Below are 140,585 nucleotides of genomic sequence, written 5' to 3' on the forward strand. Positions count from 1 at the left end.
AGTTTCCACATTTTATGCAAGTGTCTCTCGCACTCAGCGTTGTTTTCCTTCTGTCGTCATTGAGTAGTTTGGGAAATTTACACGCTTAAGTGGATGGATGCACAATGCTCAATGCACAAATGCACAATGCCGTTGAAGGAAAATCACGTACACGTGCCGCTCTCTGCGCTGATCAAGGACTTTTGAATTTGAAATGTTGAAATGTTTTCGTAGGACATTGACTTTTGCCTGCGCCCGAAAACCCATGCCAAACATGTCCGCATATCCAAGATTCTCTAAGTAGGGCTCGGCTCTACGCTAAGCCCCTGTTTGGTTATTTAGTCCCTGTTTTTTCCCACTCGGATTGGCCTTTCAAGCGGTAAGTGGCCGTGTCGTGTGGTCCGGGAAAACTGCGGATATATTAACTAAGGTCTTGGTTTCATGTAACAGGAAGCAATTAGGGGTATTGAGAAAAACCAAGGCAGCTGGTCGCAGAACTTGGACCAAACCTCTTTACATTGCTAGTAACTTTGAATTATGTATTTAAATATACAATAATAAGAATTCACTTCTTTAAACTTCACTTCCTTGCTCTGTAATAAAATGATAATTAATACCTTGCTTATATTGTCCTCGCCTTATTGTTGCAAAAAGAGAGAACATTCTGCAAATACATAATACTAAGTGATCTCCAATTGATGGCGGATTCTGTGCACCTAATGCTAATCCCTCTCGAGCGTAGAGTTTCCCATGAGAAGAGTCTATACAGCAGTGCAGCAGTACCCAAAAAACATTCCCAGGCCCCGGAAAAACAGTGTGTGAATGAGTTGGGAAATTCCCCAGGATAACGTGGCATTTCCTTTCTGCCTCCTTGGTCTTTGCTGCCCTCAATGAAAGTTGCGCTGGTTTTATAATCTATAATGTATATATGTAGTTTTCCTGGCTGTCGGCACTTTGGCCCTGTGAGAGCAGCAATCGAAGCAACTTACTGTTCATATATAAAGATTACATTTTGGGTGGCATTTTTCGTTGGAAAGATAAGGCCGAAAGGGAATCGGAATCGGAATTGAAATCGGGTTCGCTCGACCTCACCCATTGACCAAAACTCGCTCCCCGAAAAAAAAAGTGGTAGTAGTAGAGAAATACAGATGAAGACATAGACATAAAGCGTGGCTAATCGAACATTTCGAGCAGAGTCGGTTAGAGTCAAGTCAAAGTCAGATTCACACCGGCGATAAGCGGCCTAACCAATATCTACAGGTGATAATTATATAATTTGTGACGGATGGACAAGCACATAAAAATGTTTCACTACAGAATATTTTTTTTTATAGTCACTCCCTTCGCCTTCTCTGTTTGCGCCGTCGAGTGTCTTTTGTCTTTCGCCTCCATTTCTTTGTTTGCTGACGATGGCATGAGTTAGGAGGTGTGGCCCATACACCCGGACAAAAGTGGCCCAAATAGTGAAATCTGATTAAAACTATGGCTGGGAATTATTGTGTAAAATGCACTTAAAGGACAATTGAGAATTATAATTGTAAGATGGTTTATAGAAACTTTATTATACCGGGTAGATAGTTAGTTGAATTACATTTAGGTAAACTACAACAGGAAATATACTTTTGAAGAACTGAATATGAGTGATGTTCTTTATATACATTTACATGGTAAATTGAGGCATTTTTTCGAGTGCACCAAGCTCGAGTAATGCCGATGGGAAAGTGCCGGCGAAGGAGTCAAAACTGTAGCACTGGGTGGGCCGTGGGAGTTTCAGCAAAGAGCTGGCACATAGAGAAGTACACACATAGGTGGGTTGGCAGAATTCCCAGATCCTCCAGATACTCCAAACACGATCTCTTCGCCGTGGCTCGCCTTTTGTTCGTGCTTAATTGTCGTTGCGGGGAATTGTTTGGAATTGCTGGGTTTGGGTCTTGGCGGATTCCGTAAATTTCGCATTCGTTCCAAACCGCAGAGCTATGGGCTATTCGTCATTCGCTTGTCCGACTGCCTGACCATCTCGACCAACATGAGCATCATGAGCATCATGACCATGGCCATCATTATCGTCATCCGTCCGATCATGATCTTGTTTGATTTTTTGCGATTTAGCAAAAATGACTTTTTGCTGGCCCAAAGCCTTTCGGACCTCAACTGCTGGGCCGCGCGTTCTTCTCACAGCATTTCACAGTTTTTGTGGCCAATATTAATTTCGCAAACGTTTTAAATGGCTAAGACGGAGGCCCATTACTTTAAATATGCCATGTGAAGCAGCGTACGAGGCAGGGAAAAAACCAATCTCGTACCAAAAATCCTTTTTCCAGTGACAGTTTCGCATCAACAAAAAGTTTGGCAAAAAAGTTCTGTCTGTTGCCGTGGCTTCTGCTGCTTTTTGGCATTTTGGCATTTTTCTGTACGCATTTCATTTGGTTTTTGGATATTTTTTTGCTGGCTTTTTCATCGACATTTCATCTCCGAGAGCGTGCAATTCTCCGGAGACATTTTTGTGCTGGCCAGCACAAAAAACTAGAACGATCCTCGGAGATTTATTTCTTTCGTTAAGGATTTCTGAGACGGTTTTGCATTGCAGATCCTTGTTACGCGACGGATTCGTCATTATCTCATTTCTTCATGGCCAGATCCCGAGCTGTCAGTCAATCCAGTCGGTGTTCAATTCACCCAACTTCGATCCTTTTGGACAGTCAACTCTCGTCATGGCATCGTGGCAAATGTTTAACATTTGTACGCCTGTTTTTTTTTTATTTATTTATTAATTTTGCTTAGCTTTTTGTGATTTTTTCGCGTACACGGCCATGGCAATAAAAAAATGCGTTTCTTTTGTTTCTCGCTCGACCATTTTTTTGTTCAATAATAAAGAAATATTTTTAATAAGCTTTCATTCATTTTTAACGAGGGTTAAACATTCTGTAGCGACATTCATTTTTTCCGCGTTTTGTTTGCCTTCCTGCGATTCGATTTGATTCATCTAATGGATTTTTGGAAGCCGATCGAAATGGACCCATGGGAGCCACTCGAATGATGTGTACAAAATCTGTAAATTCAATCAAATTGCAATTAAATGGATGAGTAAGAAATCTCGATCTCTGCTGATTTTGTTATAAATAATGTTCAAACTGTGAGAAATATTGGCCATACCCTTTCCCCTCTATTATTACTTATTACTTAAGTTATTGATTCGATAAAGTCGTAAACACTTCCTATTTATTTGGATTACTTAATCTTAAAACAAAGCAAGCGATTGTTATTTCTGCATCTGTGCCTGCGGCCAAGTCAATAACCGCCCCCATTTAATTTGCAAAGTGTATCTCACAGGTGAAAGATACAAAGTACGGCAAGTACGAAGGGGGCCACTAGGCAATCTCAATGGAAAATTGCAGACATCGAGGCAGACACACGCCCCATTAGGGCCGACATTATCGTTTCCATTTCCAGACATTTTGCAAAGCATTTCGGATTGCAGAATGGGGAAAACGAAAATGAAAATTGACATTGAAATGGAAATGGAAATTGAAATGAAAATGGAAACGGAGTTGCCTCGAGGGCCATGTGGCCGCCGCCCATCTGTTTTTATGCCCATAATGGAGCGCTCAATATGCAAAACCATTAATGAGGAAGTTGGGCGAGGTTATGGATGATAAGACAACTGAATGGCCGAATGGCTGAATGGCCAGCAGATCAGAGAAAATGTTTCTGGATGATGAGCGGGCCACTTGTGGCGCAAATCGTTTAAAAAACATTTGCAATTGTGCGATCGGTAGTTTTTTTGTTTTTTTTTTGTTTTTTGGTTACTTCTGGGCCACCCTGAAGGTCCTGAAGGATGTGCCGACAAAAGGAACTAACTGTTCATCGCACACGTTGAAGATGAAGATGAAAATGTAGAGGAAGGGACCGTTGGACCGTCGGACAGAGGCGTTTGTATGCCAGCAACTGACAGCTAAAGAATGGGCCAAAATCCTAGTCGATAAGGAGGCAGGGTCCTCGAATCCTCACCCTCACCCTCACCCTCTGTGAAAGTAAATGCTTGTCAGCTGCGGCAGGAAACACACAACACACACCCAAAGAGAAAAAAAAAAAAAGGAGAGAAATACAAGTTAATAATGTCTTCATTATTGTTGAAGCGTAACTAACGTGGTTTACACATATTAGCCGGGCCAGCTCGCTGGGAAAGGTGAAAGACAGCGTTGAAAATTGCCATCTAGGTGGGCCAGGGACCGGGTCCGATCAATGAGACCTCAACCGATCCACAATTGTATCTCCTCCTCTGGTCCACAGCCCCAGCACCATCCATCCACCATACACATCTACGAGTATATGGGTATATCTGCTGTGATAAGGCGTAAGGCCCCTGCCGGTTGACATGACACAATTTTTATTCAAATGGCCAGCAACATGAGGCTGCATTATCGCCGGTGGGAATGTCGCCCAAGACGATGAGACTGTGCACAGTAGGGCAAGGTCTTTAGTTTGTAACATATAACATGGAATAATTGTCTTCGCTTGTATAAATTACCAAGATTTTTTATCAGCTGAAGTATGTAGTTTTTTAATCAGAAAATTGCTCATTTTCCAAAGTGAACACCAGTTTTATTCACAACCTGTTATTTATTCTATTTAGCATTTAAACTTGTACAACCAATTTGTTTAGACATCATTTTGAGTGACCTCGGCCCAGTGTGCGAATAATGGGATCCCCTGGCGAGCATAACTTTATCACTTCATTTGCTGCCGGAGCTGCAGTTTGACCATCACTTCAGTTCGCTGCTTCCACTTCTTTGATTTCGCCTCCCTTCGGTGCTCGGATTCAGTTTTCCGACTTGGTCGACCGCATGCCGCGTGTGGCGGTAGCCAAGATTGAGCCAAGATCGGACCAAAGACTAAAGACTCAAGACTAAAGACCGGACTGGACTGGACCGCTCGTCATCATCAACATATGCAGCTCTATGTCGGACCAACCGCACAGCAGCCCAACAAAACAGGCGACCACCCAGCTCAGCCCAACCTGAGATCTCGTAGAGAATATGATGGGAATGGGTATGGGTATGGGAATGGGAACGGGAACGGGAATGGGCATAAGAATCGGAATGGTACTGAGTAACTAAGGGACTGCCCGTTGCGTTTGGCATTCTTTGGGCTGTCATCGCCCCTGACTAGAAACGGAGATAAATGGTAACAGACTCTGGATAGAGCGGTATCCCATACGGAGTCGCAAATTGGCAGCTGGTCGTCAAGTGCTTCCGTTTGCTTTCCCTTTTTCCCTTCCCAGTTTTCCCATTGGCCTGAATGCCACCATTGGTCAGTTCCGGCGCCGCATATGCCGCAAAGATAAAAATAAATAAGCGAATGAATTGGGCACTATTTAAAGTGACCTCCCCTCCCACACCCACAAACCCCCTATGATGCCAACTAAATGCTCTTAACTGATGGGTTTCCCTGATGAGGAAAACATACAGTCGCACGTCGATAAAGGCAACTAACCTGTATAGTACCTATACTTAAATTAACTAACATTAAAAGTACTACTTTTTTTTATTAATACATATACAGTATGAATGTAAGCGGAAGCTACCGATTCAGTTACTTGAATTCGACTTGGCGAGGCACTACTGTATGCGCCTATCTCCTCGACCAATGCGGAACAGCTGGGCAGCTGCCTCAAGTCCAGATATCTCGCCTGGATGTGGGACAAAGTAATGCGGCATATTTAGTGGGTTTTATATGTTAGTATGAGCAGGAGGCAGGCAGATGCCGCATGAGGAGGGCATAAAACGAGAGCAAACGACTAAAAGGCTCTGGCTGTCGTCGTGGCCAGATAAGATTAAAAACAATTTTATTGCAGCTCTTTAGTTGGACTCGCATGGCTGGGATCCCAAAAACCCAAACTCAAGCCCAAAGCCGAACCTAAACCGTAACCCAAGAGCCTGTAATTTAATTAATTTAATTTTTATTCAAAAAAATGCCTTTTGATAAGCGCAGACAAAGTTGAGGCCCCACAGCTGAACGAACAGGCTCCCACATTCCTTACCGAAAAACGAGAAACCTCGACAAAAAAAAAAAAAAGAGGCCGAATGATTGTGGCTTAAATCGATTAATGCTCCTAATCTGAGCCAAGAATCTCCGGTGCTGTGGGATCTTCGGGTTCTGGCCTCTCCCTCCCACTCGCCCCCTCTCGCCCGCTCATTGATTCATTAAAGATTTTTATTAAAAGGTTTTAATACTCGCATTAACTCCACACGATCACCGGACGACTGCCGGAGTCTCACTGCCATTGGTCAAGTTTTAATGCTGGATCTCGGATCTCCGGTGCTGGCGCTTCTTTTTGCGCTGTCATCCATCGTGTCAGGTTTTGTGCGTTTTCATGCCGCCTCTTTTTCATTTTCCCCCGCTCAACCGAACGCCTCTTGCCCTCCGCCTTGTTTTTTGTGGAAAGTGTGAGAAAGGAAATATCTTCATTGTGCGATCAGCCGAGCGATCAGCGATCAGCGATCGACAATCCACAACAAAGTGCAGCCCTATGCAGCATTAATTGTGCCACAAAAGATCAACAAGTCAGGGCGTTGATGATTGGCTTCATCTTCATTAAGATGGGATCGTATCGTATCGTATCGGATTGGATTGGATCGGATGGGTTTGGATGGGATTGGATTGGATTGGATCGGCTTGGATGGTGTGCCCGTGGAGTCAACTCACCGCAGGAATGTTAAAAAAAACGCAAACGCACATGGAATTTCCCTTTTTCGGGCCGCTTCAAAATATGGTTTTGTTTCTTAATGTTTCACAATTTGTTATTGGCTCGGGCCTAATAGGTTCTAATTGAGATGGAGCTAGCTCGACCTGGGTCTGGGCATTAATTGAATTGACAACCACGGGTATCTAAAAGTAAACGGAAAACGGCAGCTGGCGCTATGTCCACAAGCAAACACTGAGAAAAATTGCATGTATGCGAAGGATATTTGCTTAAAAGCACGCATACATAAAAATCTTATTTGTGAAGGTATTGAGGTCAATATAGAGCAGAATATGGAGGAGGATATAGAGGAGGATTTGATGATATAGAAATCAAAAGTTATATGAATTTTAAACTTAGTATTAATGGGTATTCCCAGCCTTATTGGAACATTTTATTTCAGGAACATCACTATAGTATAAAACCATTATTTCAGTGTAGCAACTGCGATCCGATCAAGGAGTGCTCACCTCTGGCTGCGACTTGGACTCCAGCTCCATCTCCATCTCCAACACCATGTTGCACCATTAAGCGACCAAAGCGGGCCAAACCTGAACACGGAAAAAGGTTAAAAGGTTCAACATTTCATTGTTGCTGTTGCCTTTGAATTAATTTTTATTGTTATTGTTATTGTCTTTTTTTTTTGTTTTTTTTTTGTTGGTGGCTTGCTTCGGGCTGTGAACTCAATTAAATGAAACGCCAGGCGATCCGATCGAAGATGTCATCAGTTTTACAGCATGGAAAGCAGCCGCCGCAGCTGGTGGCGCCTCCAAAAACACAGTTTTTTCTTCGCTTTGGTGTGACATGTGGCGACAAATTAAGGTTACGTATACGACACAGGGATGTGGAGTATATGAGGGCTATCCCCCGATCTCAAGCTAGGGTGTTGATGTGTGGCCAACTAAGGAACTGGCGCAGCGAGGAATTAATCAAGGTTAGAGTGTCGAAAGTTTGGGGCAGGTCGGGGATATAGAGAGCATGAGATTTATGGGAGCTTGGGATAAATAAATTGAAACAAATGTGTAAAAACATTGCTAGTAATTGAAAATTTAATATGCTGAATGTGTTATATTAAATGAGAATGAATCTTATTTATATTTATATTCTAAGCCACTTTGGTTGCCCCTCTTACACCCTGAAACTGAGCGTCATTATTTTCATAGTAATTATCATGATCACGGATGAGGAGCTCAAGCTCAAGCTAAGTGCTGTGTGCGGTGCGCTCCACTAGCACAACTCAATCTCAATCTGCAGGGATGCCTGGCCAGAGATCGCCCCTGGGTCAACATCTGAGGAGCTGGCCAAGATGCGGCAGCCACCAAGCGGCAAACCAAACCAAAGAAAACCCGGGCAAACTAAACCAACTAAACCAACTAAACCGAACCAATCAAGCGATAAAACATCCAAAACTAAGCAAACAGAGAGGGACAAACAGCAAAGAAGCAGCAGGGCCTGCAGATCGTGTGGATGTCTATATGTCTATATGGATTCCGATGCGGACGAATGGCCCGGGGGCGATCAGGGAACGGGTAGAGATCTTGCCGATCGGTGAATTTGAAAGAAAATTAAATCCGTAAATGAGGAAATCAAATATCGTAAAGTGCGCAGTCTTGGTGGCAAGTGGATTTCATGGATGAGCTGGAGGCGGAGGAGGATGGGATGGCATGGGATGGCATAGGATGGGATGGTATAGGATAGTCGCTGGGTTGGCGGGGAGTAAGCCACTTGCTTTGCCCATCTTCCCATGAATGTGAGCAAACAGAGAGTGAGCGGCCGTGGAAGCAAAAGAGATTTTAGCGTTTTGCCGCCTAGACCTAAACTGCTGCACTGAGAAAAACGAACCTGAAAGCAGTCGAACAATTTTATTTGAAATGAGTGAAGGTAGGTAGCCTGTATATCAAAAGTATAGGTAAGAAAATGATGAAATATGTATGTATATATTTTATTTTATATATTTTTAAAATATTAACATTAGTTAAACATAAATTAAACTTAAATAAAATAAATTTTATTTAAGCTAGTGATTTATGTTAGTAATTTAAAATGTATAAAATACATATTTGGCGTCCTTTTTTCTTCCAGTAATGCATTGCCCGCTCCTCGTCCCCCTCCTCCATCACCACCTCCACCCCCTCCCCGCCACTTCCCTCTCCGATTTGTTTGCCCAAAACATTTCCCAATTCTCTGATGCATTTTATGAACGCGTGCAAGGCGCTGTTCAAACAAAAGGCTAAATGCATTCTTAACCTTTTTCCTCCGCTGCCCCTTTGCCGTACCTGTATTGGCCATATAGCAGGGATATATACTCGTATATAGTTTGGTATATAGGGTTAAGGTCGTGGCGCGTGAGTTCTTTAAATTTACACATCAAACAGCATCGGGAATTTGAGAATTTGTTGAAAAAACAGAAATCAGAATGCACTTTTCGGGCCAAGAAGGGAAATTGAAAATGGCTTAATTAGTCGATGTCGGTTGGAAACCCTTGAAGACTTGAAGATTTGAAGATTTGAAGACGCAGACTTTCCGTTCACGGACTGACAAAATATTTGCCAAACTCTTTTGACAGCTGTCAAGTGGTGAGCCGGAAAATGGAAACGTAGCATTTAATTTTCCCTTCGGTTGGGTATTATTTCTCTTTGGGGATCCGTTTTCCTATGCAAATTTGCCGATGCACTTTGTGTGTGGTTGGGATTTTCCTCCTGTCAAACTCCATTTTCCAGCCATGTATAGTACATGTGCATTGTACATGCCTGAAAGCACTCAAAAACTCAAAAAAACTGAAAAAAAGAAACATTTTTTGTTTCGCCCAAATGAAATTTTCGCTTAATCTTGCACATGTGAGGAGCGGTGCAGCTGAGCAGGAAGTGATTTTCCAATGATTAACTTTGCTGAAAGGAGATTTCTTTGGCTGCGCACGTTAGATACACATATCTACAGATACGGATACAGATACAGATACAGATATGGATGCTTAGATAGTGGGATACACAGGCGGAAAAGAGGCTCTCAGGGGCCGGTGATCGCGTTGTACCTTTTTGCTTATCATCAAGCAGACATCGCCGATCGGCGCTCATTCATAAATGTGCACAAAGTTGACAATCTTACTCAACTCCTGCCGATGCATAAAGATAACTGAGATATATGCGATTTAATGAGTCCGCTCCCCGCCCATCGGCTTTTCCTTCTCACTGGGCAAAAGTATCGATTGCACTTGGCCAAACAGGGCCAAATGAAAAACTGGTACCACGCTGATGATCTGGAGCAGCGTTCCTTTTTTTTTTTCTCACACACACGCCGCTTAGATTAGGGATGGCATCGTGAACATTTTTTTTATTTAAATGGGATATATTTGCTTGAAATATATTTTACTTGATAATTAGCAAGCATTTTTTAATTTAAGCCTTCTTATGTTGATTCCGTTTCCAAGCTGAACTTGCATTCAAGTTATTTTCATTTATGAAACTCGAAATTGCGTGACTAAATCGCAATCACGGACTCACCTCCGGCACAGGTACAAAGAGGTGCAAGTCGGCATCCGACGTGGAAGCGGTGGAAGAGGAGATGTGGCACGCAGCAGCGGCAGCAACTTTGGCGGTCCTTTTCCAGGAAGTTGCGCCTGGCGTGCGCGCTCATCGCAGCTGCCATCCAGCAGTCCCAGTCCCAGTCCCATTCGCAGTTCCAGTCCCAGTCTCAGGCCAACTCGAGCCATCCAGCTGAATCCCATTCACGCGAGTGGCCCATCGGCTCATCTCACCCGACTCCCTCGTGCGCATCTGAAGTTTTATGCAAATTAAGCAACGGCAGCAACATCGGCAGCTACGTGAGTTTTTAGCCTACTTTATGGGCCCCGCTCATTGTCAGCTTCTTTTCGATGCAGTAATGCCCGTGGAGACTGTGGCAAAAATAGCTAGAAATTTTGAATATGCACCAAATGTCTTTTGAATACATTTAAACTCAAATGCTAGTGTATGTTACTCTCTAGATTAAACAGTTGGTTCGCAAATAAATAAATATTCATAGAATTACTAAATAGATAGTTTTTCTTCTCTGCAGTATAATTTGTATTTTGGTATGTTATTTTCCATATATAGCATATTCCAAACATTGCATCCTTTGAGCCACCTGATCATAGCCAACTGGGCAGCACTGTTGCGATTGTGGTGCTGGGTTGTGTTGGTGTTGTTGCCGCTGTGGCACTTGTTGTCGAGCTGTCCAACTGTCGAGGAGGTAGGTACTCGGCACTTAAGCACTGCCAGTTTCTGAGTTCCCCTTCGTATCTGTATCTGCAAGATTGTCGTGTACCTTTTTGTTGTCTATTAGCGAACAGCGTTTTCGCTCGGATACGGAACTCTCATTCGCATTCGCATTCGCATTATCATTCGCATATGCGCATGCGCTTGAGCGGATTTAGCTTAATTTAAATCCAAATCTCTGTGTATTGCTATGCGGCAGTTTATTGTTTTGCATGTGATCGCTCCATTGTGTCCATCGAGTAGCACGGGCTGCACATCCCAAGCCTAATCAGGGGTTCGGGTCGAGAGTTCAAAGAGGCAGGGGCAAGGGCGTTAGGGTAATATGCCTGGAAATTGGACTACATTTCGTAAGTATTAAGCCTCCTCGGGCGATTTCCTCAAGGGCCCCGCACAAACAGCCTTTGACATTCGCAAATCTGCAGATAAATTTCAAGAGGAAATGCACAATGCAATCGCCTAGGCAAACAATTTATGAATCGAAGTTGCGACAATGGGCGCAGTGGAAAATCGATGGGATAGGTAAACATATCTCAGCTAAGTATTTGGTAGTTGTTCTCTATTGAGAAATAGGGTTTCAAACTACGCCCTGCGAAATGGATCATTTGAAGCTATAAAGCAAAACAAATCAATGCTAGGAGTGTGTTAACTCAGATACAGGATTGTTTTATGGGTGTTTAACACCTTGTTTTAATTAAATAGATATTTATAATACGCAATGAGTAAATCTCTGTAGCACCAATATGCGCAAGTGTCATATCTCTAAACTACTTCCTCGCAATTCAGCAAGAGCAAGAAGGGCAGCCAACAACCGAGAAACAAGAATCAATAAGGGTTTTTAATGAAGACATGTGTACTCAGTCATAAAAGCAGCGAACTTTTAAATACAAGCCAAACTCTGAACGGTGCTGATAGCGCATGAGATATTGTATCTTGCAGATAGCTTTGACTTGACTTGAGCACAAAGGTAAATTGTGGCAGATATGGCCAGTTGTGAGGAATGCGCCATTGCCGTGTGAGCCACACCCACTTTCAAAACAAAGCCCAGGCCTCTTTGGCCCCCCTCCCCCTCCTCCGCCCCCCTTTGGACCCAATGGAGAACATGTGCTCCACCAGGGAACCCACCAAATGAGGAATGAGGAATGAGAACCTCGTCGCTGGCCCAACCTAAACGCAGTCAGCCAGCCAGACAGTCTGTCAGTATCAGTGCGAGTGTATCACAATTCAATTAAGATTTATTTTTTGTTGTTAAACAATTTGTTGTTATTGTTTGCCCCGGGCCGAGAGTGCTTTATATTATGTATTTTCTATATTTATTTCCCATTCCCATTGATGGGAACGTGGAAATTTGTTTGACTTGTGCTTGTGACGAGAGAGGAAATTCCTGGAAATCGCATTTGCGGCACAGATCGTTTTCTTTCAACTTTCCCCCGCAACCTGTTTCATGACAATATGACAATATGTTTAATGACAATATCTCCTCTTTGGCGTGGGAGAATGCAGACGAGTGTCGCCTTATCTGCAGCGTGGGAGTATCATTACTTGTTTAACCCGAGTGTTTCTTACCCCATCCCCAATCGTGGATAAACACTCCACTGGACTGGAGGCCTTAATGGCAGGGCGATTAATTAATTAGCGCAATGCTAATTATAAATTTAACGAATGCCATTCGATTGAATGTGCGAAAAGGCGGAGAGGAATACATATTTAAAAATTATTAATCGGCGACTAATTGAACAAAGTTTTTACATTAAACAAAAGATAAGAGCAGCGCCAAAAAGGGGGAGTCTGTTGTGCAATAAAAATTCATTTCAATTCGTTTACGCGTAATGAAATGGAAGTCATATAAACGTGGCCGGGACAGTTATTGAATGTGAATCCAAGTCCGTGTCCGAGTCTGTGTCGGTGTGTCAGTATCTTCGCATTCGGTCTGTATTCGGATACAGATATATGTGGCACCCAAAGCCAGACAAAGTTGTTGCCCAGCTGCTGGCGCTCGTACTTATCGGGGGGGCCCAGGAGTGGGTATCCACCATCAAATCACATTATTACGAGTGTTTTGCCATTCAGCTCGGTCGCAACTGCTGCTTCTGCTACAGCTTCTGCTTTTTTGCTGCCGTTGGTCTTCATCTTTTTGTTTTTTGTTTTAGCCCACTGAATTTGTTGTTAGCCCCCAAACTCTTGTCCTTTTCACTCTCACGTTTTTTTTTTTTTTTTATCTCACTCCGGGCAAATATTGGGTCGCCCCTGTGTGCGTGAGTATTGCGAAGAAGCTTTAATGGAATCTCGTCATAAATTCAAATTTTATTACTGCTCATATTACCGCTGTGCTCACAGAGGGTCGGGGCAGTAGAAGCCAGACAGGGGGTACGGGGGCAAAACAAACTTAAATGGCAATATGATGCGGGGTATATATAGCAACAAACACATGCCAATTTGGTCAAGCCAGAAGGAGATGTGGTTCCATTCCACAGTGGTTATTATTTGGCAAGTAAATTGTATTATTTACCAAGCTATCCATCAATTCATATCCCTTTACATCTTTACTAAACAGCATAATAAAGGTATAATAGTAGGAAGCAATGTTGCGCTACTTCTTAATTAAAAATCGCCGCTCTCCGCGCTTCTCATTTACCCTTCTTAATCAATTAGCTTCCTTTCCGATTGCCTTTCAACCAATGTGCCTTGCCAAATGACAGCACACAAAACAGCGAGCTTCAATCACGCGCAATTAATCTGCTCGAAAATCCTTTTATAGATAATCGCGCACACAAGCTCAGACTCAAACACACACACACACACACAGTCTATAGTATCCTGTGCAGTTTTACGACAATTGTTATTGTTATTGAGGCATTTTCGAAATGAACAATTTCAGCGCTGACGACCAAGTTGAATGACAACAGCCACAAGGAGGAGATGGCGATGGGGAGGGGGATGGAGATGGAGATGGGGTAGTGGAGTCGGAGGAGCATGTCAATGATGACGACGACGACCACGAAGGCTCCTGCCAAGCGTCTCCTCCTGCATGCATCATAATAATAAAACACACAGACGCACACAGTCGGATTGTGGATGAAAGATACTTCTTGACGGACAAGGACAACCTCGTGGAATGTGCCGGAGCGGGTTAAGAGGGGGCGTGGCGGGGCGGGAGAAGTCGGGGGATAGCGCCCCAGGCGGTTCTAAAAGCGTCAACGCAAATTAGCAGCAAAGTGTAAATTGGAAATGCTTTTTTTGGTGCACCCCACACACACTGGCGATGACGATGGCGATGGCGCAACGGAGTTGCAGGTGAGGATTGGGTATGGTCTTTGGGCTTTTGGAGCCATGGGGAGCTGCGTTTTAGGGCCTTTAATTAAGTTGTTATTTGGCCTGCTGATTAGAGACAACATTTTTTTGTCTCCTGCACTCGAAGAAAATGCTTTTTTCACCTAAAATCATCCATGTACATTTGTGGAAACCACATAAACAGTTAATCTAGTAATTTATCCATTTCATTATGCATTAAAACTAAAATTATTGTTATTACATATGCAATAGTTGATATTTTTCCCATGTGCACCTTTAGTTCCCACTGTTTCCTAGACTTTAATGGATTGCAAATCCGTTTGCGGTTTGATCAATGGCAGCTACTGATAGACATATACCCCTGAAGTTGTAAAAATGTCAAATTTGCGTAAGTTACGATCGTGGAAGAAGGAACAATTTTATGATCTACAAATTGATCGAGCGTTTTTTCCTCTACACCACGGCGGTCACCTCGATAAATTTTCAAGTTGCCAATAATAAATTAATTGCCCTTAGCCAACAAAAACTTGCCGATCTGCTTAGGCATCGGATTGTATCCGTAGATTTCAGACGATCAGGCGATTTCAGAGTTCGTTCCAAAGATCCAAGTGTGTGGTCTCCATCTCCATCTCGATTTCGTGTTGGGATTTCGCTCTTTGGCCTCTGGTTTTCAGCATTTGCGTCGCATTCGAAACTATGACAAATTTATTTCGAGTTGCTGGAGATTCCACTTATTTCTACTTCTTCATTAAGTTTTCATCAGTGAAATTAATTATTCATGTCTGAATATCTTCATATCGCATACGTTTTCGATGTGTCCATTCGTTCGCTTTGTTTTCATTTTATTGTTGGTTTCTCTATGTCATTTAGTATTTATTATTTAATCTTTTTGGGGGGCTTGCTCGTATGTGTTGATATTTCACGACTTAATAACTTGATTAAACATACGTTTGGTGTGGATTTTTATTCACTTAAAATCTCCCCGTTCTATTCCCTCTTTTTGGCCCGATCACTGTGTGTGGGAAATGCCAAGTCTAAGTTGTCTGAGGCGTAATCTCCATAAATTTAATTTATTCGAAAAATGGTTATTCTCTGCCGAGTGGCCTTTGATTTCGGACTACAGACGGCTTTAAATGCATTGAGAAGGGTCATGACCCATATTCCTGCGATTATTAAATTAGTTTTCCATAGGTATTTTCTAAAATCATTTAATGATTTCCTGTAATTATGTTATTAACCCCATATTATTTAATATATTTGCTTTCTGTCAAATAATTATTTTATAGTCTGCTATCCCCTAATGTTAATTTAAAATTTATATGTAATATCCTATAAATATCTTACACTGTACATATTTCCAGCTTATTGTGTCAATTTTTTTCCTTGACCAAATGATCTAATAAATAACCCCATCAGTTCTTATTAAAAACCCATAAGCAACAGTCATAAAGTTGAGAGTGCGATCTCAAATAAAGTAATTAAGTCATAAAACGCACAAAACTGATTCATTTCCATCACTAAAAATACTTCAGCCCAGAGAAATCAAAAATGCCTCCAGCCTTAAAGCTAAAAACAAAAAAAAAACGAAGCGCAATAATGAAATGCATACAACTTAATAACGAAAATCGAAATCAAATAAAATGCCAAATGTTTTTATTTCAACAGCTACGCTCATTTGGTGGCCACTAACGCATGCAGGCCGCTCCAGCAGAAAGCCAACTTGAATTTAAGCTAAATGTTTCTATTAATTTCTGAGTTTCTGAATATCAGAGCCTCTGATTGCATATTCATCAGATGTAAATCGCAAAACCTTCCAGTCGCATTAATCGTTATTCGTTGGTGGGCCAAAGCATTTATTTCATATTAATAAGCAATTTTTTAAACTCTGCTCGACATCTTATGGTTGCTGACGTGTTGCCCTGTGGTAAACCATATCATCGTCATTCGGTAGTATCTTTAAGATAGGCTAAATGAGATATTTGGTTTTCTTAAATTTATTGATGGCCTGTAATAAAAAATATTTGGGTATGCTAAGGTGCGTTTCTGGATATCAGATTAATCGAATCACCTTTTCCAAATTATAAATAAGTTAACTTTGAATAGAATAATAGCGTACATATATATTTTTGTGCGTCATTGTTATATATAGTAATATATTAAGTTTAATGGTGTCAACTCATTTTTGCCCGTACCCTCTTCTTTTCTTTTCCCTTTTTTTCTTTTTTCTTTAATTTATTTATTTTAGTTGAATATATTAATATGTTTTCATTTCGTTTCGATTATTTTTCATATAGTAATGGCGCCCTGCGAATTCCCAAACGTTAGTCAGCCTATCGACAAGCTGAATTTGTTGCGAGGGGCTTTGCTAATTAAAAAATGTTTGTTGACAGTTATTGTTATTTGGCCATATATCAGGGCATTTCATTGGGAATTCCGCTACCAAATTGGTGCCGAAGAGTGCCCACCAGTTGCGTTTTATGCTTAATTGAGTTATTTAAATATTTTATTTGGCCAGAAAAATACATGAGATAAACCAGAGGTGGGTAGGCCAAAGGCAATCGAATCGAATAGGTTCGGCGCTCTGAATCTGAATCGCGTTGTCACACAAAAGTCAAATGTCGTTTAACAAATGTTGATATGTTAATTCCCGTGTCACCGGCGAGAATGCAAATCCACTACATATACATAGATACATTTTTCGAGATACAATTTGCTGTCGCCGCTAACTGCATTTTCGGATTCAGTTGGCTGAGTTTCAATTTTAAAGCGATTATGTTAATGCTGGAATCGAAAACGAAAACTAGTTTCCAATCAGCCATTATCAATTAACAGTTTTGCCTTCTTGCGGAATATATGACCACCTGCAAGTTGCCCCTCACATTTTTTTGTTTGTTTCATTCTGCCCCCGAAAGTCAAACTGAGTTTTCAATTACCACCTTTCGAACTCAAATTCAAATTAATTTTCCGTTTTTCCAAGCTTAATTGGCAATATGTGCACCCAATTAATGAAAACGCTAGAGAAAGAGGTGCGAGTCTGGCGGAAAAGTGGAGAAATAGAAATTTTTTGGCTCAAGGCTGTTGGTGAACTGAACGAGCAAACAACACTGCTTAAATTCCGACGCAAAAGTTTTCCCAGTTTTCAGCTAGGTTACCATTAACCCTATATCAAGTTGCATTTTAATAAAGAATTTTGAATTGGCCAATGGAAAAATTAATGAAATTAATAAATTATTATTTTCGAGGTTTTTTAAGATTACCCAAGTTTTAAGATTAAAACCAAGTGCGGTCGCCAAACTTCCGAATTCCATAAGGCTTTATGCAAATATCAACAAAGTATATTTGTTGTGAAATTAAAAACGACAGTTTCTTCGATGTGGATGCATAGATGAGAGTGGTACGAAGGGTTAAGCCCTTTCCCATCGGTGGTACCACCTGCCGTATACGCAATGGCCAGGAATTGTTCTTCACCTCGCTTTTCTCATTTTGTCAAAACATCACGTAAACAATTGAGCAACTTCTGGGGAAAGTGGCAGAGCCGAGTGAGTTTTTGGTTGTGATGATTCTGCAAGGGAGCAGGCATGTGGATGTGGGCAAATGGATGGGGTCGGGGAGTGGCCCAGCCAATTCATCAGCAATGGCCTTGGGGGCAAACAGCCAGCCAGCCAGCGCTGCATTCAGAGCAAAGTTCATGTTGCAAAATGCACTCAGCGGGCGGGCGAGGAGCATTCGCCTCCACCTGCAGTTCCCATAGGTCCGTTTTAAACCTTTTTAGTATTGTTGGCATTTTAATACCCTTCTAGTTGCATAAAAGTAAAGATAACTGAATATTTTAATATCTGAAGCATAATTTGAAGCCTTAATACAAGCGATTTTAATACAAGAGATTATTAATCCATTTTAAGCTCTCTTTTCTTCTAAATCAATTCTTCGATATAAATCCGATAAGATATTAACTAACTTATTACTTATCTAAATAAAGAGAGTTCCAAAACTGGAATGTAATTCCAACTTTTATTTAGAATACCCAGGCGAAATAGCTTTAGACTCAATTTGCACTTCAACATTTTTTAAAACCAGTCACCCTTCGCTCTTGTTTTGCCTTGATTACCCTTAGTGCGGAGCATTGAAAGCTAATTGTTTTGATATGTAAGCCGAAAGCAGAACCGAAAATCAACACGCAACATGGGGCAAGCTCAAGAGCAGCTGGCTGTAAAGGGTGAAAGGGTGAAAGGGGAGAAAGCGACTGAAAGCGACTGAAAGCAAAGGAGAATCCCAGCCTCGGCTCGTTGAGCATACGACGCGTGTTGCACGCCCTCGCCGTTGCAATCGTTATTGTTATTGCTGCTGCTGCTGCAGATGCTGCCGCTGCTGCGGCGATGCCTGCCTCACTGTACTTGTGCGTTCTCCATTCGGCCTGGTGTTCCCTGTGCCTCATTGAGCATGGTTATTGCCAAGCTTTTTGTGCTAATTAGCCACGCTGCTTCATGGTTATTAAGATTGCGTCAAGTGTACTGCACCCTGCACCACTGGAACCACTCCCTCTCCAGATTCCAGCTCTCCACCCCCAAACCACTCCCAAATTGCACACTGAAAAAGAGACTAGCTTACTCCTGATGATATTTAATCTATATTTTTAGTATGCTGCACAGATCTCTTGGTTTAAGTACTACTAAGCACTTCTAATGATGTAAAACACCCTTTTGTCACATGCATAAACAATTACAATTGGATATTTAAATTACTTAAAATTGTTTCCGGTGCAAAACGTGTGTTTTCCTCAGATTGGCAGCTGCGGGCGTTTTCGCATTTGGTAGCTGCCACAAGGACGCTGCACCTGAAGCCTACACACATAGATACATAGATGTATGTATGTTGGTAGATAGGCCTTATTATATGGCGCACGCATCCTTCAACTTCAACGGTCGTCGGTGCAGCGAAGAGCGCTTGAAAGAAATGAGACCCGAACCAGGTGCATAATCTCTGCTGCTGCATAACCACAAGAAAATATTTGCATTAAAACTGTAATTCATGCCAATGGAAAGACTAAATTTGTGCAGGAACAACTTACAGACTTAAAGCCAGTTCCTAGTTCTTTGTTTACCTAACACAAAGATCAATATATACAAGATTCTACTATATATATCCTTTTATCAATATATATTTTCAATCGGCGTTTTTGCCATAAATTGTCCAAAAATGTCCGCACAACGGAAATAAAGACAGTTTTGAGCTGCTAATAAACATAGCTAACTATGTCTATCCAAACATTTTTGATTTTCGAAAAAAAAAAATTAGACAAATTTTTGAATTTTTGATAAGGGGTACCATCGTAAAAATTTGCGAAAAATGGCCAAAAAATACATTTTCCTTTTTTGAGCACATGTGGGTAGGGAATTTTATTACGAATTCAACGAGGTATGGCATTCCACTTTTGGACATTTATTTTTACTGCTATCTTAAAAAAACGTATTATTTTTTATCAAAAAATCGGAAAAAATATGTTATTTAAAAATCAGATATTTTCATCGGCGTTTTTGCCATAACTTTGCTAAAAATGGCCGCACAGCTAAAATAAAGACTGTTTTGTGCTGCTAATAAACATAACTAACTATGTCTATCCATACTTTTTCGATTTAAAAAAAAATAAATTTTACAAATTTTTGCATTTTTGATAAGGGGTACCATCGTAAAAATTTGCGAAAAATGGCAACAAATTACATTTTCCTTTTTTGAGCACATGTGGATAGGGAATTTTGTTACGAATTCAACGAGGTATGGCATTCCACCATTGGAAAACTATTTTTACTCCAATTGAGAAAAAACGTATTATTTTTAATCAAAAATTCTAAAAAAATATGTTTGTAAAAAATTGGATTTTTCGCGTTTTTGCCATAACTTGGAGAAAAGTATACGAAATTCTTATATTATACAACACGTTTTCAAGTCCATTCCGTGAAACCAATGTTACTTACACATATTCTACCCGCTCTCTACACGCATTTCTACAAATGTCCAGAATTGGTGCACTTCTTGGCTAATGACAATTCTTGCCAACGCGGGGCGCCGTACTTTTTTATAGTAACCTTTTAAGGCAAAAGGGGTCGCCACTGCAGGGAACACCTACAAAACTCTTATAAAAAATTGTATATGTTGTGGCAAAATTTAAATTGTAACTTTTTGTAAGCAATTATTTTCAGGAATAATGATTCATTAGCTGCTAATAGAATTTGAGATCAGCATATTCTAAAAATATGAACTACTTGAGTTTATTGCAGCTACTTTCTCGTGTTTAAAACCATAACTTCTAACTTTCTAATGTCCTGGAGGCCTTTAAAGTTTTCAATGCATCTGCATCTGCAAGCCACTCCATTGGCTTGTACTTGATAATTGATGGCGGGCTGTCTATAGAAATAACCCCTCGTCTCGTATTCGCAACCCAAATCGGAAACCAGCACGCGCCACTTCTTCAGCGCCCCCGTTTTGGTTTGGGGCAACATGTGGCAGGGTGTTCCGTTCTGCAGCTTGGCTAGGATTGGAATGGAACGCATTATGCTTCTGGTTTTTGTTACCATTAGCCCACGGCCCACCGTTGCCATCGACCCCTTTTTTTTTGTATTTCAGGGCCCGCAGGCTCTTGACTTGTGCTAATTAACTGTAAGCAAAATCAGGCGAAAGGCGCTTTAATTGAATCAAAAACGAAAACTGAATCTAAAACTGAAACTGAAACCGAAACAGCATTTAAACAATATTTCGAATTCCGCTGCTGCAGGAGGAAGCGGCCAAGTGAGCAAAGTATATATGTATGTATTTCCGCTGCTCCCTTTCGGATTTTCTTGCGCCACATTAAACACACACACACACACAGTGGGGGCGAGGGAATGGAGTTTTTGGGATAAAAGTAACCATTTGACAACATCATCGCCATGCTCCCCTTTTCGAGCTGATTAAATTGCTACTTACTTCAGACGATGAGAATGAGGATGATGACGGCGTCTTCGTTTTGCTCGCCGCCTTTGTTCCCGTCCACCTTTTCCATAGCTGGCGATATAATATCCCCCTGCTTCCCGTTTTTTTTTTTGGCCCAAATGTGTCTAGCACTCGGCCCTTTGCCGGCTATCCAGTTGGTTACCTTAAGTGGCAGCAGGAGCTGCCTATCGCATATCCTTGGGCCGAGCCCTTTCGCCTTTCGAGTACTCGAAACCGTAAGAGCGTAAAACTATTTATGGATATTTGTCGCATAAACAAGTTGACCCGAAGGACTGAGGATGGAGCTGCTGCGCTGAAAGCTTTAAGATACAGTTTTCTTGTGCCATTCTTACACAGGAACTTAAGAAATTCAAGATGAATTTAACTATATATATTACTTATTTGATAGAAATGATACAATGAGCAACTTCTTCAGACCCGAAATACAGCATAATTCAGTTTGTAAGTTAAGCTTCTTTACAATGACAATCAAGTAATGAACTTTTTTCTAAGTGTACACCTTGCATATTTCGATTTCTTCGCCTTCTAAGTCCTGGACTTATCCTTTAAGCGGCTTTAAGAGGTTACACCAACTTATCGCATGTTTAGCAGCCAACGAAGCTCGAGGCTCGAGGCAATGAAAAAGTTTTAGTTTCGATTTCCGTCTGGCCCCTGCGAGATCGCTTTCAATTTTAATGATGATGGGTTTATTGTATGATTTCTTTTCGCTTTTGTTTATGCTGCTGCCGCTCATAACTTGTCATAAATTTGACAGGCGAACTGGCATGCGGGTCCATTATAATCGCATATATCCGTATGCGGGGAGCGAGCTCTTCTCGTCTTCATCTTTTGATGATTCCCACATAGTTTTGAATTGCAAATAATAATGACGCACTAATTGCAGCGAGTTATAGAATTCTCGGGCGGTACTTGGCCTCCCTCAATTGGGTAACCATAAAACCGAACTGAAGTAAGAGGCCATCCAAGTAAAAGTATATTTTACGACGGCGCAATTGGCTATGAAATTAATTTTAGTGGAGGACAGAAGCTGTTAGTTGCAGTCTCCGAGGCAGGAACTGAAATTAATGTCGCGTGCAGCCGCAAAATGAAGGAAGCGTTCCCCTTTCCCTCTCCCTCTCCCTTCCCCTTTCCTACTTTTCTTCCTGCCAACTTGTGTGGCATGTGGCATGTAGCATATAGCATTTAGCATTTAGAGTGTCGTTTACCTGCCGCGTTCTTTGAAGTCGATGGCTCTTTGAAGTGCTGCTAGTCATAATCATAATAACTGCATCGGGTGGCGCCCTTTGGCCAATTAGTTGGATTTTAGGGAGCACCTCGATCGAGATCGCTGACCACTTGAGATGATTGAGCGATTTGGGCCAACAGCGAAAAACAAGACGTCATTTTGTGGCAGGTGTCTGTAAAAATGTTTAGACTTCTGCCTAAAAAGCTTGGCAAGTGTTTGATTTACCAGTGTGTGTTTTCTCCACCAGACGAAATTTGTTTTTCATAAACAACTTCGAGAGAAATGGGTAATGGAAATGGAATTTTCTCTCGCAGTTGGAAAAACACAGGAAATGCTTTACAACAGTTTAAAGTGAAGTTGCCACTTCAAAGCCCTTTTTTCGGCGACAATTAGCCGAACCTTAAAACGCACCTCAGTCATGCCATTGTCACATTAGATGCATTAGGGCTGAAAGTGGGCGTTTGATTTGCACAAAATGTTTTGGCATTTGCAATTTTACGCTACATTAAGCATTCCCAATGGACGGCAGTCAGTGAACCTTTTCTTGCCATCAAGGGGTTATATTTTGTAGGCTTAATTACTTTGGGAATCAAGTGCTAAGTTAAAGAAAACAAAATTCTCTAAGGAATATTCGATATTTTAGATGTATTGATACGATATATCATGCGTACTATGAACGTTTATATCTTTTCTTAAGGAGATCCTAATATTTTCTCTAGATACTTCTCTTGTAGATAAACCCTTAGGGATGGCTAATATCTTTCAAGCCCCCTCGCTATCGTTGCGTGTATTGACAGCACTTCAGCGATGAGATTAACCGATCATGCCACCGCCGAATCATCGTCAATCACTTCCATATCAGCAGCTTAAGTAGTTCATTAGAAACCATTAGAATGGAGGCCCGGGGCAGAGATTAGACGGCGTCTCGTTCCCTCCTTCTCTTCTCTTCTCTTCTCTTCTCTGGGATGGGATATGGATGTGATGTGATGGGATGGAATGGAATGGGATCTCAAAGTGCCGCAATGAAAAGGCACTTGAACAGCAATTCCCTCACCTTTTCTCTCTCCCAAAGACACGGGCCCATTGTCAAGCCAATAAAACTGGTCAGCTCCGATTCTCGATTCTCGAGTCTCGGGTCTCGACTTTTTGTCCCATGCCCAATTCCATTCCCGATCCCGATCCCGATTCCGATTCCCATCGGACAGACACTTATCTTTTTTGGGGACTGGGGGGCGCTTGTAGTTGGGAGTGTAAGTGTAAGTAAAAGTAAATTAGATAAACGCCGAGAACGAACAATCATGCCATACGGCCGTACAGTATATTTACTGGCCTTTCTTGGAGCGTTAAAATGAATCTTAATTGAACCAAAAAAAAAACAAAAAAAACAAAAATTCGACGGCGATGAACGATCAAAGTCAGTTTGCCGCCCTTTCGATCGATGGTGCAGGAAATATGCGTGGTCAGAGCTCAATGAAATCGACAAATGTTTGGACAAATAGAAAAACCAAGCGATGATTTTTCCCCCGCCGTTTGTTGTTTTTGTAATTAACTTGTGCAAATATTGAGTGCTAGACAGGTAAGAGTATATGTGGTGTCGTTGGGTTTTGGGTCAAAAAATGTAGCTAAAATATTTTTGCCGAGTGCCTTGCCCTTTCGGGAATGTGCGTAGAGTCTGGGAGAGCGAGAGAAAAAAGGTAAATAACAAACAGCTAGAGTTTAAGACAAGTGGAAAGGTGAGTTGTATGCACAGAGAGAAAAGCCACCTATTAATTAGAATTTTTTGGGAAAGCAAAAAATAAACATACTCTTTTCGAAATTACATTCTTTATAAGTGCTCAGTGGCATTCAGAAATGATTATATTCTTAAGACTTCCAAAAATTGTGATATACTTTGAAGTTATATTAAAATACATTACAGATACTCCACTATTTTTTCACAGTGTTCCCGGATGGATAAGCCTGAGGAGAAGAGTGTCGTACAGATTGAAAGACTGCCTGATGGATGGACTGGGCAAGCAAACATGGAAAAACCTCGGCAAACCAAACCCCGGTTTATCTGGCGAAGAAAAAAAGGTAAAAGATAAACGGAGTGGCCGGAAAATGCGCGGTAGCTGCTACAAGTGACTAACCCAGAGACACTTGCCTGCCAATTAGCCACGGAGCAATTACGGCTGACAAGTTGTCGCTATAATTAATGAAGTGATGTCCACATATTGTGACGGCGATCAATTGGCGGCACGTCGAACATACGAACATGCAACATGTTGCAAGTCTGCCACTGGCTGCGCACGCAATTCGGCCGCTCAACATGCGCCAACCACGACCGCGTTTGCCTATCAGAGCCCAGTCTGTGGGTAAATCCTTCGAAGGACTCACGGTGCCAAAGACGTCGAGGCACAGCGGCAACACCACCAGCAGCAACAGCAACAACAGCAGCAGCAGCAACAGCAAAAGCAGCAACAGCAACAGCAACAGCAGCAGCAGCAACACCATCGGCAACACACGACGGTCGACTGTCGATGATTCAGATTCAGTCGAGTGCCGAACGAGCTGATGGACGCACGTGTGGCGCGGTTGTTCAAGAAATCCCAAACAGAAATCCCGAAATCAGATTCAAGCAAACAGACAGTGCCGTCGAGAGCGAGACTCGCACGCATCAAAAGTGTTGGGAAAGCGTGAAAACTGCTGGCATCCGGAAAAACCAAAAAGAAAATACAAAACAAAAAAAATAGTTCTAAATTTCTAGTGGATCCCCGGTGTGTGATAACTTCTGTGATCTTCTAGCTGCGCTGCATATGGCAAGTGGCCGGCCGGCCGGCCTCAAGAAAATTCTTAAAATGCGTGGCGGCGACTTTTCATGTGCTGCGGAAAACCCTCGAGTCCAGGCTGCCCAGATGGATGGATCGGCGGTATAGAGAAGCACTGGCGACGGCTCCGCTGGCGGTCAGCCACACTCATTGCAAGTGCAACAACAGCAGTAGCAGCAGCAGCAGCAGCAACAGCAGCAGCAACACTGCAGCAACACTGCAGCATCAACACCTACGAAACGGGTTTCCCCGCGTTTTAAAACGCCCGATCGTCTTGGGTGGGGGGAGAAGTGCGCCTTTTGATCTAGCGCTCTGCGATCGGAGAGATTTCGATTTCGATTTCCCAGGAAGCGCAAAGGAAAATAGCGCTCGGGAAAAACGCACATAGCTAAAGCAAATAAATCATCTTCGGCCGTTTGAAATAACAAGAGAGAAACGTTTGAAGTGCCAATGTGAAAAGTTAAAAAGTTTATGCGGTCCACTAACAAGCAGGAAAAAAACACAAAAAAATGTAGCTGTCTGAAACAAGCAAGTGGAAATCAAACGAAAAGTATTAAGCAGTCCAAAATAAGTTACACAAGAAAAAGAAATAAAACAAAATTCTCGCAACTATCAAAGCACATAATCTCAAAAACAAAATCGCATCGAATAGAATATTAAACAATTTTTATACGGCCACTTAACAATTTTATATTAATCGAAATCGAAAACGAAATCATTTTGACAAAATATACAAAACGTAAATTTAATTATAACGCTAAAGAAATAAAATAAATATTTAAAAACGTAGAACCCTAGCATCTAGTAATTTATTAACTAAAGTACTTACCACAAAAGCATCCACAATATATCACGCCAAAAAGTAGACTATAGAAAACGCATTTAGCAAAATCCACAATACACCAACACAACCGCTTCGATCATCAATTATAAATTATAAACAATAAATCCATAAAAAGTCCAATAAATCAGTAAAATGACATCGTCAACGGGAGTCCTGGTGCTAATGATCCTCACCCAGCTGAGTTTGGGCCAGGTGCGAAACGAGGACCAGCTGCTGATGGTGGGCCAGAACGGCGATCTCGACACCAGCAATCCTGCAATTCACCACCAGCAACACCAACAGCACCAACAACAGCACCAGCAACACCAACAACACCAGCAACACCAACAGCACCAGAGCAATCACAATCTGAACACCGGGAACACCATGAACAGCACGATACTGAATACCCTGATGGGAAGCAACGCTGGTCAGGTGGTGAACAGTGCCCCGGGTGGCGGCGGATCCATGATCAACCAACTGGGCAGCAGCACCTCGAGTGTGCCCTCGATGATTGGAGGCGGCGTGGGGTCCGTGGGCAATCCCTGGCACTCGGCAGTTGGACTTGGAGTTCCGGGCAACGGCATGGGACTACCATCGAGCCATGGTCTCGGCGGCAACTTGGGCGGCAACTTGGGCGGCTCCCATCCCCATGGACACGCTCTGGCAGGACTGGCCAAGTTGGGCATCATAGTGCCCGGCAGCCAAGGATTACCTGGGAATCTGGGATACGGCGGCACCATGCACACTGGCGGCGGAGTGGGAGGCGGTGCCGGAATGGGCCTAGGAATCGGCTCCAGCGCTAATAACATGGATATGCAGCAGGGCATTTACAAGTGAGTCAATCTAGAGCTACTCCCCAACTCAATTGAACTGAAAATCTTATCAATTGATGGAGATCTTTCATCTTTCATCTTTCACTCGGCCATCAAATTGTTTTGTCCTACGAGCATTTCTGCAGTCGCCGCATTTTATGGGCGCCTTTTTTATGCGACTTTTTGTGGCCCCAACTCCAGTTGTTGGGCAATCAACGTTTACAATTATTTTCTGTGTCCGCAATTATTAAAACATGCCCACATGTTCAAGTTTAACCCATCTAGTGAACTCTGGTTTGCTTGGCATTCTGATTTCTTAACTGAACAGCCCTCTCGGTGAACTTTGATTACATAAAATCGACAATTTATGGTTAGAGCAAGTCAGATCGCGGTAATTAGGTGAATTGAAGGGCTCTACATGGAACTGCACAAGTTGCGGGGTTCTTAAATTAAAATCTAATTAGATTAATACAAGGTCAGGAGCTTTTGCTTTTTGGGGAAATTATTTTCAGAACTGATAGTTTTATTCAGTTAAACAAATATGTTTTGAACCAATTTCCCCATAAGCAATAAAGTACAAATAAAAAACATTTAAGATGAACTGGGATAGAATTCTGGAAATCGCAGATATTGACTTCCTGTTTGCCCCACACTATCTGATCGTCCTCAAATGCTTTTATAATTCCGAAAAGTTTATAATAATCGCTTCCTGATCTCCCGGACAGTTCTGAGTATCTCCAGCGCTCTTTTGATCTGGCAATTAACTTGCCAAGTCAAATAAATACAAATACCGCGAAAAGTGCAGCAGTCGGCATACGAATTCAACTTCAAGCCCTCTTCTGTTTTCAGTTTGGACCTCAACTCGGCGATAATTTCGAGTTGCTAATCAGTTGCAATGCAACATAAGTAGAGACCGCACTCAGACACTCGGAATGGTGGGGGGATTGAAGGGAGGGAGGTGGCGAGCTGGGTTTAAACAATAAAGTAAAATTATTTATATTTGTTTTGTTTGCGGCTGCTGCTCTTCGGCAGCCTTTTAGCTTTCAGTTGTCTGCTTTCAGCTTTATTCAGCGCCTGTCAGCCGAAACCTTCTGCAAAAAGGGGGTGCTGCAATTGTGGGGGGTTGTCGGTTGTCAAAATGCTGCTAGCCGCCTTTTTTATGATTATTAGCAGATGCGAACAGCAGGGACGTGGGGCAAGGGGGGCATGGGGCACGGGGCAGCTGCGGTGGCAGAGCGTAAATTTTACTTACACTTCACCATTAATTTGCCCACTGACAGGGCAGCCATGGAAGGGGGTGGTGGGGGTGGAGGCCAACGGGCAGGACCACCAGTTATTATTTGTCATTACAAAACCACCCAACAAAAGGGGAAAATGCCATAATGTTCCTGTAACTGGAGGGATGAGATTCTGCACTGCGCGGCTGTTTCTGAGTCATAGGTGTGCTCATGAATATTTTAAAAACTTGTCAGCATTTCCCTCTGGAATATTTAATTTATTTTATTATGTTTTTGCCTAAGCCACAATAGAAGTTATTTGTTTTCTAATGCAAAGACATTGTAAAGATTAGGATAGAAGCTAATAAAAATTTGGAGTGCAGACTTAATTGTATATAAAATCTTATATAAATTTGGAGTGCATACTAAATTGAATATAAAATCTTTTACAAATTTGGAGTGCATACTAAATTAAAGTTAAAATCTTTTATCAATTTGGAGTGCAAACTAAATTATATATAAATATATAAAATCTTATATAAATTCTTAATTTACATATTTAAGTTTAAACTTATGAGTACACTTATGGTAATACAGAGGCAATGTAAGCAAATATTTTTCTGTGCGTATGGGCTTGAAGCCTTTTTTCGCAATTGGCCATTCTTTTTATTGCACAACACTCCCGGTGGGTGAATGGTGCCTCCTGGAACACTTGATGGGGCAGAAAGTGTTTCACTTATTTTGCTTGGCAATTTCGCTGTTCTTCTATGCAGTAGTGACCCAAGCATTGGCCAGACGACAGAAATCGATAGACAGGGGATCCCATCCAGAAAGTCCGTCCAGTTCCGCTCGATTCCGGGTACGGGCCCAGCTGAATGAATGGCAAGTCGGTGTCCATTTAGACGCGCTGCTTGATTACAATTAATCGGCTTATTTGAGCAAGACATCGTTTGCTGTTGGCCATTAAACTGGATGGTAATACCTATTATATATGTGTGTGCATGTGTACTTCCCCCATTTGCCGACCCTCCAAATTCCACGTAATTGCGATCAGGTGGCAGTGGCAGTGCAAAGTGCGACTTTATTGATTCGAAATGTCAGCACGAATGGCAAAAGTCAAATCAGCACTCAAAGTTGCCCAAGACGCACGATGTGATTGCCAAGGGTTTGGTTTTGCAGCATATAACTTGGTAGATTGCATTCGTGGTTGAATGAAGTTGGTTTAGGCAATGATTGGTGGGTTTAAGACAGACAGAACATTTTATAGAATCCCTATTTATACAACCCATATTCCATTTGATAATTATTCCATTTGAGCCCTCAATCAATTGAGCCCATTAAAAAGCCATTCCCCTTGAGCTGGCCACTTCAACACCTGCCTAAACCATTTTGCCAGCCCAGCAAATCAAAGCACTAACCCTTCACCAAACAAGTCGACTCTTAAATCAATTTCCCCGTGTCGAGTTCGAAATCAAAATCAAAATGTGAACGAGATTCTGGAGCGACTACGCGACGCCTGTTTACACAATCAATATGCACAAAATGCTGATTAGGGGATGTAATGAAAATTTAGTAATTGCTGTCAGGGGGCACTCTCAATGATGATGATGATGATGAAGTTCCCTCTGGTTGCCAGAGCACAAAACTTAGAGTTGTAAAAGACTGGCGCAATTAATCTCCCATGTCAGGGTTGATCTGGCAATGAGGAGAGTGGCTTGTCTAAGAACCAGAAATCCCAGAGAAGCCACGGGGTTGGTTTCAGTTTCAGTTTCAGATTCTGTTTCTGATTCAGATTCAGATTCAGATTGAGAACCCAAAGGCAAAAGGCAAATAATAAAGTAATGTAATAATGTTTGACAGTCTGCGTCACAGTTCGCCGTCGTCTGTTGTTTTGTTAACAGGCATTTATGACATTATACGGCGCAGAATTATGTTGTTACAACCCCACAGGATCTGAGTTCCGAATCCGAATCCGAAATCCGTCCCCGTATCCGTATCAGGAACCCAGACTGGCTTTGTATCCTTCCGTGATTTCATTTGCCTTACAAGCGGCAAAAATCTGTTTAATTGTGCGTAAGACAAGGTCCCTGTCCCTTCTTCTCTTGACAACTCCCGAACTTAAATATTTGTCAAAGAGTAATTAAAACTTACTTACCGTTTCCTTGGTTGCCTCACCCGGCCTTTATGTCCTTGCTTTCATGTCCTTACTTCATCGGGCGCATTGTATGCCAACTATGGCTGCAAGTTTCCATTGTTGTGGATAAAAACTTTCCGACTATATCATCTTAGTTCATTTCAGTCGAGTTGAGTTGAGTTGAGTTGAGTGGGGTTTGTGTGTAACCCTGGCGGAAGCATAAAAATGCTAATTTCCAAGACACAAGAAAAGCCTTTGTTTTGGCCGCAAATTATGGTCAAGTTGAGGGGTTTTCCTTCGGCGTTTTCCGGGGGCTTTTCCTCTCAACCATCGACGATAACGATTATGTGCAAAGTTTTGTTTTGTTTTTTTTCTTGTACTCTCGCCGCAAAATTAAAAATATCCAGGCGAATTGTGCGACAACTGCAGTTGGCATCGCCATGTGGCACCACCCGAAATTTATTTGTCTCAATAAGACGACAATGAAAATGTCGGCGGGTCTTGAGGTTCAGATTTGGTAATGGGCTGGAACAGCAGGATGAGGATGAGGGGCAGCAGCTGGACGACTTATGAGCCTTGTACTTCTTTCTGAAAATTAAATTTCAGACACTTCTTGTTATTTCTTTTATTACTTCATTTTCTACTGACAGTTGGTTCACTTTTTGCAATTCATTAATTGATAAACTGATGTTGAACACACCTTAGCCTAATTTCCTCACAATATAAATTCAACTGATATTTTGATTGAGAAAATGTTCAGCTCTTATAAAAGCCATATATTAGCTATCCAATTGATGATCAGCATGCGCGGAATTTTCCAATCATTATGCTAATAAATTACCGATTATTGGACTCAGGAATATTCCGACCTTTCAAGTCGGTTAAAGTATGAGCACTTCGTTGTTTATGCAAAATATTTTCCATAGCATTTTCTAGTGATTTTACGGCTAACAATTTGCCTGCCATTTGCCATTTGCCATTTGAACTTTTTAATTTTGTCGTTTTTGATGGCTGCGTTTTATGAGGCCGTTGTCTCTCAACTTGGACTGCTTCTCGACATCTTTTTATTCCTCCAACTCCTCCAACTCCTCGAACTCCTGATGGCATTTCCGTTGCTGAGGTTTTTGTCTCTTAATGATAAACTGGGGGTTCAACTCCGTCTTCGTTTTGGACTGTTTTGTGAATAAGTTTTCCCCGTTTTGGGTAAATTCCTTTATGCCGAATGTCCTTTTGTTGAAATGAAAGGCGGGCAAAAGGAAAAGCCAAAGCTGCGCCATAAAAGTTTAAACAAAAAGCAGCTGCCAGACGAGGGAGCACACAAAAGCGAGATCGGAGTCATAAATTGGCCATGATGAAACCCAATAAAAATGCCAGCACAGAAATGCCGATGATTCTGTGTCGATGCTGCTGCTCCTGCTCCTGCTGCTGCTGATGATGATGAACAACTCTGGAGAACCAAAAAAGAAACTGCATTTCCGAGGGTTGCAACTGCCACAACAATAGAATGCATTCGGCAGTCTCAGACTCAGAGTCAGCCTCAGCGCAGCGTTCCCATGACATAAAATGCATTTTCATGTAATCATCGGAAAGTGCGTGAAGAAAATCGTCCAAATGAGTTAAACAAATCAGGCAGCTCGAAGCCGGATTCCATAGCGATTCAAGCGTGAAGCCTAAAATCAGACACAAAACGCACTGAAAGGTGTTAAAAGTAAGACAAACTTCGGGGAGCAGATGCAGAAACAGATTAAAGATCCAAATGCAGTTGCACACTGGAAGAAATATTTGTATTCAACATATATTCTATGTTGTATCTATTTTTATGATCAACTGATTTTTGTCAGCTGAAATCCCTGGGCGAAGTTTGCTTTTCATTCTAGTTGCATTTGGCTTTGTGCTTCACTTGTGCTTAGTTATTTTTCTGAGTGCACCTACAAACGCTGTTTTAGGTGGCAGCCAAGTGCAAGATGCGGTTGATTCTGTTTTATTTCATTTCTTGGAGTTTGCCGTGTTGTGGTCGTGTGTCTAAAAGCGTGATGGCTTTTCGAGTTGCCTTTGATCTCATCTGCCGCGGACTCGGCATTTCCTCGCCCCCGTTTCATCATCCATCTTTTTAACTGTCTCTGTCTCTGGACCAAAGTTTTCCCAGTTTTCCCAGTTTGCCAGTTTGGCAGCGCATTGAGGAAGTTGCATCAAAGACAAACAACGAGTTGCCCCACACACGTGTGTGGATACAGATACAAGGCATAGATACAGATACAAGGCACAGATACAGATATAGATACAGATACACCCGCAGTTGGGACCTTGAAGTTTTGTGGACCTTGAGGCACGCACCGCACATCAAAGCGGCAGAGGCGAGGGCGAGATCAAAGAGGGGGCCTAAGCGTTTTGCCACACGCAGTTTGCGACTCCCAATTGCAGTCACAAAGCCCCCAAAAACCCCCCACCCCACCCCTTTCCATTTCCCATTTTCCACTCACACACTCGTACATCCTGCTGTCTAAACGGTTTAACCTACAAAGCGTTGACGTTCCTGTTTACCTAACCCTTTGCTCGGGCTATGATAACTTTCGCAAGCGATTGGGTTGGTTGTGGGCATATTTTTGTTTGCTTAGGAAAATATTTATCGCAGAATGCCTGGAGAAAACATGGGAGATAGTTATGAAAACAAACTCTTGCGTCAACGAGCGAGTCTATTAATTGACTTTATTTAGAACTCTAAATAAATAGCCAGAGGGATGCAGAAAGCGACTATCTTGTTAGGGAACTTAGCGCAATTTGTAGAAGTGAATATTATTCTTTTTTTAAGAGTATATCTTTTGCGCCCTTTTGCGCCAGAAGCCAATAGATCTTGACTGCCTCGGATTGTCGCCGAAAAAATGCTGCTGCAACCTGTCCTGCAGCAACATGTTGTCCGCGTGGCGGCATCCCATGCACTTTTCCCCGGCTTTTCCACTGCTTTTCCCCTGCTTTTCCCCGCTTTCCCAGCTTTCTGGTGTCTCGAAGAGGTGAGGAGCCGCAAGACAAGCCGCCTGGCTGCGCTTTGATGTTGTGCCTGCCGCGGTTGCTGTTGACATAATTGGAGTTTTGGATGGTTGGTTCCTGGCCGGGATTGGTCTGTGGGCTGTTGGTTTGCTGAGTTTGCTGGGTTGGCTGGGCTGTTGGCACTCACTTTGCGGTACTTTAAGAGGACCGGCACATAATTTGCGCAAATTAGCGACAAGAGTCATGGCATGCCGTCAAACATCGTTGGCGGGGTCTTTAAGCCTAATTGATGCTCAGGCTTGAAGCCTAATGGTCTGAGCCGCCTCTCCGGATTCATTTGCTTTCATCTCGCCTGCTTCAGAGGTGTGACCAAGTTGGCACCGCTTGATGCACTTGTCCTCGAGTGTCGTAGGTGTTAATGTGCATTTGCTTGGTGGCTTCAAGTCGCTTCCCAGATCGATATTGAATTGAAAATTTGACCCTGAACAAAAGACGCGACAACGGCGGCGACATAAAAACCAAATAAAAGCCAAGCATCTACGCTTTTCCCAAGCCAATCAGACTACCGAAAACAGTTATGGAAATGAGCAGTAAACTCGAAAACGAAAAACAAAAAAAAAAACAGGATCTAAGTTAAGAAGCCGACGACAGCACGACATCATCATTGAATGCTACCCCGAAAACACAAACATGCGTGGTCTTTTAATTCAATTTGTGGGCTTGTCGAGGGGTAAAGTGAAATGGATATGCTCCACTTGAGGTTGGGTAGTAAACTGGCTGAATCTAGAAAAAAAGACGTTTAGTCAGCAAGCTGAGTGAAATGGAAAATTAGTGGAAAAAAACTGTGGAAAAAGGACTCCAATCAATTTCATTCTAATGGTTTAACAGTCTTAAAAAGTGTAATCCAAAAACTAAATGAATACAGTTTAGTAAGGCCAAAGTACATGAGTCTAACTTAAGAATAAGTAAGTGAGTAAGGCACTACGTTAAAAAAAAGGAAATGAAAAAGAAATACCAAAATTTCACAATGAAATAAATGCCTTAATTATTTAATAATATAATAATTAGCTTAATCAAGTTGTATAATATTTTAAATAACCTGATAGCAACCTAATTCAGACCAACCTCTTTCCCCATATCACAATCCACTCAAAACCCCAAGAACTTGCCTATTAGCTGGTATCACTTTTGGCCCCATCCACACACCATTGCACCGCACCACCCACTTGACATCTCAAGTTTTCTAGATCATAGCCCCAAACATAAATATCCACTTGACAAAGTGTTGTGCGATCGCCCAGACATAAACTATATAGAATATTCCCACTGGATCCCCACGAAAAATTTCACTTTGCACAGGCGAAATTCAAGAGCAAAATAGCAGAGCGAGGAACAGAGATGATGGACCTTGAATGGCAGTCGAAGAAAAAAGGGAAAATGAGAGGAAAATGCCACAGACTGAGAGGAAAAACGCTGATTGACAAATGCAGTTGGGGGAATTTTCACGGCGAGTTGAGCGATCGGGGCGTTGATGGATGAACAGAAATACGGACGGGTCGTTTACCGTAAATGTCTGAACCGCCCAGAACCTCCCCCCACCTCTTTCCACGTAGCACATTTTCCCCTTTGGACGAATCACGGCCCAAATTAAATGAAATTAACACGCGTTTAATGTCAAACTGGGAAAACTCACCTGCCACCCGCGTTCCACACACAGAAACAGAAACTCACTCACATATGATTTCCCAGCCAATTGTTTACTTAATGACGTTCATGTGTCTTCTGTGTCATTTGTCGGCTTTTCTGAATTTTCTGCCTTTTCCGACTCTCCTGCCTTTTTGCCGCCACGAGTGAGCGCGCTGTCATAAAACGATTTGATTAAAGTGATTTTACCGCCGCCTTCGAGGTCCCAAAAACCCAAACGAAATAAAGATACGAAAGCCAACAGCTGGAGCTGGAGCTGGAGCTGGTGCTGGGAACTCCACTTTGCTCTCCGTGTTTTCCAATTAAAACGCAGTCCTGTGCCGCAGGCGATGCGCTAACATTTATTTTCGGAAATCGAAAAAATTCAAAGGGGGCAGGCAGCCCGACTCTCGGAGCCACACGACTGATTCGAGCCAGCAAAAATGAAAAAAAAACGAGCGATGACCCACTGGCAAGTGAGAGTGAGTTGTGGGAAAAATGCAGTTTATCAGGGAATATTTTATACGCTATTATATACGCTAGAATGAACCTTTTAAATGTCCTCAAATTAACTGACAACTTGGCCAGTAATCAAAATGGGTTACTATGCATGAAGCCTAATAGTGCATTAAAATGGTTAACAAATATACTAATATTGCGGTTAATCAATACATTCTTTTGTAAATGTGAATGAAAATATTTAAATATTTAAATATTAAATGTGAAAATATTTAAGTGCAAGAGTATTTAAATTCTGAAGTATCAATAATATGGCAATGTGTTTTGAGGGTAAGAGTATTTAAATTCTGAAGTATCAAAAATATTGCAATGTGTTTTAAGCTTCTTGCAGTAAAGAGTATCTGTGCAAAAAGAGGGCAATAAGTAAAAGTGGCGTCGGCACAAATTCTTTGTAATTAGTATTAAAATGCTTTCCGCTACGTTTTCACTTGCTTCCCGACTGCCAGTCGCAGTGCGATTCCCCGGTAAAATTCAACAGGCAGCATTCAGCATTTAGCATTCACCAGGCACTCGGCAGTCAGGCAGTCAGGCAGTCAGATGTATTCAAATGCAGTCAAGCAGCCAGCCAGTTAGTGAGTCAGTCAGTCAGTCAATTTGTCTATGTGCCCTCAGGGCGCTTTACCATATCCCATATATCCCATATCCCTATCCCCATACCCATACCCATACCCTTTCCCCTTACCATTCCCAGCCCTTGCTGCTCTTTCTCGCATGATTGAAGGCAACATGTGTTTCGGAAATTATGCAAAATTGCCTTTCTGGCCAACAGAGCTGCAGCTATACAGCCATACAGCTATAGTATATATCTATATAGCTATAGAGCAGATGCCAATGGATGTGACTGGCCGATTTGGTGCTGCAACTTTCCCCGCCACATCCATCGGCTTGTCAAACTCTTTTTCGCGGCAAGTGCATTTGCATTGCATATTTCGCCGCTCATTATCATGGCGCACAGTTCATTTCGAAAGCGATTAATAATGCTTAAGCGCTTCTTGGCGTTGACAGCAGGCTGGCGAAAAAATACGCCGAGCAGGCCAGCGAATTTTGTGTGGTCGCAGCAGAAAATTGTTTCCAATTCCGAAATCGGCAGCCCCTCGTTTCTTCTAAATCAAATGCACTCAGGAAAACGTTCCTATAGAAGAAGTTAACGAGAAATTCGATCTCCACAGTGTGGATACTTTTAATACTTTTTATTGATCTGCTTTTATAAGAATTGAAAATGAGCTAATTTTTAAGAAATTTCTTTAAGCAAACCTATTTTACTCTAGATTACATTTTTTCTGTCTGTGCATCTGTTCCTCTGAATTCTTCGTCTGTGTTTGGTCATTTGTTTGGCTTAAATTTGTTAGCGTGTTGAGTGGAAACAACGAACGGAAGCGGCCAACAAATTGGGAATATGGAGTGGCAGAATTGAGTTTAGGGAAAATATTTTCATAACAGTATTTTTAGAGAATCTTAACAGAGTACGACATTCCCTGAAAGCTTCAACCATTTTCCTAAAAACCACTTCCTTCATTTCGCTGATGTTTAAAAATGCATTTGATTTGTGGTTTCAAGTTGGTTTTCGAATGTTTATGCTTTTTGTTATGCTGGCATTAATATTCATTAACTGGAATGATACATTTACAATCGATCTTGGCAAGTTCTGGAGAAAACTACTCTCGATTAATAGGCCAATAATCGAGATTTGTAAAGTTTACAAATCGAAAGCAGACCAGAAGATGCCAGAAGGCAAGAGATCCGTGCAACATGAACTTGTTTTATCACCTCATAAGAACAACATTGCCAGCAGCAAGTGAACTCAACTGATTGAATGCCTTCGTGGCAGCATTTGATTTGTTTAGAGAATAAAGCACAGACCTTTCTGTATCTCAATCTAGTACAAGTACGTGTAAATGTATCTGTATCTGTATCTGTATCAGTATCCGTAAGTGTATCTGTATCTGTACCTCAATCTGTATCTGTATCTAAATCTATGCGTGGATGTTGCCCGTTGGTTGTGGCATCTTTTTTGTGTACATGGCGCCAACTTGGCCTCGTTTGTGGGGCGGGATTTTTGCTTAATTAGCACTCAATGAACAACTTGGAGAGCTGGGAAAGAGTCGAGGAATGTGTTGTGCGATGGTACTTCAATCCCGCCCCCATACATAACCCATACCCATAGTGCATATAGGAAAACACCACCTCCAAGGCCATTTTGTGAGCCAAGCCAGCGCGAAGCGAGGGTTGCTTGTAAAAATCTTACGAGCTTTACGTGACCGTCCATTAATACATCATTGCGGCCATGTTAGCCACGCTTTCACCCCCGCCAAAGGTTTCCCATTTTCCGAGGGAAATGAGCTGATGATGGCGTGGAAAGCGAAGCCTGGTTTTTCCTTCTTTAGTTTCGCAATGGGCCTGCACGGGGTGTGATATCAGGATCGCTTTTTCGTCATGGTCATAAAAACGCATTTTATGCGAAACGCATTTGAGTGGATCCGGGGATCCCACAGAGCAACTGAGTCTGGAGTCTGAAGTCTGGAGTCTGGAGACCATGGCTCTCGGTTTGAGTCAGAATTCTGGGTGTGGATGTGGGTTCTTATCGGTTTATACCCGTGCGTTTCTCTTTTATGGGAAAGTAAATAAAATGTAAGCCAAGAGCTCCCTCGCAAACTTTTAATGTTGATTGCGTTTCGCGTTGATGTTTAATTTTTATGCGAGTGTTTTATTCAAAGCTCTTACTCCACCACCAATTCTTCTACATACACTCAACAAAAATGTTTTATTTTATAAAAATCTATTATTTAAAACTCACAAGAAATAATTACTTTCATTGCAGCCAGTTTTTCTTTGATTTTAATGGCTGCTTTTGTAACTATCAAGGTTTTTTTTAAATTGTTTTTTGTAGTGTATAAAAAACAGACAAGCCAAGTCGCAAAATTAATCATTAATAGCTAAGCTTAAGCTTTGTTTTCCCCGCTGGTGGTCGTTGCCTTGGAACCAAAAGGAAAATTGCCAGGAAAATTAATTTAAATCTATTCGCTGGCAATTTTTATGGGAAAACTTCAGAGAAGAGCGGGAAAAGCGACGACCAAAATGCCAGCAATTAATTTTAATTGCCCGGCGGAGAAGAGATAATGTTATGACAATTCCATAAATAAGTCTCAATTTAGAGGGAAATTGGAAGTTCATTTCTGATATGCAAAGGCTATCTTATAAATCAGTAAGAGAATGTCTATATTTGGCGAAGTATTTTCGGTCTTAACACAAAATTACCTGATAAATTCTCGAGGGCAGAGAAGCACTGGCTCCGAAACAACAAATGTGTGTAAAATGCTGGAGAAATTATAGCGGCCAACAAAAATGAAAAGAAATGCAGACAAATTGCTGGAATGCCGTTCAAGCATAAACGAGAAAATACCAGCCATAAACGCGGCAGTGGCAGTGGCAGCAGCAACAGCAGCAGCACCGCCAACAAAACCATCTAATATTAGCTGAAAAATAGTTTGGCAATGTATTCAATGAAAGGGGCAGCAGCAGTGTGCACTGGATACTGGAAGTTGCTGTTGCAACTGCAACGCCACAACAAGCGGAAGCTGCAATGCCAAGCAGCTGAAGATTGAGTGCCAGAAGGAGGAGTTTTTTGATGGTTAACGAAGCAGATTTGGCATTCTTGAAAGATGATAAATGTCAAACGCAATGGTTGGGCTAAAATGTTGCACGATTCGTCTGCGATTCGGTGGCAGAAACAAAGGCTTGGCTTGGCTACAACTCGAGTGTAACTGCTCCCTCTGAGAATTTCTCTAGATTCTTAAACAGCTTACCTAGATGGAATCTTCAAGGCTTCAAGGCTTCACAATGAAGGTTTATATTGAATGAATCAAGGTTCAACCGTTAAGAGTCTATTAATGTTTCCTGTAAAAAATTCCATGACAAATTTTTGCAATCAGTAATTGTTACCAATTCAAACGAAACTTATTTACCTTATAAGTTTTTTTCGAGTGATGTGTTTATTAGGGGCGTGGCCAAGGTAATGGCGTTTGCTGCTTAGGCGCAAAGTGGCTTGCAGCCGTTGCAACATCGGTGCAGCGCGGCAGCAACATGGGGCAAGAACGAAAGATGCTAGGTGTGAAGTGTGCCCATCGTACGGCTAAACCTGTCTATACATACATACATACATACATGGAGTAAATATATGTAGGGCTGTGTTTGTGCCCCAATGTGAGGGTTGCAAGCGAAATGTGTCGTAAAGATTTTTATTGCATTTTTATGGCGCACACGCAGCAGCAGCATCAGCAACATCAGCTTCCGCTGCACTCAGATCAAATTCACTTATATTTAATTTAGGCTATTGTTTTACAAAATCTTTTCTTAAAACTCATACTATATTTTAGTAAAATGAAATATTTCAAAAATATATTCAACTCGATATTTATTGATAATTGTTAGCTTACAAAATAGATTCTTAGCAAAAATGTTGCCATTTTTAAACATGACATAGCACATAGGCATCGAAAACAAGCCAAAAGTGGTAGGATTTCCTCCGAGTGTAGCGGCAACGGCAGTAGCATGGCATTTTTGGAAGGCTTCCCCTGCTCACTGATAAACTTTAACGCAAACAAATTAGAAGTAAAGGTGGTCCGCCCCGTCCCTTTTCCAAAGGGGGCGTCACATGCTTTTGCATTTTCCGATTCCGTGCTTGCCACAGAAATCGGCTTTGAGTAAATAAACCGCAGTAGCAACAGCAGCAGCAGCAGCAACGCCTGCAACATGAGCCGCAAGCTAAGTAAGCCGTTAAAATGCTTTTAAAACTAAAATAGCGATCCAGTGCGGAAGAGCAAGTGGCCGAGCGACCCTCGCTTTCTGGGTGGGCAACTAAATTGATTGCTGCTGCTGCTGTTGTTGCTACTACGCAGTGGCTGGCTTTTTGTTTTTAATCATTTGCCGCAACGTTTTATTAAAAATCCAAAAAAGTAGCGACGTCATTTTATTGTCTACTTACTGCTCGCGTCCAAAATCCCATGCACAAATTTTATGAGCCAGCCCATAAAAATGCCTTTTACCGTTCTCCGTTCTCTTTTTTTATTTTTTGGTTTTGGGTTTTCTTTTTTTCGTTTGTTTTTTTTTTTAATTTTGTGCCAAACTCTCGGGGGGCACATTTGTTGCTGCTGCGCTGAAGTCGCCGAGGGGAAGCGACATTGTTTACGGCTACAACTGTTTGTTGGATGATGCCAAAATTGATGACCATAATCTTCGGCACAGGGAGCTGTGCGAAAGGATGCGCTTTTTATGATGAAGCGCCGTGTTGCAGCCGAAAAACAACCACCGACTATTGCTGCCCCACACTAACCACCACCCACAAGCACTCAAAAAAATAAACACTACATGCGGTATGAGAAAAGGATTCAATTCTACTAAACTATATATACAAGCTATAACAGTTATATGTGTTATTTGTTATTTAATTATAACAAGTGCACTTATTTTAAATACGAAAAATCTTGATTTTACCTTTTTGAATCTTCTGAAATGTAGTGTCTAGTTTCTTGCAGTGCAACAGTGCGCTCCCCTCCCTGGTTGCAACAACATTATTCATGGGGGGGGTTCGAAAGAAGCGGGAGCGGAAGCATATTTTATGTTTTAACGCTGCCGAAATTGAGCAGCAACAACAACATCTCATACATCAGCATTTAGAGACCCCTCGTCCTGGCAAAATGAACGCAAAGGGGACTTCCCCCAAAAGGACGGACGTTTGTCTTGCGGTTTTCGCGCTTGCAATTTGGCTCCCTTCCCTTCACTTCCCTTTCCTGTCTTATTTTTTTTTTGCTGTCAGCAATTGTTGCTGCCGGCTGCTTTTACCGCCTTTACCGCTTGCAATTTAGCGGCTTAAGCGCAATATTTACAACGCATTTTGAAGTGTGTTTCGTGTGCCATAAAACGAATGAATAAATAAGCCGACAGGTGCAGGAAGCGGAATCAGCGGACTCAGCGGAAGATTTAAAAAGATACAGCAAATGACAAAAGGAGACGACACTGTTAAGCTGTAAAGCCAAACAAATGGGGTCCGCATGAATTATTGAAAAAGAGTTATGCCAATTAATGGGCACAATTTTAAAACCTTCTTTGGGAGCTCAGAAACTGCTACACAGAAAGAAGCGCTTTCATTGTGAGTAATAAATTCCAAGTGATCAGATATATACAATTAAAAGGAAATTTTTAAGTAACATAAAGCGTTTTAAATTAGTACTTCTGCTTATTTGTTTTAATACGCACTGGACTGATCATTTAGTCTTTTTATCTTTTCTCGAGTGTGTTAAAAGATATTCCTCGAATCTTCATGAGGCGAGTCGGCCTAATGATCGCCACTATTAACGACTGTTTGTGCCCATATAGTATTTGAGAAAACTGCTTGTCTCTCAGCAAATTGCCCATAGAAATGACGCCTCATTGGCCCCATTCTTGCTAGGCAAGCAAGCAAAAAGCACAAGCACAAGCACAGAAGCACAAAATCGAAAAATCTGAGAATCCCAGAAGCAGCGCCTTCTGCTTCATTTGCCAGCTATCAATTAAACCAACCGACCGCGTCGCGTTTTGCTTAAGTTCATCAATTTTCCGATCCGATTGGGTTACAGTATTTGCACTTGCTTTTTAATTGAACGTTTCGTTGCCGGGGGAGGGTGAATTATGCGACAGCTACGCCAAAAGCAAACAGAGGAAACCAAAACAAGCGGCCAGCAAACAAACAAACATTTTGCCGCCACCCAGAAAAGAAAATCAACTGGAGAGTTGGTAGCCCAATGCAAGTCAAATGTTTTAAAAATAATCAATGCATTTCGGAACGGGAAGAATAAAACGAACTGTGCGTGGCTGGCAGCTGCATTTATGTTTTGGCAATAAAATGCAAATGGTAAGAAGACCATAAAAAAGTTCAAGTCGAGAGAGCATTTTCAGCTTTCGATATGCTTATGCTGCTCTAAAAAAGATTTTATGGATGCACGCCTGGGTTGATTTCCGTTTTCAACGTCATCTACACAGGGAGAAGTGGGTATATGGATTTTCTAAGGTGTTTCTGAAACTAATACTTGCAAGTAATAACTCTTCAATTTACCAAAATCAAAAATAGCAAGTTTCTTTTGCATAGCTGGAAAATATTATTAATTGTTAATTATTACCTATTTTTTCTGCGCTTTTTTGGTGTTTCTCGAACTGCTTTCAATCGCTGACTGCTGCAGTTGCTGCCCCTGTCTGCGCCTCTGCCTCTGCCTCCTGTTGCTGTTGCACATTTGCTATGCTGTTTGGGGCAGCATCAACGGCAGAAGCAACTAAAAACTGTAAAGTCCATAAAATGCTTTTGCCGCAGCACAAAGGGATTTATACATGTGCTTTGCCCGTCCACCTGTGTGTGTGTGTGTGTGCCAGTGTGTGTTGAATATTTTACGTTTCTGAAAATTTGATGAATCTCCACAAATGCAGGGATAAAATGAGGGAAAAGCGAGTAAAAAGAGCACTCAAAGCACACAACACACAACGCACAACGCACAACTCCAGCGTCATCATCGCACGAGGAAAGTATCCATCAACACTTTTGTTTTACGGCGCTATCTTCTCCTTCTTTACTCCCCCGCATGTTTGCTGGCACACATCCGTCCATCCGTCCATCCGTCCATCCGTCCATCCGTCCGTCTGTCCATCAATTTGTTGTTTGGCCTAACCACCAACTCTTCACAGTTTGTTTTGCTCTGTGGCCATTTTAATAGCTTTCGACTACTTTGTATCTGAAAGATACGCATCTATATCTATGCGCATCTATATCTATTTAGCCGTGGGCTGAAATTTGTGATATTAAAGTGGCTCCAGAGCTGGCTGTCTAATTGTTTTAGCCAGTTACCCGGCCAATTGTCTGGCCTTTTGCCCCGTAAACGTTTTGTCAAAAGGATTAGCTCCAAGTCGACCCCCCGTGGCCACTCCTCACGTGTATGGCTTGTAATTCCTCAATGTTTTCAATGGCTAAGGCGACACACATTATCCAAACTTGAAATGGGTAAAAGGGGAGCCATTGGCTGGGGGCTTTGCCTAATGCGCTTTGCACTACACTTGCAACAAGCAAATCGGATGCGATAACAATACAAAGCTTACACGACGACTTACATGGGCTTTGAGCTGTAATTGAAGACCCCAAGGGTCTTGAACGTGGCACTACAAACTGGTCACAAATGCTCTCATGGCATAAAGATCTACAGATCGACACATGTCAATTCAAAACACAATATTTTACAATCTATACTTTTCATGGTTTAGATAAATCAACCTTTAAAATGATTGAAACTTTTTCCTAGCTATAAATTTTCATGTTTTAATTCTGTGTATACTTTGTTCTTTTAATTCGTTTAACTCATTTATTCATGTACAAGTTGTATTCACTTCACACAGATTTAAAAGTCAAATGAAATTAATATTTCTTTGCCGAACTCATCTAATAATAATATTTAAAAATCAAAATAAAGACTTTCCCCCACCAGACCACCCAATTACATTCCAATCCATGCCAGTTTTCGTCAATCGCCAAATGATAGTTTAATCAAGTCGAAAACTACGTCAAATATCGAAATAAAGCAGCGGGAGATAAATAGATAAAAATTGGCCAGCCGAAGTAGCGAATTCGTGGATCCAAACAAAGGCCACAAGTGTAGTGGAAGCTACTTGTAAACATTTCAAACATTCAATTAATTAATTAATTGCGAAAATGTGGCAAATTAATTTGCCATAAAAAGTGAGCACGCGGAAAATGTAGAACAAATCTCAATGGAATATTATCAACAGACATCTAGTGGCGAAAGTTTGTATCGAATTGGGTGTCAGTTGGGGCAGATGAGCCCGGGAAAAAGGGGGAATCCGGGGGAAAAGTGGGGAAAATCGGTGCCTCGAGGCGCAGATGGAGACGGAAATAGTCGGATAGCCAGATAGTGCGATAGCCGCAGATATGCTGAGCTCGTTACTCATACGCCAATTTACGATGCACTTAAGTTTTATGAGAATTTAAGATTTCCTGCAAATCAGCATACTCCACAGTCCCGCGGCGGAGTGGGTGCCACAAAATGATAACCGAAGCTGGCCAGGAAGCGGGTGAGGTGCAGCGGCGGCTTCTTTTTGAAATAATTCACACACACACGTACTTGCATACTCACAATTAGCTCAAAAATAACTGGAAATAGATAGATATGATGGCATGAGGAACCGATTCAAGGAAATTCCTTCTGCTGTTGCGAGAAAACTGATAAGAAGGCGTGTTGTAACTTTTGATAAATCAAATAAAAGTTTCTCATGCGCCGGTTTATTATTGGCAGTAAAAACTTTGTTGCTCAGAATTTCGATTGTGCAATCATTAAGTTATTGGTTGCTCATAAACAACTCGAGTGTCATATTTTTGAATTGAAAACGATATTAAGAGTTTAAAGAACTTGTTTTTAATTTTAAACAGAGAGAAGGCGCACAAAATATTATTTCTCGTCGAAACGGTATTTTTACCGATTACGTTGACTTGAGGCTTCACTTGAGATCCGCTAGGTGGCGCATGGGGCGCAGACATTTGTGTAAAATGCATGTAGATAGTTCTGCAAGTCAGATGTAGATGTCGCTTAAATAGCCAAAATTAGGCAAGCATACAAAATATAGCCAGAAAACAGAAAACTACACAACTTCTTCAAACTTGAAATAGTTTGTTTTTTTTTATTATAAAAACTTAGTTTTTAATATAATTTTGAAAAATAACTTTTTCCGTTTTCTAATGAATATTTTCGAATACTTGATGCCTTGCAGCGAACACTTTATTTCGGAGCACACGGTGATGGCGGTGTTCACTTCGCAGGGCCAAGTAGGTGGACCCTGCAGATACATGCCGGCCACGCGGCGACAGAACCACCAGTGCCGCAAGGAGACGGGACTGCCGGGAACCCTTAGCGAGGCCCGCCGCCTGGCCACCACCCACTGCGAGGAGCAGTTCCGCTACGACCGCTGGAACTGCTCGATCGAGACGCGCGGCAAGCGGAACATCTTCAAGAAGCTCTACAAGGAGACGGCCTTCGTCCACGCGCTCACGGCTGCCGCCATGACCCACTCGATAGCCAGGGCCTGTGCCGAGGGCCGGATGACCAAGTGCAGCTGCGGACCCAAGAAGCACAACAGGGAGGCGCAGGACTTCCAGTGGGGCGGTTGCAACGACAATCTGAAGCACGGCAAGCGGGTGACACGCAGCTTCCTGGACTTGCGCGGCGGAGATGGGGACGAGGTCAGCGAGATACTACGACATGACTCAGAGGTATTGTCTACTTAAAGATAAAGGGTTAAGAAGGAGATATTTTATAGTAACTAACTTAACTTTCCTTGCAGGTCGGCATCGAAGCTGTCTCCTCGCAGATGATGGACAAGTGCAAGTGCCACGGCGTCTCCGGCTCCTGTTCGATGAAAACCTGCTGGAAGAAGATGGCCGACTTCAATGCCACAGCCACACTCTTGAGGCAGAAGTACAACGAGGCCATTCGCAAGGCGCCCAACCAGCGATCCATGCGCCAGGTGTCCTCGAGTCGCATGAAAAAGCCCAAGCAGCGACGCAAGAAAGTAGGTTCTTCAACCATAAGATACCCCTTAAAAATATACCAGCTAAGAAAGCAACTAAAAATGCTGCGAAATTCCCATTCACAGCCCCAACAATCGCAATACACGACGCTGTACTATCTGGAGACCTCGCCCTCCTACTGCGCGGTCACCAAGGATCGGCAGTGCCTGCATCCGGACAACTGTGGCACCCTGTGCTGTGGGCGTGGCTACACCACACAGGTGGTGAAGCAGGTGGAGAAGTGCCGCTGTCGGTTCAACAATGGGCGGTGCTGCCAGCTCATCTGCGACTACTGCCAGCGGCTGGAGAACAAATACTTTTGTAAATAGACGGGGGGTGCCGTCTCTCGCCGACTTTCACCGACTTTCACCGCCCCGTCTCCATTATCATTATCTACCCCCCTCTCTCTACTGTGCTCTTTGAAAATGTAATTTGTAAAGTTTTTTTCTACCTTTATGGCTTGTAATTTTTTTCCATTCCTAACAAATATTACTGAAATGATAAGCAAAAAGAACGAAAACGAATGCAAAACGATAGAGATCGATCAGAAAGCTAAGGCTCAGCTAATGGCCAAACTCACACACATACTCAACTCCATTCACACACACACACACAGAGTCACACAGTCACACAGACACACACAAGCGCATACATGCATCTATCTATTTAATTACTATATAATATATAGTAAACATTAGCTACCGTCGCAAAGAAAAAATCTCAAAAAAATCGCAAAACTTTATTTAGCAAAACGGAAAAACAACAAAAAAAACACGGACACACACACACTCACACACAAACAAGAACAGAAAAGCAGAAGCTAACAAAACAACACAGCAACAAAAACGAAAAATAAAAATAAAAATAAAAACAAACAAAAAACAAAAACAATTTTAATAAGTATTTAAACATACAAAACAAACCAAAAAAAATACAAAACTGAAATGAAATATAAAGTTTCACATAAAAATAAATCTGCAAATCGTCTTTTATTGCGGGTATCATTAGATCATTCTAACATCCTACAGATAAATTTACATTTTAAATAAATCTATATAGAAGTTTATAAATATATTTAAGGTTGAACTTGTGGTTTAGTTAGATATATGTTGAGAAAGAAACTAGAGAAGCAATATATGTCCATGCAAAAACCAGAGCTGAATTAAAAATAAATTTTTAATTAATTTTTCACAAGAGTGATGTGCAGCCATGCAAACATTTGAGCAATTAGCGTACTGTCGCTCTAAAGAAGGCGATCCATCACGTTACTTCAGGTGACTTGGCCAACGCTGAAGTGGCGTACTCTTATCAACTTTCAGTCGGTTACATTGATCGCAAGTAGATATCAGTGGCAGTGGCAGTGACACTGGCAGTGGGACACTTGAGGCCGTTTCAACAGCCTCAAACCTGACCAAACCGCAGTATGAACCGCCCAACCTCAAGTGTTAGATAACTGGTTTTATCAATTGCCAATTGCCAAATTGACTGCTCACGATGTCCACGCGACTTTGCTTAGCACGAGACTCCTCGGCGTACAGCCATACAACGCAGCTAACCCCAAAATAACAGCGGGTTAAACTTCCGGTTATCTGGGGCTTCGAGTAGTTCTTCCAGGCACAGTAAAGCTTGCTTAAGGCGAACGTAACTAGCATGAGGTCTGAGTTCAGTCTGAGAGAAGCGACAACTGTTTATTGATTACTTTACATACGTAAGCCAATTTTACATTGCATACATTTGGGTGTATTTGTTTATTTACATGGCACTAAAGTTATTGTTAAAGTTTTTATTATAATTATTACTTTTTAAACAAGTAGCTAGTTAAAAACTTTTGTAACATCAAAAAAAAGATTTTTATTAACATTTAAATATATACAAACAAAGTACGAACAGCTATCGAGTTAACTTATTAGCAAATTAAAAATGTATATTAAACATGTATAAAAAGGATTTCTTAGCTCCAAAAAAGGGCTTCAAATAGTGTTACGTTTAAGGCGCCTCCACTGTACCCCACTGATGTGTTATTTTGTCGCCTTAATGGCATTCGAGCCATCTGTCATGTCTCATGTCGCAAGTTCCAGGACCTCGCACTTTTCCCCTTTCAACCGTGACACTGATACGCTTCTGTCAACATAATTCAGTGGGAGTTGCGTGCCGAGACCCGAAAACTGTTGCATGTTCGGCATAACACGGATACCAGAGATGACAGGGAAAAGGGCAAACCTTTTCGATTTCCACCGAACCGTTTCCATTTAATATGCGCCTTAACACAATATTTTCGATGTAAACTGGAGTCCTTGTGGTCGGTCTGCTTTTGATTGGAAAATATTTGGCTGGCGGGCAAATATTGATTGAGAACAAACGCCACGAGCAAGTAAAGATTTTTACATTAAACAGCTGGAAAGTCGTAAAGATTCCGGCAGAAAGACAAGACAAATTACACGCGAATGCCATTTAGTAATGACAGGATGAAAGCACGCCCCAGGCTCATTTCCCAAACTCGCAATTTTGGCCAGCTGACATTTGGGAATGTGGCGGAGACAAGGTCAAGAAGTCAGTGGGAAATTAAGGCAGATTTTCTACGTTCATGTTCCCTAAGTGTTCCCCAAAGAGAGTGTTAGCAATTTGTAAATATCCCTACCATTAGCTACCTAATAAATATTTAGTTTTGTCATGTTTTATTCACTTTTCACAGTTTTAGGAAATCGTTTCCTTGTTTGTTTGTAACTAGATCAGCAAGCGAAAGTGGCTAACATTTATCAGCACTTTCTCACCTCTACTTTTTCCTAACAAATGTCACGAACTATAAAAACAACTGGCAATTCAGTACCCACAAATTCAATAAAGCAAATCAGAGCTTACAGCGAAAATAAGTAATTAATCAGCTTCTAAGTACTCAGCTTTTCAATGCTTTTCGTACCATGCCGTCTTAACCAGCCGCTTAACAACTGCCTTTCTAATTGTTCAGATGTTTTCACACTGCCAATTGAGCCAAGAATGGCCGTCAATTGTTTTCGTTGCGTGAAAACCACAACCATTCGATTGGTATTAATTACTTGGTAGTACACCCCGCAGATCCCCCTTTTTTTCACGCCCACGCGATGGCGACAATAAAAGTAATTTGCATAAACGGAAACAAGGCGAACGAGACGTCGAATCAAACGGTACAATAATAAATTAAATAAATTAAGCAAATAGCAAATACACGTGAAAAACGAAAGCGGCAAAACGAAGAGCGAATTGGCAAAAATACACTATAATAATTGAACTAATTAATATCAAAGATTTTGCTCTCCTCTTATTTTAAAAATAAATATTTAAAAACTAGGAAATATTTCTATAAAATTTTTTATGCAACTTTGTGTATTTTTATATATATTTTTTTATTATATTCAAAAAATGGGAATTTTCTTTATACAATTTTATTAATTTGTTTATATTAGATTAGAATAAGATTTTTTGTAATTCTCTTTTGGATCCTAACTATATTAAGCATTTTACTATTATTTGAAGAATATATTGCAAGAGCTGAACGGATTTTATTAGAATAAGATAGAATAAGTTTTTGATATATTTTTTCATCTTATTTGTAGATATACTTATAGTTCAATATTGTTACCGATTGAAGTCCAAACTTCGCTGTATAGAGTATCCCAGACTAGAACGAAGAATGAACGTAGTGGAAAGTAAACGCCAAAAATCGCCGATCTCAGCACAAGTCACGTAGAGAACAAAAGTGAAAACAAGACCAGAGCAACGAAGACGCCGCCCAGACGGATGACAGTGGTGTCTAATGAGAAAGCTGACCGCAAAACTATGATTTTAATTCGGGGGAGGGGGAGGTGGAGGTGGCAGGTGGCACGGGTGACTTACAGATCGGAAAGAACGATGTCTCAATTGGCAGAAAGTGAGAGTGCAGCGCACTGCATCCGACAGATACGTGAACTCAACAAAAGCCAAATGTCGCCCGGGTTGGGGCAACATTTCCATGGAAACCATCGACCCAAACACTCGAATCATGATGATGCTGCTGCTGCTATGGGTGCTACTTGTTGGACCTTCAGTTTTTGGGTGAGTTGTAACAAGCTGGGGAAAAAATTAAATATGTTTCATATTATTATGCCCCATTAGTTCGCCTTTGGAGATGCAACTTCTGGATATGATGCTGCGCGAGGCGGAGGACTATCCCAGCAATGGTCGCGATCAGAGGGATATATCCGTTTTGCCAGCAACTTCGATCGGTTGCGATGACAGCGGTGATGCACAGGACCCATTTAGCCACATTTTCGAGGACTATGAGGAGAGCAAGGAGGAGTGTATGGACCTGGTGCCACCCTGTGAACCAGCATTCGAGGAAGGTCTACCCATCGAACACCCGTGCTTCGTTAGATTACTGCTGCTGAGAACACCGCTGCATAAACAGGATCCCTGCGCCAATTTCACCCTGGTAACAGAAGGACCAACTACCACAGTTAAGCCCAAGACGAGGAAATGCAATCCAAAGAGTAAAGCAAATAAAAATGTCAGTCAAAATGAACTACTGGCACTACCCAACAATGTTACAATTAATTCAACCACTAGTACACCAGTGAGTTCAACAACAGAAACTGCAACCGATTCTAAGATCATAAAAATTAGAAAGTTAGTACCAAAGATTAAAACAAACACCACCACATCAACAACCACAACAACTTTGGCAACAACAACCATAGAAGAGAGCACATCACCAGCGGAAACGAGCACCACAGAAGTGGAAGCGGAAACAACAACCGAACAGGAAACGAGTTCAACAACAAGTAGTACCACAACCTCCACTACACAGCCACCTTTTACAGAAAACCAACTGAAGCGATTGAGAGCCTTAAGGAACAGGAGAAAGAATGCCAGGGCCAAGTCACCGAACGTACCCGATCCACCGCAGATCAAGCTCGACAATGCCAGCCAACCCAGCGAGGTTATTCAGGTGATCATGACCACCGAAGCCGCCGAACTGAAGCTCCAACCGGAAGTTAACAACACCACCACAACGGTCGTGCCTCCAACAACTGTTTCTACAACAACTTCCGGTCCGGAAACCACCACATCAGAAAGTTGCGTAGAAGAAGTGGAAAGCACCACGGTGCCGCAGTTCTCAGGATGTAAAGATGACGAAGGTAAAATTAAACTCTAGAAAGTTTCAAACCAGTTTAATAAGTGAATTTAAACCTACAGGTGCTGAAAGGTCTGACAATAGAGTTACTTCCACCACTGAGGAGCCTTGTGAGGACACCGACGAGCAGGACACTAATCTGTGTCCGCAGTTTATGCCCACCCAAGGGCCTTGTAAGTACTTATTCACTTTAAATAATTGCAAAAGGGTAAAATATATAGAACTAAAATGAAATTTGCTAATTTCCAGCAAGTCCAAGACCACCTTCATCATATCGTTTTCGCAAGCCCGTGAAAAACTATGTGGAGCCTATTTTGTACGAGGGTAACTTTGGCAAGCCACTTCAGCAAATGGCTCCAGTGGGACCCCAGCAGCGGGATTACTTTGTGTCCAATAAACAAATAGTTCCCAAACCAAGGCCCAAGTACAGGAAACGTATACCGCCCTCCATCTACATGAACAACATTGTAAGGGGCCTGGACTGCAGCGATGAAGTTGGTCCCTATCCCCCAAGGACCCCCAATCAGCCGCAAAGATTTTGGGGTGTGACTCCCGTAGGCTTCCTTCAGCGCAATCAAGGCTCAATGAAGCAACAGCCTGAGAGAAAGATGAAAAGTTTTGCACCAGTTCCAATTAGGAGGAAGCCCTTCTATCCCAGAAGTTCAGAGGAAACCATGGAGAGACAGTATATGATGGAAAGGGATCCCGAACCGCGCCCGCAATATCACCATTACCCTGAAGACGAAGTCGTATTTCACGAGGATGCCCCACCCAGCTCGCCTACTCCCAGCTTGGATCCCTGCCAGCAGGAGCACGATCATGTCCTCTTCCGCCAGAGACCACAACACCAACACACAGATCATCTTGTGGACTATCCCCAATCACCCATTTCCTCGCACTTTTTCACCTAATTAACCTAATCCACAACTTAGCTAAGTGAGCACACAGAGCACCCAGTAACCAGTTGACCATTAAAAATAAATAAGTGCACCTCCAAGCAAAAGCCAAAGCCAACTCAGACCATCAATCAAGCGGATAATTAGGGGAGGTCTTTGATCTTGGAGGAAGACGATGTCAGCAATTGAATTATAAAGCAATTGCCTTTCATTTGGCGGTCAGCGGAGGGACAAGGGCTGAGTGCCGAGTGCCAAGTGAATAGCCACTTATCAGTCGAAAGCCGAGGCTCCATTCGCTGGCCAAAAGGCACGCGCCCATAATGACAAACCCATGAGCGGCCATGGCCACCACCTGATGGCCGCGAAAGGGTGCTTTGTGGTAGCCATGCACTCGCCACCATCGTGATGGGCCAGTCGGTCGTCCTTTGGGAATAGGATTTCCGTAATCACTATCTACTATCACTATCTACCCCCCCACCCCTTAAAAATCACTACACGCATATAAGTAGATTGAGTGAAGAAAGGTTTTAATTGTTTCGATATAAAAGAAAACTTTTGCAGGGCCTAACGGTTATCCATGAATAACGCTTGAATAAGAGTAAAAAAAATATAAAAATCGATTTTTTAAGGCGCTTTAAAATTCAGTAGTTCGTTTGCAATTATACAAAACCCAACTATTTTGCTTAAAAAGTTTGGAAAGTGATGTTAACAGTTTGTTTCTGTTGAAGAACTGCGATCAAATAGATACAAATATAATATTTTAATATAATTAAATTGAATGCGAAATTTAATGTACTTAGACATCCCAATTGTTGGCGAGAAAAATGCACTAGAACTTAAACTTTAAAGATATATTAGAAAACAAAGCGCCGAAAATGCACTAGAATTTGAAAGACAAATTAAAAAAAAAAAAGGAATTCTGTATCACCCAAGTGCCCTGCACTCACAAGCGTAGGTGAGTGGCTAACATATGACTGTCGGAAAAGCCCAACACGACAAAATGCCAAATCAAAAGAGCGTTTTTGGGCCCCACAGGAGTTTCCCGGCGAAAAAACAATGCAAAAACAAATTAGTTGCCGCCTCTCCCTCTCCAGCGCTCTCTTCGCCGCGGCGAATTGGCATCCGAAGTGGAGGCTGACATTGTAAATGTCACAGGCAGGACATGAAAGGCGGCGGCGCTCAGAGAGAGAGTGCGGCGAGAGCGAGCGAAAGTGTCGCGAGAGAGCGGGTGAAATAAAAGTGCGGCAAGAGCGTAAGTGAATCGTGGGCGGAGCGGGGGTGATTCCAAATTCGCCCGCTTGGTGGGTACTGATTTTCAGGTTCTCCTGGCCATTCGCCCAGTGCGGACGTGTTTTGCTCGCTTTCCTTCGCTTTTCACGCGCCTTCTGCGGCCGAAAACTGCAGAACGGAAAAATCCAACAAAATAGAAAATAGAAATTAACAGAAGAAAACCTGAAGCCAATGCATAACCAAGCCAATTAATCCAAAAATATGGAAATCAATTGTTAAACCACCTTAAACGAAAATAAAAATAGTGAAATTAGTTAAACACTCTAAAAGTGCATTTAAGTCATAAATAAGCATGCAAAACATATATACTTCGCTCTACAAATAAATCCAACTTGAAAAGAAAAGCTTGTTTTAAGCTTACGCTAATGAGCAATGCGCCAGGATTAAATCGATACAAAATTTAAAAATAAATCAATCAATCTCCGCAAGTTTCCACAACCAAACACTGCCAATGTGAACCCATCTATTTCCAAAAAGAGAGAGTAACCCGCCTGAAGATAACGGTACCCGAAACCCACGGTTAACGAGCATTTAAGAGGTCACAACAGTATTTTCAACTTTAACTGTAACAGTTACTAGCGGTAACTGGGTCAGTAGGCAGAGCCCAAGTAACGCCCCCCATCGAGGGCTACCTCATCCACCTTCTGCATCCTTCTGGGCCCCCCATCCATCCAGTGTGGTAAGTACCCTACTCTTGGCACCACCTAGTTGTTGGATTTGGATTTTCCCCAAATCCTTTGGGCTTATCTGCCAAAGTCTTCGGCTTAGAAGGATTTAAAAAGCCAATTTAAATTTTGATCGCCATGGGGAGGGGGTAGGGGCTGTGGGGAAATAGTTCGTTGGCTCTGATTAGCTTTTCCTGGACCAGACTGTACTGTGTTTGCCAAGAAAAAGCGGGTCAGTAGGTCCCCGCAGTGGACAAGCTGCATAGTGGATCGCAAAGGGGGTTACTTCATTTTAGCATTGCCAAATATGTGAAGGGAATTGAATTTAATTAAAAGTTAAATATCTATATTAAATTGCTTTTAAACAAAGCATCAGATTTGGTCTAGTAATCCATGGTTTTATGGAATAATAATGATATTTAAATATTTACTTAAATATTTATTTTATAAATGAAAAGTACTGAGATAAACAATATTCCTTAGCCTCCAATGCTGTTTACCTTGTGGGAAACAATAATAACGCCCTATCCACGAATGGAAATGATTAATCTCTTCCCCAACAACGCTATCTTCAAATATTGATCAACAAATATAGAACTCCCACCTTTGGAGCCAAATAGAAGCAAGCTGACAACTTCGCAAGTGACTCAGGAATTATTCCGGACAATCGAAAGCCATTAAATTAGCCACTATGCCAACCTCGAATAGATCGAGCACACCCATTCGATAATATATAGCCTTCTGGTTAACTACTCTTGCCGGCCAACTAAGCAAACAAGTCACTGCCAAAGTCGAATTGCTACCGAGTGGCAAACCAAACATGTGAGCTAATGACCATTTGCTGGGCCTCTTTCTATATCCCCACCTGTCTGGCGTTTCTTCTGCTATTTTACATAATAGCAAATACAACGACAACTAGCGAGGAATGTGTTCAATAGATTACAAACAAAGGGAATCGAAGGGCAAAGGAAAGCCCAGAGAACATTGTCGTTAAATAAAAGCCCCAAATGTTGTCACATAATCGATGAATACATTCACGGCCTGTTGTAACCCACATTAAGTTCGTTCCTATCTCTCTATCTTGGCATATCGATAACGCAACCTTCGCGGACATCGATTGAAAAGCGAGACCCCCAAGATGCTGGCCACTAATCCCACTCATTTATGATGCAAACCCAATCCCCCTTAAGCCAACGAACCCCAGTCTTATAATTAGCACGAGTACGTGGCTCACGGATGGCAATGGATACCAATGAAACTGAGCTCAGGAATGAGTACAATTAGACGCGGGCAGGTATGTCAAGTGACTGCGTGTGTCCTTAAGTACATCCTGCTGATGGCTAATGGATATGGAAATGCCCAGGGAGCAGAGACGGAAAGGTAGAGAACACCTTTCTTGACATAGCCAAAACATTTTGGTATACCTGCTTTGGCTGGTCTTTTTATGGCGGATTAATAACACTTTTGCTGTTACCAGCATGATGGATTAACCGTTAACATCTCACCATGTTTTTCCGGAAATCTAATTAAGTGTTGGTTCAACTTATCCTTCAGAGGCTAGAACTCGTTTGGAAAGTTTGCTAACGCAAACACGAAAATCTGCATAAGTTTTTGGGCCACAAAACAAGGTCAAATTGAATAAGCTACCCAATGTTCTGGTTTGATGTGTTTCCATTAAACAAGTTTGCATAAGTTCAGAATATATCCAAGCCAACATCCTGTATTTAAAAGAAAAGAAAAACAAAAGTAAAAAAAATTTAAGATTTAAAAACATCAGTATTCGTTTATGAAAAAATTCTGAATATAAGCCACCTATACATAGTCATTATTTTTCAAACTGAGTTGAGAAAGCAGCCGACTGTACTTTACTTTGCCATATGCCAATGCAATTTACATTTGTTTGCTGTCGACATAAATATGTAAATAAGGTTCAATTGAATTGCCGTATGTCACCAAGGATTTTCAAGCATGTCGAACCAAATAATATTTGCATTTCTCTTTTAGGCCACCTGTCCTCCTCATTGAAACTCAATCAATTTGTACAGTTTCCATAAGTGGAGCCAGAGGCGAATGGCGAATTCCACGATTGGCAGTGTTGGGTAGCACTTTAAAAAGCACTCATCACATAAAGAATACTTTAATAGCTGGCATCTATGTTTCCAGTCGACTCAGTTCTTGTGCCAAAGTGCTTGGCTATATTTAGCAAGTATCGGGCTTAAAAGCCTACTCAAGAACTGCGTGCTAGAGTATCTACATATATTATATACATATCTACAGAAGACTGCGTGGCTACAGTTTTACTTTTAGATACGACCTTGTCTCGGTAATGCTTAGAAATTTAACTTTGCTCAAAATGTTCCTCTACTTATACTTTTTTGCATACATTTTAACGTTCTTTCAAGAACAAAGGTTAAATACATTTAAACAAATTTGCTTCAAATGTGCTGAAACATGCAGCCTGACCAAGTTTCACGCTCGTCTGTTGACATGCATTTCGCAACACTTTTATCGCGACCTCACCCACAAGCGGCACACCACCCCCCCAAGCCCCCCTCGAAAGCCTCCTCTCGTATGACACTATTTAACCACATAAGCTGGGAACAAAAAATCAATACGGACAACAACAACAGGCACAGCCACATTTCGCTGATTTTTGCACACACGGCAAAATTGGAAATTTCATTTACACTTGACACGAGTCTCTTCTTCCTCTTCTACCCTATTTTCCCCCACAATTTCCCTCTTTCATGTCATTTTCCTTTTATAAGCAGAATGCACGTGTTTGGCAACAAAGTGGTAACAGTTTTCTATTCGTCAGGAGAGGTAAAATTGTCACAAATTTATTAAGAATGGAATAAAGCTTAAAACGTTGCCACAAAATACGCAATGTATGCCAAAACGCTTTGAAGATACTGTATATTCAGGTTTTCAGTTTGATAAAAAAACAAATTCCTACTTTTCGCTAGAAATGAAATTTTCCCAATGACCCTGCCACCTTTTAAAAACCTTTTCGAATCGCAGCATACAAACCTTGACATTCCGGTAATGGAATTTAATATCAACCTTTCACCCTTCAAATGTAATTGAATTGCAGTCTGGCATAAACCAAAATAAATTCGCACTCTTCTGTTCAGTAGTTTCCGCTCCGTGCCGTCACCGGAAAGCCCTTACACATTAACTTGATTCAGTGCGTCGAAAGTGAATTTCCACAGAATTAAATTGACATGACCAAGTTTCCTGCCCCACCACCGCTGCATCTGCCTCTTGGTTTTTAGCCCGCCATCATCAAACATGCAACGTGCTCATAATAAGATAATAACAAGAAAAGCCGCAAATGCAAACGTGTTAAGCAGTCCGGAGAGAAATCAAATCGGGCCGAAAGAGTGTGCACTCTTTGGCCGGAAAATGCAGCGAAAAGAGAGACTTAGTGAGGAAAATCGAGAGAGCGGAAAGTCCGAAGATGCAGCGGGAAAACCTCGCTCAGGCACAGCGCTCTCAACTTCTCGAAAAGCAGCCGGCCGGATTAGTCTGCCGCGCGACTCAAACGGTAACGGATATCCCAAAAAATTCCGGAAAAATATATAACGGAGAATTTTTAAATACACCAAAATACATTCCTGAAAATCTATACATATCACGAGCTCTGCCAGAAAGTTAATTTTCAACCAAAAGGTTTCCAATAAATCCCCCATAGTTTCGGTTTTGCTGTTTTGATTTTCGGTGTCATTAACCCTTTCCCGCTGTGCCGTCTAAATTCGTCTTTGTTTACCACACCCAACCACCCGAAAAAGACGAAAACAAAGCAATTTGACAGGATTTTCGGGTGTACTTTCCAGGAGGGGGGCACATCGAAAAGGAAATCAAGGAGTCAGGATGCCACAGCAGGCGCAGCTGAAACACATCCACGGACATGGCCGACTGCCCAGAGTGATAGCCACTGATAGCAGCAGGTAAATGGGAGGCATGTCCTTTGCTTCAATTGAGTAACTATTCAAAGGAATGCCGGACAACAGGGCGTATGAATGCCCTGTCCACAAAGGCACAAAGACCTTTGTCAATGCAGTGAAGTCAGGATAATTGGATTTCGGGAAGAGAATGGGATAGAGTTTCACTATACCTGTCATTCTTGCATTTAAATAATAAATATAATTATGGCACATTATTACACTAAACAGAAACGTAGTTAAAGATACTCGTATTTACATACGTATCTGTAAGGTGCTTTACAAATAACTGCAAATGGACATATCGCAAATAAAATCACTAGAAATCACTATTTACGATCTGTTCAGATTGTAATAGCTAGGAAAATCAACTTAAACACGGTATTACTGCCCCCAATTAAGTGACAATGGAAGCAATTTCAATTCCGTAGACAATTTCCATACACGCACAGCTCAGAGCTATAGATAGAATCCGCAATCTAAATATGCAACTATCTGTCTATATAAATATGCTATATAGTCGTTGTGCTTAAATAGCTTTAAAAAGAGTTTGTTAGCTGTATTTATCAGTCAAACTGATTTGTATCTTTAATTGCTTCGAATGAGGATCTCAATCTATATATGCAAAACGAATTTCGTCCAATTTCATACGAAAAATTAGCTTAAATATTGTCCGTTAAATATACAATTAATGGCTGCACTAATTAAAAAACAAATTAATCCGTTGGTGCCAGTTCTTCGCAATGTTTGCTTACAGATTCAGATTCATAGAACAACAGAGCAAAGGCTGTAGAACTTTGGTATCTGACTGATATAGATACTTTCCATTCCGCTTGTTGCGGTTTGTTGAGGATGACTTGTGTTGTCTGTCTGTCTTTTGCTGGAGACTGGGTCAACAACATGTCAAGTGCAAGGAGCGGGCTTGAATACCAAATCGAGGGGGGGTGTGGGTGGCAAAAAGTGAAGAAGGGGAAGGAGGCCATATATGCGGAAGATGCTACCCCATTGTGTGGTGCCTGTGTATTTTCTTTGTCAGTTGTATGATAAGCGAGGCAGGCGTTCGATAAGCAAACAATATACACACAACAAACAACAAAGAGAAGTGTAGAAAGAGGACGCCGAGAGTTTAGAAGAGAATTCGAACTCCTGAAGTTGCGACTCTTTGACGGACTCTTTGGCATTTCCATTTTCCGCTCAGGATTCTCTGTTTTGCTTGCCTCGTTCTCGCTTCATTGGGGGACATTGCTCCCATTTACCTCCCCCAGACCCCAATTTCCCCCACCCTTCGAACCCTTTTTTAGCCCAGCCCCTTCCCCTGCCCCTTCCCCTTCCCCTGTTAAGTGTGTCACTTCCGCATGCAGCGGATGTCTCTCAAAATGGCACACGCCATGTTGCCTCGGGTCCCAAATCGCACCTATGCCCCGCCCCTTTTGGCTTTTGCGCCTTTATTTAACATTTTCCCAACTAATTGCAAATTTCTTGGGCAAATATCACTGCTAGTATTTGTTTGTGAACACCATCTTGCGCACAGCGAGAAAAACTCTTTTAGTTCTGTTATGTTATTAAAGTTTCAAGTTCAAGTGCCACAAATATAAGCAGCAATTGAATACCACTTATATGTTCTTTTATTTTTCTTTTACCATATTTTATTAGACTTTTTCCTCCTGTGCATTTATGCCATGTTTGTTTGACTGCAATATCTCACTTTGCAGTCATCTCATCCCACACATCCATAGATGACAATAAAAGCGGAATCAAATGGCCAAGAATGACATCAGACGAATGGCAATCTAAGGCCAAAGCATTTTCACACGACTCATGGCCATCTGAGAACCCAATTCTTTGCTCTAATTGGTGGGGTGGTAAAATAAGATACCACACTGAAAGCGTCTATGACACCAGCAAAGATAGGAATGGCACCCATGGCTAAAGCAAAGTGGGAACTGTACAATATTTCAGCCAGAAGGAATTTACAACTCTGTTGACCTTGATTTATGGACGGTTTTTGGGGAGAATGGGCAGAATGAGCTCATGAAGGTCATGGTAAAAAAAATGCGAAGAAGTAAAATTTAACCATTCAAATTCCAGCCGAATAAAAGGGTTTATGGCCAAAAAAAAATAGAGCTGGGTATAAATAACACTACTCTGCCACAAGCAGGGAAATAAATTTGTTTTGCTGCCATAAGCTCCTCTAATGAACAAAGCAAACATACAGCTGCAGAAGTTGAGCAAACTGAATGTGTTAAATTCAAATTGTTTTCAAGAGAGCGATATATAACAGCGTATTGACTGACCATAAAAATCTAGCCGGAAAGGTGTCAACAAACATTCGCCTAATCATAAAACCATCAAGTAAATAAGACTCGGCCATATATGTCTATATATGACAAGAATACTGACTGGCGATAAGGTGTTTTGCCAATTAAATTCGGCACAGAGTGGGTTTTCAAGTGGTTAACGTGACGTGAGGGCTGGCTTTCGTTGTCGATAAAAATCGAAGTTAATCAACAAGAGTTACCCTTATTAAACCATTTAGTTGTCAGGCTGGCTCGAGTGGTTTGCGATAAGACAAAACCCTGAAAAATAGGACCACATCTTGCCCATGACGTTCCACTGACGATGATTAATTCGCCTTTTTCAAGTGCATCATAATCAAGGCGATAAGACGAAAGCGTGTACCCAAAATTGACGTCAAAGTGAAAGAGATCGGAGCAATCGTGGTGTCTGATCAGAATTTAAGCTGATCTCATCGGACTTATGTTATTTTTGGCCTTGTCAACCGACGTAAACTCGATTAGCACACCTTTGATTCTGGATTGTGAATTCTGAATTCATTCAAAGTTAAGTTGAGTTATCGCGCTAATTGCTATTAAGTCGGGAAAATAGATTTATTAACAATGAAATCCGAATCGAATCGGCCAGACTCAGTTTCAGTCAACTGAATTCGGCGGAATTCGCATTCAAAACTTAGCACACGAGCAAACAAAAAATATATTAATTATTCGGGTTGTGTTTTCGTCTTTGCGACACTTATTTTGACAGGCAAAGATGGGTGATTCACAGAAGATAATATCAGATATATTAAAAAACCCCCCGTATCGGAAACATCTCTCCACCAATATCGCCCCATCTCATTCTACTCAGGCTGTCAGTGAAACCTGAACCGTTTGGCTTTTACCGGTTCTAACCGGTACGGTTCGCCTTGCATCGCTGCTGTTACCACAATCAACAATCAACAATCCACCACCAACAAACCAGTTAACAAAAGCCGCATCCACAGCAAGTCACTGCAAAATGAATTAAAATTATTTCTAGTTTTGCTGCCGCGCAAGACGTCTTAATATCGTTTGGCTATTATTCCTGGTATTTTTCGAGATTTGTTTTGATTTCAAGCTTTGGTCAAAACAAAGTTTACTTTGCTCGCTCACCGAATAAATTTGAATAGCATTTTCGGAATGACAGAGAATCCATTTGTGGAGGTGTGTCTCGTTGCCAAACAAACAGATTTAATAAAACATTCAAAAGTTCCATTTAGTTTTTAGCTTGAAATATAATAAAATTAACCCTATATTGTATGCTGTATAGTATGATAAAAATATGTACATATATGAAATACACCTACATTCAGAAAATTATTTTTGTATTTTAGAACCTAAAGTATAAACATAAAATCAAGGCACATAAAGAAGTGGTCCAACGACTTTTCAAATATATTTCAAGTGGATTTACTTCCTACTATTTGCTCTCCACAAAACATTCGGGTTTGTTGGCATCCAGTGGCCCACATTCATTTTTTTCAAGGGCTCCAAACGAAATAAGGTATTTCGGCTGTTGTTTGTTTTTGTCATCGAGAAAAGCCACAACAAAACAGATAAAATTATACACATAATAAAAATACATATATCATTCACACAGGCGGAGACGAAAAATGTGCTTGGATATTCATTAGATGACAAACAGAAAAAGAAACAGAAACAAAAACAAAAACAAAAACAGAGTATCTAAAAAAATTCAAACAGTGAACACTTGTTGACATTAGTTGGTGCCAAAAAAAAAGTACTATATAGTAGCAGTTCTAACCGGATTTGCCAATATATATGCCACATTGCCCGATCTTGTAACGGACCATTAAAATGCACTTTCCACTGAGTAAACACTTTTTCGCCTGCCCCTTTGATAACAGAGTCCGGCGATAAGGAAGCCCATTTAAAGGCGAAACTATCGACAAAGTTAAGTAGGCGAAATTGGCGTTTAAAAACACATTTTGTGGGGCTCCACAAGTGTCTCTCTATCGCTATCTCTCTCCGTTTAATTCCTCGACTGCGACGCCGGCAGAATCGGCATAATCGGCAGCAGAGGGTTAAGCGAGTGCTGCTTCAGTTTAAAGATCGGCAAAGTTAGTTAGTCTGCAATCGCCGGGACTCGCAGTCGCAGTCGAGTCGTCGGTTCGCGTTTTCAACAAAAAAAATTTAGGAGAGCAGAGAATTTCAAGCGATCCGAAAATCCAAACGATTAAAATCCAATAATAAAACGGAACAACACGTTCGCTATTTATTGTGTCCCATTATTTGTATTTGTACGCTATCAGTTTTGCTTTTTTCGGCTGATAATCGCGCGGTGCGTGTGTGAAATTTTTGTACAAACAGGAACAAAAATATAAAGCTCCAGTTTTTCGATCGCTATTTTGTGGCGATAAGGTGATGGCCGAAAAGAATGAGTACATAGAACTGTAAGTAGACGGTGTGTGATTCATCATCGTTGATTACTGAAAAGTGTCGCAGAAAAAATCAAAGCGAAGAAAACCAAAAGTCCAAAGTTTGAGTCGCACTTTTCAACAAGGCTTATCACTCGACTTTCGATTGAGCTGTACAAGTTGTTACTGTTGAGGATTTATCGCGCCTGCCCAAGGGCACTTCAAAATATGGAGTAAGGTCGACGGACTAGAGACTCTTACACTTAGAACAAGTGTATTCAAAAAGTAATGGAAATGAAAAAGTGCCAAAGAAAACCTTTTTAGATCAAAGCAGCTCCTCCGCCTTAAATAGTTTTATAGAGACTGAAGCAGCTTTCAAATTGAAATATTTATACCTTATATAAAAGTAAAAAATTCTGTCTGTTCTGGCCATTCTTCAGCCACAGTTCCACAGTACTTTGCTAATAAATTTATTAATGAAATAAATAACAGAACTCGCTATGTCAACCAGATAAGCCTTCACGTCTTCAAGAATTTCGGGTTCTGGCCACTCCGTTTATTTGATTTAACGCCGAACAAGCGCCTAATTAAACAAAGTCAAGTGCAAATTGTCTGGCAATTCGTGGTGTTGTTGACACAGAATACAACATTGGCTATTAAGTTAATATCAGACTCGAAATTATTGTTTGTTGTTCTGACTCAGGTGCTGATAAGCCCATCAAAATGCATGAAATCCAGGGGGTAGAGAGGTATAACATGTTCAGTATACCCTGGCTAGACCCAGTTTAGACCGGCAATTGGCAGACAGGCTGGGATGTCCGTCCTCCGGGCTGTCACTTTGTGTTGTCTATATATTCAAGTGCCATATAGATTATATATTTCACTGGCTGATAAGAAAACGAGCGGCGACAACGACTCAAGATGATGATAGGCAATATAGGAATAAACCTTTATGCAATGCAAATTTTCCACCATAATAAAATAAAGTCTGATCTTGGAAATACCTAAAATTTCTTGGTTCGTGCAAACACAAAAGAAAAGCCTTTGCTTTTACTACATACTAAAAATCTATTGTATATATTTCGTTTCGTACACTTTATAAATAGTTTGTACCCATACATATATTAGGTTTTTAATTAATGGCTGCTCTTCGAAATTGTCAGGTTTGTCCCAGTAATTTTCAAACATTCAAGCTATAAATCTATACTTTATCATCTTTTGCAAAAAGGTTTCTAATAAATAATGGAATTCACGTTTTTTAATATACTTATGGCTCAGTTAACTAAACACGTTCTTTAATGTCAGCATTGAATTCACCACGAGCGAATCATCTTCAACCAATCATAATGTCAATTTATTGTTAAATAAGAATTCCATTAAAAAGACAACTAAATACAAATGCAAATATGCAATAACTATATCGATTAATGAATTTATTTCCAATAAATATTTACTAAATGCCCATAAGCACTCGTCTGATTTATAAGATAGTATAAAAGATATAAAAGCACTTTTATTTACGAAACCAATGCAATAGAGCGCAACGGAAAATATATTAAAAGTGAAAACAACTCACTGTTTAAAGTCCATTAAAATTCAAAATTTGCATGAAATTAAAACCCATCAGCAGACGAGCAATTCACCAGCTGGGAATTGCAGTTAAAAATTCTCGAGCCGTAGATGGCAGTTTTTCTATGAGAGTCACGGCAACTGTGGCAATGAGTATGTTAATGACATTCGAAGTGAAATGATTGGCATTTCGTCACTATTTTGTCATGTTTATGATTTGCAAGAGCATATAACTATATAAAAAATTAAAAAATGATGCACGTTCTTAACTTCTTAGATGACATGTGAAACAGTCCTATTAATCATTATTTATTTTTAATTCTGACGAACTGTATTACTAGGCAGTATACTCGTTAATCCTTTATAAAATCACTATAAAATTTAGAAACTTTTAAATGAAAAAGGGTATACTCTCTTCACCATTTATGGCACTCTCTATTTCCCTTAATTTATGTCAATTTTCCTACGAACCGATCGCTTAAATAAGCGGCTTGTGTGGGTGTATCTGATTCTGTAGCAAACGCGCATTTCAATTAGGCGATTGACAACGCATTTTGAAATGCAACTCAGGCGCTAGTTGATATTTTCTAGGCCTGCCACTGAAACTGAGGTTGAGTTAGCTGAGGTAGTCGTAATGGAGGTCTAAATTAGCGATAAGAAACTGATGCAAAAGTAAGGGCTTACCCAACCCGTTTAATAAGAGCACACACACATTATAGATGAGCCTTTTCAGTGCTCAATTATCCCGCTGAAATATATGTATATTCAATGCTGTTCATCCTTTCAGACCTTGGACCATGAACTCCTCCAGCGGCGATGACGAGGCGCCAAAGGATCCGCGCACTGGCGGCGAGGATTTTACGCAACAATTTACAGAAAATGATTTCGAGGGTGAGTCGAGCGGCGCTTCTTAAAGCCCCATTTTTAATTGCTTACTGAAAACTGATATGAGAAACCTGAATATAACAGTTCAGTCCACGAATGTTCACCAAAATTATAACCGACTTGTAAAACCAGCCAAGTGACAAGTCGGTAGACAAACAAGAAATTGGCGTCGTGTTAATTGCAGGTTGACAACTTTGGACGCGTAGTAACCAAAACTATGAACTATAAATTCTTTATAGAAATCAAAAAATCTGAAAAACTAGATTTAACTAGAATATTAAATTGTGTATGGGGGTCATACAAATTAGTTGTGCATTTAAAAAATTAAAATGTCTCATCTTACACATCTTCCGGTTGTGGTCTTTTATGTGCTTACATCACTGAAAATAACATTGTTACGCTTCATAAATGTACATTTTATAGGCAAACAGCAACATTTACGAATAATTTATTATATACTGTATAATAAAAGTGCATTTAACAAACAACTTTTGTGTCCCTAATTGCAACGCCCACAGTTTCAATGCTTATGAGACCTAATCGCGTGACTTGGCGAAAGTGGAAACAAATTAGAAGATGTGCTTTGTATAATTAATTTAAATTTATGAAAAACTACCATGCACGATGCAAGTACTTGGCAGGCAGATGATATCACAATTAGTCAACTGACAGAGCGCAAGTTCAACAAAGGCTTTGAAAATTGCGACTGGGTCTTGCCTTAAAGCGGGCATCAAAATTCATGGAAATGGTAATTAACATAAATTTATTTGTAGTCACTCAGAAAACAAACGAGCAGCGCCGGGAATTTGATTAGGACGTTACGGAATCTAGGATTTAATTGGATTTAGGTTCGTAGATGATTCAACGTTGCGTATACGTGATTGTCTGATGGCAGACAAAAGTTATAGACGAATCTTATCACTAGAGTAAACTAAATTTAAAGTGAACTCTGAGCTGCTGATTATTAGATTGAAAATGATGTTTAAATATAATACCATCAAGTGAGTGTTTTTGAACGCTTAAATGTTTTAAAAACAAAGAGAGTACATCTATTGTTTGTTTTACTGAAATTATATCGCAGCATCCTTTAGAATAGAAAAACATATAAAACTTAATTGAAAACGGAAAAAGAAAGCAAGTAATAACACAAATGGAAACGAATATAAAGCACTTATAGCGAATAGAATTATGTAACTCAATTGCAATTAATCAACAACGTCGCACTCAATTTGGACCTACACTTTGGATCCCCATTCCTCCCCCAAACCAGCCCCAAACCAGCTGAATTTTTACCCGCATTTTTCCCGCAGGACATCGGGCCCACACCGTTTATGTGGGCGTCCATGTGCCAGGAGGACGACGCCACTCGCAGCGCCGGCGCAAGCACCACCACAGTGGCCCCGGAGGGGGTGGCGGTGGTGCAGGTGGAGGTGGAGGTGGAGGTGGATCCATCGGCGGATCCGGAAGTGTGGGCGGTGGTGCGGGCAAGGACAACGTCAGCGAGAAGCAACAGGAAGTGGAGCGACCAGGTGCGTGCAGGTGTCTCGCTTTACTGCAGCCTCGGGTTTCCTTGTGCAGATATAATTGCAATGTGGTGGTTGCCCCGAGTGCAGGAATGTCCAGCAGGAAAGCCAGCAAATGAGGCCAATCAGTTTCGGTGGGGCCGAGAAATGTGGCGAATTTTTACAGAAACCTTAAGTGCGAGGAGAATTTCTGAAATAATAGTAATCTTCTTCTCAGACATTTCGCTCGTCAGATGGCTAATCAAAACGACAGATGATTGGCTTGGCGCCCAACAAGAAGTTTTGATTGTAATGGGGGGTTTGTGGACTAATGGGTGACATTGAATTAGGATAATCGAATTAGCTTCAGCCGACTGAAAGGAGAGGAATCTTCTTGAACTTGAACTTAAATTGGGTTTATGAACTGCAAACTAATCAAACACAACAGTTCACAATAGGATTCAGTTAAAAAGTTATGTATTAAAGCGCTTATTTCCACCATTATTCTGCTAGTTACTTGTGTTACTGCTTTCCATACAACCTTGCATAACCTATTCAAACTCATCTATACATTTGCTTTATAGTAACTCAGTGTTTTTACATTTACACACATTCTCCATTATCATTAATTAATTATTTAGACATTTTAAGTTCTATACGGTTTTTACCCAATTAAGATCGTGTCAAATTCCTGCTTCGATGCTTTGTGGGCAGTTAAATTTATTCCAAAACGCCTATACTTAAACATAAACATCCTTAGTGGCACACAACAACATCACGCAAGCCCAACATAAACAGCAACAAGCTCAGGCAGGACTAAACAGGACATATGGTGGACAACGGTCAGGGGTCAATTCCCAGCACAGATCAGGGCCAAATTATTTTCGCCAATTAACTTTAGCACGCGTTCGCCAGAATCCCAAGGATGCGGTGCAATCATTGTTATGAACGGGGTGGCAGTGGCAGGATGATGTTGCTACCAAGTCATAAATGTTGATTAGGCTCACGAAGGTCTGCACAGGAAGAAAATGCTGCATCTAACTTAAATGTTGTACATGTTTATTTAACTTTATATTGTAGTTAAACATTTGATATGTTTAATGTTTGTGTGTAGATAGCTTGCATTATATTATGAGTTACGTATTTATAACGAATATTGAGAGGTCCTTTTTCTCATGCCGTGTTCTTGAAATTATAGTGACTCCGCCGGCCCAGCGAGTGCAATTCATACTCGGCGAGGATGTGGACGATGGCACACACGTATCGCATCCCCTGTTCTCGGAAATGGGGATGCTGGTGAAGGAGGGCGACGAGATCGAGTGGAAGGAGACGGCGCGCTGGATCAAATTCGAGGAGGATGTGGAGGAGGGTGGCAATCGATGGTCAAAGCCCCACGTGGCCACCCTCTCCCTGCACTCGCTGTTCGAGCTGCGTCGCCTGCTGGTCAATGGCAGCGTGATGCTGGACATGGAGGCCCAGAATCTGGAGGTGATGGCCGATCTGGTCTGCGATCACATGGTCAGTGCGGGCACCTTGCCGTCCGGTGTCAAGGATAAGGTCAAGGATGCTCTCCTGCGACGTCATCGGCATCAGCATGAGTATGCCAAAAAGACGCGACTGCCAATTATACGATCCCTGGCCGATATGCGAAATCATTCGTCATCGAAAAGTGAGTATGGGGTGGTCACGATAGCGATAGGGTAACTCTAAGCTCATCTCGTTCGTTTGGTGTGAATCTATGATCCATCTGCGAGCTCAACGCCATCATCACTCAGATCAAATCAGACCACCTTTAGGATCATTTTGTGAAGTGTGTCTAAAAACTTTCAACCAATACTAACAACTCAGACCTGGGCAAGAGCACTCCACTGCACTCACTGCATGGCTCAGCAGCTGGCCTGGATCTGACCGGAACCAGACCGGGAACGGACCAGACCGGACCCCTCTATGTGTCGAGTAAGGATCAGCGTGGTTGTTATCTCGCTGTTCCCACAGGTATAGCCCTAGAACTATCGAAACCCCACTCCACATCACTCCACCTAATGCAATCTCTGTACAGCTGAGTGGCCAACCAGAAATAATTTTTAGTTGCCTTGCACCTAACCAAAAGCACTCAGAAACAATCCAATCCAATCAACAGTAGGAGCTAAATCCAATCGAATTACGGATAACTTGAGACTTAGAAACACTGGTAGAACCAAAACCATTCAAATGGTAAATATCCAGTTTGAATTCGTTTAAAGCCCCAAAGCCTGTAATGAAACTGGTAACTTTTTCTTGAAAAAGCACATTTGAAACTCAAAATCACTCATAAATAACTCATATCCATATGCATAAAATGCGGTAGCCGCTAACGAATCATGAAATAAACTCGCGTTATTCGTTTACCCAATAAGCTGACACTTCGACGCATCTGGGTGCCATCGGGGTCACCACCTGGTTCCATGCAGGGGCGTCACCCCAACATCTGGCCCAGAATCAGGCCCAGAATCAAGGACGACCGCAGTCACAGACAATGCCAAGTAATAGCCCATCAATGGTTTTCACTGTACTTTGCCGTACCTATCAAGAGCACGCTGTGTTTTTCGATGATTATCTCTTGCCATTGACTCTTCTATTTTCTCTACTCCTTGAACTTTTTATTCCACTCACTATATATGCAACTACAAACTTCAAAAGTTCGTTAGCCCTTTACTATGATGATATATCCCACTTGTTGTGCTGTCTATCCAAATTTAACAATCTACATTTAAGCAGAATATCCTCTCTTTTACTCCTAAAATCTTCCTTGTAGCTCAAATTCTCCATTGACTTCCTTTCCATTCGTAAAAATATATCTTCATTTCTTATTTTTAAACAATACTATATCCCACTTCTTTAATAACTAAAACTAAGAATACTTTTAAACACCGGGTAAACATTTTACCTACCAATTCTTTAAAATCACACTGAAACGAATAAATTAAAAGAGAAATCGAACGTGGTTAACTATTAGGATCCATTTTATTATAGAAACATAGGTTTAAATGTATCTAAAGTAAAGTGAAGTATAAATGAACGAGACCAGTTGAAGATACTTTGAGCATGCCCTCATCCCCAATGATAACGTGAAAACCCCCCACATTTTACAGTTGAAGAGCACTCGGGCAGCATTTTGGGCGCCACAACGCCAATTTCCCTAACGGCCAGCGAACCGGGACCGCCCGGATCAAATGGAAATTCAAACCTGAGCACCGCTGCCGGCGCCATGGGGCGTTTTCTAACGGTGCCCGGTGGAAAACCCAGCAACAGAACGCTCGGTAAAGAAACCCACATCCAGAATTTCCATTTCCAACCAATTGAAAGCGTCTGAAGAAGTGTTTGTTTTTGTTATAGTTTGCCGTTTGATTTTTCGTGTCTGTTAATTGTTTGAATAATACTGGAACAAAAAAAATCATCGAATATTTGTTTTTGGTAGTTTGCAGTTTTGTAAATAAGATTGGTTGAGCAAAGGATATGCGAAGTTGGCGAAATTTGCATGGAGGTCGTACTGCGCAGAATTGGAAAAGCGATAATGGTTCTGTTCGAACGATTGTATACACAAAAGGATCCACACACATATGCACGCTTATCACTAGTCCTTACATACTATCTCAAAGATATATTTCCCATTATACTTTGCATGCTTCATAAACATATCTCTGTATCTCAACTCAACAATCTGAAGTCTCTTTCAGCACTCTTAGCCGAATCTGTATCTGAATTTAATCCAATATCTTCTCTTGCACTTCTTTTTTCGTTTGTTTTTATGTTGTTCCGTTGTAACGTGTTGATCTACATGTTGTTGTTGTTATTATTATTGTAATACCTATCAACGCACGTATCCCAAATATGTAAACACGACACCAATAAAATATACAAAAAAACCTGCACCCCGAATGTCCCGAATGAAAACCCGCGACTAATGCAGAGAAAAAATCTAATTCTAAACACTCGCGGCCCGCACAAAACCTGCCATCGATCACAGAGGACATGGTCAAGAGTCCCAGCAACCAGTCGATGGCCAGGCCAGGAAGCGGCACGGAGCTCAGCGAGCAGCAGCACAAGGGCAACACCCACTTCATGAGGAAGATACCGCCGGGCGCGGAGGCCAGCAACATCCTCGTGGGCGAGGTGGACTTCCTGGAGCGCACCCTCTCCTGCTTCATCCGCCTCAGCCAGGCGGTGGTCCTGGGCGATCTCACTGAGGTGCCAGTGCCCACAAGGTAGGTTCGAAGCCACTCAAAGGACTCCAACTTAAATGGTTGCGGGAATGCTTCAATTTAAAACAGTCCTTATGGCAATTATAGTTCTTTCTTAAATATTTATCAATAATCTGCCATAGGTACTAAACAACGATTAATATTGATGATAACAAACTTCCAGTGAATTCTAGATTTCTCAAAAATTTAGGGCGATATAAAATTTTATTATTTGAAAATTTGGCAGGTGTTTAATGATTTTACGATATATAGAAATATATGCATGATAATTGATCAGTTATCACACCTTTTATCACTGCTGCCATCTAATCAATTGATAACTTTTCAATAATGATTATTATTGCTTATAAAGCAGCTATTAATACATTTCCTTCACTCACAGATTCGTATTCATACTGCTTGGCCCGCCTGGCAGTCAGAGCAACTTCCACGAGATTGGCCGGGCCATGGCCACCCTGATGTCCGACGAGATCTTCCACGAGGTGGCCTACCGAGCCCGCAAGCGGGATCATCTGCTGTCCGGCGTGGATGAGTTCCTCGATGCGGTCACCGTACTGCCGCCAGGAGAGTGGGATCCCACCATACGAATTGAGCCACCAGCGGCGATTCCCTCGCAGGAAGTGAGAAAGCGACCGCCAGAGTTGCCCAAGGAGGAGGTGGACGAGGAGGAGGAGGAGGCGCGTCTGCGCGAGGAGAACGGACTCTCCAGGACGGGTAGGCTCTTCGGTGGATTGATCAACGACATCAAGAGGAAGGCGCCGTGGTACATAAGCGACTATAAGGATGCCCTATCCATGCAGTGCGTGGCATCGTGGATCTTCCTGTACTTCGCCTGCCTGTCGCCGATCATCACATTTGGTGGACTGCTGGCGGAGGCCACTGGCAAGCACATGGCTGCGATGGAGTCCCTGGTCTCTGGGTTCGTTTGTGGCATGGGCTATGGCTTCTTTTCGGGTCAGCCGCTGACAATTCTCGGGTCCACCGGTCCAGTACTGGTCTTTGAGTCAATTATCTACGAGTTCTGTCAGCGAATGGGCTGGGAATATATGACTTTCCGGTTCTGGATCGGCATGTGGGTCGCCGGCATTTGCATCGTCCTGACCGCGATTGATGCCAGTGCCCTCGTCTGCTACATCACCCGCTTCACCGAGGAGAATTTCGCCACCCTGATCGCGTTCATCTTCATCTACAAGGCCATCGAGAACGTGGTTGTCATCGGCAAGAACTTCCCGGTCAATCAGGGTGTTTACAACTGCGTCTGTACACCGCCAATTGGTAGCAATGCCAGTGTGATCGATTATGCCATGTACAATTGGGATTCCTGTGAGGTAGGGTATCTGCAAACTCGTATATGCTCAAGTTTAGGCTTCACCGACTCAACACAGAGGCTTCGACTTGTTTGTTAGGACATCAATAATGATATTCATATTTTCTAGTCGCACAATGGCATCCTGGTTGGTGGAGGCTGCGGAACCCCGCCCACCGAAAACGTTTTCCTCATGTCGGTGGTCCTTTGCGCCGGCACCTTCCTCATCTCCACCGTGCTGAAGGAGTTCAAGAACGCCCTATTCTTCCCATCGATCGTTCGCCAGTACATCAGTGATTTCTCCGTGCTCATCGCGATTTTCGCCATGAGTTTCTTTGACTATTCGATGGGTGTGCCCACCCAGAAACTGGAGGTGCCCAACGAGCTGAAGCCCACGCTGAGCACCAGGGGCTGGCTTATTCCGCCGTTTGCCGAGAAGAACCCCTGGTGGTCGCCAATCATCGCCGTATTCCCTGCCCTGCTCGGCACCATACTGATCTTCATGGATCAACAGATCACGGCCGTCATCGTGAACCGCAAGGAGAACAAACTGAAGAAGGGCTGTGGCTACCATCTGGATCTGTTCATCCTCTCCATTCTGATTGCCATTTGCAGCATGATGGGTCTGCCCTGGTGAGTCCTCTCTCTATGTTTTATGTTTATTGCCTAGTTAAAACGTAGAGTGTTTCGATATAATACCACTGTTTCCTGGAATCCTTAGGTTCGTGGCCGCCACCGTGTTGAGCATCAACCACGTGAACTCGCTGAAACTGGAGTCGGAGTGCTCGGCCCCTGGTGAGAAGCCACAGTTCCTGGGAGTGCGCGAGCAGCGGGTGACCCACATCCTGATCTTCCTGACCATCGGTGTCTCCGTGCTGCTGACCCCGCTGCTCGGTAACATTCCCATGCCGGTCCTGTTCGGCGTCTTTCTGTACATGGGCGTGGCCTCACTCAAGGGCTTACAGTTCTTCGATCGCATCCTGATCATGTTCATGCCGGCGAAGTACCAGCCAGACTACATGTTCCTGCGCCAGGTGAGTCCAGAGATACGATAGAAACCACATACTTTATTGTTATTTTATGTATATATTTATGGTATACATCATAATTAGGAATCTAGTTTCTTGTTGAGTATGCATAGTATATATATTGTATACATCATAATTAGGAATCTAGTTTCTTGTTGAGTATGCATAGTATATATATTGTATAAATCATAATTAGGAATCTAGTTTCTTGTTGAGTATGCATAGTATATATATGGTATAAATCATAATTAGGTATTTAGTTTCTTGTTAAGTATGTATTGTTTTATGTATTATTGTATATAAAATTTGCGGCATAACCCTAAATTCATAAGGGCCTTGGTATATTTCAAGTTTTGTATCTTCTAATTAGCTTCTAGTTTTAATTTTCTATACTCGTCCGTTACCTTCTTAATGTATTCTTGGATAGTAGTTTTGGTTTTTGGTCGTTCAAGTTCCCCCATATCTTCCAAATCCTTTAATATAGAAAATATAATAAATTCGTATACAAAATTAGCACTTTCATTTGCTTCTATTAATTTCCAATCAACTGTAGAGGTACTTTCATCAGTACTTTCAGTCGTTACAAAAGTTTGTGTGTCCATAGTATTTTCATAAACTTTAAGTCGATCCACTCCTTGAAATTTCCGCGTTGCCTTGTCAAGTTGATTTTCCAGTCCCGCAAGAAGTGTTTTTTGTTGGATTTCTAAATGCTTCACTCGCTTTTCAAAGCTCCCCAATTTTTCCTTTAAAATGTCACCAAATGAGTTCAGCAGGTTCTCCAAATTATTTATTTCATCTTGACGGCAAAAAGAAAACTAAAGAAAATGCATTTGACTTTGGTCAACTGAAATTAACTCCGGCTTCAAACTCACGCTTAAAAAGGACCCATGGGTACTTTGTAAAACCATTCCGAGTAGAACAAAAATCACGATTTGTCGCATTTTTTACACAAAGTAGAAGTGTCGCCTTGCAGAACCAAAGTAAGACTGAAGAAAACGATGCAGTTCTTTTTGCATTAATTTCTAGTTCTGTTCTGAGAACAGCTTTATCAAATTAAAATAAAACGTATTCACCGGATGCACTGCGGTATTATCACATAGTGTAAGACTTTAGTTGTTACAGAAGACTTTAGTTGTTATCATTATAGCTTATATACCATATGATATATATTTCTGATGATATTAAGCATAAACGAGAATGAATTCCTACCCCTTTTCACGAAGTATTATCTTTTTGAAGCCCAAAGAAAGACATAATATAAACAGAAGGAATAAAGATGAGTAATAGCTTCTTAGTACGTTATGCTTAGTTAGTAAGAGAATGAAAATCATTTACCCTTAATAATTGTATCACTGTGGTTTCTTTTACAGGTGCCCATTAAACGCGTCCACCTGTTCACCATGATTCAGCTGGCCTGCCTCATAATTCTCTGGCTGATCAAGTCCTTCTCGCAGACCTCCATTCTCTTCCCCCTGATGCTGGTGGTGATGATAGGCATACGCAAGGCACTGGATCTGGTGTTCACCAGGAGAGAGCTGAAGATCCTGGACGACATAATGCCGGAGATGACGAAGCGGGCGGCGGCAGATGATCTGCATAAACTGGACGCTGAGGTGGGCTTATTGGCGCGCATTTTCCCGTGGGGAAAGGGCAGCCGGGGCAGGGTGGTGACCAAGCCGTCGGGCCTCGATGATGGAGTCGTTGGGTCTGGTGGTGCCGTTGGCGCTGGACTCATCAGTTGCACCACCTCAAATGCAAATGAGAAGGAGTTCGAGGCACAGAGCAGTCTGCTCAAGAAGTAGATGGCACTGAACACCTTCCAAGCACACACGCACACACCTAGCCACGCACACCCACCATAGCTACAACCACAACCACAAACACACCCACACCAACGCCACAGGCCAAGCAAACAAAAAAAAAGAGAAAAGAAAACCCCACGGACCAGTGCTGCCCATTTCATTTGCGTTTGCAGTGCTGCCCAGTCCACGGCACAAAAACCAACGATAAACTCAATTATTTATAGCTATTTTGGATTAATTTGCATTTTGTCGGCCTTGATACATTTTATTGAACTAGTTATCTATCCACACGTATGCATTATTCCCTGTTATATACGTTTTTATCATATCTTTAACAGTATTTTGTAAATGTTTTTCCCCCTACCCATTTTAAGTTAATAATATGGCATGCAGTTACTTTGCATTTTGTTTTTATATGTACGATATTTTTTGATAAACATGATTTACCTTCTTTTTGATTCTATGCTAAAAAAAAATCGCTTTTAAACCACCTGTAAATGCCAAACTTACAAAAAACAAAAAAAAAAAAGAAATTAGTTGGTTACTCGTAGTGCAAAATGTGTTATCTATCCGAACCTACTCTAAAACTACTCCTATACTATATATACACAACTATGATATTTATAAATGTAAATGAAATTCTAGCCTAAGTCATAATTAGTCAATCGTTTACACCGTACAACAAGTACCTAAATGTATTAAATGGAACCTGTTATGTTATTTTATAGTCATCGGGTCGAGAGTTCCAGTAACTAACCAGCGACATGAGTCCACGCGTAATTGTAGCGAAAATTGATGTTAAAATCCAAAATTCAACACACAAAAAAAAAACTAAACCTATGAAAATAAAACAATAATTTGGCATAAATGCAAAATTGAACACACTCCACCGAATTGGCATTGACACCAGATCACTGATTTAGACCTAGAACCTCACGCTTTTATTCAGAGATCTCTTTCTCTCAACTCTACTTTCTACTTCGCCCTTCACTTGTGCAACTTTAGGCCAGATTTGCTATACTTTCTCTCCCATCCCACCTTTGCTCACTTCCCGAGAGATGTTATTTTTTTTGGTGACCCAAAACTATGCAAATATGCCAATTTTATATTGAAGGACAACCATCATCAGCATCCCCCAGGATCTGGTGCGGGGGCCAACTACAATGCCGATAAGTCGGGTCCCACCACCATACACATTCCGCTTTCCGGAAACAAGCCACCACAGGGCACCAATGGACCCACAGTGAGCATTCCCCAGGAGGCTGTCAATCGCACCGCAGTCTGGCAGCAGATCAACAAGGATGGCAACGGGATCTCGGAGCAACTGATCATACCCGTCACCCTTAAAGTCCGCCAGATCAATGGCAACCAGTAAGTGTTCCCCATGCGATCCTGTCCAGAATCAGAGACTTTTCCCCACTCATGAGCTGCTAGTTCTTTTGCTCACTTTCTTGTAAATAAGCAATTTACGCCGCTTTTTCCACACCCAATTATGGAGCTAGAAATGGCGATTGAAGTGGGTTATTTAAAAGGATGCAAAATTATAAATATGTAAATCAATTGCTTATAGTACATTAAGTTTTAAAATCAACATATAAACTTCAAAACAACTATTTCTATTTAAAGAATACTTCTAAGTAGTAGAAAATACAAATAGTTCGGTAACCACTATTAAAACAGTATTGAAGTTAGTTGAACACAAAAACCTAATCAGCTAGGATACAATTTTATACAAATCTTTTATAATAGTAGGGTCACTGCTGCTATCGGCATTTTTCCTCATAATTTAAACATGAAACGTTTTGATTTTGTATTTTTCTTTTTATGAGCAAAAAAGTGGCAGGTGAATTTTCTTTGGAGAATTTCGACTATTAAATCATTCATGCTCGTCTTCGCATTCCCCCCGTGCCTCCCCCTCTCTGCAGCGCCCCCTCGAGCGCCACCCTCTCGCCACGCCTTTCGCCCATGCACGAGGCGGATGAGTACAGTGAAGCTCCGACCAACAGTCCCGGCCATCAGCAGCAGCAACCGCAGATCAACAATTGCAAGGAGGCTGCCAAACTGGAAGGATCCTGCGCAAACAACAGCCAGATCAGTCCGGCCAACATAACACCCGTCTAGACTCTAGAGATCCCGAGATAATATGGATTTTAGAGCGAACAAAGCACAAAGAACCCACAAAACCAAACACACATCTATGTATTTCTAGTTGGTCATCCACAGACGTATCATAATCTCTATTTGCTATACATTTATCGCCGTAGTTATCCCAGGGGTCGATTTTTGGTAAAGATTTTTAGCTGTGCCAGTAGTAGAGGGGTTTATTTTTTCATTTGGGGCTCAAGTACAAGATATACAAGTATTAACTATATGGTAACAATTACGATATTCCGTAGACAAGAAAAGCATTACAAATATACACTTTTGAAACGAGTTTTATAGAGTCAATTCCAAAGATCAGGATGCGGATGCGAAGAAGCCAAAGCCACAGAACAAACACCAAATAGTAAGCCATCGGTGGTCCGATGTTTGTCCAATTTTCCCAATTTTTCCAACGTTTTCTTGGTATTCTTTGACTTGGTTAGCTAGAGCGAATTGCGTTTATTTATCGAACTGTGATCTGATGGGTATATCTTGGGGTTGGGTTATGTAAGGTGTGTATCATTTAGTCTAGCCAAGACAAAGCTGTAAACAATTGTACTATATTTTATGGCTCACACTAAGTTAAACACAAAGACACTCGCATCCTATCTGAAACACCAAAAAGAAAAAAAAATATATATATATATAATACATAAAGACAGCTATAAATATTGAATAAAAGTGGCGAACCATTAACTAGCCACAAGCAAACTGCTTAAACAAAAATGTATCTTTCATTTCGTTACTTTTGGTATGCATCATTCGTTCTCAGTGTATTTTGTGCATAGTTGTGAGTCTTGAGTGTGGCACCTCAGCTCCCAAAATCTATATCTCTGAACACTCATTTCTAGCACATGATCGATTTTCGCCTGTCCTCCATTAAATCAGAAAATCATACTGATCATAAGTACCAAGAATCAGAGTTTGTGGACTAACCGCTTTGAACAAGAAATCAACTATTTTATTAAAAAAAAAATGTAAAAAACTTGTAAATTCACAAACCTTCAGACTTACAGATTCAATAAAAAGAAACGAAATTTTTAATAATTTCTGATCATCTTCAAACTCTCTTTCCATCAGACCATCAAAGCTCCATTAGCATCGTGTTTGATGTCTGTATGTGCATTCTCAATCCTATATAGTAAATGTGTACATAAATAGATGAACGAAACCTACATAGATTATACCTGGTACTCCCGCCCATAGAACACTGTTATTAATTTCGAATTTCGTTATTGCAGAACCCAAAATTTAATACGTCGAAGCAATTGTGGCGTGGATATCTTACACCAACAGAAACATCCGTTTGAGTCAATGATTTAACTTCATTTTAACGTATATCTGTATCTGTGTACCTGTAAATCAATTACGTGTCTATAATCAGTCTACATACTTATGACGTATGATGTATGATGTATGATGTATGATGTATATGTACCACCACCTACCGTCCCTTTTGCGTAGAGTATATAACCCAAAGTGCGATTTGGCACAAACTAATTGTCTGGCTACATATCATGCGACTACTCGGAAACCAATCGTATACAATCCACAGTAAAGGAATTTGTTGAAATAAATGTATAAAATAAAGTTACATATTTTGGACTCTGAATTGTTGTATTTTTAATTTTAAACGCAAAAGATTGGGGTTTTAAAAGTGTTTAATCTAAATTTAAATATTTTTTAATTTCTATTATTTTTATAATTTTTTTTACCCATACTTAATTTTTTTTTATTTAATAATATTTTTAGCTTTATTTTTTAATGGTATTTTTTCGGTTACTTGTTTTTCGATGTTACTTGTCCGATAGAAACCGATAGGTTCGCACAGAAACCGCCTCCGCTATCGATAACAGTCTTGTTTTGGTTTTCCACGAGCGCGTGTTTTCCGGTAACTTTCCTAGTTATTAATTAAAACCTGGCCAGAATGTCGCTAATTACCCGTTTGCTGACCGGCAACATCACCCTGCGCCGCCGGGCAATGGAATCACTGGGAAAGGTTTGTTGGATTGAGAAAAAAAGCCGAAATTCCATCGGCTAGTTATGTAAGCACTGTAAGAAATGTAGTTAAATGGTGCACATAACTTTTCAGGCCGGCTACAGTTCGCATGCGAAGTTCTCGGAGCACAAGCCCATCGAGAGGATCCGGAACATAGGAATCTCGGCGCATATTGACAGTGGAAAGACGACCTTGACGGAGAGGATTCTGTTCTACACCGGCAGGATTGCGGAGATGCACGAGGTGCGGGGAAAGGATAATGTGGGTGCCACCATGGACAGCATGGAGCTGGAGAGGCAGCGCGGCATCACCATCCAATCGGCGGCTACCTACACCCTGTGGAAGGACACCAATATCAATATTATCGATACACCCGGACATGTGGACTTCACTGTGGAGGTGGAGCGTGCACTCCGTGTTTTGGATGGTGCCGTTCTGGTCTTGTGCGCCGTGGGCGGAGTCCAGAGTCAAACGCTAACGGTCAACCGGCAGATGAAGCGCTACAATGTGCCCTGCCTGGCCTTCATCAACAAACTGGATCGCTTGGGCTCGAATCCCTACAGAGTTTTATCCCAAATGAGGTCCAAAATGAACCACAACGCTGCCTTTATTCAGCTGCCCATTGGAGTGGAGAGCAATTGCAAGGGCATCGTGGATTTGGTGCGGGAAAAAGCCATATACTTTGAAGGAGAACACGGAATGGACATTAGGCTGGACGAAATACCACAGGATATGCGGGTGGAGAGCCTGGAGAGAAGGCAGGAGCTCATCGAACACTTATCCAATGCAGACGAAACGCTGGGCGAACTTTTCCTGGAAGAAAAGCCCTTCACCGAAGACGATATCAAGGCGGCCTTAAGGAGAACCTGCATCAATAGAACCTTCACACCTGTCTTGGTGGGCACAGCACTGAAAAACAAAGGTGTCCAGCCACTGCTAGATGCCGTACTGGATTACCTGCCCAATCCCGGAGAGGTGGAGAACCTGGGCTTTATCGAGAAGGAAGGACAAGACCCAGAAAAAGTGGTCTTAAATCCCGCCCGCGATGGCAAGGATCCTTTTGTCGGCTTGGCTTTCAAACTAGAAGCTGGACGCTTTGGCCAATTAACCTACCTCAGATGCTACCAGGGAGTTCTACGGAAGGGTGACAACATCTTCAATGCTCGCACCAACAAGAAAGTGAGAATTGCTCGCTTGGTTCGACTACACTCAAATCAAATGGAGGACGTAAACGAGGTGTATGCCGGCGATATATTCGCGTTGTTTGGAGTTGATTGCGCCTCCGGAGACACCTTCACCACCAATCCCAAGAACAATCTGTCCATGGAATCCATCTTTGTACCGGAGCCTGTTGTCTCAATGGCCATTAAACCGAATAATACCAAGGATAGGGATAATTTCTCAAAGGCTATTGCCCGATTCACCAAAGAGGATCCCACATTCCACTTCTTCTTCGACAACGATGTGAAGGAAACTCTTGTCTCGGGAATGGGTGAACTGCATTTGGAGATCTATGCCCAGAGAATGGAGAGGGAATACGGTTGCCCAGTGACGCTGGGAAAGCCAAAAGTAGCATTTAGGGAAACTCTGGTGGGCCCGTGTGAGTTTGATTACCTGCACAAGAAGCAATCGGGAGGATCGGGTCAATACGCCAGGATTATTGGTGTCATGGAACCACTGCCGCCAACCCAAAACACCCTGCTGGAATTCGTGGACGAAACGGTGGGCACCAATGTACCAAAACAATTTGTTCCTGGAGTCGAAAAGGGTAACTAAATTGAAATGCCTTATGTTCCGTTTTAAATATGTTCTTTGCTTAGGTTACAGGGAGATGGCTGAGAAGGGAATGCTCTCCGGTCACAAGCTGTCCGGCATTCGATTCCGCCTGCAAGATGGTGGTCACCACATCGTGGACTCCAGTGAGCTGGCCTTCATGTTGGCTTCCCATGGTGCCATCAAAGAAGTCTTCCAAAACGGCAGCTGGCAAATCCTAGAGCCCATCATGCTGGTCGAGGTCACTGCACCCGAGGAATTCCAGGGTGCGGTAATGGGTCACTTGAGCAAACGACATGGTATCATCACCGGAACTGAGGGAACCGAGGGTTGGTTCACTGTCTACGCGGAGGTGCCCCTGAACGACATGTTTGGCTATGCGGGAGAGCTGAGGTTGGTTCAATCCACATGTGTATCGGTCATGTGTATCTAAATATATCTTATCTTTATTTTCAGATCGAGTACCCAGGGAAAAGGTGAATTCACCATGGAGTACTCCAGGTACTCTCCCTGTCTCCCAGATGTCCAGGATCAGATTGTGCGCCAATACCAGGAGTCGCAGGGATTGGCCCAGCCCGACAAGAAGAAAAAGAAGAACTAGGTCCTATCTTAATGTATTTTTAACTATCATCTCTATCAAATCGAAATGTTATTGTGCACCCTTATTTTTGCTTAGTTAAATTTTATTTCATACAACTATTTTCAGTTTTCACTGTGATAAATGCGACTTGTACAGTTATTTGTATAATAAAAAAGATTAAACAAAAATTGTAAAGCTTAATTTATTATAGCTTGTTGGTATCATTTGAATTTGGTCGTCTTATTGACCTTTTATTATTAAAAGTCGAAGTAAAAAGCTCACCAATAATTGAAAATTCATAAATATCTTAATGTACAATAAATTAAACGGTAGGTACAAGTACCTAGGTAACACTGTACGTACCGGTTGGTACTTTGAAGTACATTACAGACACTTTACCGTTTAACCGGTTGGAAAAGGATATATCAAAAATACTATCGAATAATCAAGTGACCATATGGGCTCATCTGCTCGATGCGTTAGGGATTGCGAGTTTTGGGATTTCGCTGACTGGTAACACTAGCTGCGAAATTTGTGTACGTTTGTTTGTGTTGTTGTTTTTGCTTGCGTGCGGTTGATCCGCGGACAGTTTTTCCGTAAACTCGCAGAGGAAATGCAAACTGAGGCGAGGTAAAAGGAAAACCGACCACCGAAAGTGCGAAGAACGAAAATTGCAACAACAGCAAGCGACAGCAATTAGCGAGTGAATGAGTACATTTTTCCGGAACAATAATAATAGCAACAACAACAACAACTGCTGCTGCAGCCACAACAAAAATTTAACTCAATTAAAGGAAAAATAGCGACGCGGGGGAAAATGCAATTGAAATGCCGAGGGCATTTATGAAGTGTGCTGATGTGTTCGCGTGGAAATGGAGCGATTTGTGATTGCAGCGCTTTTCTCGTCTAGTGTTATCCGCTGCCAGAAAAGTGTGCGCAGGAAAATCGGTGACGATTCGTGAAAAGGGGCAGAGAATATTCGGTGAAAATTCAATACAAAAAACGCGGAAAACGAAAACACAGGAAAAATTCAAAGAGCGAGAAAGCGGCAGACAGTGCGCGAGCGAGAGGGAAATAGAAAATAAATATCTTCGCTGCCTGCGTGTGGGTGTGCGTCAGTGTGTGCGTAGAAAGTGTGTGCAAAAGTAGAAGATCAAAGCGAAACAACGAAAAACAACAGCAACAACAACAACACACACACACAGCTGACTTCCTCTCTTTCCTTCCTGCATTACACTGTCCAACAAACAATAGTTATTAGCGCAAACTATGCGAAATCCAGCAACTACAACAACGACTACTTCCAATCGCCGGCTTTTAAACTAGTCAAAAAATCCTAAAATAAAATCAATAAAACAAAACACACATATCCGCTAAACGACAAAACCAAAAAAAAACAAAACATAAATTCCAAGGAACAAACAAAACGAATTCAACAAAATAGAACCAAATCCCAAGTAAACACAGATACATAGCTCACCATGGATTGGATCATCAACGATGAGATGGGCCTGACCGTTGGTCACGTGGTGGGTTGGGCCGCCGCCTCCGCGATGGTGATTGGGGGCGTGATCCCCTACGTTCCCCAATACATCGAGATCAAGAAGACGCAGGACGCGGAGGGATTCTCCCTCTACGTGTGCCTCGCCCTGCTGGTGGCCAATTCGCTGAGGATACTCTTCTGGTAAGAATTCCCTAGTACTTTAAGCACCAGTAACTAACTTTGCTATCTGGAATAGACATTAAAGTGTTTAACCCGCTTACTAGGAAGCTAAAATATTACTAGCATCCTACGAAGCTCATCAAATTCATTCCTTAAATAGTCCCAATTTCTTTTTGCCGATTTTGCTCATGATAATGATCGAAATGATGCCTTATATGAGTCATAAATCAATCATGAAAGGAAAAATCTCTTTGACTGTGCAGCACTCAAAAATAATACAAATCACTTTTGAACGCTGTGTACTTGAATGAAAATAAACACCTGCACATTCTCTCGTTGTTGTTTCCTCCTATTTGGGCTGAGAAACTGAAATATATAATTATTTTAAAAATCTCTGAGAAATTACTAGGAATCTACCTAATAACTGAAAACTTGCTAGTAGATATATCCCTTCAAACGAGCTAGTTCAGAATCCTCTGGCACTCCGTATGGTAACTCCAGGTGCCCAGTTATACAGGTAACAACTCTCTAAGTAAACCCCTGTCCACCTTATCTGGCCCACAATGGGATGACTAATCCCGCTCGGCAAATGGCAAATGGCAAATACCTGGTATCTCGGCTTATCGGGGGGCAATTCAAAGCGCTTATCGCGCGAAATTCTCTCGTGGCCGTCGCGACAAATTGCGGTTTCCAGCACTTGAGACCAGACCCCCTATCTGTTAGCTATGTCATGATTTCTGGTCGATTTTGTCGACTTCCATAGACGACTTCCACAATTTGTTCGAGGACCATGGTACTGGTTTTATCTTTATTGAACTCCCAGCGATATGGTATTTGGCACAATGTCGTCGATAATCGCCATTTACGCTGGGGTTTATGACAATTATTGGAAGATTTATCAGCTTTCATGCTGATTTGGGAAAATAATTTCGGGGAGAGCTAATGTTTTCTGCGATATTCGATTAGATTGTATTGTAGTTTAAAAGAAGTCCAAACAACTATTTCGTAGTTTACGAAATTCGATTTCTTCAGTTCTTTAATTTATCCAGCTGCCCTGAAAGTTGATTCATCGTTTTGAAGAGCGAAACATTTAAATCAAAAGTAATAAAATAAATTTTTAATTCAATTTGAGTGAGTGTGCAAAACAGCTTTTAAACTGTGACAATGCCATTTAAACCAGTTGAAACTGCACCAGCCACCAAACAAAAAGACCTAATTGAATTTGCGTTATTGTTTAATCGAAACGTACTTTGATATTTAAACAAAAATATATATTATTCATTTTTGAGCCAACAGAATAGACCGCATTTTAGGCCAGCAACGGAACCTAGCCTTTAGCACCAGGGTCAACTACTTTTGGTTGCCAGCTGGTTTCTGTGTATTTTTCAGGTTGTTGCTGTTTAGCCCGTTTAAAGCTGCTGCTGTTGTGGGTTTTTTGAGACCCATCGGTTCCTACAAATAAATTATTAACAAGCCAAGTGAAACGTGAACGCAAAAAAAGAATAGGAGCAACTGGTGGCCCTCATCGACGCCGTCAATTTGTCTGGCCTGGCTGGCAATCAATAAATGAATTATTTATCTAGAAACGGTTGCCGGCGAACAAAGTTGAATCAGCTGTGCAACGAGGCTTTGGGCCGAATAATCCCAATACGATATATATACTTTATATATAGATGTTTACGATTCTTTGGGGCCAGACATTTTTCGCCAGACACGCGATCAGTTCCACTGGGTTTTATGAATAAAGTCAGTCCGTGGGGGCTAAGTAATTGTGCAACAGCAGTGTTTTTAGACTACAACAATGATAGGAAGTAGCTTTTAATTTATGCACGACCTTTTTTTTCCGGACACCGTAATTATTATTATTCCGACTAATCGCTGCGTTATGGATAAAGCCCCGTAGAAAATTTAGTTGAGTGCAACTGGCAATTTGTGGACAACAAAATGCACGAAGCACTACAACTGTTAAAAGTTATTTCGTGAATTTAGAATAAATTGCAGGCAATTACAATTAATGTGTTAACGTGATTGAAATATATTTCACTTATGTGACTTCCAGGGAGAAACTTTCCCAACAAATATCAGCAGATTTAGCTACGAACAAAGCGAATGACACATCCGTAGTCTTTATTGTAAAAATTGACAACGTGGCTGCCTTTGTTGTCGATGGTAAATATGCACATTAAACAGGGAATTAATCATATAACTCACACAGTGATATGCATAAAAGTAAATATAATAATTGGCTACATTTTCTGCTATTTTTGAATGAGCTCATTGTTGCGTATTGTCGCTGATTAATTTATGTAAAATCGAGATTACCCTTGTGGTTTAGATAATGCGATTGGAGCTTACACTTGAGATAAGATATTTGGAATTTTTCAGCTTTTGATGTAGGAAGTAAATTGGTTTTACTTGCGACTATCTAATCAGCAAAACTTGTCGTGTATACTTGTTAAAAAAAGTAAAATAATTTGTAATAAAACGTTGCCTTTCATTTTATTGAATAGTAACACTTTCCACCTTCAGTCAGTTTGCTACTAAAATATGGTGGGCGTTTTTTCTAGTTTCTGATTGAATCAGGCTGCGTATATAGAATATATGTATTCCGATATATGTACATATTTACCTAACTTGGGTTTACTTTGTAGCCAGAGTCAACAAAGCGGAGTTCGATTTCAAAAAAGGTTTTCTCGCGCAAAAAACGCTAACATTATGACTCAATAAGTTGGCCAGGTCAGTGGGGCGTGACTACACAAGTCTGCAATATAATTTGCACTTTCATTCCAGGCATATAACAATAGATGTAAATATAGTATGCGAACGGTTAACTGGGCTCAGGCACAGTCATTTCTATATTTGTACTTTTCATGCAGTTGCTTAAATGTTTACACAATTTGTCAGCCCGCCTGAAAACGCGAGCTGTTCGGTCTTAACAAGCTATTAAATTGTATCTGCGTTCAGCTGCAATTAAAATTCTATAGTATACTCGAATATCCAAATATTCACATTAAAAATTTAGTCTTAAGTGCGAGGCAATGTTCGACTGTAATTTGCATAGTGTACTCGAACATCTAAGTATTCATATTTGAAATTGACTATTACAAACTCGGTTAAATTGTTGCAAAACTTGGCAGGCCAAATGACTTTTAACGAATTTGCCAAACTATTTATTTTATACAGCTCACAGCTCAATCCGGCAAAAAGTGAAGGGTTGAACTTGAGAACTTTGGAGTTCAGTGAACCTAATTCAGCAATTTCACGAGCAACATGTTACGAGAGTCTTTAAAACTTGGGCAATCATGAAAGCGAAGTTATGAGGTGCAAATTTGCTGACTAATTGGGCTTCAATGTTTTATTTTTTAATGGGGATTAAACAGGCATATTTGTATTATACAAACTTAGTTCCTATGTAAGTAGTTCTTTCTTTTATTAAAGATTGCAAGAATCATCTAGAGTACAACAAAACATCCGCTATTGATAAGAACTCGCAACGGAGATTACTCTACTCTAGATGAGAACTTTCATGCGCTCAGTTGGTGAAATGCACCATTCTCACTGCATGTTTATGATGTTTGTTTAAAGCAATCTAACTTCGCCTCTTAAAGAGCCCTTTCTTATCACTATTATTAAAAGGAGAGTGTGTGTGCGAAGATAAGCCCCGTCTCGGCATCGGGCGATAATTGTGTCTACTCCAACCAATTAATTTGTTTACGTAAACACTTATCGAAATAGGGTGCTTCCTTGTACGTAAGCTAATGATATGCCTGCAAGATAATGCCATATCATATATATTATTATATTACTGTATTTATCTACAAATGTCACACGGTTCCGCCAAATTATTTGGTAATTTATAATTTGCTTATCAACAGAAGTTCGGCGGAACGAAATGAAGACAATTTCAATTTCAATCTAATCTAGCATTTTTAATAATTTATAAAACACTCCCAACTTTCATTCACCTTTATTTATACAAGCTTTGGCCCACTTTCCTTGTTTGTTTATTATTAATGCATACGACTCGCTGAATGGAAAAAACTAAGGGAACTTTTTTCCAAAGGCAAACAACTTTATTGGACATTTTTCCGCGGAAGGTCAAGGTTTGTGGGCGGCAATTGGTTGGCTTTGTGGTAAAGTCCTTCAAAGCAATTAATTTTTTCGGGGAAAACTTTGCTGACCAGGAAACTTGGCGTATGGTCCATAAATGTTTACGGCTTTTGGTCTGTTGCTGTTTGCTTTTTTTTCGCATCCCATGCAAATTGAATTTTAAATTTCTAAACCGGTTAAAAATCTTGTTTTTATCAACGATACAAGCCGAATACCATTTTGCAAATGAAGCACTTGTCTTGGCCGTGTGGAAATGTTGCTTGGGTGGTTGGCCACTTAATTGTGGTTATAGCATCTGCGAAAGATTTATAATTTTGATGTTGAAGCTGCCACCGAACGAGTTTCTTTATCAAGTTTCAAGAGCCACTTGCAATTCAAGTAGAATTTGCTGTGCACTTGCTGAGAAGTTTCAAAGTTTATGCAATTACTTTCTGAAGCAGTTTAAGTTTCCAATTTTAGCAAATTAGTGTTTTTGCTAAGTTTGAAATTCGGTAAATTATATTAAATTGCTGTTAATAATGTTTACAATGTTATCTGTTCTTCAGCGTTCTTTTTCCATTCACAATACAAACCATTACGTACGCTTTGGAATTAGTGCTTCAAATCAGTTAATTGCCCTGCCTAAGCAGTCAAAATTAAATATTTACTAAGAAGAAATAATTGAAGTGTCTTTTGTTTTCTACAAATTCGTAAGCCAGCAGCTCTAATTGTGAGCTCATCAAGGCGCCCAAAACGAGCTACTTAATTGTGCCAATTATCAGCTTTTGCCGGCCTCTCCCATTCGAATGGCTGAACCCAGAGGTTATCTGTCGCATTACATAGTTTTGAAAGCACATTTTCCGTGTAGAGCCTCCATCTGAAGTCGATTGGCATTATCTCAATCGCATTTGTTCCGTATTGGAGCCGAAAGTTTTGCGTTTAATGCGAGGCGTTCTGATAACCAGGGTGCGGTTACAGCCAAAGGTCAACCAGCGCAGTCTTATCTGCCAACCATGCCCCTTGGAATTAATTGTATTTGTGTTGCAAGATTTTTACGTAATTAAAAAGAGAGCTGCGACGAAAGCAGTTCACGTCACATTCCGTGCCGTGGACAATCCCTAAAATCCCACGTCACTGCCGCTGAAAGGGCACTCCACTCCAGTGCTATTCGTACTTCTGGGTTGTGCTTTATGGCCGAGACGTTGGCCTAATTGAATTTTAATGCCAAGCCAAAGTCAGGTTGTGTTCCTCGATGCTTTGCAGTTAATCTGGGCTCTGGCAAGACTCGAAGTTCACTAGAAAATCACTGGCATTGGCGGAAAATTCAGATGGGTAGCACAACTAATCGAAAAGTCCAAACAGCCCCATCAATCGCTGGCCATAGAATGTTTACGGCTTTGGTTTTGGCTTTGATTTTGGCTTTGGCTTTGGCCAGCTGCTGAATGAATAATCACAATCGTGGATGGGGCTTCTTTGCATGCGAAAAATGTGCGACGTTGACTGACGCACATGTTGTTTGCACGAAGCCAACAGATAGAGATTTCAATTTCTCAATTAGAATAGATTTTTGCCCCCCAAATTCGGGCAGCAGCAGAGTTAAATCTGCGTGAGCAAACTTAGGAAATATTCAATTTCATCGTGGAGACACACAGCTTTAATGTTTAATGGGGCCTGAAAGCTACGTTTTGTGGCTTTGGAAAATAAACTAAAATACATCCCAAGACCCTCCACAATCACATATCGATTGTATTGTATATATTGTATGCATAAGTTGACTGTGCAATCTGCTTGTATTCAATGTGCTCAGTTGAACCAACGGATAAAAACTTTTCAACAGCATTATCACTCTTGATTTGGTTTTGAGAGGCAGAAAATCCTTCATGACTTCCAATGTTTTGATAGGCCAAGTGACTGATGCGCCCGCAGAAATAAAATTGGGATAGGTCTCGAAATGAAAATGGTCTCAAAATGAATTTGGAAATCAGAAGCTAACACACTTAGTCAGCACTACAGTGGTACTTTCTATCTGCAAGTGCATAAATTTGCTGGTATTCATACAAATCTGCCATCGAGTTGGCTACAAATTTAATGTCCATATGCAAATCGGCGTATTGTTTTCTGCGCCTGGCTTTCGTTTATTTTTCCGTTTTCAATTGTGCCATTGTCTGTGACCTTTTTTCCTCCTTTTGTCCTACGATTTTTGTTGCCATCTGCGTTCCAGACTCCATTTTCAATCTCGCCTGTGCCTTCGAATTTTCCGGGGGGCGTAAATTGAAGTGTTTCGCCGAACAAAAGTCACACACATCTGGTGGGTGACTAGAATCTTTTGTTTGTGTTTCGCTTTGGGGTTTTATGGGCTTAGGGCCATGTGGGTGGGCTCAGCACGCATTAATTTTCATTGAGCAAATCAAGTGGGATAATAAATATTTATTTTTCCATTTGCTTTCTTATTTTCGGACAAGATACCCGCTTTCTGTTGCTCTTAGAGGAGTTTTTGGTTTATTCGGCAATCGTAGGGTAAGAATATAAATTCTAGAGTAAAAATATATATTTTAGAGTAAAAGTATATATTCTAATTAGTATAATAACTGTCATGATAGCTAGCCGAGTCTATCTATCTCCGTAGCACTCCCTTTATCTGAGTAATGGGTATCTGATAGTCGAAGCACTTGACTGCGGCTTGTTTTCATGTGTTATAATAATTCTGTTTTTACTTTTAGACAGTTGCCCCAATTGTTTAAGTTTCGGTACACAACACTTAACTCACATACTATTCAGTTCATTGGCAATCACTATTCATCTGTGCTCTAGTTCAACGCCACTGCATCCTTTATCCCCGGCAAGGTCATTCCGAGCAGCTTAGCCTGCCACACCACAGAATCCATCTAGGCTGTAGATCGACCCAGTTATGGCCATTCATCATCATCATCATCATCATCATCATCAGTGGCGGGCAATCCTTTCAATACATGCATTTACTCAATGGTTGGTGGAAAATTTGTGCTACGGCTGTTGGTTCTCATTTCCCATTGCTCATCAGGCGGCAGCTTGTGTGTTTACACAAATCTCGAAGCAGGCAATCTACTAACGTGGCCAACACGCTTGTTCAGTGCCAGTGGTTCCGAAATAACCGGAAAATACGGCCTTAAGTGCTTTCGGTTCCGTTAGTTAGGAGCCCTTCAGCGGTGAGACAATGATGAGGACAATGAGGACTGCGGCCCACGACGAGTGTAGCCTACTTACAGGCGTCCACCAGCAGTTGGCCAAATGAAATTTGTGTTAAGCGCACTGTGCCAGCCTTGGCTTACACCAAATCGCCTACAGCCGAGGTCGCAATTATAGGACAATGGCTGGGAGAAACAGAGAAATCCAGAGAAATTCCAGAGTAATCATCTAACTATGCTAGTCGCATTTATTAGAAGATATACCTCTCTAATCACTTGTATGTTAAATAATCCCTCTTCTGTCGTATATATGTAGTTGTATTGAGCATATCCATATCATTTTTTTGGCAACCTTTATAGACAATGCTTTAACTTTGCATAATTCATAGCCGTGCGACAGCAGGTGTAATTCAGGCAGACAAAACGCGCTCACACTTGAGTAAACATTGCGCCGAAGGCAACGCGGAATTTTAATTATGGCTAGAACAGACACAAAAGGTTGTGGGTGTGTGTACAAAGCCTTCACACGTGTAGAACAAACTGCCAAATTGCTTGGCTCCATTTTGGTGACTTAATTTCCCAGCCCCGCTGACAAATTCCATCAATAAAAGTTTCATCAAGCCTAAGTGACATTTTCGGGGCTCGCCTATTTAGTCAAATTGTTGCGGCTCCTCGCAGCAAATTGCCAGTGAAAGTGAGCCTGAAAATGCAGGTGAAAAGTGGGTGGTGGTGGGGTTTGCCCGCTTGTTGGAAAATTGTTTACATTGCAGGCTCAGGCACACCGCCAAATGCGGCATAGTACATTCGTATATGTATTCATGCCTGTTTGTAATGCACGTATACGATTTTATCGATTTTTTACGACATTTTTTACACGTTGAGGCGTGCAAATGCCCTATGAACGTGGGTGGAAGGAGGTGCCGGTCTGTTTTTTCTGCTTTTGCCAATTTAAAGGGGAAAACCAACTATTTGGACTAGTGACGAAGTAACAGCTATGTTTGGGGTGTTAGTTCCCTCGTCCAGTGTGTACAAATTGGAGTGTTTGCACGGAAAATATTAGCATTTCAGCAAATTGCAGTTGTTATACAAACTCAAAGAGCTCGCTTTCTTGCTATGATTTCGTGGGTGTCGAGGGAGAAATTAGAATAAGAATTTAAGAATTTATGCACACTCTTTTGAGATTGAAAGAAGAAAAACACTTATTTAGATACTCCTGCAAAAGTACATTTCTTGAAATGCTCTAGTCCAATCGAAATGTAAAATCAGTTTGTGGTGATTCAATTGAAGCCGTGGAATGGCATTCACTTGGCCCAAACACTGGTAATTCAATTTTGCCAATGGAAATGGTGGGCGTAAATAGCCAGCGAGGCACAATTTCCGCGCTTTCCGCATTTTACTATCTGGTAATCGGAAGAAACGCGGAAATGTATGCTATCTGCTGTTGTGATTGCGAACAACAGACAGCTGTGGCTTGGCTAAAACAGTTGGGTCCACTAATCTGCGCCAGCGAAATGCGGACAAATTGTCGCATATTTTTTGTAATAACATTTGGGAATGTGACTTTCGGTTGGCCAGCAGGACTTTCATCACAACAAATCCCCAGCAAATCTGAGGACTTGCCTTTGGGTTTGCTCGGCATTTGTTGTTTGGAGCCTCGCCAAATGCCCAACACATTCACGTCACCCATTTCACCCATTGTTTGTGCTCGGGGACCCTTTTTCACCCACTTGGCATCTGTCAGATTTATGACAGTGCCGCTTGACACAGTGCTGGGATTTTTCCCACACCTTCTCTCCTCCCCTGTGCCTTGAAATATGCCCTGCTGCAGTCCTTATAATCGATTTGGTTCGGGAGTAAATTATGCTCTTGGGCGGACATCAATCACTTGTTGTCCCTGTTCGGGCGCCACCTAAGCACCTGTCAATTGGCCGTAATCAACACTATACAATGTGCAGCATTCACTTGTCCACTTGGGGGTGATAAATAATAATTATATTTAATGATTTTGGGAGCGGTGGAATGGGTTTCTCTTATAAATAAATAATAATTTAAGATAACGTTCTATATTTGTATTTAATGGCTGGCTAATCATCCATCATTCATTCAGTTAAGACTTAAATTAACTTTTAAAGAACACAAACTCAGACAACACATGCTAATTACAAGTGCCTGGAAAGGATATACCGCCAAGGACACAGTCACATCTCGATAGGGCGCTCAATTAAAATGTCATTTCGAGTTGACCTTTCCGATTGACCTTCACCCAATTTCCCTCTGGCTTGCAGGTTCTCCAGCCGCTATGAGCTTCCACTGCTGGTGCAGAGTGTCGTGATGAACGTGACCATGTTCCTGATGATCCATCTGTGCGTGAAGGTGAAGCGGGTGAATGCCAATAACCGCGAGCACGCCCTGCGAGGTGAGTCCCTTCCCCCAATCAGCCGTTTAAAACCTGTCACCCCGAGCATAAACATGTCAACATGCGCTCCCTCCTTCCAGGCGATGAACTGCATTTGCCCAAAGTGATGACGGACACGGATACGGGCGCCTCTGTGTCCACCGAAGCGGGCGGTAGCGTCCTGAAGCGAGTTCGCTCCCGGCACTATCTCAATGGTGAGTCAGCTGATTCATAATACCTAACAAGTCGACATGGGTGGCTATATTGATGGGCAAAGAAGGGATAGTCTGCACACTAACATTGATTTCCGTTTCAAGATTTTGGCATAATATGCAATGCATATATATGTATATATGCTTTTGCTGACACCTTCTTTTCACTCAATTGACGCCAGTTTCCTGTGTCAGTTTGCAGAAAAGATTGAAATGAAATGAAATGAAAGAAATTAAATGAAATGGGAGAGAGTGGAAAATTGGAGGATTGTAATTTCATTAGCAAAGTACCTTCTGCTGTTTTTATCATACCATATCTTTATGGAGCACAGAGCTCGTTTGCAGTTCGCATTTATTTCTTCTCCTTCGTTACTTCTTATCACAAACTAGAAAGGCAAGAAACTGGGTTAGGAGGCATGGTGCCAGGCGGCAAATTGATCAACAAACCAGAGAGCAGAACCCATATATACACCCACATCGACGTGAGCTAATTATATTGGCACGCCTTGGGCTTCTTTGTACAATGTACATGGGGCTGGTCGTAAATTGTGCAGCGCCTAAAAGCTGGCAGAGATAATGGAAATTGATTTCCAACTGGCTTCCCATCTGCAGTCGGTCTGTGTTGTGAGCTACTTGCAGAGCTGTAACGTGCTGGGGGGTCATGACCTCTTGCTTTCTTAATGTAGCTAAGGAAAAGTGCAAGCAATATGTGGATATTATAGTAGCAATGTACTACAACTATTTCTAGGCAGGCTTTAGTTTGTGGGTAAACTAATTCATTGAACTGGTTATTGTTTAATTCAATCTCTAATTATATACTTACTCTTGCAGACCTGGACTTCAAATACTTTTGGAACTGGACCGACTTCCAATCGTATCTGGACTTTATGCTAGTCGTGTGGGCCGTTGGTGCCGCCATTACATATCTGATGTTGTCCGTACTTTGGTTTATGGAATCCATGGGCTTCGTTGCCGTCTTTACCGAAGCCATGTTGGGTGAGTCTAGGCTATACAAAATAATGTGGCTATATATCAATCTGGCATTTGTTTGTTTCGCATGTAGGGGCGCCACAATTTTTGCGCAACTTTAAGAATAAATCAACATATGGTATGAGCATACACATGGTGATCATGTGGACGCTCGGTGATATGTTCAAGACTGGTTACTTTATTGTTAGGAAAGCCCCATCGCAATTCTGGATCTGTGGCACGCTGCAGGCAAGTATTTTATACTTACATCAGAACTATAAACTCTAATAATAATATATATTGAATTTCAGGTCAGCTTGGACATAGCGATCCTGTCACAGGTGTGGTTCTACCGTAAGAATTCCAAGCCGCGCGACCTGCGCCGCGGCGATTAGCAGTTTGCCCCCGAAGAACAGCCACAGCACATCCATCACCACGACTTACATACATCCCATTCCGAGGAGCATCAGCTTTCGCTGCCCGTCACAGTGAGCAGCAGTGGAGACGATCATCTGCTGACGGCACGAGCGGATGACGAGCACTTTAAGGTGCTGGACTTTGGTCAGTGCCACGATAACCGTGCGTTTCAATATCACAATAATAACAAGATGTTGCCCAGACCAGGAGGCAGTGGCAAGAGTAAGGATGATAGCAGCATGGCAGCTGCCTTGGAGGTCGTCATTGTCCATTCCCCGGCTTCCACAGAGCAGAGACTGATTGGCGCTCAGGAGGCAAGTGGCTGCTGCCGCAGGAAGCGCAATAATGCCACCCAAACTAGATTGGAGGGTGGCAGTTGCTGCTGTGTGATCACCACCCATCATCACCACTGCCACTGCAATCACCATAGGCATCATCACCACCACCACCATCATTGTCACTACAGTAGCACAAAGAGACGAGCTCTGCTGCACCAGAAAAGAAGTCATCACCATCAGAAGCATCTGCAAATTAAGCAGACGAACCATAAACAAATGCTTCCATCTAACAACAACAAGTCTTCCTTGGACTCTAGTGATGAGGCAATGCATCATCAGGCCATTGCCATTGAAATCGATGCAGCAACGATGAGCGAGGACGGCGACGAAAACAACAGCAGCACGGCCACCTCGAATTTTCCGTATAAGGTGGCCAGTGAGGGTGTAAAACCCATTATAATGGCTCCTCTTCGAGAACAACATCGTCACAGAAGGGGTTCGTTGAATTCCAATACCACAATTGAAACCGATGAACTGTCGCACGATGAAGACGATGACGATGTGCGGATGGGCTCCCACCATTTACCAGAAGATGAGACCCAACTAACTCAGCCAGCGGTTGCGAATAGTTCCAGTAGCTCCACAAAGAGAGGAAATCCCGCCTCGGCTCCAGCGCGAAATGAGTGTGTGCGGATCAAGAGAAAAAGGTTTATAGCTGAGGCTGGACAGGATTACTGCAGCAGTTGCTCAAGTTCCTGCTCCTGCAGCAGTTTGGATGAGGATCTAGACGCGCATCATGAAATGACTGTGGCAGCGGAGTGTCACCAATGCATTCCCGGTTCTCGGAGAGCCAGCTTCTGCTCTTGCCAGAATTCTAGCTGCTGTTGTGGCTCGTGTTCCCAGGAAGATGGGGAGGAGGAAGCGGATGACGAGGACGACGAGACCACGGGACAACGGGAAAGTTTCTGTACAGCTGCAGACCACACCATTACTCCTTCCCAAGAGGGTGAGGATATGCATAGCAGTACACTGACACCCCTTAGCACCCACAGGTCGTCGTTTATGGACCAGGATCATGGAGATCACACCATGAGGAGTGATACCGGTGGAGGCAACATAACTGATGCGGACGCCTCTTCATTGAGCCAATCAGCAGAGTACTTTTCGCTGTCATCCGCCGCTGGAGGCGTTACTTCTTTACCCACCAAAGAAGGAGATAAACTGGATAAGCTGGAGAGCAAGGAGACGAAGGAATTAAAAGAAAAAGAAGTGGAGCCACCGTCCTGCAAGCACTGGCATCGCAATCCTCATGGCAAGCATAAACGCGGATCTTCTCCTGTGGATAACTCCTTATGACGAAGTGTCTCGCTGGTCGCCTGGCCAGCAATCGACGTAAATGCCTTGCTGCAGCAGACTATAAGGAAGTCAGCCGTGCTGCAGGAGACGCCAGTGCGCAGGAAAACCACTGCCAAAAGGGGTTCGGGAACCACGGGAAGTAATGATTCCTCCACGGCAACACTAACAGCCAGTGTTGTGACGGTAGCTAAATTTCCAGGAACTGGACTAGTCAGCACTGTCACCAGTTTGAATGGATGTGGAACCACCTATAGCTACACCACCACCACGGCTGCGCCCGTGAATCCTGCAGCTTCCGGCAAGAAGAACACCAAGTACACGCCGGTACCAAACTCCGAGGCCTACCAGCGCGATCCACTGCAGCAGAGCTCGACGGAGATCATCTTATAACTCATGCAAACATACCTCTGCACCTTTCACTATTATACAGTGCGTAACCGTATAAGAGTCAAGGTTAAACTTCATTAGTAAAAAGGGATAATATATAATACATAATACATAAAACATAACACCAATACTCGTGGAAATCTAAGGAGTGGTATAACGAAAACCAAAATTCATAAAGCTGTTCAATTTGTTGTTATTCGGGGGTAACAAAAACCAAGATGAGGATGTAGAAAAGGCAGACCTAGTTTATACACATTAGAACATAAAACCAATGTACATTACTTCTTATGTGAGATGCAGCTACAAAGATTAGCTTACAATGTAAACTAGTTTTAAACATTTAGTTTCGGACTATGTGAATTTAAAGAAAAGGGTTTCAGCTGGGGAAGGGACCAAGCCAGAGTTGACACAGCCTTCAAGTTTTCCAGAATCCACGCAGAGACATATCCACATTGTGCAAATTTCTCGCTAAGAAAACTTCCCTCAGCTAGGGCCTAAAACCTTGTTTAGATTTAACTTTATAAATCGTCATTGTTTTTCGTACGTCGTTAGTCGCATTATTTTTGTAGTCCTGTAAGTTCAATTTGTATTTAAATCAACAAAATCAAACTTTAATCTCGATATTATTCTTTAAAGAATTTTTAATTTTATAATTTCCTAGCAGAATTTATTAGCTAAGATCTATACAAAATTATACGAAAATAAACGAAACCCAAGCAAATTCATAATTTCCATTTGTTTTGATTTTCCTAATTTCAATTTTATTTGTTTTCAAATGGCACACATCCTAATGTTTAGCTATATTATTCTAGATATAACGTATAAAAACTACTAAGCAAACAAACATCTTCCTTGCAATTTTGAGATTCCGTTGAAAACGTACACACACAAGATAAATATGAAAATTGAATTATTTTTAAGCCACGTAAATATTTATTCAAAGTGCTTGAGAATATTTAAGAAATATTTAAAAACTACTATTACCCATTGGAGGGGAAGATAACATTTGTTGATTAGTATGTAGCAGCTATTTTTGATTGTTTTCCTATGGCATATTGGTTATGTAGCATCCTAATATAATATATCTGTTGCAGATGCGCAGTATTATATTCTTTGTAAAGCCATTATTAAACTGTAACGAATTACTTATTAACAATGAAATGGAGACAAATACTCCAAATCAATTACAGCCGTTATATGAAGAGCATTTGGATTGTAGAATCTTTTTCAAAACCGAAATGGTTAATATACTCATATTACTGGTATTTATATAGACATACTCGTAAGTCCAGAAAAGCCATAAGAAGCAATAAATGCGAACGACAAGTGGATATTTAATAATACTAATCCCACTTGTTTGCTACTGAATTTACTTTATTGGTGTTCTAGACATTTCTCAAACAAAATAAACGTAAACTATGCGATACCAAATAAGGGTAAAGTTTTTTAAATGGCTAAACGGGTTATGCGATATAAGAAACTGATTAGATTATTATTATTTATTGAATATTTTTTAAGTCGTTTGAAAACCGCGCGGTTGTGGTTGGTGTATTTGCTAACATAGGTAACTGAAGATGGTGTAGAATGTAGACATAAGCCCATGCATCGCTTAGCATCGATAGAAAAAGGAATCGACAACTATCGACAAGAAACATCGGTGGTCGGTGCAAAGATGTTATTTTACATCTCTACCGCTCTCGCGGGCGAAAAAAAGTGCAGTGCAGCGAAAAGTTGGTGCTCCAGTGTCCAGACCAGGAAATAATTCAAAAGTCGTATCGAAACGGCGAACGTTATTGCTTTTCGCTAGCGCGCAATAAAAGATATAATTGTCGGGAAGAACTGCATTTGATTGGTTTGCCCGTCGTTATTATTTGTTTGTCTGTGCGAGTGGCGAAGGAAACGAAAGGAACGAAAATCGTGAATAAAGCGGAACGCTGATAAGCACGAATCGTGAGAAGAAAACAGAAGAACAGCGAATTGCATTTTGCACTTGGCAAGTGAGTGAATGTGTGTGCTCCGTCTTTTGTTACCTCTTTTAAATCCTCTTCTTTACTCCTTATCGCTTATCCCTTTTTGTTTTTGGTGTATCACAACAATTTGCCAATTAAAAGCTCTTGACCTCTCTCTCTTACAAATAGAACGTTGTGCGTTACACATGCTACCCCTGCTTCTCCGTCTCTCTTCCTCCCCTTCGATATTCAATTGAAGCATGACACTAACAAACAAGCCTGTCAAATAAACGGTCGGTTGTCCACATGTTTGTGCTTGTCCTATTCATGCACTCTAGCTTTTGACATTGCTTGGAATTGGTATCTGTTAGCAAGTGCGAAAGGGAGGGATGCTGCCTCTGTCTCGCTCTGTCAATGCCAGCTTTTCATTGAACTTGATACTGAACATTTTCAAGAGTTCTTTTGTCGACGCTTGTTTCTTGCAGTGCAAGCCACTTTCCCAAGGCTGCAGTCATGGTCAAGTTCTTAACTTAAGATTCCCACAAATAATGCTTCAAAAATTTATATGTTTATCATTTTACTGAGTAGTTTTTAACTTGTGTACATTAATCTTTTTGAAGTAATTGAGTCATTATTATTACAAACTTTAGAATAAAGTCTTGACAAAATTCGGTATATTTACATACATAGTTAATTATGATAATTTTACCTTTTAAATAAACCCCACTAGGTAGTAGAACACAGTTCCTTAAGCTGGAAAAAGTTAAAAAGTATTAAAAATCCCTTTTAAAGGGGAAACTTTTCTTGTTTGTGGGTTTTTAATTCCCTTTTGTACTTGTTGTTCCTTGACGTATTTGCCTTTATTGCCTGGGACAACTAAGATGAAAGAAAATGCCGAAAAGCTGTGTAGCGAGAGATTGTGGAAATAAATCTAAGCAAATGTGTGTACGGAAAATGCTGAAATGGTATTTCACGCCCACTCACATGCAAACACGTACATATTTATGTATGTATATGTAGTACATATACATGGAGTAGGGGCCAAGAAGTCGGAAAGGCTTCTCCACATTATTTGGTATTCATGAATGAAATCAGAGCGCCATGTTGGCAAGAGCCAAAGGGGGAGAGGGATAAGCTTTGCCGATAGATTATATTCCCTGCCTGCTCTATCTTATCTCATTCCTCTGCCTACGCTTTCTTCTTAAGCACAGTTAGACAGGCGCCATGGCGCTTTGCATCCCCTTTTACAGTAGAAACTAATTTATCATTAACTCGATTTCCATCATAAAAATATATTTTCGTTTTTCTTGCTCAGCTGAATAATAAAAAAATTGTAATATTTAAGTTTGCATTAAATATGATTTTCATTTGGTAAACCTGTTGTAGAATTAAATAAAATTTTCATTAACATTGCAAAAATTAAACATTTATCACAATAACCGTTTATATGGAAGATTATTTTACTATCTTAAATTACCTATAATTACATGTTTGTTGCCCCTTTAACGAGTGCCCACTGTATTTGGTATCCTGTTGTGCATCTAAATCTCACTTGATCAGCGAAGCCAAGCTCGGCTGTGTGTGCACTTTGGCACATCAACTTTTTATGGACCCGCCGAGCAGGCATTTTATTTTTACGCCTGAATTAATTTATAGATTTAGCCCGGCACACGCATAAATTGATTATGCATACCCATGAAAGTGGCACCAGGAGTCGTCGGGATGGGACTCAAGGATACCCCCGGGGAACTCTATAAATAGGGCGAAAGAGCAAAGGGTCCTCGGCAATTAGATGAACTTTCCTGCCATCGCATGAATTTACGCATTTTACATGAGTGGGGGTGCCCGTGGCAGGTGATAAACAATTTCACCAAGCATAAACAATGAGGCAGGTAGCACTTACAACCAAGTCCGTGTGTCCAGTTCAGCACGTCTATACTTTAGTTTGCCCCCAGGTCTATTACTGACGTCAGCTCCCCTGTACTTTGTTATTTCTTGGGAGGTTTGGAACTAAAGATGTGATCTGTGTGTAATACCTAGTAAGCACTAAAAAAATGTTATGTTTTATAATAGTCTTTGATAAGGTGGAACGCATTTGTCAAATGGTAAATGAGCACTTATCCACAATTTAATAATGTTTTCCGCGCCACCCTGAGCATCAAGCACTTGAAGCTTATCTCGCTTGCAATAACCGCTATCCAAAGTGCTTAACTTTGACACCCGACAAAAGCCAAATTGACAGGTCGCTCCACACACAAGCTATCGAGATAGACGTCCATAGATGCACCGAAAACAATTTTCAAGCGTTTAACAAGAATATTTACAGCAGAGATATGAGTTAAAGTTTGTGCAGAGCAGTAGCGTTGGAAACACGAATTTTTGAGTCTGAAGATTGTATACACTTTTCTATCGAAATGGGAAGTATTATTTTCTTAACAAAACCATAAATTTGGTAATTTTTACCTGTGCAATTTCTTGAACACTTACCAGACAGAGCCGCCATTCACTTGCTAGCGTCATCAAATGACGCGAATATCCCTTTTCCGATGTGTCCGTATCAAAGTCTACTTTTAACCCGTGAGATGTGGTTATTGTTGTGGCTTCTGATGTTTTTGCTTTCGTTGTTGCTCTCTTGTCGCAATCAATTTCATAAATGGCTTCCGTTCGAATGAAACACGCGCCATCAGAGAACCGGGCAGAAAACAATCCGGAGTAGGGAAAAAGGAGTGCCTGAGCCCAGGCTTTTCATCTCGGGTGTCTAGGAGACCACTGTTTTGTATGTACGTGCTGCATGTGGCTGGCGCAGTCTTAATAAATACACACAAAACGTGGCAAAGTTTGTATATCCTTTCAAAGAAGAGTGCTGGTAATTTCAGCAGGGCGTGAAGTGGAACTGGAAGTGAAAAGGATACAGGTTTCTAGGATCAACAAATATTTAAATGGCAAATGAAGCCTTTCCAAAATAGCATGAATCAAGTCAATAAAGTAGTCAAATCATCATATATGCATTTTCGAAGGGTATCCCATAGTTCTGCGAGTTTTGCCCATTGCCAAGATTCTTGTTGCTATTTTCGCTTCGTGTGTACCATGTGTTATGGCGCCACATGATATTGATAAACAGACTAACAGAGACATTTCCAAGGTCACATGGGATGAGCTCCGCTTCGTTATGTATCTTTTTGGGGATACCATAACAACGGGGTCAAGCCATCCGCATCACTCACTGTCCGTTAGTCAGTTAACGGGCATTATTGGGCGTGGAATGTGGAAAGAGTTCATCGACCCCCAATTGGATGACAAAGCCCTTCGATTTGGTTAGCAAGAACGACCAGGAAATAAAGGAGACCGACTGTGATGCTGACGCCTGGCCTTGATTAACGCTGAATGCACATTTAAAAGCTTCCTATGTCGATGGAAAAAAAAACGGAAAGAAAAAAGCAATCCGGGCTTAATTCAATTTGCATGTGCACCAGAGTCCGGGCGAGGAATTGTTTATAAATAAATTAACAAAGCCGTAACAAGCGGTGACCCTCGGACTTCCATCTAGAACAATGCCGTCGTCAGTATCGAGAGCAGCTGTAGAAGGGGCGCCAAAGTGGGAGGTAAAAGGATGACCATCGGTGTTGGCAAGTTGGCTATGAGCTAAATAAATGCTACAAAAAATATGAGAACATCTGCACCAGACAATTAAATTTCATTTATATTATGCGTAAGGTAGACAAACACTTTTATCCAAATTTCATTTATGCTCATCTTGATTTTTCCGTATTTGTATCATAAAATAGCTCAAACTAGTATGGAATTTACATTAGGTCTATTGTTTATTTGTATGATGATGTGATGTCATCATTATACTGTTCTTTTGATATTTGATTATCAAAACAGTGCATACTCTAAGGTATGATATATTTTAAAAGTGAAAAATGTTTTGACTTGACGTCTTCTCCCGTTTCTTTTAATAAATTTAGCTACTTCCCACGCTGCCTTGCCATCACTGGCTATAGGATAAGTGCAAGTAGTGTAACAGAAAGGCTGAGGAGGGGGGCTGGATGCCATGGCAACCACACTCGATGGTCAAGAAACGGGGGATTAATTCTCGGTGAATGTGGATATGGGTGTGGGTGTGTGGGTGTAGTAGTAGGTGTTCGCTAATGGCTGGGAACAAAGAACTGTTGCAGGGGCCATTAGTCAGCATCTCCCTCTCTCTCTCTCTCCCTCTCCCGCTCCCCAATTTCTATGCCTTCCCATTTCCCCTGTGCAAATATTTCCGCATTGTTCTGCTGCTTGCACCAAACAGTTGATTAACGACCTCTCGCACAAGCTTTCAGCACTTGAAGAAATCATCTCGGTAAACTTTTGTTAAATAAGTTTCAATACAAGATCAGCCGAATGAGCCAATTCACTGTCAAAACAAAAAGAACCACATATTTTAGAACTTTTATTTGCTTTTCTTTAAAAACTAATATCATAAATACTTTTATAAACCAGTTTTTGGCAATCCTATACAAATGTAAGTTGGAAATTGAATACGATATTTAATTTAAAAGGAAAAATATTTTTATAACTTGTTACATGCTTAATAAATAAGCTACATTTAGTTAGTAATCATTTGTTTGGGTGTATTTAAATGTATTCCTCTCTTCTTAATGCATTTCACTGCGAATTGCACGGCAAAAGTGTCGTCAGGAACAAAAATCAATAAATAAGCGTGAAACGAGAGTTACAACGAAAGGCATCCCCAGAATAATTTAAAGCTGACACAGTTCTATATATCTTGCTTTTTTTCTTAATTTAAACATTTTTTGCATTTCGCCCAGTTCGTGTTATTGGTTTACCTTTTACTTTCGTGCTTGCAACTGAAATTTTGCATGCGACAGCCGGGAAAATGAGCATGAAATGAAACAACAATAAACATGACCCGAGTTGTTTGTACACCCACCGAATATGTATGATTCCCATATTTATTTTTTTAAGGCTGTAAAAAAATCAGTTATTTGTTTGGTCAACTTCGTGGCTTTGTTTATTTTCCTACTCTCTGAAATCCTGTAGTTTAAAGGCTACTTAAATCGAATATTTTCAAGCAAACACGTCATTTCGAATAGAACGTATTTGTCATGATATGAAAAGTTATAGTTATAGCATAGTTTGTAACAATGTTGTAGGTAGGAAACCAACTTAACTTTTCCGTACCAATCAAAAATCCATTAACTGCAGGGCACAAAAGCGAACTGGATACAGTGTTTACCACTTGACTTGACGACACTTGGCAACTGTCTATATTCTATACTCGGCTTTGCAAATATCATTGATGGCGATAACCGTTCCCGCCAGTCCCGGAGGCTATTATTAAATATCAGTGCGGGGTAGGTCAGTTATAGATTGGGCTAGCTGAAAGAATGGGGAAAGTGGGTTTATGGGCAGCGCTTTTATTTGGGAGGTGTTGCTTTTGGTCTGCTCGTATCGATTTTTGTGGCGCCAGATAAGATTGTCTATCTGTGTGACTGGAGTACTTTCGACGGACGCAGTCAATTTGTCGCCAAATCTATGGAACTGCATTAGGGTGTCTTGCTACGAATTTAAAATATATTTTAAGACTTATTTAAAACTGCTCTTCGCAAAGTAAAATAATATTATTTATATATGTAATATATATTTATACCTTTAAACCGGCAGCTGAGTATATCAAGACGTTTGGAGTCACCCTACTGCTTATAGAGTTTGCCCAAACTTAAGGAAGTAAAAATACGTCAGCCATTGCTGACATTTATTTGGTTAAATAAATGGCGAAAAAACTTCAGAAATGTGTGCTAGGAACCAGATAGAATTCCCTACGTGACTTCACCGCGTTTTGTTCCCCTTCACCAATGTTTGTGGACTTTCTTTTGGGTGAAGATTCTTGTGGCGCCTTTGTTTCGGCCTCGGTCAGTGTTTATTTTTCCTTGGCTGAAAGGAAAAGTGCAAAAAGTTTTCTCTAAAAATACTTTTAGTCGGGCACCTAACAGATGCAGAAAGGAAATGGCCCATAAATGGGCAAAAAAACGGGAGGAAGTAGGAAAATATGGGAGTGGCTCCGAATAGTTTGAGCTTTGATGAACTCTTAATGAGTTCATGGGTCAACCTAAGGGATTTGATTGCCCTTTTCCAGCCACTGTCATTTATCAATCAATTATTCATCATTTGTAGAGGCCAAGTACAGTTTTACAAGAAACTTTCTTTGAACGTGGATCTGAATAAAATACGAATGCTAAAGGTAACTTCGGATATTTGGAGTGAAGTAAAAAATATGAATAATATAATATTATAGAGGCTCAGTTAATTCTGAACAAATTAAGATCTGTGCTCTTTACAACTAATTGTATAATCTTTTTGTTTAATGTAGTTGCTTATCTTTCTGCAAATGCATTAAATTATTTTCCGCACACACATGGCAGCTTTTCGTGTGCTTCCTCGAAGCAATCCCATCTGATATCCTGCCTCTTGGCTTTTGGCTCAGTTCACACTTATCTGAGCGCTTATAATAATAATAGTCCTCCCTTTAGCCCAGCCACGACCATTAAAATGTAACGCCCACATCTGTTGTCCTTGGCCACAGAGTTTCAGGTCTTGGCTGTCGTCCAGGAGGTCGGAGGTGACCCAAGAAATCCCCTTTGAGAACTCGAGCACTGGGGTGAAAGCTAATTATGCGAAAGGCAAACAATTTGGCAAGTCTACGTCGACACCTTGGACAATTCAGGCTGGTGATAAAAGGAGGAGTTGCTGTTTTGCACGGCATCTGCAGCTCGGAAAATAAAAGAAATGAGTTGGAGAAAAGTCCCTTCAGATGCTGTTTGAAATTTTAGCACACAACTTGGAGCCCTCGAGTGCTTTGGCACCGAAATTAGGGATGAAAAGAAAACCATTTCTGGCGGATTTATGTAAAGATTATATCCATTGTTGAATATATATTATTTTTTAATAAAGGTCTGTTTTCCGTGCTCTTGTGCCTCCTTTCCCCCAAGCTCTCATTATTCAGTTCATTTATGTTTTTTAGTAAATATTCTTATCCCTGCTTTAAGTCGTTGGAAAGCATATCCATAGCTGCGACAAAATAAATTTTGTTTTCGTCGTCTTTTTTGGAAAGCCGTCTTTGTCAGTCGTTTCGTTTCGCTAAGGGGAGTATTTAACATATTTCGTTGGCGGTCTTGTTACTCACTTGAAAAGTTTGCCAAGGATGTGTGTTTGTGCTTACGACTGCCAGACTTGGTAAAGTATCTCCGGTTATTGTTGTGGTGTGGTTTACGAATGCGGGCGGACGCTAGTTCAAGGTCGCATAATTGTGCTGCAGAGGAGGGTGGGAAGGGGAGTGGAGGGGAGGGACTACTAAAATATGAAAATGGCTCGGAGGGAATCAAATTCCAAGTAATGGCATCCTTAGCATGCACAAGTATGTTAATTTTATAAGCTCGACCCAAGAAAATCTTGATGTCGACATTTTTCTTATACCGCACATGCCATTTACAAGTTTGCAAAACATCAAAAGCTTATGAGGGTACACATTACTCTTAAATACTAAACAATTTTGGAATTGTGTTTACAGCAACTAATGTTTTTAACAATATTGTTTGCTTAATAGTACAAGGAAAGATGGTTAACTATTTTGCCCTTTTGCACTTTCAGAACAAATTCACACGCCCACATTGCACCAGGAACCATTTAAAGAAGAAGACTGAAAAACCACGCCCACGAAGTACTTGAAAACTAATAAATCAAAAGCCACCGCTCAAGTAACTCAGAAGCACACAATCAAAGCCCCAAGAAATCCACTCGTCGGAGATCAAGAGTCAGGGAACCAAAAGACCAAGCCAATCCCAGCTAAGATGTCGTCGCGTTCCAAGGAGAGAGTAGTCACTGCATTCCGCAAAATCTTCCACAAGTCCACCAATAACAATAATAACAACAACCATAATAATAACATTAACAATAACAACAACAACAATGACAAGGTCGATGGCGCCACTGGCAGCAGTCCGAATATAAACAACAGTAATAATAATAATAACAACAATCACGATGGCGCAGCACCCTCTACGGCAGGAGGCGTCGCCATGGGCGCAGGAGCAGTAGGATCATCGGGATCGGGCTCCGGTGCCTCCAAGAATGCTGTAGTTCGAATGGCTGCCGAGCAGGCTGTTTGGGATTCCCCAGGCAAGCGGCGACGACAAGATCACAAGTGAGTGTTTCTAAAAAAGCCAGAAGGAAATTCAGTTTGTATTCGGCAAGCTCCATGAAAGTAATCACCCCATTATTTATGTGAAAGAGCTGATCTCGGGACTTTCTATCCATCTTACAGGGTGGCGCCGACGACGGAACGCCAGCTGGTGGCGGCGCCGGATCAGACGATTCGATCCCGCCGCCTAATGAAGGAATACCGCGAAATGGAACGACTGCAGACCAAGAACGATGCTGTCTTCACGGTAAGGATTCTTATTTGATTTTGAAAATACTCCTGTTACCAACAGCTTACCATCTTTTCAGGTGGAACTCGTCAACGATAGCCTGTTCGAGTGGCACGTACGCCTACATGTGATCGATCCCGATTCGCCCCTGGCCAGAGATATGGTCGAGATGGGTGTGCCGGCCATCCTGTTGCACCTCAGTTTCCCCGACAACTTCCCCTTCGCCCCGCCATTCATGCGCGTGGTGGAGCCGCGCATCGAGAAGGGTTACGTGATGGAGGGTGGTGCCATCTGCATGGAGCTCCTAACGCCTCGCGGATGGGCCAGTGCCTATACAGTGGAGGCGGTCATCATGCAGTTCGCAGCCAGCGTGGTCAAGGGTCAGGGCAGGATTATGCGGAAGCCAAAGAGTACAAAGGAGTTCACTCGGTAAGGGAATAGATCTTGTTTCAATATGATTTGTGATTGCACTATGTGATCCCTCTACAGACGCCAGGCGGAGGAGTCGTTCCGTTCGCTGGTGAAGACACACGAGAAGTACGGTTGGGTGACGCCCGCCCTGTCCGATGGTTAAGCGACGCTTCCGGAGTCTGGACCGCAAGGAAACTCTGCTCAGATGCTCTGCGTTTGCCAACACAACCAATGCAATTTAATATTCAGCCACCCCGCAAAGTTCGCTCATAGTAATACATCAAGCCATCATCTATCCATCTATATACTCTCTGTTTGATTCATCTACTTGTCAAGTAACGAACGATTTCAATTGCAAACCATCCAAAGCAACAAGACGAACTTTAAGAAACAAGCAACAAGTAAAAACAAAACAAGCAAAGGAAACAATGGAAAAACGCGCATCAAGTAACAAATTAGCTTAAAGTGTAACTCTAGCTCGTAGTCATCAGTAAATCGGACGTTTCGCCGAATACAAAATGGATAATTAAGTATTATTAGTTGAACAGAAACGAAAAAACAAGTACGATGAACAGCACTTTTTCATAATAATTTCAATCGCCTAGCGCATACTATTAAGTTATGAAAGATTTACAGAATCAATTAGTCTGATATCTTGGTTCGACTGTGTTATTATAATTTGTTGTGATTTTTGTTAAATTTAAACAAACCATGAAGAAACCAAATTACAACATCCGCTTGTAAACATGAGTGTGTTCCTTGAAATTCGCACTTTCATTTTAAGCTACGCATAATAAATAAATGTAACATGTGTCTATTATCTCATTTTTAATGATTTTGGTTGTATTTTTATATACTAGGGGTCTCTTAATATAAAATTTTTGAATGCGAAACGATTAAGGGTCTTTTTTGTTTTAATCTAGCCAATAATGTTGTTTTTTAGGCTCATAAAATACAAATATTATCAGCTCCAAATTTTGCGGTTTAATTTATTGTTGCACCTTAAAGTAACTTACAAGTAAATTAACCAATTTTAAAGATTTTTTTATCAAACAGCCACGTTTAATTTTTGTCTTTATCAAAACGTAACATCCACTTTGCCGCAGCAGCGAGTAAATTTGAATTGCGCGCGCTTAGTGTTGCACAGCGTTTGCACACAGAGATGCATGACGAGCAACGCATGAACCAACAAAGTGCCGCAGGCCAAATACCAGCTGATTTCAGAAAAACAAAGTGATCTTTGTCAATAAAATTACAAAACTGGAATTTCTTTAAATATTGCATTTCATGTGAATGTGTAAGTATTCGCTGAACTGGTCGAATTTGAAATAATTTACATTTTTTAGCCCATGCTCGGTGTGTCATACTGCCGAATCGTGTATGCGGTCACTCGCATTTAGTCGCTTTTCAACACTATAAAAAAACTAAACGGGTAGCTGAAAATTACAATCACAGGACTTAATTTTGTAAGTATTTTTGGCCAATTGCACGTGTTTTTGGCCAACTTAAGGTAGTGCCAAGTGTTCTACACGATTTGCCGAAGCTAAATCTGCAATAATTTCAAAGGGCAAGTGGCATTTATCGCGTGAAAAGTGGCTGCCAAAAGTTGCAAACGCACTTCGTGGGTGAAAAAAAATAGACAGTCGCAATGCCCGCGGCGGCAGCGACGCCGGCTGCGCTGCTGCTGCGCCCCGAAGTCCTGCGGAAAATCGGGAAATTCTTAGCCACCTTAAGTAGCTTCGGAATTGTTGCGGAAAATGCGGAGAATTGCTAGGGAATGCTTTCTTGGCACGCCGGATCTTGGAACTGTCTTGATGGGCGATCTTTCCTTTTGGATCTTAAGGATATAGTGCTACATTTGGAGAATAAGTCCTTGGAAAACTATTACAATCTGCTCGTAGCTCTTAAATAGTTCTTTAAATTTAACAAAGAGATTGCCATTTGGTATGATCGCAGCTTATCGTAGATCTGCAATTTGTAATCAATCCGGAAAGAATTCTTTACAATTACTTTGTGTGATAGAAACGATAAATAAGAATTGAATATTTCAGAATTTACCAAAGCGCATATAAGTGACAAATAGATAGTTACGTGTATTACGCATCATCATAGTATAGTCCCAATTAGTAAAAGATTATAGTATTTAGGGTATACACTGTAACTCCCTACATTAAGAACGGGTCAACAGTATATTTTAGAAATGTATATAGTTTAGGAGCTCCTAACTGAACAAGAACTATATACACATACAAATAGCCATGGCCCATGTAAACATTTAAGTCTTAAGCTACAAAATAATCATGCAGATACCCCAAATCCAGAGTTTCAGAACCGAAAAGCTGGAAAAGATCAAAGGCATCTGACTGCACCCAGATGCACCCAGTAAACACTTGATACTGCATTACAGCTGCTACCCAATTTAGACATACCCTCAGCAAGGGTATAAAAATAACCCTGGGAACTAAGAAGTAAACACTTGCTATTTTTAGATACACGGCAATGGAATCGGAGACGAATGCGAGCGGCGAGGAGAAGCCGCAAGAGAACCCCTCGACAGTGCCCATGGACACGCTGGATCCGCCGCCACCGAGTGGCAGCTCCAAGACCCTCAAACGCTGCCTCAGTGTGCCAATAATCCGGACTCCGCCGGCGGGTAAATCGGGAAAGACCCCGATGACCACACGCGCAGCCGCAGCGGCTGCTCTGGCGGCCAAGGAGCACGAGCAGACGCCCAAGAAGAGCCAACAGGTGGTGGATATCCAGATGCCGAATGTACCATCCATCGATTGCTTCGGCAAGAACATACACATACGATCCCAGCCCAATTCCAGGGAGGTTTCCCCGGCTCCCGTCTTCAATATATTCACACCTCGAGCCAGACGGTATTCGGCCAGCTATAGCCCACTGACCACGGCAGCCAATGGAGCCACCCTCTGCCTCACTCCGCGGGTTTCCCAGCTGAGGCAGGAGGAATGCGCCGACCTGAACAGCCGGGAGGTAAACCATGAGCGGGAAGTTCATCGGGAAATACAGATCTCGCAGAGCTGGGAGGATCTCACACTGGTAGCCGAGAACTGGTCGTGCAAATCGGACGAGTTCTCCAATCCCCTGCAGGTCAGCCTGCCACCCACCGGCACTACCAGCTGTTCCAGTCCCAGTCCCACCAACAATCGCGCGGGCATGAGACTACCATACTCCCCGTCGCCCACGAGACGCACTTTTGCCACCAGGCGGTCGATGTCTCCCATTGCCATGAGGCCATCTCAGCTGGGACCCGTGAAGAGAAAATTCGAGCTGGACGATAATCCCACTCAGGGAAGCAACTGGAGCGTGTACTCTCCTCCGCCTGTGAAGAAGATATTCACGGAAAGGTACGTTATTGTGTATTTAAAGTACTGGGATCTTAACATAAACATTTTAAGTTAATTAACTAGCTTTTAGTGGGTTATAGGCATTTGATTTTGGAACAGTAGTCACCTCAACCATTTGTAGTCAATGAAATTATAGTATTTTAGATCAAACTAAAGCAGCTAGCTTCTTGAAGTCTAAAATTATATTACTTCAGGCCTCTTGTAAAATATAAATTTAGACATTTTCGGCCAAGTTGCATTTGTTTAAAAGGCTATAAATAATGCCTTTGTGGTGCGAGTACCATTCATTTAATTTTATTAGATAGCAATAGTATATGTGGTAGTAATTGTGCTACTTGTTGAATATTTAAACTAGTGCTAAATGGCTTTATTTATCACCCTCCCTTCCCTTTTCTTTTTAGTCGCGGCTCCTCACCGGTGTGCCAATCGCCGTCGTCGGTGTGTCCCAGTCCCGACTCCGGAACCTTTGACGGTCGCCTTACGCCCAAGTTGTTCATCTCGAAGCTGTGCACAAGTAATTCGGTGAGCGGAAGTGGAATAAATAATAACAGCAGCAGCTCGGGATGTCCGTCGCCCGTTTCCGCTTCGCCCGGTGGAGTTGGCAGCGGTCCAAATCTGGAGGCTGCCATGTGCCTCGTTTCCGGCGGCAGCCAGAGCCAAAGCATCGACGAGGGCATTTCCATACCCGAATCGGAGACGCACTCCTGCCGCAGTCGCACCTCTTCCATACTGTCCACCGCATCGTCCAGTACGCAGGTGCTGGTCAACGACCTGGTGGACGATGCCACTCTAATGGACGATGCCAAGAGTGAGACCTCCTCGATCGGTGGATGCTCCACCATTAGCATAGAGTCATCCTCCTGCGACAGCGGTGCCAAGACAGCTGCCACCTTCCTGAATCGCCTGGTGGTGGATTCGGATGGCGGTGGTTCGCCGCTGGCCCAAAAGAGCTTCTATATCAACAAGCAGGGATTGTCGGGCGCCAAGAAGTTTGTTGTCAACCACGAGCGAACGGGAGCCGCCAGCAAAGATGTGCCGCAAAAGCTTTAAAAACATACACAGATTTATCTTAGCTTAGGGGTCGGTTTTAGGAATGCTACGAAATGCTTATAATCTCAGGAGCCAAACATTAATCTTTGGTACACTTTAGATGATTTGCTTTGAAACTATTTTCTGATAAACTATTTTCCGATAGCTTGATCATTTTTAAGTTTTAGAATGTCCCATTTTTTTCACATAAATCCACAAGCAATATTTTTTATAAAAAAAAATTAATTAAGAATACCTTTGGAGAAATATGTAGAAGGCTAAAAAGTGTTTAAAATGTATATTTCCCATAGTCTTCAAAGCAAATCTCCCTGAAGACACAGCAGATAAATTAGTGGTACTTTGATTTTTGTTCAAGAAAATCGACCCAAAATAACCAATTACACACACGCTTAAGATGGGGGTTCCACACGATCCTCCGACGTGCTTAACATTAGATCGTAGCTTTGTTGTACATAGTTAAGTTGTTTGTCTGAAGTTCTAAACCATATTGCATATCATTTATCGAAGCACACTTGCACCCCCCTTTCATCCCTAGAAAACATTCGTTTTTAATATGTTAGCCTAAGGTTTACTATATATAGCCAGAGTTTATTTCCCCGATCTTTGTGTTATATCATGTTCTGCATTTCCAATGTTTTGATTAAACAATGCCTTTTTTTTTGAACCCACTTTCTTATTTAAGTAAAAGTTTATAGTTTAGTTTTGTTTTTAGTCGCCACCTCACCCTAGATTTTAGGAAGAAAACCCCAATTTTGCCAAATATGTTTCCTCTATGCTTATATGTAATCCAGCATTATATTGCCTATAATGTGATCCAATTAAGCGTGGATATCTGCGCGTATCCCCAAAAACCTACTGATATAGTAACGCATATATAATATAGATTTACGATTCGATTCTAATTATCGTAAGCGAATTTACGTAGTTTCAGGAAAATGTTACATATACTTAGAAAGGATCCAAAACGAAAGAATTGCCTAATACACATTTTTTCAATTGATCAAATCGTTTGTTTTTATTGGCTGGTTCAAAGGGTTGCATAAGGTAACATTGAAAATTAAGGGGATAAGAAACTAAAAAACATTAACAATGTATTAACTTTTCCACGGGCATAAAACTTGTACATTTTTTTAAGGTTTTCATATATGTATGAAACTAAAGCTAGTACAGTACCTATTTAAGTTGAGCTAGTAAATGCGCAAATTCTTCTAACATACTATACATATATCTTGAGAAGGTGTATTATTATATATTACTATACATATGTATATATAACTTGTATGAGTACGGCTAGAATAACAGCGTGATATCGTGCCAGCCATATAAAGCACCTGCAAGCCCGAGTAAGTACCCAAGTATCCATGCATACGAGATGCACACACACGCACCTAAAAGTTCGAACACCTGGGGAGTGAGAAGCCGAGCATTGCTCCCCATTCGCAAGCAGCGGCATACTGGTTCCCCACACAGATAGGACACAATGCACATGACCAGCTGCTCGTGCCTCGAACACGGACGCCAATCCCCCAGGCTAACCAGGCCAGAAGCCAGGGACCCAGACCGAGACCGATAAACCAGGCAACCGATTCCACACGGACCAAGTCGAGTGGGCGTCTGTGGTTCGCTTCCAAGCGGCTGGACGTGTGAGTGGATCCGATTCAAACGAGTTTTATAGCAAAAAAACCAAAAAAAAAATATATATAAGATAACTAAGCTCTGCAGTCACGATCGCCAATATGCCGATACCGAGACCGAGACCGAGACACCAAAGCAATCGGGAGCCTAGCCAAGCATTCGAAGCGGACCTGGGGATCTGGCTCCATATCTCAGGGGCAGAACCTGAACCCCACTACCCACGCTAATGGAATACAAATTAGATGAAAACACGCTATCCTAGCCCTCGAAAAGTGACTCTAAACTGATTATATACATACATTCCATACATACATCCGGATCCGAGGAACAATAAAGGTGAGTTAAATATTGTTAAAGTTATCTGGAATGTGTATGTATGCCCACTATACGTATAAATAATAATAGTTCTTTTAAATTCTTATTGAATATTAAAAATGTATAACTATCAAAGACACAGGACGAAATATGTACTTATTTAGAAACTTGATATGTAAAACTTAATATGTGATTTGAGATATGATTTGATATGTGATATATGTATCTACCCCCAATTGAAGGCAGTTTAAACAAATCCTTAAATATAAAATATTATTTAGGCTTTTACCGAAAAGAAATGTAACTCAACAAAAACGAGAAAATTTAAATTTTTTCACCTCTATGCCATTTTTACCAGTTCATAAAAAAACGATCGAGGGATTTCCAGGCAATTATTGAACACTTAACAGAAGATCGCCCTGAAAATGGAAAATAACCAAATAGAGGCCAATAATTAAAGTCAATTACTAAAATATATGTGCGAAGGTACATACGTATATACTTAAAAAGGAAACCAACAAAAAAAGCTGAAATAAGAAGAAAAGCAACTGCGAATGAAAAAAGTTGAAGGCGCACGGTTTTACTTTAGTGCTGTTGCTCGGACGTCAATAAATTTTTTTTTTCGACGTCGACGTTGACGTCGGCATCGGCGTTGGCGTTGGCGGTGGCGGTGGCGTTACCGTCGCGTTTGTTGTTGGTTTTTACGCTTTGGTCACGCTGCTCCCTTTTCGCTGCTCCAACAACCCGCTCCCACCCCGCTCTCTCCACGCTTCCATACTCCCACTCGCCCACTCTCCCGCCCACCTCCCCCTCCATAGCAGTCTCCAGCTCTCTTTTCGCCTCTCTGCATGGGCGCAAGCAGTTGTGTCGAAGGGGGTCCAGTTGTCAACACCCCCCTCCCCACTACAAAAAAAAAGTATATAATTCCTTACTTTTATTATCTTACTTCGTCTATAGTCAGACCTTTTTAATAAGGATTAATATATCATATTTTTTGTCGTTTTATTAATGATTAGACCGTAGCTGATAAGCTACAATTATAAATAGCTTAAGAGAGAATGGCTTTGTTCCGTACGTGAAAGACTTTTTGGTATACTAGCAACACCTGCATAAGGTTTTGGGTTTAGTTACTTCACCCCCTTATCGTGTCCTGCCTACGCCCCTGCTCTTGTGAGCAAAAATCGTGAGATTTTGCTGTTGTTGCTGCTGTGCCTGTTGCTCCGGCAGTAATTGCAATTGTTTTTGTTTTGGCCCTTGTTGTTGTTGTGGGGCATTTTCTTTGTTTTTCGTATTTCACTCTTGCGTGGCCCGAAGAAAAATCAAGTTAACACGCCAAAGGGGAAAGGGGTATTGGTGGGAAAGGGGGGTTAAGGCTCACGTTCGTGCACACAAAAAAAAAAGCCTTAAGCGCTGCCCACATGGTTGTTGTTGCTGCTCCTCTGCTCGCATCGCTGATTCACAAGCCGAGCAGCGCTGCGGCAGCGCGGTCGCCGTCAACGTCGACCGAAGCTCGACTTTTGCGGCGTTTTGTTGTTTTTGCCGAGAGGTTGCTGCTCGGCAAGCCGCAAATCGCGAATCGCGAATCCAGTTTCTTCTTCACTTCTTCGCACGGCAGACGCAGCTCAATCGCCATCGCCGAGCGCACAAATTGCGGATAAAAAACGAAAGAAAGGAGCGAAGCTTCGTGAGGAGGAAGAGAGGGGTGTGCAATCGCGGAATTCATTCGATCGGAATCTCCTGGGTTATCAATGGTTCGTATGCGACGTGTCAGGATTCATAATAACCGATTTATATATACGCTTGCTATATATAGAAATGTAGAACAATATAATATATTGTTCTTTTATAGTTGATCAATCTTTATTGGAGCTTTTCGATGTTAGAAATGGGTTTTCTTGCAGTTGAGATATTTTTAATTCGAAATACTGATAAGACGCTGTGATATAAAACACGCCTACATGTATGCAATGTTTTTTTTTGCTGTTACGTTCATGTTACGTTCCTTTCTAAAATTTTCCTAAATAGATTGTTCTAACATTGCAGATTTGATGGAGCTGGCTCTGAATAAACCATCGTCCTGCGTGGACTGCTGCAAGGACTGCACTCTGCTGCCCTGCTGTTCTGCCTCCGCCTGCTGCGACGCCAACTGCGACGCCGCCTGCGGATTACTACCCCCCGATCCGGTTAGATATGAGTACCAGGAGCCGGAAGAGAACTTTATATCCATAGATGATGTGAAAATCAAGAGTTTCCTGTGGCAAATCGGCCAGCAGCAAAGGGAAAAGGAGTTGGAAATTAAGAGAGTAAGGGAACAGGAGAAAAGGGAGAAAAGAGAGAAGGAAAAGCGGGAGGCCGAAAGGCGAAGAGTCGAAGAGGTAATCGAATTGGACGAGGAGGAGGCTCCATCACCCAGGGGTCTCATTATCAGCGCAGCCAGGAGCCTAGCGCATTGGAATTCATCCATTAGAAGGATAACGCCAGATATCGAGCTCATTCCCAGACAGGTGCACACGATTGTCGCAGAAATCGAACTGAGTGATAGTGATCACGATGAAGCTAGCGAGGAAGAAGAAGATGTTAATCTTCCATCAAATGCTGTAAGCTGCGTCCTGAATGAGCAGAGACAGGAGGAAACCCAGAACGAGAATCCCCAGGAACAGGTAATCATCGTGCCCTCCGACCAGGAGGAGGAAGAGAAAGCGGACAATGGCATCAAAAGGAGATCTTCCGGCTCGCGGAGATTACTAAAGAGGCGTCCAGGTGCCAACAGAAGAGGTAGGCATATGTACGAATGTCCTGACTGCGGAAAGAAAGTGCAATCTAACTACAATCTAAGACGTCATATGATGATACATACAGGTATTTAACTTCGAATAAGATATTCCCATATGTCCACTGATCTCTCGATTTAACCTTCTCCAGGTGAAAGACCGTTCCCATGTGATCTGTGCGAACGACGTTTTCGGGAATTTAGCGATCTTAAGAAGCATCGTCGAAGGCACTCACATGATCCCCAATTCATTTGCATGATCTGTCACTTGGGACCACCTTTGGAGCAGGACTCCACAAGGTGCGCGGACTGTGAAAGCAAGAATCTTATGGTAAAACCTCAACCGGAGGAGCTGGGCGATAAAACAGCGGAGGAACATTCGGATGAGATGGAAGAGGATGATGACGAAATAGAGGAAGAAAAGAAGCAGCCACAAGAAGAGGCACAACCCAGTTTAATGGTCACTTTAATACCACCTATTCAATGTCCACCGGAAAGGGTTCCTCCACACACGCAGCCCAGTCGTCCGCCACTTCCTCGCAGCTGCAGCAGTGCCAACTCCTCATCTTCCTTGAGCAACGATGGAAATGTATCTGGAAAGTCCATTAGTCGCACACGCAGATCGTATCCTTGTCCTTTATGTCATCGTCCCTTCGGAACTCGTCATAATCTTAAACGCCACTATATGATCCATACTGGAGAAAAGCCCTTTAGCTGCTCAAAATGTAGGAAACCTTTCAGGGAGTGCTCCACGCTCAAAAAACACATGGTCACTCATGTCAGGGATCGATGGTACAAGTGCCTGAGGTGTCCCTCCAAATTCAGGGACTATCTGGAGTACTCTGATCACAAGTCCAGTCATCTGGATCAGCTAAGTAGCCGCAAATCGTCCATTTACGAAAGTGACGATGATGGCGACAGTTCCGTGGAAGACTGTCTAGAATGCTGCGAATGTCAGCAGCGATTCACGGATTTGGATGCTTATACGGCCCATCTTAAACGGCACGACTTGGAATTGTACGGGATGAGTATTGATGATGTGGTGGACGAGGAGCAGGAGGACGTAGATGTGGCATAAAAAATGTTTCGAGCCCACAATTAATATAAACTGAGCGGGAATTGTGAATTCTCGGTCTGTCTTTCTAATGCATAAAATGGATTGAAAATCTCTTATTTTATATAAATTAGCTAATAAGGTTCATTAATGCATTCCCGATTAATATATTTAAATGCATATATATTTAAAGTATTTTATATCATTCATGTTCTTTTCAAGCATTACATTATTCTGAATTTTAAAATGTTACGACGCGCCATAATCACACTCCTAAATGATATAAAAGCTTTGATAACTGAACAAAAAATAACTTATAAGTTGTTCTTATTAATAAATATTATGATATATACTTTTATTAAAAAACAAACGAGTTAAGTGCACAAGAGCCGGTGAATTATACAAAAGCAAGTCATCATTTCATAAAACCTGCTGGGTGTCGAACAATTACGAAGATTGAGCTAAAATCGATTTATGTAAATGTTACCTAAAAAAATAAATAGTAAAAGGAAGCGTAAGCGTAGGAAAAAATGACTAAGATTGGGGCGCTTGGAGCGGGAGAATCCACGGAGTGCCGATCTTTAGATGTCCAGCAGGACAGGCTTGGTTTCTTTGGCACACTTGAACACCGATCGCATCATCTTTAGGAATCCTGTGTCCTTCGGTTTCTCCAATCCACGCTGCACGCGATTCTTCATCACCGAAATAAACTCCTTGTTGCTGAGTTGGTTGTCATCTAAAAAAGGTTTGACAAATGTATTTGTATTATATCTTTAAGTTCACGATTAAATATCAAGCTTACTATTCTCATCGAAGATGGTGAAGACCACATCCACCACATGATCCGAAAGATTGACCATGGCCACCGTTTTGGCCACATGCTGCAATGTTTGTTGATCAATCGAGGCACCGGCGATATGGTAGAAAGTCAGGGCAGTGTCCACGTCGTTGATGTTGTTAAGGAAATGGAAGAAATCCAGATAGTCCTGTTTGGAGATACCTTTGCCATGGTCCCTAAATCTCCTCTTAACCCTCTTTAGCTTCTTTTGCTTCTTCTTTAAAGGATATCCAGCATAGGCCAGTAGGAGTTCTGCGAAATCCGCTTCTGTTATATTCCCCTCATCGTTGGGTTCTTTTCTCTCAAATTCGAGTGACAAAATCTCCTTTTGCAGTTGCTCCTGGAAATCCAGGAACTTCTCAATCGTCAGCTTTTCATCCATATTGGGGCCAAAGAAATATGTGATTAAGGCCGAGTTCACACCCTACGAAAACGATTTAAAATTAAGCAATTAAAATTTCCAAAAATAACTTTTATTTGTACATAAAGAGGATTAATTTGTGTACTTGGGAGCATGTGCATCGTGGAATTGACTACGAAAAGTGTGATTTAGTTGAACTTGAGTGCGATTGTGTTTAAATGTTTTAAATTAGATTTCAAAAAGCAAAATAAGTCAATAAGCATTGTCACACAAAGTACCTTCAAGGACTGTAAGTACATACGTCAAAAACAGAGGGAAGTTAAGATTTGATATGTACACAGTTTAGACACGCGTTCAATATATAGGTTCAAAGCGAAAAGACAGAGAATATACAAATATACAAATGGAATCGTATTTAGTACGGCTTGAGGTACTCTTTTTGATTAATATCTAGGGCAACTGAGTATTATTACCTTAAAGGTGTTGCCTGTATTGGCGTGATCGCGGTGTCGGGTTCCCATGCTGGTTTGCTGCCTCACCAAGGTGGCCACCATTTCGAATTCCTCACAGTCCACGTCACCATCCCCGTTTAAATCAAACATGCGAAAGGCAATCTCAAAGTGGCGTCGGGAAACTTGAAAGAAAACGAGGTTATTGGAATGTATTTAATGGGAATACTTATCACTTACTTGAGAGAACCGTGAGCAGGAAGATGTAGTCTGAGAATGTGATCAGTCCGTAAGAGCCCAGTTTGTAGAAAATGCTGTTCTTCTCCAGGTGCAAATTGAGCTGCTCTCCAACAGACTAATAGTATAAAGTTAGAGTTATTTACTTACATAGCTAAGAGTATATACAAATGCATTTTAGGCTTACCTTAGGATCATATCGACGATATTGGTCCAGACCCAATCCTAAAATAAAATGCTTTTATTGCAGAAATTGTCTAAACATATTGTAAGTTAGTAAGTTCTACAACTAGTGGCTTTCTACGGATTTCCCCCATGTTTTTCTTGCACGTACCATCTGGTTGCTTCATGCCGGGCGTCATGCTTGTTAAAAAGTCGGTCGGAGTCATGTAGACTTCATGACGATCATCCGCCACGGGCACCTGTATGGTGGCAAAGTAGCGAAACACTTTGTCCGGCGTGGAGAACTGCCGGATACGGTTCTCATACTCAATTATCTAAGGCGAACAACTTGAGTTTAGCTTACGAAAAGGCAGGAATTATGAATTTCAGTTATGAAAAGTAGGTTATGCTAACTCAAAGTTAAAGAACAACTCGCAATATACAAAAAAAATCCTTACTCAAATTAAACCAATAACTAAATATATAACTTCATATATGGTTATCTTAATGAGTGCTTTACCATCTGGCTGCTTGATTCCCGGATAAATGGAGCGAAGGAAATCCTCGGGAGTCATGCACACAATCGTTTGGGTGGCATCCTGCAGTCTTACGGTGGCAAAATAACGAAAAATCTTGTCGGGGGTGGAGAACTGCCTGATTCGGTTCTCATACTCAATGATCTTCGCGGTGTGTGTTTAATGTGTTTGATGGTGGGGCGGGTCAAAAACAAGACGTCACAAACATAAAAGAAACAGTAATAATCAAAGATTTTGGTTTAACATAATATGCGAAATTGTAAAATATATTAAAAGAAAATTTACTTTTTATCCGGCCTTCACGACTACGAGCTACAAAAACTCTTTCCCTTTCCAAATAGTAGTTCTTATATAGTCCATTTTCCAGAATAGCAAATATTGAAATACTAAGTTTTAACAAAGAGTAATAAACGATCAGATTTTGCAGCAATTATTAGACTGTGAAAACCGGAATTACACCAAAATATAAATGATCTTTTTACAGAGTTATAGAGGCAGAGAACTGAAGCGTCATCAAGCAGCTTTATACCTTCCTCTCGCGGAAACCAACTTTCTCGCGGATCTTCTTGCTCTCGTGCAGGTGCAGATCGGATCCTGCCTCCTCATCGTCGCTATCTTCCGATTCGGATTCGGATGTCTTATCCTCGCCATTAACGCCAGCCGCTGATGACGGACGTTGTCCAGCATCCGCGTCCACTTTTGGCAGCAACAGGCGCTTCACTCTAAAAATAGATTCCAAATAAATAATTTGGACATGCTTTAAAATGCTTTTTGGTTAGTTTACTCACTTGCCCCAGTCCATCACCGAAATGAGGAACAAACTAAGGATGAACATGTGGAAGTACTTCGTCACATTGGGCACCTTCTCCTCCTGATGGCCAAAGCGTTTGTGGCCCCTAACTTGCATCAGACTTAAATTGGCACTCGATTTGGTCAGATCCTGGGCATTATGACATATCCTATTTTGGTTGCACAAAGTGGAGGCGAAGGCGATTTGTGCTGGGTTTTGAAGAATATTGAAGGTCCTTGGTCTCGTTAGGGCCGTCAAGGCCCGGCGCGTCACCAGGAATCGCAGCACAGACATTTTGGATATCGTATTTAACTTTGTTTTTCTATATTATCAAATCAACTTCGATATTTATGCGCATTTTTTGGCAAATACGTTAGTGTTACCGTATCCCTGTATATGGATAATACCAACTTGCAGTGCTGTGTTTACTTTTGAAGTCTGGTGTTTTACATTGCACCTTATCCACATGCGACACTCAAACTCAATAAAAATTGAAATAAATGTATCTTAAACAAATGCTAAATTGATTATATGAAATATTTAAGTGAATTATGTTAGATCTGCATGGTAAAAGAGCATAGGCTGCATTCTGCAATACGAACTACCAGGAAATACTGAATTGATGGTATTTTAGCGTTGCACAACGTTGAGCTTTTGTTCATATGTCTAATCAGCTGCCGAGAGTCAAAGTTTGTTTTCTTATTTGTTTACAAATTTGTATGTAAATATGATAAAAATCGTACTATTTAAATACTTATTCAAAGGAAAGCGAAGTTCAGTCAGGACAAAAAGCATTTCCTTGAAAGAAATCGTTCCACTGAAAGAGAATCCTTTCCCATCCGAACGTGGGAAAAAGGATAAATGTATGATCTGCAAAAGGACCTATAACTGGAAGTCCAGTCTCAATCACCTGCGATCGCACACACGGTGCCGCCTCAACTCATATTTAGCGAAAGTGGAACCTAGTCTGTAAACCTAATTATTGCTGGATTGTATAGTTTTGCTACCAATTTCAATTTGTGATAGTTAGTTAATTCTTTTGCTTTTTTAAACTATAAACCAAATATCAATAAAATTAAGCGTTAGATTCAATTTCTAAAGTTTAGCATCGTTCCAAAATTCGAAATTTTGTGTTAAAATTTGCGAACTCTACCGGGAACTCTAAGGGAATGTTTACCTTATGGAATCGCAGCTCCGCATTTTAGCGAGCGAAGTGACGGCTGATTGCCGCCACGCACGTACTGTGAATCCCATTAATCAATCAAAATGTATCAATCAGGCAGCTTAATTGCACACACGCTCGCTGAAATAAGGAGTTTGGTTGCGTTTGGCAACCGCCCGTAGTGCACCAATCGAAACTCGAAGTGCATCGAAAGCAAAACCGTATTGGGGAAACAAGAATAGAAGGCGGAAGAAAATGGGTGGCTTGTTGCAGGTGGGATTGCATCCACCTGAGGTTTTGATTAATGTGCCACAAGCCCCAATTGTCTGAATCGCTGACGTATTTATTGTGGGATACTACTTATTTATCGCTTTTTCGACACCAGTGCTAATAATACTGTTTGTATCAACATGCTGCAAGCCACTTCCGTTTGGATACTCTATGAAGTGAAGGAGCAGCATTAGCGTAGTGACGAACGCACCTTCAACATACAAAATGCTGCTTGTTTAGACCCTATTGCGAAAAGTGCTGGCCATGATTTGCTCTCATTACAACTCGGTTTCATTTGCCCGGTCCGAATTGAAACAATTAAATACGCATTAGTCAGACACGATTCAATAAAATTCCGAAACTCGAGCGACTGACTGGCTGGCCGTCTTAATTAAATCACTTCGATCCGTTCGCAATACTTCATTTGCAATTTGTTGGAATTAGAATGGAGATCTGGCCAACGAGCAACTGGCACCGCTTGATTAGCATTTTGCAAATTAATTTCTCATTAGCAACAATTTCAAATAATTGGAAGTGCATACGCAATGAGTGCGTAATGACCATTCCACGCAAAATGGCCAGCTCGTTCCAAGGCTCCCCCCTTAAAGCTCCCATGCTCCCATGCTCCGGAAATTGTTTGTCGATTGGCCTTTGGGGGACAGCAGCCCAATAATGGAGCCAGACGTGGCCAACTTTTATCAGTTAGCCTGTAGGGGCTGTAGGGCCTGCTAAATCAATGCAATTAATGTCACTTCCTCTGCATTTAATGTCTATGTTTTCAGTAATCGTCGTTGGCGCCATTAGGCCTCCATATCTATCTGCCTGTCCACGCTCCACGCCACAGTCGGTTCTCCCAGCCAATTAACCGGTTTTGCACTTCCCCAGTTCTGCATCGTGCACTGAGATCAAAAAGTGTCTAGAATATCATATTATTCCTATACATACAACTTTCGAATTAGATTAAGATACAACATTGGCGACCACTGCACTTTTAATTTAATGCTATAATGACTTAAAAAGTACACTGAGCGGCCTTCCGCTTTGGATGGGCTTCGTCCTACTATTAGCAGGAATTTTTTATATTATTATTTTATTATATTTAAAATATATTTGTTATAGTGAATCTTCAGAGGACAACAGGTCTCTATACTTTGCTCATGTTAATGTTGTCGAGGACTGTGTGTGGAGCTCTTTGTTTTGGTTGGGAATGGCTCGAATTGATAGGGGCTAACGTGAGTTGGCTATTTGAGGCATCTTGCTAGAGCTTTAAGTGGATTTTATGTGCGTCACTGATTATTTTGGACTTCAGTGATATTTTAGTACAACAGTGATGCTTATTATTGTTGAATTGCTTTATTGCTAACATAACTAAAAGGTGATATAAGTAAGTAAATAATTTTTAAGGCTTCGTCTAAGCAATTTATTGCCCATTTTCTTGTACCTTATTGTTCTAACCAAACATGTGGGTTTAAACCAACTCATAAACTTGGTCTGGGTCAGGTTTCAGCACTTCCAGCGTTGATTCCATGCTTCGATTTTATGTATGTTCGGTGTAAGCCCACTTGGTTCCCATTCATGTTCGTGCTGATATGGATTCCCATGCGAGAATTGGTCACGCCATCTTATTGCTAAATTTACTTGTCGTGCTCGATTTCAATTGCGTTTATAACTGTTCCTTATAAACTGTTCTCTTCGGTCAATTGATTATCACTTGACTGTTATTAGTTATAAATGGCAACTTAAATTTTCCATCGAACTTCCGATTAAATGTCTCAATGTTTGGGGTGGTGAGTTTACGCCTGTGCAATTAGCCTTAGTTGTTTTCTTGTGCCGAACGCGTTCCTTTGGCTGCATCCTTTGCTCCTTTGCTGCTTTGCTCCTTTTGGCAAGCAATTGATTTACGCTTTGCTAGGCAAATTCTGCGGGAGGAGCTTTGGGTGGAGAAACAGCAGACAAACCATTAGCAAAGGACTCAAAGTACAAACACACCAATTGGCACACATTTTGCATGGGACTTAGAGGACACTTTGTGGAAGCTGAGTTAGTCAGCCCTATGGGTTTACAGCTGAGGTCAATGCGATATGTGCATGTGTGTTTTAAAGGCGAATTTCTGAATTGATCCATGATAGATTGCCTTAACAAATTCCTTTAATTTTATTGTTTTGGAAAGGGTTTTCCTTTTGTAACCAGTTATTTTTAAATGGTACAAATAAATTTTGTTTATATAGTGTTTATTTTTCAGCTCCAGTTGTAAAGTAACCCTTTGAACCTTATTGACTGTAGCCAAAGACTTTTGTCAATGGCTATCCTGCAGAGAACTGAAAAGGAGCAGAATGGGGATATATGTTGGGGATATAGAAGGGCATATGCAGAGACTGGGCGAATTCAGGACTGAATATCCAGGAGTGAAAGGTGAGCACACGCACACAAGGAGGAGCATCAAAGAGCTTTTAATTAATCAAGAGCAATCCACTTTGGCGTCTGAAAACGTTGGCCAATATGCCAATACCAATTGGGAGTAAGTCAACTTACCTTACCATGCTCTCTAGCCATCTCTTTCGGTTTTGTAGTGGGATCTCTTTCTGATTTAGTGCGCTGTCCCTTTTGGTTGGTCTTAGCCTCAACCTTCCCCATTTCGTTTGCTTTGTCCTTGCTGGCCGATAAGCTTCCAACTTTTGCATTTTTCCCTGCACATGCATTTATTGATTGGCTCTTTCCCCATTCAGAAGCTCTTTTCCTCGCATCATACTGCATCGGCATACATTATTAGTTTGTTGCATGTCCAATTCACAGCGATTTGTAGTTGTCACTTAGGCGACTTGATAAGCCAACTTTATTTGACAGCTGAACAAAATTTGATTAAATCGATGGGGGAGGATAAATGGCTGTCTGTAACTGGTTTACTTTTTTTTATTTATACTCAATCCAAAATACACCTATTGCAATACTCAAAATCATACTTAAAATTTGTTGAATAGCTTTAAATTCTTTGTTACCTGTTTACTTATAAGGTAAACCTCTTTATTGTCAAACTGGCTTCCAAACACCCACTCGCCAAAGTCTTTAAAAATTAAACACGCGCAACAAAGAGTCGCTTAAAAAGTTGTTTCCAAAAAAAATGTTTGTGCGCAAAGTGAGCGCGTTTTAATTTGTTTTTACAGGGCATAAAATGAAAATCACCGGAGAGCAGGAGCCAAGCATTTTGAGGGCGTTTAAAATGGTAACGTTGAGGTGGGTTGAGAACATGTGGCTTGTGTAAATATTTTTACTTAATTAGACCGCGGAAAAAACACAAAAAAAAACTGCAAATTTGCCCAAAGGCGCGTTAAAAGTACCAAGCTCATTTTGTAAAATAAACATAAGCATAACATTAAGACCACATGTGTATACCTATTCCCTTTCATTTCCTTAGAAAAAGGCAGACTGTGCGTAAAATTAGATAAGATGCCTTAAAGTGTAATGGTTGAAATTTAAAGCTTAAATTTAAGGTATAATCTTTAACTTCGCTATGGTCAGGAATGCCGATATATTTTTAATTTCATCAATTCGATTAACAATAAAACGTCACAAAGGCAAGAAATCAAAAGAGAAATATGCAATCACGCTGAAAATATTTGCATACGCCCAAATCCCCGAAACTTCGCTGCCGGCCGCCCCTTTTTTCAACCGGAAACGGAAGTAAACAATGGCCAGCGAACCGGCGCAAAAAGGCACAGACACCACCGTCTGTCTCTCCCTCCCTCGAAAATAACCGAAAGCGTTCCAATAAAAATGCACTGAACAATAACGAAAAGAGCTGAATTTCCCCAATAAAAACCCCAGAGCCAAAGAAATAAGTCAAGCCAGAAAGGAAGAAGTGCCCCGCCATTGATGATGAAAAATCGAAAATGGATGCTCGTTTTTGGATTGCCCATCCATTGTTGTTGGATCGGCGAACGGAACTTCAAAAAATGGGAAAAAAAGTCAAATGAAAACGCTGAAAACAATAAAAGGAAAACGCTTTCCGCGCAGGGAAAAGGCTAACCGTACTGGAGGGTGTATTGCAAATTATATGATGACTAAAGATATGTGTGTGCGAACGCCATTGTTCCTGTCAAACAAAATACAGAAATGGTGAGTAACTGGACTCCTTTGTGTTTTTTGTAAGGTAAAGAAATAATAAAAATTTTCTAGGATAAAGAATTATATTTAATGTTATCGACAGTAAGAGGAATATAAAAAATAAATGCAAATAAAAAAAACCTTTAAAATGCAAATACTAAAATGCGTCAAAGCCGAATATTTATTGCTCGTTTTTCAAAAGTTATCAGTTATCAAAAGAATATCAGTTTGACATGACTCTTTGTGTCATTTCATGCTATACCTTAATAATAGCTTTATTTAATATCAAACATAACTCGATTACAATATACAAGCCTGTAATATTAAACACAAACGAAAATAAGTCAATTAATTAAAGCGTATCTTAATTATGCTTGGCTACAGAAAGATACGTTTTCCTTTCCCAACAAAAAGTGTGTAATAATGCAATAATAATTTGCATGTAGCAGCACCAAAGATTGCATATATTTATATTTGGCCTAGAGCTGTTTTGGCCAGAGAATGGAACTCAGGCAGCAACGTAGATACAGAATCAGATACGAACTGATAGATAAATAGTGTTTATAGGTTGGACAATATTTGCATGCTCTGCTACTGTCGAGATAAATGTTGTGCGATAAGCTTCGCTTTCGCATTCGTTTTGCAATTCAAATTGCCAACCTCAATGGATTTTTCAGTATCGCGATGCAAAGCTGCGAACAAGATGTGGCCAATACGATAAGTGAGTATCAGAAATTGAGCTTAATGTCACAGATTGACAAGGAAACTTTGGTGTGGCATGAGGCAGCTACTCGACACTTATACCATTTGTAATCTATATACCCATTAAGCGTTATGATATATATTAATCCATAATTAGTGTTATTTTTATTTTTTTTATAACCTTAGCTACTTTTTGATTCCCTTTCCGTTTAATTATAAATTAATAGAATTTCCATAGTCCATGTGCATAATTTCAATTGACTAGTTCAGCGTTTATTTGAAAATCCTATTTAAAGCCATTTGCTGGGCAAGTTAATGAAGCCCGGAAATATGAACTTGAGTGTCCATCTAGATAATGCATCACTGGCCATATTCCGCTCCATCCGGGTTGATTGTTGGCCAACAACAGCTGCTGCAACGCATCCATCAAAAAGCAGGAACAGAAGCTACCAACGGGCCCAAAAACAATGGAGCACAATCCAGAGAACATCAGTCAAAAAGATGTGCTGGTTCCAGGCTTTCAGAGCAGCCCGAGCTGAAGCTGATGAGGTAAACAATGTCAAAAGCCAGTTGGCCAAGGGCCCTTTGTTGTGATTTATATTGATGAGGTCGTCCTGGAGCTGAACCCTTGTGTCCTCCCAAAGGAAATTGAACGCACTTGAATCGCATTCACTCGAAACTGGGCGAATGAGTATGCCAGGGGGTTTTTTCGAAAGCGATTACTTGCCCTCGGCGAACAAAGCCCGGAGAAATCGCATAGCATTGGTGTCTAGTTGGAGCCAGAAACGAGAATCCTTCGTGAATTTGCCCTTTTGGGAGCTATAGATGCCATAAGTTGGTTGTCATCCGGTTTCATCAAGCTACACAGTAGTTTTTAGGTATTTACCAATGGCAAATTATGAGCCTTAATTAAAGTTTTCCGGATTGTTGGGAAATTTCTTATTCTGTGTAAATGTGCAGTACATTGTTTACCAAACATATATATCTTTATAAAGAAAGTGGGCAATATTTTGAAGCCAAGTTTTATAGGCACTAAAGTTTTGCCAAATAATCTAGTTGTAGGGGTTTATGCCTTTTTTATTTTAATATTTAAATGTCCAGGAGTAATTTCCTTGTCATCATCTGACAACTTTCGATTTCGCTTTTAGAAAGTGGCTGGACGTCTGTTTTCCATACAACCTTTCGCCGGCAAATTAAATGCGAGTTACGTCAATTTTTATGCAACTGAAGTTTTCATTTCATTTTACTTTTGTTCCATCTCGCCATCAGTTTTTCTCTCGCCTGTTGAGGCATAATTTGCATGGCCATGCAAATTGTTGAGGATTTTCATTTAATTGATGGCAATTGCAACATTGTTGCAGATTGCACACAATGCGTGCGCTTTTGTATAATATTATGGCAATTAATGTATTTACTTTTTATAAAGCCGAACGTATGTATTTTAACAGTATATTTATTTTAATATTAACGAACAGACGCGCGTTTGTGGGGAATCATATCTGCGGATCCATTATGGAACTGAAAAAAATATTTTTTTTCTTAGATCAATGTGAATTATTCAATAATAATCTACGAAAAAATATGGTATTTATGAAAATGAATAATTTAGTTTATTTTATTGACTTTAATTGAGCAAAACTTATCAGGACATCATATACATATACATATCAAATACATAAATATGCTTCATTTACTGAGAGTAAATCGCAAAGTTTTTAAAATGAAATGAAATAAATAGAAGGCCTTTTAGCCTTATGTGTAAAATGTGCCTCACTTCCGTACCAATTTTGAAGTGGCAGTGGAGTTGGAACTCTTGTGGGCGACTAACATTATAATAAATCAACCCATATCTTCCCTTACTCCAAATATTTAAATTAACTCAATTTGTCAGATCGTGCGCTGCGAATCGACCTTGACCATTAAGTAGCAAGACCACTACTGAAATAAAAACTGACTCATCGAAATGCAGATGCCGCTGACGATGCCGATGCCGATGCCTTTGACACCTACAACGCGTTGCAACGCCCCTCAGTCCCCTATTTTCCAGATGGTTTTGGAACCCGTTTTGCGTTTATTGAACGCCCTTGAAGATGCGGCTGCTTCTGTTGAGTTTTCTGCTTCGATTCAGCTGCGTCTCCAATGCTCATTCACAAGATGCACAACAAGTTTACGTGTTTTACTGAATTCTCTGATTTTGATTATGCATATGCCTATTTAATTGGAGAGCCGAACTACCGGGGGCAACCTTTGCGGGCCTGTAATTTGTAGCAACCGAAGACCTTATCAATTTATCAAAAATTGCGGCCCTCATTCGTCTTGCATCTCATTAAGGGCCATGATTATCTCGAACCTGACAGCAAGTTGTCAAAATATTTTGACATGGTGTACGGACAACTTTATAGAGCGAGTGTGGGAATGGTGGCACTTTAATTGAGGTTTCTTTATTTCTGTAAAATGGTATTTCTTAGAAACAACTGTGTATTACATGTCTAGCTTATTGACATTAAAGCCAAAAAAGTGCGTGGTATAAAAATGTATAATATCAATATCATTGAAAATATCCAATTTTTTACAACAGTTTTATTTTTTGATTTTTTGTTAAAAAATAATTCTTTTTTTTTCGATAGCGGTAAAAATAGTTGTCCAAAAGTGGAATGCCATACATCGTTGAATTCGCAACAAAATTTCCTATCCACCTGAGCTCAAAAAAGGAAAATGTAAAAATTTGCAATTTTTCGCAAATATTGATGATGGTACCCCTTATCGAAAATGCAAAAATTTGTGAAATTTTTTTTTTTCGAAAATTAAAAAAGTATGGATAGACATAGTTAGCTATGTTTATTAGCAGCACAAAACAGTCTTTATTTTACCTGTGCGGTCATTTTTAGCCAAGTTATGGCAAAAACGCCGATGAAAATATTAGATTTTTTACAATATTTTTTTTTTTTTAGATTTTTTGATAAAACAAATTATCCGTTTTTTTTCGATATCGGTAAAAATAGTTGTCCAAAAGTGGAATGCCATACCTCGTTGAATTCGTAACCAAATTCCCTATCGATCCATGTACATACATTGAAATGCTAATTTTTTCCCATTTTTCGCAAATTTTGATGATGGTACCCCTTATCGAAAATGCAAAAATTTGTAAATTTCAAAATCAAAATCAAAAAAGTATGGATAGACATAGTTACCTATGTTTATTAGCAGCACAAAGCAGTCTTTATTTTAGCTGTGCGTCCATTTTTGGCCAAGTTAGGACGAAAACGCCGATTGAAAATACATATATGTAATGTTCACACGAAATTTATGGAAAATGTTTGAAGAAAACCACAATTGCACAAACAAAATACATTCTAAGAGGCAAGCTCGCCAATAAATAAATGTATGAAAGGCATTAAAAAGAAAACTCAATAAGGAAACAGATTGGGAAAAGTTCTTAAAGCAACAAACGCAAGCATTTCGGCCATTTATCAGAATCAATTTGACCCACTTATGGCCACTTTTTCCAATGGTTGCACATTTCATTGGCCAATTTTCCCGGCCATAACGACGGCGTTCAAGTCGAAGTAGAAATCGACTTTGACTTCACCTTCCCCCACAAATGCGAAACTTCAAACACATTTATATCGGCCGCACTTATCGCATTTCGTTGCGAATTTCCTTTAATTGCTGCTAATTTTCAGCATTGCCTAAAAGGCAAAAAGCAAATCTCGGCTGCAGTGGCAACAATTGGCCAATTGCAATCTTCATTAGGCTTATCTTCTGCACTCAGTCCATTTGCCTGGCCTTTCATTTTTCGTCGCTGATTTGGGCAAGTTTTTCACATAGCTTCATTTGTCTCTCCAGGCGGTCAAGCGATTTCCGCCTTTTTTGTGAATATTTTGCTTGGTTTTTAATTGCCCTAAGTGCATTCATATTATTTGTCTGGTGCAATCGATCGGTTTGCCTTTTGGCATTTGCATTGATGAGAAAATTTGAGTTGTAGTAAAATAATATTTCAATTAGTTAAACACAATTAAATTTTGTTTTGAATTTTTATGTAATGTACAAAAAATGCGTTTAATTCATGTTGTATCTTCTTGAAGTACTTTAACTTGCAGATGAAGGATTTTGGTGAATTTCTGCCTTTTGGCACTTAACTCTTGCTACATTTTTTTTGATTTTTCTGTCAGCTGCGCTATTCCCTCCTCATCGCTAAATAGAATTTGTATGCAAATACCAAGCAGCGGCATTAGCCGCCGTAAGCCAACCGACTGACAATAAGTGAACAGTGAGCAGCTGGCCCCGCACACATGGCCAAGTGCTTTTGGCCAATTCTGGGTGGCTGCAATGTTTGCTTTTGCGTTTTGTGTTTGTCCAAAATTGTCACGTTTTGGTCAGTGGGTCGATGGAGCGGGCTAAAGTCTTTGCCAGATGCACTTGTCTGCTATTCTAATGCTCACCTAATTTTGGTAAATACGTCTAAAACATGCTTTACTTTGATTGCCCTCAGATTGGTAAAATTAGTGAGTTATAATCTCAAAAACGTGTGATCCTTTTACTTGTTGAGGTAAAAAGGATACTAGATTCATTGAAAACTATTTACCACGTGTACGACTATCAGGTATATTAAAATTAAATTTTAAACAATTTTGCAATGGTTTTTGTATCTCTTATTTTCCGTAATACATTCGTGATTCAACTCAATATGGAAATCTCCAAGTGCAGTGATGCGTAAATATTTGATTTTCAATTTGGCCCCAACATTTAATGGCAAATACTCAAACACTCTTGATGCGAGTGTCAAATATTAAATGCATGCTTATGCCAATACAAAATGAAAATGTGATTAACAAATTTATATTATTCCAGCTGAAAGTTAAAATAAATTGAATTAAAACATCAAATTAAGGTGTAAATCAGCGAAATCACAACTGACATTTAAATTCCGCAATGGCAAAACAAATTGGGAAAACACCATGGGAAAATGCGTATCGTAAAACATAGAAAGAGCGCAAAAACAATGGCAGCCTGTCGGAATCTGGATGTCAAATCTGGCTAGCTGACAATGACAGGATGTAGAGGCAGCAGTGAAAGCAGCCAGTGAAAGCAGCAGTGAAACGTCAGGTTCTACAGCAGAATAAATTGTTTTCGTTACACAATTTTTTGGTGTTACGCGCGCCACTTGACTTGTAAACGGGCGATGGCCCCAACAATGGCCAAAAGCAACAAAACCAGGATAACCACAAAGCAGGCGGGAGGGCTAAGAGAATGGGAGGGGAATGGGAGGGGAACCCGAAGGAGGCAACAACCTCAAAGAGCTCCCATTGTTGACCCAGTTATGGGCCACAAAACAGTCAGCACACACAAAATAAAATCTATGGAGCTACACCTGAAACAATATAGGTGAATATCCATACAATGCGAAAGGAGAATCTGGAAGAAGATTTGAAGCTTTATCATTTAAACTTATCAACATTTTATTTTAATTTTTAGGAACATTCTTTTATGATTAAGTGCTATTACTTGTTTGAATTTTGAAGCTAAGATAAGCGGACATGTTTTGTTTGAGTGCATTATCCCCAGAATCTATCCCGCTAATGACAGCAACTCAAGTTGTGCGGCTGCTGAAAAGTGTGCCTTGGCAAATGTGCTGACATAACGACGGGCATAAAAAATTAAAGATATATGAACCAAGAAGCCAAACTGGAGAGCAGCTGGGGGCGGGGGTCTGGGGTCTGGGGAGCGTGGGTGGGAAAATGTTGACCATATAACTGGGAGCGAAAAGCCACAAGCTCAGACAGCATGACGCCCAGGGGAAAGTTTTGCGAGACAGCCGAGGAAAGCGGGAAAGGCGGGAAAAGCCAAAAGATCCAGGACCAGAGACAGGAAGAACCAAGTTTTCTTGGTCGGAGTTCTGGCCAAGATATATTCGTTTGCTGGCCAAGTTTAGCACATTAAACAGCGGGATTAGTTTTGGGAATGAATAAACAAATATAATTGAGTTTAAGCCAACGGAACCAACAGAGGGAAATCTCCTTGTGATAAAGCAATTGTGTGATGGAAATTAAATTGCAAACCCAATTTTTTTCTAGAACATATTTTCTATGTTCTAATCAATATTGATATTATCCTCAATGGCTAAACCATTTTATATATCCGAAAACATGCTAACATTCAAAGTTCAAGGATCAAAGTTTATTTAAAATTTATTTATTTTGCTCTCATTTGCTCAATACTTGATTCCACAGATTATTCAATAAATATTATGTTTATAACTCCAATTGAAAGCCAATTGAGTGACCTTCTTGTCCAAAACAATTCAATTCAATCTGTGAACGTTGTGGGGAGAAGTCAACTTAGTCCATAACTACAAATGGTTAGTTTTCCTGGTCGAGAGGCAGATCCTTCGCACTGCGAAAATATTTCGACTAAATGAGTGAAACTAAAAATCTATTATAACTTTTGCGCACACAAAACGTCAAAGTTTTCGCCCTCAATTTTAGGGCTCATCGCCGGGCAGGCTGGGTGCAAAAGTTTTCCATGGGCCAACGCGGCGTATGCGGAATGTGCTGCCAATTAGAAGTTTATGTGCGAGTTAGAGCGGCGGGCAAAAGGGCGCCAAATTAATTTTCCACCGCCGCCCAACCCCTTAGCCACAACCAAAAAAAAAAGTTTTAACTCAATTTTTTCGGCTTGTCTGTGTGTGTGTGTGTACGTGTTAATTAAATAGACATTCCAGCGGGTTTCCAGGCTGAGCACCAAAAATTTGTTACCTTAGCAGTTTTGTCAGTTTATAATTGACTGCGTGACTTGCTCTTCGCCAAAGAGCCCTTAAAGGGTTAGGTCAAGAGCTTGAAGCAGTTCAAGTGAATCTCAGACACGACCGCACTAATCCTCAACAAATGCTGCATACTTTGGGGCGCCTCGAGGGCAAATAATTCTCGCGCTTCAATTAAGGCGAGATTAGTATGGATAATAATGCAGAAGTGAGTACAATTTCTTTTAATGAAACAGAGATATATATTTTTGAAATATAAATACATATATTCTTATTCATATTTTATAAGAAATCGGTTTATCTTCATTTAAAGAATGCATTGTAAGTAGATACATGAAAAGTATTTTAATAAAAGTTTGTTGTTAATTATTTTCTAGCTTAATTCTAGTCGGACCTTCAAGGATGTTACTTAAAGAAGTTTGTCTGCGGTAACTTGTGTAATTCGTTCAGATTTGTGGCCTTCGCAGATTTCAGCTCCTTTCCCTCTAACCCATAAACCTCCTAGTGCGCCCTAAAGCTGGCAATGAAATATGCGACTGCATTTGCCATCCACGAGGAAACTCCATTAAATGCCACTTACTGTCCTTAATAGTTTGCTTAGGCAACAATATGTTGCCCCATGTTGCGCGCCCCTCCTTACCCCCCTTGTATCAGATGTCTAGCCGGCTTTTACCACATTAACCTCGTGTTTTACGACATGCCAGGCCGCATGAGAAATTTATTTACATTTCATGGTTGCGGCAACATGTTGCACTGACTTCTGCTCATGCTGCGGACCAAAAGCACAGCTTTAGCTATATGTATTTAGGGTTGTGGTATATATGTTTGACACCAGTCCAAAAAGGCTAAGTCGGCCGACAATGCATAAGTCAAAGTGCAGTCAAACAGCTGGTGGATGGTGGCAAACACCAGGATACCAAGTTGGAGTATGGAACATCAAATCAATGAAAGAGCCGACGAACTGAAGTTGACATGCCGAGGAATAGTGCTTCTGTTGATTAAATGTTACTCTGTGATTGCTTTTATTAATTTTAACTTTACTAAAAATGTAGTGAGTACACCGCCACACAACTGTCTCCTTAGAAATAGCTTACATTTTAACAAAAACAAAATATTAAATATTTTTATTTGTATAATGTTACATGTATTTTAATCCAAATAAAGTCTAAGCCACTCACATACTCGATAAAATCTGCATAACCATTTTATTGTAGCTTGGCTGGATTTAGCATATCGCTTTTCCGCTTTTCTCCTCGCCGTTTGTCACATTTTACGGAAGCGGAAAATCTATTTAAATTTCTTGTTCTTTTTTGTCGCTACTCTTTGCCAATAAATTTGTAGCCATAAATTTGGCTTCGCTTCCAAGCTGCCGCTGGCCAAAAAGTCGAGGCAGCAGGACGTGTGAGTTCGCCATGCCTTAGATGTGGACTTTTCGCGCCCCACACCCCCCCGCCACTAGCCTTTCAAGCCAAATAACACCCCGCCCACTTTTCATCTGGGGCAGTTTTTAATTGCGCCATAAATCAAATCTACGATAAATGGCAAGCAGTTAAAGGGCTGCTAACCAAATGGGAGCCATAAGCTGATAACGGACTGTGTATAAAGTGGGTGGCACAAAGTAGGTGGCACAAAGTGGGTGGCAAAAAGTGGGTGGCAACGAGCGGGTGGAGCTGGGTGGTTTGGTGATGGTGGTGGTATAGAGGTGCTGCGATAAGAGCCACGCCGTCTGGCGGCGGCTTTAAAATGTCAAAGTGCTGCCACCGTATCCGGATTTAGTCTCCGGAAATCCGGCTCCGTCTCCGGTCCCCGTTATAGCCTCCTTTCCATTCCAAACGCGTTTAGGTTTAATGCCTGCGGAGATGGACGACAGTCGTCGTAATCAAGCCTCTAATTAAGTTGATAAACTTTGTGCCGCCCAGTAGAAATAAAAAAAACAGTGTGGGCTTAAAAGAAAAGTCACGGCTCGGTTCCGGTTTCAATTGAGTATTCCTCCAATTTTACATTAAATTTATTTCCGAATATTACACGAGTTTACTTGTTTAATTGTCGAATATGTTATTTGATTGAAAGCAATCAAGAACATTTTATGTAAATATATGTGTGTAAACGTGTGTGATGAACCTTAGACACAATGGTATCTAATAAACAATGATTGTTATTTATGTTGAAAACTAAAAATTAGTTTTTTCAAAAAAATTCGATCCATTAAAATCAAATGAATAATGTGGAAATCATATAGTTTCGGAAATTAAAAACCGGAACAGATCTCGCACACCAAATTCCACTTGGCAGATAAAACTTGTCGGCCATTTCACGGCGCAGTGAGCTCGGTGACGTGCCACGCCCACCCGACTTGTCCGAACACCAAAGGCAGCTGTCGCCCACTAAACACCCACCGAAAACCCACCGTTCACCGTTCACCGCCCACCACCTACCGCCTACTTTCCCACGCACATCACGCCCCTTTTTCGTGGCGAAACCGCTACTCCCTCCCGAAAAAAAAACTTTCTGCATTAGTTTTGCTGATTTCCCGCGACTGTCGCCGTCTGTTTGGCTAAAATTTTGCTCAATTTTCCTCTTGTTCTCTGGTTTGTTATTGTTGACTTTTCGCAGCGTTTTGGTGCCACTGTGCGGCGGAGGGAAAGCCCCTTCTAATTTAATTAAGTGCGGCGACGCGACGCCTGTTGGTTCGCCTTTTTTTGGTTTTTTTTTTCTGCTTTTGGTTCAGCAAAAAGTTTGCCAAAGCAGCTGAAAAAAATTTGCGCTGAAAATAGAATTTGAAAAAAATGAAAAAACTTTGTCCAACAGTTGGCGCATTTAATTTGCTGGTCTTATACTTTTTTAATTGCTAGACAAATAGATCAGAGGAGTCAAAGTCGAAGTGTCTAACCTCTTTTGTATTTCTGGTAAATTGTTTGTGGATTGTGGTAAATGCTTTGGACTAAGTCTTCTCGATAAAGCCGGTTAAATTGTAGATGATTAGGGTTGGCTGGAATTGCGTGGTAAGTGAGCTAAATCTTTGAGAAAATCTATCTCTATAACCGTCAAAACGGCAAAGTTTTGTTTAATGCTTTCTCAATGCATAAAATAACAACTTTAATTACCTTACTCACCTAAAAATAAAACATTTCTGCAGCTTGGAAACAAATTTATTGGTGCATTTGCTCACCATTCTCCTGTGTTGAAATTAAAGTTAAGCAATTACAGATTGCAACTTGTGGACTCAAACATCCTCTTTATGTGGCGGGTCCATCATCGGCGTTTCCTCTCTGCCTTTTAGCCACCTATTGCATTTGAAATTACACCTCCATCGACAAGGGAAATTGAAGTTTTTACGATGGAAAATTAGTGAGTTTCCCAAGGGTTGTCAGGGTCATCTGTACGTACGCCCTCTCATGCAATGAGGTTGCTGCAAAGAAGAGACGAGAATTTCTATTCGATTTGTGTAACGAGTTTTCTATAAACATTTTTAGCTTTAAAAGTTAGCAGCTGACAGTTTGCAGCAGTTGCTGGCAATTCCAAACATACACACTTATTCATACACTGAAAGCATTAATCGGTTTCTAAAACTTACAAATTTCTGTATACTCTATATACTTGTTATGCTACAAAAAAGGTTTTAATTAAAAAAGTTAGCGTCGATTCTTAGATTTTTAAAAAACATATATTTTATGTATTATTTAGTACTATTACTCTTTTTATACCCGTTACTCGTAGAGTAAAAGGGTATACTAGATTCGTTGAAAAGTATGTAACAGGCAGAAGGAAGCGTTTCCGACCATATAAAGTATATATATTCTTGATCAGGATCAATAGCCGAGTCGATTTGGCCATGTCCGTCTGTCCGTCCGTCTGTCCGTCTGTCCGTCTGTCCGTCTGTCCGTCCGTCTGTCTGTCCGTATGAACGTCGAGATCTCAGGAACTACAAAAGCTAGAAAGTTGAGACTAAGCACACAGACTCCAGAGACATAGACGCAGCGCAAGTTTGTCGATTCATGTTGCCACGCCCACTCTAACGCCCACAAACCGCCCAAAGCTGCGACGCCCACACTTTTGAAAAATGTTTTAATATTTTTTCATTTTTGTATTGGTCTTGTAAACTTCTATCGATTTGCAAAAAAACTTTTTGCCACGCCCACTCTAACGCCCACAAACCGCCCAAAACTGCCACGCCCACACTTTTGAAAAATGTTTTAATATTTTTTCATTTTTGTATTGGTCTTGAAAATTTCTATCGATTTGCAAAAAATCTTTTTGCCACGCCCACTCTAACGCCCACAAACCGCCCAAAACTGCCACGCCCACACTTTTGAAAAATGTTTTTATATTTTTTCATTTTTGTATTGGTCTTGAAAATTTCTATCGATTTGCAAAAAATCTTTTTGCCACGCCCACTCTAACGCCCACAAACCGCCAAAAACTGTCCTTCGCACTTACACTAGCTGAGTAACGGGTATCAGATAGTCGGGGAACTCGACTATAGCGTTCTCTCTTGTTTAAAGTTAAATTAAACTAAAACTAAGTTAAAGATGTCTTATTTAGTTGTGCTCACAATGAAATTTCATCTTTTCGGAGCTTGTATTAATGTGTAATATTTTCGCTGAGTGTATATTTATTTGGGAGTATAGCAAGACACTTGTACATTTACTTTTATGGCAGTGCAGGGCAAGAAAAGATCCCTTGGTCTGCTCCATAGTAGGTTGTTTTTCCAATGTTTTTTTCTCGTGCTTTGGACATGTCGAAATGCATTTCACAGTTGTTTGTCTGCCGGCTTGGTCTTGGCCTGGTCAAATCGGTTTGGGCCGCCATGTGTCGTGACCCTGCCCGCAATCCTGCCAGTTCATTCCGACAAATGGCCACCGGATGTGTGTGCCTCTCTGTCCGCCTGTCGCTGTCTGTGTGTGAGTGAGTGCGTGGTAATGTGCCAGTATGTGTGTGTGTGTGTGGAAAAGTGCATTTCCCATTTCGCCATCACCACAAGTTGACATTTAGCGACTTTAAGAGCCTGCTTAAAGTCAGGCTATCTTGTGGATACAACGCTTCCCTTTTAGGTTTGTGTTTATGTTAGTTTTCCTGCACTTTAATATATTTTCAAAGGCATATCACACAAAATATTTCTGCTTACTCACAATTCAGTTCTTTGTGGCCTAAAACTTGATTTACGAATGCGAAGATTGAGTAAAAGAAAGTGTTTTGCATTTATTTTCCTTCATAAAGTTTTACATCAAAAGGTTCCATCGAGCTTTCACGTAAGCTTGGTAAGGAAAAGTAGATAAACTTGGTAGATATTTGTTTGGCTTGGAAAATTGTTTATTATTATTTGGCCGGAATTGATTGAGTTGGAGTTGATTCGTTTAGCTTATGCTGCCCCGTTGACACATTCATTGAATTATAGCCGAGATATGTGTGCGTAACCATGTGGAATCAGTCCGAGCCAGAGAATTCCGCCTCTTGGCCACATCTCAGTTTGGGTCAAGTGTGGCTGACCGCGCATAAATCAACCGAAAACGAGAACCATACCGATTTCGAGACACATGGATCTGCACCCCACACGACCGACTCAAATATTTACAGGCAATTTTCAAGCAAATATTTTTCTTTTTACTAGACACTATCGATGTCCATTTGCACCTTCCCCACCCACCATTACAGTGGGCACTCTGTCCGCAGACAGTATGCCAGAAAGCCGCGGAAGCGTGACCCAAATATTTGCTTGATTTATTAGCATTGCATTTTTTGTGTGTGATGTCGATGAAGAAAAATACTCGGAGTTGTAGGAGTTGGTTTTCCGTTGGGGTAAGTTGAATTGATTATAAAGTTAGTTGACTTGACTTCACATAGTCTGTCTGCCATTGCATAGATATTTTAAAAATATAAATAAAAAAGTTTTAAAATGCTTTTCAATTGCAATCAAGGTACTGCATTTTGTAACTCATATGTTTTGGGAAGGGTATTTTCAGTGCGTCTTTCTTATCTTTGGATTCAAGTAATGGGAAATGATGTGCGACAGTTCGCACAACTCGTAAGATGCAACTGGCAGATAGAAAGCAAAGTTTCAACTTGGAACTATTCTGTAGCTCCAAAAAATGCTGCCTTTTTTTGGCAGTTCGGAGAGTATTTAAAGCTACCTTAGATAAGCAAACAACCGAATTGTATCTGTGAGATGTGCTTCAGGTGCATCTCTTGGATACTTGTAGAATGTTTGTTTGCCAACCGCCTCTTGTTTATTTTTGTTGTTAGGGCCGCCAAGAAAATCTGCTGCTGAAAAATTTCCCCAAGAATGCAGAGGAGAAAGAAAAAATTTGAGTAAGTTACGGAATCGATTCCTTTCGGAATTTATATATGCTTGTGACTCCAGTTCTATTTTCCTCATTCTTTCTTTAAAAAGAAAAAAACAAAGCAATTTGTCACTCTCTTTTTTATGGGCCCACAATGTCAAGCCCATCGACAATTGGCAATTCTCCAAACAAGAGACGAAAAACTTGTTGAGTATCTGGAAATGTATCTTTGTATCTGGGGGGTTCTTTGTCCTTAGCCCAACACTTCAATTATTCAAATGCCTACCGATCTCAATAGGCCACCGCCTCCCAGATGTGGATTCTCAATCGGATTGCTCGTGGTCCTATTCCTCGTAATTTTCGTTTTCATTTCCATTTTCAATTTCATCTCCTTTTTATATTTTTCTTCCTTTGTGGTTTCATTTGCATTCCACTTGAGCACTGCACTGCATTGAGGCAGGTTCATGTTGGTTTCTCCTTCTGGTTTCTATTTCGCCCAGACTGAAATGC

At 41.1% G+C, this 140,585-nt stretch overlaps 9 protein-coding genes across 35 annotated transcripts; 8 read left to right on the top strand and 1 right to left on the bottom strand.

Moving 5' to 3' along the window:
• Positions 1-25,012: 25,012 nt before the first annotated feature.
• LOC6526964 (protein Wnt-4) lies at positions 25,013-46,896 on the top strand. Its single transcript, XM_002088024.4, has 4 exons — positions 25,013-26,940; positions 45,253-45,751; positions 45,823-46,050; positions 46,135-46,896. Exons 1-4 carry the CDS (start codon positions 26,258-26,260, stop codon positions 46,375-46,377), a joined length of 1,653 nt encoding a protein of 550 aa, XP_002088060.1. The 5' UTR covers positions 25,013-26,257; the 3' UTR covers positions 46,378-46,896.
• Positions 46,897-49,643: 2,747 nt separating this feature from the next.
• LOC6526965 (mucin-5AC) lies at positions 49,644-52,197 on the top strand. The gene is made up of 4 exons (XM_002088025.3): positions 49,644-50,116; positions 50,177-51,198; positions 51,257-51,367; positions 51,444-52,197. The coding sequence occupies exons 1-4, from the start codon at positions 50,034-50,036 to the stop codon at positions 52,103-52,105; spliced, it is 1,878 nt and encodes a 625-aa protein (XP_002088061.1). The 5' UTR covers positions 49,644-50,033; the 3' UTR covers positions 52,106-52,197.
• A 1,211-nt stretch (positions 52,198-53,408) lies between these two features.
• LOC6526966 (sodium bicarbonate cotransporter 3) lies at positions 53,409-78,769 on the top strand. Of its 23 annotated transcripts, XM_039370289.2 has the most exons (14): positions 57,700-57,717; positions 57,882-57,995; positions 65,039-65,142; positions 66,447-66,665; positions 67,837-68,307; positions 69,035-69,160; positions 69,770-69,937; positions 70,645-70,882; positions 71,262-72,207; positions 72,316-72,818; positions 72,907-73,219; positions 74,584-74,826; positions 76,130-76,386; positions 76,941-77,883. In XM_039370289.2, exons 2-14 carry the CDS (start codon positions 57,919-57,921, stop codon positions 77,134-77,136), a joined length of 3,861 nt encoding a protein of 1,286 aa, XP_039226223.1. In that variant the 5' UTR covers positions 57,700-57,717; positions 57,882-57,918; the 3' UTR covers positions 77,137-77,883. The 23 variants fall into 23 exon arrangements, with proteins under 23 accessions (XP_039226225.1, XP_039226231.1, XP_039226227.1 ...); XM_039370291.2 differs by lacking the exons at positions 57,700-57,717; positions 57,882-57,995 and adding an exon at positions 53,409-54,059; XM_039370292.2 differs by lacking the exon at positions 76,941-77,883 and adding an exon at positions 78,399-78,769 and having other exon boundaries at positions 57,641-57,995.
• Positions 78,770-78,995: 226 nt separating this feature from the next.
• LOC6526968 (elongation factor G, mitochondrial) lies at positions 78,996-81,697 on the top strand. The gene is made up of 4 exons (XM_002088028.4): positions 78,996-79,156; positions 79,250-80,924; positions 80,977-81,322; positions 81,386-81,697. The coding sequence occupies exons 1-4, from the start codon at positions 79,085-79,087 to the stop codon at positions 81,528-81,530; spliced, it is 2,238 nt and encodes a 745-aa protein (XP_002088064.1). The 5' UTR covers positions 78,996-79,084; the 3' UTR covers positions 81,531-81,697.
• A 343-nt stretch (positions 81,698-82,040) lies between these two features.
• Positions 82,041-97,167, top strand: LOC6526969. Its single transcript, XM_002088029.3, is given in 6 exon segments — positions 82,041-83,193; positions 92,711-92,841; positions 92,922-93,035; positions 93,864-94,028; positions 94,096-94,250; positions 94,313-97,167. Coding segments are annotated over 6 exon segments (2,898 nt in total). The 5' UTR covers positions 82,041-82,990; the 3' UTR covers positions 96,443-97,167.
• Positions 97,168-98,127: 960 nt separating this feature from the next.
• Positions 98,128-108,059, top strand: LOC6526970 (ubiquitin-conjugating enzyme E2Q-like protein CG4502). The gene is made up of 5 exons (XM_002088030.3): positions 98,128-98,436; positions 106,045-106,597; positions 106,718-106,841; positions 106,903-107,252; positions 107,313-108,059. Exons 2-5 carry the CDS (start codon positions 106,245-106,247, stop codon positions 107,395-107,397), a joined length of 912 nt encoding a protein of 303 aa, XP_002088066.1. The 5' UTR covers positions 98,128-98,436; positions 106,045-106,244; the 3' UTR covers positions 107,398-108,059.
• A 507-nt stretch (positions 108,060-108,566) lies between these two features.
• On the top strand, positions 108,567-112,660 carry LOC6526971. Its single transcript, XM_002088031.3, has 3 exons — positions 108,567-108,700; positions 109,724-110,605; positions 111,007-112,660. Exons 2-3 carry the CDS (start codon positions 109,734-109,736, stop codon positions 111,653-111,655), a joined length of 1,521 nt encoding a protein of 506 aa, XP_002088067.1. The 5' UTR covers positions 108,567-108,700; positions 109,724-109,733; the 3' UTR covers positions 111,656-112,660.
• A 395-nt stretch (positions 112,661-113,055) lies between these two features.
• On the top strand, positions 113,056-117,615 carry LOC6526973 (zinc finger protein 586). Of its 2 annotated transcripts, XM_039371427.2 has the most exons (4): positions 113,056-113,298; positions 113,378-113,626; positions 115,649-116,464; positions 116,528-117,615. In XM_039371427.2, the coding sequence occupies exons 3-4, from the start codon at positions 115,654-115,656 to the stop codon at positions 117,451-117,453; spliced, it is 1,737 nt and encodes a 578-aa protein (XP_039227361.1). In that variant the 5' UTR covers positions 113,056-113,298; positions 113,378-113,626; positions 115,649-115,653; the 3' UTR covers positions 117,454-117,615. The 2 variants fall into 2 exon arrangements, with proteins under 2 accessions (XP_039227361.1, XP_002088069.1); XM_002088033.4 differs by lacking the exons at positions 113,056-113,298; positions 113,378-113,626 and adding an exon at positions 115,197-115,356.
• LOC6526974 (calcium uptake protein 1 homolog, mitochondrial) lies at positions 117,612-121,207 on the bottom strand. Of its 4 annotated transcripts, none has more exons than XM_015197726.3 (9): positions 120,801-121,207; positions 120,542-120,734; positions 119,649-119,811; positions 119,502-119,539; positions 119,318-119,432; positions 119,102-119,262; positions 118,907-118,915; positions 118,232-118,691; positions 117,612-118,165 (listed from the first exon to the last, which is right to left on the bottom strand). In XM_015197726.3, the coding sequence occupies exons 1-9, from the start codon at positions 121,094-121,096 to the stop codon at positions 118,011-118,013; spliced, it is 1,590 nt and encodes a 529-aa protein (XP_015053212.1). In that variant the 5' UTR covers positions 121,097-121,207; the 3' UTR covers positions 117,612-118,010. The 4 variants fall into 4 exon arrangements, with proteins under 4 accessions (XP_015053212.1, XP_015053214.1, XP_015053213.1 ...); XM_015197728.2 differs by lacking the exon at positions 119,649-119,811 and adding an exon at positions 119,997-120,156; XM_015197727.3 differs by lacking the exon at positions 118,907-118,915.
• Positions 121,208-140,585: the final 19,378 nt, after the last annotated feature.

Source organism: Drosophila yakuba, chromosome 2L, assembly GCF_016746365.2.
Source record: "Drosophila yakuba strain Tai18E2 chromosome 2L, Prin_Dyak_Tai18E2_2.1, whole genome shotgun sequence".
NCBI classification, from domain to species: Eukaryota; Metazoa; Arthropoda; class Insecta; order Diptera; family Drosophilidae; genus Drosophila; species Drosophila yakuba.

Excerpts from the sequence above, each read along its gene's own strand:
- LOC6526971 (XM_002088031.3), top strand. The coding sequence starts at position 109,734 with ATGGAATCGGAGACGAATGCGAGCGGCGAGGAGAAGCCGCAAGAGAAC. Across the intron at positions 110,606-111,006 it reads AAGAAGATATTCACGGAAAG|TCGCGGCTCCTCACCGGTGT; the intron begins GTACGTTATTGT and ends TTTTCTTTTTAG.
- LOC6526973 (XM_039371427.2), top strand. The coding sequence starts at position 115,654 with ATGGAGCTGGCTCTGAATAAACCATCGTCCTGCGTGGACTGCTGCAAG. Across the intron at positions 116,465-116,527 it reads TCATATGATGATACATACAG|GTGAAAGACCGTTCCCATGT; the intron begins GTATTTAACTTC and ends AACCTTCTCCAG.
- LOC6526968 (XM_002088028.4), top strand. The coding sequence starts at position 79,085 with ATGTCGCTAATTACCCGTTTGCTGACCGGCAACATCACCCTGCGCCGC. Across the intron at positions 79,157-79,249 it reads CAATGGAATCACTGGGAAAG|GCCGGCTACAGTTCGCATGC; the intron begins GTTTGTTGGATT and ends ATAACTTTTCAG. Across the intron at positions 81,323-81,385 it reads GGCTATGCGGGAGAGCTGAG|ATCGAGTACCCAGGGAAAAG; the intron begins GTTGGTTCAATC and ends CTTTATTTTCAG.
- LOC6526970 (XM_002088030.3), top strand. The coding sequence starts at position 106,245 with ATGTCGTCGCGTTCCAAGGAGAGAGTAGTCACTGCATTCCGCAAAATC. Across the intron at positions 106,598-106,717 it reads CGGCGACGACAAGATCACAA|GGTGGCGCCGACGACGGAAC; the intron begins GTGAGTGTTTCT and ends TCCATCTTACAG. Across the intron at positions 106,842-106,902 it reads AGAACGATGCTGTCTTCACG|GTGGAACTCGTCAACGATAG; the intron begins GTAAGGATTCTT and ends CCATCTTTTCAG.
- LOC6526966 (XM_039370289.2), top strand. The coding sequence starts at position 57,919 with ATGCCACAGCAGGCGCAGCTGAAACACATCCACGGACATGGCCGACTG. Across the intron at positions 69,938-70,644 it reads ACCCAGCAACAGAACGCTCG|AGGACATGGTCAAGAGTCCC; the intron begins GTAAAGAAACCC and ends CATCGATCACAG. Across the intron at positions 70,883-71,261 it reads GAGGTGCCAGTGCCCACAAG|ATTCGTATTCATACTGCTTG; the intron begins GTAGGTTCGAAG and ends CTTCACTCACAG.
- LOC6526974 (XM_015197726.3), bottom strand. The coding sequence starts at position 121,096 with ATGTCTGTGCTGCGATTCCTGGTGACGCGCCGGGCCTTGACGGCCCTA. Across the intron at positions 120,735-120,800 it reads TCGGTGATGGACTGGGGCAA|AGTGAAGCGCCTGTTGCTGC; the intron begins GTGAGTAAACTA and ends ATCTATTTTTAG. Across the intron at positions 119,433-119,501 it reads ATCGTCGATATGATCCTAAG|TCTGTTGGAGAGCAGCTCAA; the intron begins GTAAGCCTAAAA and ends TTATACTATTAG.
- LOC6526965 (XM_002088025.3), top strand. The coding sequence starts at position 50,034 with ATGGAAACCATCGACCCAAACACTCGAATCATGATGATGCTGCTGCTG. Across the intron at positions 50,117-50,176 it reads GTTGGACCTTCAGTTTTTGG|TTCGCCTTTGGAGATGCAAC; the intron begins GTGAGTTGTAAC and ends ATGCCCCATTAG. Across the intron at positions 51,368-51,443 it reads TATGCCCACCCAAGGGCCTT|CAAGTCCAAGACCACCTTCA; the intron begins GTAAGTACTTAT and ends GCTAATTTCCAG.
- LOC6526964 (XM_002088024.4), top strand. The coding sequence starts at position 26,258 with ATGACATCGTCAACGGGAGTCCTGGTGCTAATGATCCTCACCCAGCTG. Across the intron at positions 26,941-45,252 it reads ATGCAGCAGGGCATTTACAA|CGAACACTTTATTTCGGAGC; the intron begins GTGAGTCAATCT and ends GATGCCTTGCAG. Across the intron at positions 45,752-45,822 it reads TACTACGACATGACTCAGAG|GTCGGCATCGAAGCTGTCTC; the intron begins GTATTGTCTACT and ends CTTTCCTTGCAG.